Raw genomic sequence first — 144,179 nt, forward strand, 5'->3', positions numbered from 1 at the left:
AGCAAGGATCAAGAACTTGTCCAAGTTCACATCGAAGGTGGTGTGACAGGCATCTGAACTCCGGTCTGGGAGACTGCAGACCTGGCACACTTCATGATTCACGTGTTCGGTGGTGCCGAGTTGCCTCTGATTCACTGTCATCTCATGTACAACAGAGAAAAACAATGCCTGGTCCTGTGACACACTCACAATTGTTATGTTGGAATCCACAGCTGCAGCCATCGTGTTAATACATCTCATTGAGGGTCCCCCGACCGCCACTTTTTTGTGACCCTCTCCCAAGCATGATGTCTTTTTCCAGGGTCTTATGTTTCCTGATAACAAGTCCAAACTCAACTGCAGTGGTTTCTAAAAGGCAGTTTATCCCGTTACTGGTGGGTTTTACACATGGGTACAAACGTATGCTATGATATTACATACAACATTGTCACTAGTAATAATTACTCAGTTCCTTTATTCTTGCTGTAATTTTTTTTTGCACTCTAGCATCTTATTTGCTTTGTTTGGCAAAGATTCCTTTTACCCCTTAAAAAAATAAATCCTAGCTACAATGATCTCTATTTTGTACACTTATTCAACATATATTGTTAAATGATGCACACTATGTGTTAGCCAAGTACAGAGGCACGTGATGAGCAAGGGGAAAAATGTCAGTGACCTCATGGTGTATGGTCTCCTGGGTAGAGGTTGCAGGGGAAGACAGACAGCAAACAAGCAAATAAATAAGCAAAAGCAGGTTGTTTAAAGCGGTATAAAAGTTAAAAAAAATGTTATGAAAAAGAATAACTGTCAGAGGAGCCTGTTTTAGGTGGGAGTAGCTAAGGAAATAACATGGTCACTCATACTGAAGCTTCAGATATGACCTGTCATGTCAAGATGTTTGAAAGAGCATTCTAGCGTATGGAAGGTAAATGATCACACACACACACACACACACACACACACACACACACACACACACTCACAGAGTCTTGAGAGTAAGTTGTGTCTCCTCAGTAAAGAGTTCTAGTATTTGAGAATGCTGTTGATAAGTGTGTATGGTCAGTCCTTTGAGAATGAGAGCAGTGACAGGGAGACACGGGTCCCAGCCTGCAGGTCATTCCCATTGGCCTCACCTCTTCCTGCCCCAAACCCCTGCTGAATAGTGAGGGAATATTCCTTCAGCTGTGATTGAGTTCAGTTCACCAGAAGAGTCATGAATTAATTCAGGGTATTGGATGGATAGAAAGTTTTAGGAAGGGTTGGAAGAACAGGCTCTAGGCCAGGTTCCCAGTCATGATGCCCCAAATTCTACCACAGAATGACTTAAGTGCTCGCTCTTTATAATTATAATCCAAGAATCAGGAAGTTTCTACACCTGCAGAATGCACGTCCACCCTCGAACCCTCACTGGGATCTCAATGGCAGAGCGCTAGGCCTGCTGCACAGCTCCCAAGCTGTAAGGGCGTCTGGGAAATGAAGTCTAGCTTTCTTGCTAGCATGCAGTATTGACTATTATGAGTGAAATTGGAGTTGGCTGAGCCAGTCTATTTACCTATCACATACTGCAGTTCTGAGGTTCTATGGTTTGGCTAGAATTTTTCCACATGGACGCTATCTCTCCTCCAGGCAAACTGCAATGGCTGGTCATCCTATGAGGTAGTCAGGGTCAAAGCCCCTGTAAATTCTTCCAGAAGGATTTAAATCAAAAGCAGGCCTAACCCATGAATAAAAATGACTACTTCATGGTAGTTATCAGCGTTCTATCCCGGAAGTCTCCAAAACCACAGATGTGAACCCGTTCTTCCTCTTAGCGGCTGTGAGACCTTGATTAAGTTAACTTACCTCTCAACCAGTTTCTTCTTCCATCCAGCACTCTCCAGTAGAAATCTGGGAGTTAGGAACATGTCCTGGATCAGCACTACCCAATTTGGCAGTCACTAATCACGTGTGGCTTCCAAGCACTTGCAGTGTGGCTATTACTACAAAGGAACTACATTAAAAAACATTTTAATCAGCCTACATTTAAATATAAGTAGGAACCCTGATTGTGTAGTGGGTTACTCACTGGGCTGCTCAGAGCAAAGTCTGCAGTTTGGCCACGTGAGGCTGTCTTCTCTCATCAAAATTTATAGCCTTGGGAAACCTAGCAAGCCCTAAAGGGTCACTATGAGTCGTCAGAATTAAGTTGATTGAAGTGGATAAATTTTAATAGCTATACTAGGAACAACATCGAACGTGATGGGGAATAACAATAGCATCCACTTTATCTACTCAACAAATATTGATTAAGCACTTCCTATGAGTAAGCAGTTACTGTATAAGAGGATATAATGAAGAACAAAAACACCAGAAACTTATAACCCAGTGAGGCAGTCAGCGATTAACCAATGAACAAATATCACTTTCAGAGATGGTTATAATTATTAAGTTACATACCTGTAAAAAAGTTAAAATGGCAAAACTTGTGTGATACATATATTTAAAACAAGGAAACTCCCCCTCCCCAACAAAAAGAAACAAAATAGCTACCGTGGCTGTGTATATACAGCCATAACCTCACAGGATTTGGTTTGGAGGTTTAGGGTCATGGTTTCATGAGACATCCAGTTAATTGGACTAATAATGTGGTTAGTGCTACTGTCTTCCATCCAAATAGGTTGCATAATACCATCCAAGGCTCAATTTACCGATTGAAATGGAGGCAGGAAAGTCCGGGCTGGGAGGGGGCATTTCATGAAATAGGTGGTGAAGTGCCTCCAGGAACACCTTCTACCTTTGCCATAACACCAGAAGAACAGCTGGTGCCCAGATCCAAGTTCCCTGCCAGTGAGTCAATTCCGACTCACGGCGATGCTGTAAGATGGAGTAGAACTGCTTCCTAGGGTTTATCAGATTCTAAATCTTTATGGGAGCAAAAAGCCTCTTTCTTCCTTGGAACATGCTGCTGAGTTTGAACTGCTGACCTTGCAGTTAGGAGTCCACCCACCCACCTGGGCTCATGCGGATGCTTACTTACTACTATTAAAACATATTGATTAAGGATTCTCTAGAAGACTCCTGGTCATAGGAGGGGAAACGCAGAACGGAATTTCCAATTCTCTTGAACTTGACTTTCTGGTGTCATGAAGTTCAGACAAATCCCTGAAACTATTGCTCTGAGGTAATCTTTCAACCAATACTGTCTCCTTAAGTCATCTTGAAACCAATAATAGGTTAGCTTAACTAGTGAGAACTCCCTGCCTGGACCATTATGCCCTTTTATGAACTAAATAGGATCAAAAAGATAATAGCAACTCAAAAGATTCGATCACAGCCTTAGGGACAGTGCATTTTGGTTTACGGAGAGGAATCTTCAGAAAAGGAGGGTGAAAATGACTGCCATCAGTGCTTCTGAAGGGTACGTAGCTGTTGGGTTGCTCGATGCTTTGCTGTTATATATTCCCACCACAACCCCCACGAAGAAAAAGTTAAGTATGGTAAGACTTTTGAAGAGTTGAGTAATTAGTACTACTGTATATACAATATGGTACAGTAATCTGACCTCCTCAAATGTCACAACAGTGAGAGAGAATTACCGTCAGCATTCAGCAAAGACTGATTCCTATGAACTGGGGGTGGGACAACCACCTCTCTAAACTTTTATCCAATTCTGACACCAGCCACCAGTGTCCCCCATCCCATGACACTGCCTTCTGCTCTACTGAGGTTGATCATTTGCTAAGGTGACCATGCAAATCCAGTCAATACTCACAATTATGGGTGGTGAAGGCATGGCCCTGTAAATAATGCAGACAGGAGAGATGTGACATAATTCTCACTTAAATTTCAATTTGGCCAAATCTTCTCAACTAGGAGGCCTGCTCATTTTTAACTTTTACATGAGACACGTTCCTAACTCAGCACAACTGCAAGGTGGGCACTTGGGGACTCTGCTATGCATAGATGTGGTCCTAGATAATAAAGCCAAGAATGTGAACTGGACAGTTTTGCCATTCCACTGGGTATAAAAGTGAGCCATCTCAGAAGCAGGAACAGAGAAACTCACAACCATCAAGAATGAATATGCACATGAAGTGAGCACATTCAAGATCCCTGAGTGAAGGGGAAGTGGCCATCGCAGCATGTAGTCCCCACGGTCAATGAGAAGAGTCTAGTGCTTGTACGTGGGGCAAGAGGCACTTGTGCAAACAGACTTCACCTCCCTAGTAAATCCACAGTAAGAACTGTCTGAGTTCTGTGTGGCCACTGCACAGGATGATCAAGCCCAGGAGACAACCACGCAAGGGATGGTTGGTGTCCGAATAGGGTGAAGAAGGACGGAAGGTGGAGGCATGCTTGCTCTGTCTTAAAGGAATCGTTCTTGGGTAGATGTGGAGTTGGATTCGTCTTCTCTTGTGTCACTGGAGGAAGTCCAACATGGCCCCATACCATTTTCCCAACCTACTGTATAGAACTTCCTATAAAGTATATAATCATATACATTTTTTAATGGAAAGGAAGTATGTCAAGATGAAAATAATTTGGAAATAAACAAAAGGTTCATGTGATGGGAGTCTCAAGATGAGGGAGAAAAGTGAGGTGAGATGAGGATGCAGATGTGGGCAAGGGCTTGATAAACTCAGGGCAACTCTGTCCAGGTGAGCAGTGTGGATTTTATTCTAAGCCTAAGAGGAAACTGTTGATATTTCTAAAGCAAAAGAATGACATGGACTAATTTATAACTGTGGGAAACCAAAACTCCAAATCCATTGCCTGTTCTGAAGACAGTGGCCCTCGATAGGGTTTCTGGAGCTGTAAACCTTTATAGGAGCAGATGGCTTCACCTTTCTCGCAGTGGCTGATGGGTTTGACTAACGAACGAACTTTGTGGGTAGTGGTCTGATGTTTAACCAACAGCACCAACAGGGCCTCCTCGATGGAAGAGCTCCAACCATTTAGGTGTGTGGCTTCAGAGATGGAAGCCCTAGTGGCAGAGAAGTTACAAGGTACGCTGCTACCCACAAGATCAGCAATTTAGCCCCTCAGCCGCTCCTCGGGAAGAGAGAGGAGGCTGTCGGGAACTGTGTCTATAGGATGACTATGTGCCAACATTGACTGGGTGGCAGGAAGTTTGGTTTGGGGTTTTGGCATAGGAGGGGCTTTTGCCCAGGGGGCAGACTGAATTCCCATTATATTGTACTGACAGACTAGGAGGCTTCTGAGCCATGTTCACAGCCATAGATAAATTGGCAGGGATTCAGGGAGCTTGGAGAGGAGGTGAGGCAGTTCCCAGGAAGAATGTTTTTGTACAAGCTGTCCCTATCCCTGACAAATAAGTAAAGCCATTTTCTAAAAATGCTCGAAGGCTAGTTCCAGGACAGGACATCTAGAGATGAACTGATATAAGACTGACAATTAATGATGTTAACTAATGGTGACGGTCTTCTCTAAACTCCTCCTATAAAAAAGTCCTCCTCATTTTCTCTACTTTGGTACAATTGGTCATTTTGCTAACTGTTGGTCAACTGAAGTTGTTATTCTCCTCCAATAACTCTCTTTATCTCAAAAGAGTCAATGCCCTTACTCTTTGACAGCCAAGGACTTTGGCGGCTAGGTAGAGAATGAACTGGGGTGGAGATGAGAAAGCGAGCCCGGACAGACCGAAGGACAGAGGCAGCAGTTCAGATGAGAAGAGTACAAGGATTTTGATAGTGGAGATGGAAAGACGTGAAGTGTTTCAAAACATCTTTTGGAAATGGAAGTAACAGAAATGATTGAATATATGTGAACTTTTTGAAACAGGAAAAAGTCAAGGATGACTCCATATTTCCTGGATTTAGTGACCAAGTAAGATCTGAAAGGGCAAAGTTTCAAATGCCAGTTGGAAATATTAGGCATAAGGCAGTTTGGCATATGAATCTGGAGCTTATCAGAGGGGCCTGAATGGAAGATATCTATTTGGAAGTCGTCAGTATAATATATCTAAAACTTGTGAATAGCTAAAATCAACTCAAGAAACCATGCAGGTATAAAAGAAAAAAAAGGCCTAGGATTAAATCTTCAAAAATACCAACACTTACTCATGGTGCTGAGAAAGGGAAGGAGGAGAAAATGGTGATACATAAGAGAAATGCGCTTGTCAGATTACAAATGAGCCTTTTTTAATTGAGAAGCAAAGTATAAGAACAAAAACAGGGATGCTCTTGCAGACAGCATATGTTTTAAGTACTCCTCGCTTTAAGCAAGCATGGTTGGGTCATCTGCATATTGCAGGTTATTAGTTAGTCTTCCTCCAATCCTGATGCTGCATTCTTCTTCAGAGTCCAGTTCTTCAGATTATTTGCTCAGCATGCAGATTGGATAAGTATGGTGAAAGGATGCAGCCCCGATGGGCATCTTTCCTGATTGTAAGTCATTTAGAATTTCCTTGTTCTACTCGAACAACTGCATCTTGGTCTATAAATAGCTTTTTCATGAGCACAAGTGTTCTGGAATTCCCATACTTCCTAATGTTACTCAGACTTTGTCATGATCTACAGGCAAAGGCCTAGTCAATAAAACACAAATAAATATACTTCTGGTATTCTCTGTTTTCAGTCAAGATTCACCTGCTGTCAGTAAAATTATCAAATTGTGGCTGTCAAATTTAACCCTTGTAATAACAGTTCTGCAAAATTTGACCTTATTTCCATTCCAAAGATGAAAAACCTCAGTGCTCTCAAGTTCAAGAAATCACCCAGAATCACACAACTAGTTTAGGCGATTTGAATCAGAGTGCTCCCACGGAGCAGGCAGGTTCCGACAGTGAGCCAACAAAAGGCGGCAAGTGGACAAAGCTCCCACCTGCGCTTGGAGGAGCACCCTCAAATTGCTTTCGACACATAGCAAACCTGTATAGTGTCCTTTTAACTGTAAAATCTTTATAGGAGCCTTATTTTTCTCACAAGAGTGGCTGGTAGATTTGAACTGGTGACCTTCGCAGCCCCAGCACCTCAATCCCCACACTACCAGGGCCCTTTTGGAGGAGCGCCAGTTTCATGAATCACTGCTGATCCTTAGGTTGAAACAGCTGACGAAACTGCCAAGGCAGGCTTTCTGTTGCCATCACTGCTGCTGAGGGAACATATGTGACTTTGTATTGTCATTGGTGCACAACCCTTTTTGTACACAGGTGCCCATTTATCAGTGAAGGTGGAGGTGGCTCAGATTTTCAGCCCGTTGTCTCCTTCATACTTGCATATTTTCATATCTCACAGCAGAGAATGCCAGGAAGGGAACTGTTACTGCTGGTTAGCTACAAAAGGATGAGCTGGGCATTTGTGAGAAGTAACACAGAATTGCCTTCAATTCTTTCACCCTAAACTGAGACTGAAAGCTGTATTGAGAAGCGAGGTCAACTGTCAGTCAAGGATGGCTCATTCCTGCCTGTACCTTCTTACACTGGACTCATTGGCTCATTCTAGCCTGCACCTTCTTATACTGGACTTGTTACTCAAACCCAGTCTGCTTAATCATCATCCTCTGTCAGCATGGGTGACAGCCTTAAGATTTTCACCTCTTGAATAAGCTCCACCATGATAAATAAAGTTGTCATTGGTTAGATGAAGTGTCAGGGAAAAATTCCTCTTCTTTGGATATATGAAGAGCTAGAAAAAAATACTCTTTAAATATGTCTTTAAATTCCACTCAAGAGAATTGACCTCCAAAAACGTTCTTGTGATAAAATGCACGCCTTGGTTATCTAGTGCTGCTATGAGGAAGTAACACAAGGGATGGCTTTAACAAACAGACGCTTATTTTCTCTGTTTCGGAGTCTAGATGTCTGAAGTTATGGGCCAAGTCTAGGGAAGGCTTTCTCTTCCAACTGGCTTTGTGGGAGGGTCCTTGCCTCATTTTAGTTTCTGTTCCATGGCTCTCTTTCAATGCATGGCTTCTATCTTTCCCCATCTCTGCTTGCTTCTCTATATCCAATCTGTTCTTTTTATATCTCAAAGGTGATTTGCTTCATGCACTCCCTAAACTGACAGTCTATAACACAACAAAGAAACCCTATTCCCAAGTGGGATTATAACAATGTGTGTGTGTGCGCGTGTGTGCATGCATGCACGTGTCAACAGCCATAGAGTTGATTCCAACTCATGGTGACGTTATATACGGCCAGTAAATGTTTGTGGGCGCAGACAGCCTCGTCCTTCTTCTGAGGTTCCACTGCTGGGTTTGAACTGCCCGCCTGTTATCAGACCAATGCTTACCCACCACCAGGGCTCCATACAACCATAGGTACAGGGGTTCAGATTTACAATGAGTATTTTTGGGAACACAATTCAAAGCCTAACATATATAGCCAACATTTTCCCAAGTGAACTGTCAATGCACAAATTACACTCACCATGTTGTACAGCCACATCACATATCCATTTCCAAATGGTTCTCTGAACAAAGACTCAAGTCCCTCAAGCTATAATTTCAATTTCCTCTTCCCCTTCCAACTAAAAACTAAACTCACTGCCACCGAGTTGATGCTCACGACTGTAGCCCATAGCAAACTTTGTCTCTATGTATTTTCCTATTCTATACATTTCATATGAGTGGGATAACACACTGCATGTTCTTTTGTGTCTGATTAATCAGCATAATGATTTCATAGTTCATCTGTGTTAGTCTGGGTACTTTAGAGAAAAAAATCCACAGAAACTCATGTATAAGAGAGAGTTTTATATAAAGGTTAAGTGCACATCAAGAAAACATCCCAACTCAGTGCTACCCAAACCCACAAGTCCAACATTAACCCATATGTCCAACACTAAGCCACACGGTCCTGCTCCAGCTTACAAAACAGACACAATGATGCTGACTGCAAGAGGAAAACTGAGTCAGTGAATGTGTAAGCATCTCAGCACTGGCAGGGGTCTCCACACAGCTGCTCCAGCACCCAGGGATGCATCGGGGTAGGTCCATGAGGCTTCCCCTTAGGGATGTCTTGCAGGAAGTGAGCCTTTCCAGCTGAAGCAGGGACTGGCTAAGGCAGGTGCACCCTGGTCCGACCATCAGAAAGCAGGAGACCCGAGAACTAGAAAGGTGAGGCTCACCAACCCATTTATCCCTCTGCCCTTCAATTAACCCCACATGTGTTTATTGGCCAGGTTGGCACAATAAACTAACTCATCATATATGTCACAGCATGTACTAAGACTTCATTCTTTTGTGATATATACATTTACCACAATTTTCTTAAAAGTTCATTTTTGGGGGCAAAACAGTTGTTAGCAGATGGGTTTCTGTTCCATGTAGTCAATTAGAGACTTAGCATTGCCTTGAGCGTGGACATCCACAGGACACAGAGGGCTGTGTGTGATATTTCAGGTACCAGGCCTGGAAGTATCTTGCATCAACTCTGCCCACATCTCATTAGCTAGGACTCACTAACATGGTCCCTCTACCTCTTAGAAGGAGAAGCTGAGAGACGTAGTTTAGCTTGGTGCCTAGGAGGAAAACCAAATGATTTTAGAAAATGTACGGTTAGTCATTGCCACAGTTTGTCCTTAGGGTCAACAAATATCCATTTCACGCTTATTCCCATAAAAAGATATACTCCCCCATGGATCTGCCTCACTTGGTGAGTCATATAGCCAGCTAATACACCTGGGTGATGTTCAGTCTTCCCCATGTGGTACCTCATGTGATACTTTTTGGATGAGCAATTGTAAACTAAAGAGAAGAGCTATCTTTCCTCTATTACTTCTTCATCAAGGTCAAACAATTTAGCACTATTTGGAAAGGGGAAAAAAAAAAAAATAGAATACTAGAACTCAACAGGGCAGGTAGTGTCAGAATGCCCAGACCTTATAAGACACATCAGGACATTTTTCTGATTGGACCCTGGTTATATCCTTTGATAGGAACTATTTTGTCTCTTTCCTCTGGGTTTGACCTCCACTTTCTCCCCTCTCCCCACACCCAAGTGTGGACAGATATCCCTCCCCAACTTCCAATCATCATTTATTAAATACTACTCCTTTCCTGGTTTAATTTTAATAAACATATTATGGTTTTATGTTTTTTTAAGAAATCATTTTACTGGGGCTCATACAACTCTTATAATAATCCATCCATACATCAATTGAGTAAAGCACCCTTATACATCCGTGTCCTCATCATTCTCAAAATTTGCCTTCCACTTGGGTTCCTAGAATCAGCTCATTTTCCTTTTTTACCTCCCCTCCCTCACGAACCCTTAATAATTTATAAATTATTATTTTATCTTATATTACACTCCCTTCACCCACTTTCCTGTTGCCCATCCCCCAGAGAGGTTATATGTAGATCCCCAAGATCGTTTCCCCTTCTCTACACCCTCTTCCCTCCCAGTATCGCCACTCTCACCATTGGTCCTGAGGGATTCATCTGTCCTAGATTCCCTGTTTCCAGATCCCAACTGTACCGCTGTACATCCTCTGGTCTAACCAGGTTTGCAAGGTAGAAATGGGATCATGATATATGGGGGGGAGGAAGCGTTTAAGAACTAGAGGACGGTTTTGAGTTTCATTGTTGCTACACTGAACCCTGAGTGACTCATCTCCTCCCCACTATCCTTCTGCAAGGGATGTCCAGTTGTCTACAGATGGGCATTGGGTCCTCATCACGCACTCCCCTCATTCACGATATGATTTTTTGCCCCCGCCTTTGTTGCTTGAAACCTGGTTCCCTTGGCTGCTCATGAACACACGTTGGTGTGCTGCTTCCATGTGGGCTTTGTTGCTTCTGGGCTAGATGGCCGCTTGTTTACTTCCAAGCCCTTAAGTCCCCAATCTTGTTTGTTTCTGTACTTTCTATTTGATCCTATTGGCCAGCTTATCTAACCCTGCAATAACACTTGTAATAAACTTACTTTTATAAAGTGTGTGTTCGACTATTGCACTTGGCCAGAAAAATATTTTGTTTAGGATCAGTTTTTATCAGTGAAGGGAACTTGTATGTTTCCTTTCTCATCCTGTTTTCCTAGATGTTAGTAGGAATTATTGTATTGCATAAAACATTACAGAGACTAAGCTTGTGTATAATAAGAATACAATATATTCCATGAAAACTTGGCAGGACATATCGATACAGTTTTTAAGGCCTGTTTCTTTTCTAAGAGGGGTAGGTGACTAACTTTTGCTGTGTAATAGTATGAACATAAAAACAGCAATTCAAGATGTTATACAAATGTAATTTGGTGCCATTTTGACTTTCCTCAAGTTGTGCCACCTTTCTTAACATCCTTTTACAAAAGCTTTTAAATAAACTTTTGATTTGGGGTTATCAATTTGATCTCTTATGATAATTCTTTAAAGATCATTTCTTAAAAAAAGAAAAAAGATAATTTCTTAAAAGAACACTTTGCTTAAGGTAGACATTCTTTGCTAACGAAGCAAAAATATGGTTTCGTTTACAGATGACCTGAGGTTATAGTTCTGGTTTAAGGTTTGAAACATTTCTTTAGGACGGTAGTTTCCAGGGGTCATTCAGGCTAAGTGGCTTCAGAAAGTCTTGTTTCTAAAATACGTCAAGTTTTGTTCCACATTTCCCCTCCTTGGGGGGAGGACTCTTCTGTATAAACTTTGGTCAAATTATTTAGTAACATAGCTGGACACCATTCAGTCTTCTAGTCTTATGGCAAAAGAGGCATTTATTCATTTAAGCAAATGAACCTGTATTCCAGCCCCATTGGGCTTTATGTAACATAAACATTTTTGGTATGAATTCTTTATGATTTAATCTGCTTCGGATATGTTGTTTCCTGGTAATGCAGATTTATGCTTTTTTGTAGTTCTGGAAAATTTACAGTTATATCTCTTTAAATCTCTCTACCTTCCTTATAGGATTAACTTTAGGTATATACTAAAATATATTCATCTTCCATGTTTGAATTTCCTTTTCATATTTTTAACCTCCTTTTTCATCCTAGTATAATTCTAAGTAATTCTTCAAACAAATGTCTTTTATCCTGATATTTCTTCCCCCAGTTTGTGTCTAATCTGATGTTTACTTGGTCAATGAGATTTTTATTTTCACAATTGAATTTTCATATTTAGGTACTTCATTTTTTTAGGATTGTATTTTTGTTGCTGATATTTTTGCTGTACGTTTGTCTTCACAATTGTATGGGACATTTATGAAAATATTTCATACATATTCAGACATCTTTCTTAACCTATTCTTCAATTTCATATCTGATATTTTTGGATATTGTCAGTTCTTAGGGTCTAATCTCCGTAATTTCACTTGTAGTAATCGTTATTCTGTCATGTACATTCCTAACTTAAGAATCTAACTGGATAAGACTTTCCACCCCTCACCATTGTTTCTCCATCGGTTGTAGGCTAGAGTGGGTGATTCTGACCTGGACCCACTTCCAACCACCTTGGGGGTTTTGGCTCGGACTAGGAATCTCAAGCTTCTCTTGTTGCTGTTCCCAAGTTATTATACCTACATGTTGTTACAGGACTCTGCCTTGGAAGTGACTTGATGGCAGTGAATGAGGGAATCTGCAGAACAATCTCACCCTTCCCTGCTGGTGCAAGCTAGCTTCTCTTCTCCTTTTCGAGGGCGGCCTCGCTCACTTCCAGGATGACCCACTCCAGGTGGGCAAAACTACCACCTTTCGGTTGCCTACTTGCTTGGGATCCAGCATTCCTTCATAAGTTTGTCTGTGGGTACTCCTAGTGATCGCTCCCACTACCCTTCTGATGACAAACAATTCAAAGGAGATGCTAGAGACCTAGCAGCGGGGTGTGAAGTTAGAGGATCCATTATTATTACTGGCTACTCGGGATAATGAAAGCAGAATGGAATTGTCGACAACTAATTCCAGTTTTTGAACTTATTTTTTAGTTCTATTTACTAGCTCCTTTGTACACGGAGTACTTGCAGAGCTCTCAATTTCTTAAACTCTGACTCACTAATGGCAAGAAAGCCGGTGGACGGCACCTGACACGCCATGTTTTATCTCAGTCGCTTAGAAGTTGGGCTGTACTTTGACTGCGCTCAGTCTTGGGTTCCTGGTTTGCAGGTGGGGAAAACTGCACTTGTCTTCCATAGCGAGTTGTATGAGAAATTATTACAACAAATTACGATTGCAGTCCTGAGCCTCTGTGAACTGAAATTAGCAAGCACATATTTCTGTCTGCCACCCACTATATTAAGCCTTCAATGACAGTATTTCCTGCTAAGTAGCTGATGGATTTGGGCCTCCCACCTTTTGGTTCGCAGCCAAGCCCTTAACTGCTACACCACTCCTTACAAATGAGAAAGCTAAGGGTTAAATAACTAAGAGTTAAGTAGGTTAAGACACTATCAAAGGTCACATAGCTAGAGTGACTGAGCTGGAACCCGATGCTAAGTCAGTTGCATGCCTATACTTGCTATGTTATTCAAGATTCCTGGTTACAGGACAAGAAACCCAACTCAAAGCGATTAGTTTAAAACTATGGAAAAGAGAAGAAAAATAATTGTACTTGTGTATGTAACAGAACATTCAGGGATACGTTAGCTTCAGACATTGCTAGATGCCACTGTTCAAGTGATGCTGTCTTACTTTTGTGCGGGCAGTGTTCTCAGATAGGACCTTCGGTAGTTTCAGAGAAGCCCTGGGATCAGCTCTGATTGGTCCTGTTGGGCAATGCCCTTTCTTTTTCCTTGTGGCCACAGGAATGCAGGCTTTCTTTATATGACAGTACTGCATGTTCTAGTGTTTGGTGGCGGCCAATTTCAACTCCACTTGAAATTGGGTTGAGATAGTTAGTTTACTGTGCCAGCCTGGCCGATAAACACATGTGGGATTAATTGAAGGGCGGAGAGAGAAATGGCTCGGCGAACCTTGCCTTTCTTGTCTTTAGCTCTTTGATCATCAGACCAGTGTGCAGCAGCCTTGCTTGTTCTGTGCCTCAATTTGCAATCTACACTACCTGTGGGACACCTAACCTGTGGACTGTGTCACTGTAATTTGAGGTCCTTTTAAGACCTACTTCTCCACACAATTGAAATTTATATCTCTTGAGCTAGGCACTGACTGTTGGTGACCTGCTTTGCTGTTTGCTGCCTGTGCCAGGATAGCCTGAGTCTCTCTACAGACAGAGGACTACCTGGCAGCCCTCAAGGCTTGAAGGACTGCCAGTGTCTCACAACTCTATCAAGGGAGTGAGTTACACTTAGCCATTTGCACTGCTTTATAATTTAACTGTTCATTTCTTGTGTTATCTATCAATCTTTATAAATAGATATATAAAACTATTAGCAATCTGGTTTTGTCTCTCTAGAGAACCCTGTCTAACACAGATATTAAGATTCATTCTCCCCACACTGGAACTGATGGCTCAGAGAGGTTAACTAATTCTTTTTTAAAAATCATTTCATTGGGGGCTCATACAACTCGTACACAATCTATACATAGATCAATTGTGTAAAGCACATTTGTACATTCATTGTCATTATTCTCAAAACATTTGCTTACCACTTAAGCCCTTGGCATCAGCTCATTTTTCCCCCTCACTCCCGCCTCCCTCATGAACCCGAGGGTTCATGATTTATAAATTACTTTGTCACATATAATTTATAATTAAAAAATAATTTATAAATTATTTTGTGACTTCTTACACTATTGTCTCCCTTCACCCACTTTTCTGTTGTCCATCCCCCAAGGAGGAGGAAACTTGATAATTTAAAGTATGGAATCCTTGTATAGATCCTTGTAATTGGTTCTCCCTTTCCACCCCATCCTCACTCAACCCTCCTGGTATCGCCACTCTTGGCAATGGTCCTGAAGTGATCATCTGTTTTGGACTCCCTCTGTTTCCAGTTCCTATCTGTGCCAGTGTACATCCTCTGGTCGAGCCAGATTTGTAAGGTAGAATTGAGATGATAGTGGGGGTGGGGGGGTGGGGAGGGGATACTTAGGAACTAGAGAAAAGTTGCATGTTTCATTGTTGTTACCCTGTACCCTGACTGGCTCATCTCCTCCCTACAACCTTCCCATAAGGGGATGTCCAGTTGCCTACAGATGGGTCTTGGGTCTCCAATCTGCACTCCCCCCATTCACAATAACATGATTTTTTGTTCTTTGATGACCGATACCTGATTCCCTTTGAGACCTTTTGATCACACAGGCTGATATGGTTCTTCCATGTGGCCTTTGTTGCTTCTGAGCTAGATGGCCACTTGTTTATCTTCAAGTTTTAAGACCCCAGACACTGTATCTTTTGATAGTCGGGCACCACCAGCTTTCTTCACCACATTTGCTTATGCACACATTTGTCTTCAGCGATTTTACTGGGGAGGTGAGCACACGACGATATGATTTTTTGTTCTTTGATGCCTGATAACTAATCCCTTCGGCAGAGAGGTTAACTAATTTTAATAAGATTAGAAAACCAGTAACATGGACAATTCTGAGAGATGTAATAAAAATGTATTTTCTTAACAAAATCATGGGTTTAGTCACTATTTGAACTCTGATCCTCCTGACTGTAGAACTTCTCTGAGACTGTCAAATGTTACTTGCAAGGCCATCTATCACCTACTTTTGGAGACACTTTCCAAACTTTATTGTAAAGCTCCAATCTTGGACTTATTACATTACACTAATAATTGTGGGCAGGGATAATCAAGGGAGCTAACAAGCGAGAGCCCCAAGTATGAGAAATAGTATACAAAGGGGTACCCTCCCCAAACCTGAAAAAAGCTCTGCTTGGCTGAGTTTTCTTAGTACACGTTTTTCTCCCCGCCACTGGGTGAGCATCTAGCAACTTGCTTTGAGTTAGTGCACACAGTGGCGTTGTCTGGGAAGGTTCTCTCTGGTCAATCAATTTTTTCATAAAAGCAGTTTCGCTTGAGCCTTGTTTTTTTGTGACGGGCAATTTAAGAAAATAGCATGCAGCTGTGAAATTTTGTTTCCTGCTTGAGGTGTGGGGGGTGGGTGAGAATGCGGAGGTGGGGTGGGGAAGGAATGCCACAGAAACTGCTGTGATGTTGAATACAGCTCACAAGGACAGGGCTATAGGAAAAACCGAAGTGTACAAGTGGCTTTCTCATTTCAAAAGAGGTGAAATGTTGGTTGATGACAAATCTTGTTCTGGATGTCTGTCAACTTCCCTAATGGATGAAAATGTCAACGAAATTTGTGCACTTGAGCTTGAAGATTGATGATGGACCCATGAAGAGATGGGGATGCTTTCTGGACTATCTTGGAGCTTGGTTCAGCAAGTTTTAACAGATTTGGGAATGAGAAGGGTCGCTGCAAGTGGACACATGCCGTGCTTTGAAAGAACAGCTTTGAAGCAATCCAGACTGTTTTTTTTCCTGAAGGTCATTACTCATTACTGGTGATGAGACATGGTGCTACCTTGCAACCCCCAAAAACAAACATCAATCAAGCCAGTGGGAGAAGTTACCTCCCAAAATCTTGTCAAATGAAATCAAAGATCCAGATAACGTTCATTTTTTTTTAATGTGAGGGAGATAGTGCATTTGGAGTTCATTCCACTGGAGTCAGACTGTGAATCAAGTTTTCTCTTTAGAGGTTCTGAATAGACTGCATAACAGTGTGTGGGGGATAAAAAGGCCTGATTTGTGGCAGATGGGGACTGGTTTTGCCACCACAACAATGGACCTGCTTACACAGCCATCTCAGTGCACCAATGTTTAGCAAAAAAAAGCATGCATTTCTTGCTCCGTGCACCTGACCTCGCTCTGTGCAACTTCTTTTTGTTGCTGTGAATGAAGAGGGACATTAAAGGACAGTGATTTGACTACTTAGAAGTGAAGGAAAAAAACGAGGGAGGTGCTATCAGCCATCGAAACAGATAACTTTGAAAATGTTTCCAAGAATGGAATTGCAAATTTGACAAATGTATTAAGCGAAATAGAGTACTTTGAAGGTGATAAGGTTTTGTTAAAAAAAATTAAATACGCTCTTTGAAAAAAATTCCATATTTTAAAAATATCAACAGTTTCCTCTTAGAATAATATCCACACTGCTCACCTGGACAGAAGTGCCCTGAGTTTATCAAGCCCTTGCCCACATCTGCATCCTCATCTCACCTCACTCTTCTCTTCTTCCTCATCATGAGACTCCTGTCACATGATGAACCTTTTGTTTATTTCCAAATTATTTTCATCTTGACATACTTCCTTTCCATTAAAAATGTGTATGAATATATACTTTATAGGAAGTTCTATACAGTAGGTTGGGAAAATGGTATGGGGCCATGTGTGACTTCCTCCAGCGACACAAGAGAAGAAGAATCCAACTCCACATCTACCCAAGAACGATTCCTTTAAGACAGAGCAAGCATGCCTCCACCTTCCGTCCTTTTTCACCCTATTCGCACACCAACCATCCCTTGCGTGGTTGTCTCCTGGGTTTGATCATCCTGTGCAGTAGTCACACAGAACTCAGACAGTTCTTACTGTGGATTTACTAGGGAGGTGAAGTCTGTTTGCACAAGTGCCTCTTGCCCCACGTACAAGCACTTGACTCTTCTCATTGTGCGCGCGGGGACTACATGCTGCGATGGCCACTTCCCCATCATAATCTGGAAGGATACCCACACATGGTACTAATTACAGAATGAATCAGAGAAACTTTACAATGGAGAAATCAGGCAGCAACCACCATAAACGAGTAATTAAAGTTATCATCACTAGTAACGAAACAGATCAGTATCACGCTTCCTGAAATAATGCTCTAAGGTCACAGCATCGCTCCCTTGGTGCTCTTGTCAAAAACACGACCTGAATTTAATCATAAGAACAGGACACACACCTAAATAAGAGGCAGTCCACAAAATAAATGGTCAGTACTCTTTAAAAGTGTCAAAGTCATGAAAGACAAAGAAAATGTTGTATAAATGAAAGAAACTAAGAAATATGGCAACAAAGTACAACATATGACACTGAATTGGATCCAGGGATATAAAAAGAATGTTAAGTGTGGCAATTAGTAAAATATGAATACAGTCTAGAAATTGGTAGTATAGTATCAAAGTTAATTTGTTTTCATAATTTGATTATTATTATGCATCTAGGAAGCTAGATGACAGCTGGCCAAGAATTGCCATTTGCTTTTGTTTTAAAGTATAAATTTATTTCAAAAATATAATTTTCAATGTAAAAAAAACTAAGCTTTTCTCCCCACTTCATTTCCTAAAGTTGTTTACTTATTAAAATTGCATATGAATTTAAGAATACATGGGGGAAGTTCTGGTGCTATGGTGCACTGCTCAGCTGCTAACCAGAAAGCCACTTGGCTCAGACCACTTGGTCCCTTGGATGAAAAGATCTGGCAACCTGTTCTCATAGAGTTTACAGCTGTAGGAACCCTGCTGGCAGTTCTACTCTATCCTATAGAGCAGTGGTTCTCAACCTTCCTAATGCTGCGACCCTTTAATACAGTTCCTCATGTGTGGTGACCACCCCAACCATAAAATTATTTTCGTTGCTACTTCATAACTGCTAGTTTGCTTCTGCTATGAAGTGTAAATATCTGATATTCAGGATGTATTTTCATTGTGACAAATTGAACATAATTAAAGCGTAGTGATTAATCACAAAAATAATGTGATTATATATTGTGAAATATTTATTTCTAATTACAAATAAACAAAATTTTGTCTTGAAGCATGGTGTAGCACCGGGTACTCATAAATGGGCATATCTACATGTGGGCAGGTTCTCCAGGAGACAGAGTGGTGTCTCAGTTCCTAAGACCATCGGAAATATGTATTTTCTGATGGTTTTAGGCGACCCCTGTGAAAGGGTTGGTCGACCCCCCACAGGGGTTGCGACCCACATGTTGAGAACCGCTGTTATATGGTCTCTAGAAGTCAGAATAGATTTAGCAAACAGATGACACAAAACAACAATAAATGGATTCTTAGTATGCTTCCGGAAGCTTTCTCATCAACTCTGCTTTATGTGTTCTGTCTGGAATAACAGAAGTTATTTTAAAAACTTGCAGTCTCCACTGCCTGCAGAATAAAGTTAGTTTGCTGATACCCTTCAAAAGAAAGACAAAAAGAAAGCAACAGTAACAACAGTAAAAGTATATATATTAAGTGGAGAGCAAATGCTTTGAAAATGATTAGGGCAAAGAATGTACGGATGTGCTTTATACAATTGATGTATGTATATGTATGGATTGTGGTAAGAGTTGTATGAGCTCCTAATAAAAGGTAAAAAAAAGTCAAAAAATATTAAAGAAACACACACAAGAAAATTAAAAAGTATATATATATATATATATACACACACACACACACTAAAACACCTAAAAGGAAATAGATCAAAATATTAACATTGGTAAAGGAGTAGTAGTAACTGTTGGGTGGTCTGTTTTTCCTTCTATTTCATTTTCTTTTTAAAAAACAGTGTATATGTCTGAAATGCTCATAAGACAAAAGTAACTGGAATAAACAGTCTATGGGGGGGGGGGGAGGGGTTCAAGGTCTCATATATACAGACCTGAACTTTATAATGCTCATTTGGCGATTCACAGGGCTCATGTCATTTACCTATTCCTGGTTCTTTTTATTTAAAAAAATATTTTTTTCAAATTTGTTTAATGTATGTTTACAAACAAAAGTAGACCCAAATTTAAGTGATCCAGTTTTCTCAGTGACTCAATTCCATAACAATTTAACTTTCATTTCATAGTATGCAATTTGACCCAAGTCATGGTATTTTCAATCACCTCATATGTTATGTAAATTGAGCTATGAATATGAAAGATGTGGTAGTTACATAATTGTTTGACAATTTGAGGATTAAGAGTAAAGGGGTGGAGTCTAGTGTGTCAATTATGTCATAGCCAATGAGACCTCTGTGTGGGCATGGCCTTCTCCCATGAATTCTTGGAAATCCTGTATTTCTTCCTTGGAGACTGGAGACACTTCTCTAGCAACTTTCTGAGAGACACTCTGACAAGGCTGACACCCTGGGAGACATTGCAGCTGACAAGGCACCTGGAACTACACTAGTGCTCTGAGCTGGAGAAGCCACAGACCTACCCTGATGCAACTAGACCTGTGAAGTCGAAGAAGCCATGTGGAGACCCCTGCCAGCACTGAGATGCTTATACCGCCACTGGATCCAAAGACTTTCTACCCACTGGCCTGTGATCGTCCTGCATTTGGCTTCACTGCATGTGTTTCTTGAGTCTGAAGAGAACTTTATCGATTGGTATCAGACATAAGGGCTAATATCAGACTTATGGACTTTATCTGGGCTGGGCTAATTTCTCAATGTTCAATTGTGCTTTTATATAAACGTATTCCATGTACACATATGCATGTTTATGAATTGGTTTCTCTAGTTTACCGTGGACTAACACAAAAGATCACAGAACTGATGGATTTGAATTATGGTGTTGGCAAAGAATATGAAAGTACCATAACATCCAGAAGCACAAACAAACCAATTTTAATGTTATTTACTTCTTATTCATTTACCTTTTGTTGATAAAATATATATAACAAAAGATTTGCCTTTTGAACCATTTCTAAGTGTATAATTAAGTGGTTTTATTTACAATCAAAATAGTGAGTAAATATTGCCACTCTATAGTTCCCAAATCCTTGAAATAACCCAATTAAGCATTTTTGGTTTTCTTTTCTTTCTTTTTAAAATACTTTTATTGGGGGCTCTTACATCTCATCACAATCCATACAGTCTTCCAATGTGTCAGGCACATTTGTACATATGCCACCATCATCATTTTCAAAGCATTCTATTCCCACTAGAGCCCGATATCAGCTACCCATTTCTTCCCCCTCCTCCCCCCGCCACCCTCGTTTATGAACCCTTGATAAGTTTGAGATTATGTTTTCCATCTTACATTGTCCTCTGTCGCCCCTCACACACTTTTCCCTTATTCATCCCCCTAAGAGGGGTTCTAGTTTGATCCTTTTGATCAATTCCCCTTTTCTCCCCCTACCCTCCCTGAATCCTCCTGGTATCTCTACTCTCATTGTTGGCCCTGAGGGGTTTACCTATCCTGGATTCCCTGTGTTGCAGGTTCTTATCTGTAGCAGTGTGCATGTTCTGGTCTAATCTGATTTGTAAGGTAGAATTGAGGTCATGATAGTGGGGAGAAGGAAGCACCAAAGAACTAGAGGAAAGTTGTGTGTTTCATCAGTGCTATACTGCCCAGACTGGCTCACACCTCCCTGTGACCCCTCTGTGAGGGGATGTCCAACTGTCTACAGATGGGTTCCTCACTGAACCATGACGCTGCGGGGGACAGCACTAGAGATACAGTGTGGGAATAGTGCACAGTCTGGCCCCATCACATGGGGGAGAGACACTGAGGGCATGCAGGAGAGCATCGGGGGGAGCAGAGTGATAAAACCCCCAGGGAATACCAAAAATAGACTTGGGAGACACAGCATGTGGCACCCAATCAGACTTGACTGGAAAACACTTGAAAAAGCAAACAAACTGACCTTGAACTATTTATAGGTTTTCTATTTTCTTCTTTTTTTGTGAAAAACCAAACCACACAAAAACACTTTAATTCCAGCCTACCAGTGCCAGGTGCAATGTCTGGGACAGATTCTGGGTACAAAGCTGTGTGGTAACCATTCACTCACACATGGGTCAGAGAAGGTCACCGAGGAGGACTTACCTTCAGGGGTTTGGGGCGGGGAAGGGCACCCCAGGAGCCAAGACAGGGGCAGGCAAGAAGGAAAAGGCGCTACTTCTTGGGGAAGGAGATCTTCATGGCATTGTCTGGGTGATCTTGAAGCCTTGCAGGGCATCGTGAGCGGCCCCTGCCTGCACCTCGTTGTCAAACTCCACAAAGGTCATGTCGTGCCGCCCCGGGTACCAGCAGGACCTCCTTGAAGCCAGGGAACTGGTTAAACAGCATGGACAGCATGAACTCACTGGTCTCCTCAGGCAGGTTGGTGAGGAACAGGATGTGGTTCGGAGGGTTTTCAGAAAGCGTCTGGGCAGGGGGCATCTGTCATGGGATCAGCTGCTGTGGAGGAATAGCCCCTGGAGGGAGCTGGCCAGGGTCCAGCCCGGGCGGGGGAATCATGCCGGGGGGGAGGCATGTAGGGCGGCTGGCTGGGGCATGTGGTGCATGATGCCGGGAGCCCGCGTGCTCGCCCTGTACGGCCTCCTTGGCTGAAGGGGTCTCCTGGCTCTTGGGCTTCCTCTTCTCCCGCTTGTGGTCATGCTCCAAGAAGGTGCCCTTCATCTTGGCGCTGATGTCCGAGTCGGTCTTGGTGTATTGGATCCGCAACGGCTAGTCGTACAAGGGGAAATCCTGCATGGCCCGCAGGGCGTTGGTGGCGCTGCTGACCTCCTTGAAGATGACAAAGGCTTGACTCCTCATCTTCAGGCTTCGCGACACCAGGATATCTAGGATCTGGCCAAACTGCGAGAAGATGGCATACAGGGACTTCTTCAGCTCATCTTTCTTGATCTTTTCGTTGAGATTGTTGATATAAACAGTGTGGTTGGGGCGCGTCTTGGGAACTGCCATGGAGTGAGGTAGAGGTGCCCAGGTAGAGCTGAAGAAAGGAAACAACTTAAAACCTGGATTTCCTCAAATCCTTTGTCCCAATGGTACTTTTACGGCTGATCTGGGACTCTTTAGACAAAGCACAGAAAGAAAGGCAGAGTAGTTTGGGTAACACCAGCGAAAAGCAAACTCTGGGACTGTGGTCCGTGTGCTGAGGCGAGTCTTGGCTTTTCCATTTTTGTCAGTGGCTTTCTTTTTGGTTATTGTTATTTTGTTCTTGCTTTCTGCTGTTGTTATTTTTGACTTCTTTTGTTTTATTTGGCTTTGACTAGTTTTTGCACTTATTGATGTATCTGCATGTCTATCTAGATGAGACAGGTAGGATAAATAATTAGGAGATGTAAAGAATGGGACCAATGGCTCCAGGGTGATACGGGAGAAAGGGAGATGGGAGAAAGGAAGGTGGGGGACCAACCCAGGGACAAGGGAACAACAAGTGAACTAAAATCAATGGAAGGAAGCTTGTAGGAGGCCTAGTGGGGCTCAATGAAGGCCAATGTAGCAGCGAGGAATTACTAAACCCGAATGAAGGCCGAACATGATGGTGGACAAGAGGGAAGTAAAAAGGAAATAGAGGAAAGAACAAGGAGGCAAAGGACATTTATGGAGGCCTAAATACAGACATGTACATATGTAAATATATATAATAAGAGGGGAATACAACTGTGTACGCATATCTATATGTTAAGAATTAAGGTTGCAGATGGACATTGCGCCTCAACTCAAGTACTCCCTTAACACAAGAACACTGTATTCTAACAATCCAGCATTCTGTGATGCTCACATTCCCGACACTAACGCTGAAGACCAAATGTGTTCATAAGCAAATGTGGTGAAGAAAGCTGATCGTGCCTAGCTATCAAAAGATAAAGCGTCTGGGGTCTTAAAGGCTTGAAGATAAATAAGCAGTCATCAGCTCAGAAGCAGCAAAGCCCACATGGAAGAAGCACACCAGCCTGTGTGATCATGAGGTGTTGAGGGATCAGGTTTCAGGCATCTAAGACCCCAGAATAAAACCATTCCCAAGGAATCACGCGTAGTCAGAATATTCCTTAACTTCACCTCATGTGCTTTGGACATGGTACCAGGAGATCCCAGTCCCTGGAAAAGGACACCATGCCTAGTGAAAGTGTCAATGTAAACAAGGAAGAACCTCAATGTGATGGGTTATTATAGTGGCTGCAACACTGGGCTTCAACATAGCAATAGATAGGAGGATGGCTTGGGCTGGGCAGTGTTTCCTTCTGTTGTATAGAGATCACTGATTCTGACTCTGACAAGACTCCATTGCATCTAACACCAATGTTGCAAGGGAAAATTTAAATTAGAACTGGTGATTTGAAACAGATTGACATCAAAGTGTCCTACTTGGAAATATGAAATACTATTCAAAGAGTTATGATTCAAGAATCTCCTGGAAGTACACCTATGTGTGAAAACATTACTTTATCTCTCTCTCCTACGTACATAAAATACATGTTGCAATTTGAGAATCTGCCAAGGCTTGTTCCATTTAAATGCTCTTCTATAGTGCTGTCATTGTTTCAAGCAGGCACAGAGAATAAACCAGTGGAAGTTCTGAGATTAAGTTTGATTCTGTACTCAGGACACAAGTGTGTTCATCCCTTAGATGACTGAATGTCCCTGTGGTAGGCGGTACCATTCTAGATTTGAATAGCAAGTCATGAATTGATTATAGTTTCTGAATCTTGCTGGGTATTATGTTCATGTCAGGAACTGTAGCTTTGAAAAGAAGCTTTGATTCTTTTTGAATCTTTTTGAAGGGTGCTAGAATTAGGGGAGAGGTGGATGGCAGCCATACCTCGAAGCAGAATCATTTCTTAAATAGTTTAATTGGCATATATTTCACATATCATACAATATAATTATTCAAGAATATTAAGAAGATTTGTGCAATCATCATTACAATCGTTTCCGAACATTTTCTTCTTAAACTCATTGTTGTTGGTTTTCCATTTCCCCCCATCCTCTCCTGACCTGTCCTTGGGCAAATATCAATTCAGTTATTGTCTCTAAAGAGCCACCTCTTCTTAATTTCATATACGGAAAATCATACAAAATGTACACAGGAAGCAAACACATGAACAAAAAACACAACAATGACTAGACAAAATGTAGAAAAAGCTCAATCATAAAAAACATAAAATACTAAAAATGGAAACAACTTTAGAATGGGTCAAAAGGGAGATCAAATGATAAGACGTCACATTTTAACCTAACGACCGTATGAATATCTGTCATAATTGACTTTATTTACAATGCTCTCTCTTTGAAATCAAGGCTATTTACTGTATATACTTGAGTATAAGCCGAGTTTTTTAGCACATTTTTAATGCAGTTTTTGTGGTAAACTTAGATGCTTTGGCAGATATTCAGGTTGGCTTATAATCGAAGATGTAAGGTAATTCTTTCATTTAGAACGATATGTGAAATACATGCCATACTATAAAAGGCAAAATAAAGAACTGGGATCCCAGTTTGGGGAAAAAACATTCAGTAATAACACAACAGATAACGGCTGCTATAGTTTATTGTACCAGCCTGGCTGATAAATACAAGTAGGATTAACTGAAGGGCAGGGATAAATGGCTCGGTGAGCCTCACCTTGGTTGTTCTGTGCTTCAGTTTAAAGGGGTACACTACCTGTGGGATGCCTAGCCTGTGGACTGTGTAGCTGTAAGTTGAGGTCCCTTTAAGCCCACACGATTGGAATGTTCATCTCTGGAGCTGGGGACTGACAGTTGATGACAGTTGAGGACCTGCCTGGCTGTTTGCTGCCTTGGTATATATAGCCCAGCTCTCTCTACAGAAGGGGACTGGCACCTGGCAGCTCTCAAAACTTGAAAGACTGCTAGTGTTTCACTGCTTTATAATTTAACTGTTAATTTCTTGTATTATCTATCTGTATATTATTTAATGGTTTAATCTCTAAAATCTGTAGACTATTATAATATTTTAAAAGGAAAAATACAAATAATCCAATAAAATAATGAGCACAAGACATAAATAGATAATTTACCCAAGATAACATCCAGACAGCCAAGAACTTTATAAGAACAAATGTTTCAGATCATTAGCAATAAAGGAAATACAAATTAAAACAACAATGAGATATCAACTCACACCAATACTTTTGGCAAAATTCAATTAAACAGAAAATAATAAATGCTGGAGAGGATGTGGAGAGATAGGAACACTTTTACATCGAAACCATCTAGAAATCAGTATGATGCGTCCTTAAACAAATGCACATACAAGTACCTATGATCCAGCAATCTCTCTACAGGGTAAATATCCTAGACAAATCAAGACTACAACACCAATACGAGCACATATATGACATCTATGTTTATTGCACCAATTTCCGTTATACTAAAACACATGGAAACATCCCAAACCTCTAACTACAGAGGAATAGATCGACAAGCTCTGATACATTCATACTATGGAATTTTTTGCATCAAAACACAGCGAATCCAGGACAGATGATCCCTTCAGGACCAGTGGTGAGAGTGGCTATACAGGGTGGGTCGACGAGGGAGGGTGGGGTGGAAAGGGGGTACCCATTACAAGGATCTACATATAACCTCCTACCTGGGGGATGGACAACAGAAAAGTGGGTGAAGGAAGAATAGGGGGAGCGGAGAGGGAGGGGGAAAATGAGGAGCTGATGTCAAGGGCTTAAGTGGAAAGCAAATGTTTTGATAATGATGAGGGCAACTAATGTACAAATGTGCTTGACACAAGTGATGTATTTATGGATTGTGTTATGAGTTGTATGAGCTCCCAATAAAATGATTAAAATTAAAAAATTAGTATTTACTATCACCATTGTTAAAGGAAAAACAAAAAGAAAATATGTCATTTATACATCAACAAACAAGACTTTGATGAGTAAAAGATGCCAGGGATAAGGGGTGGGAATAGGGAGAGGGGAGAAGTAATGGGAAGGGGGGTGGGGGAAATGGATAGTTTAACAGGATGTTGTTGTTGATTCCATTTCTTTAGAAGGTTGTGATATACATATATATAGTGTAAAATAAAATAATAATTTATAAACTATTAAGGGTTCATAGGGGAGGGGCGGAGGGGGGAGAGAGGGGAAGGGAAAGGGGGAAAATGAGCTGATTCCAGGAACCCAAGTGGAAGGTGAATTTTGAGAATGATGAGGGCATCGAATGTATAGGGGTGCTTTACTCAATTGATGTATGTATGGATTGTGATGAGTTGTATGAGCCCCAATAAAATGATTAAAAAAAAAATCCCTCCAGATTCCTTATCCCTCAAATCTAAGCAGTTTTAGTGGTTTTAAAAAAAAGGAAATAAAGTAAAACTGAAATGGACTTGAAATCTCTAGTGACAAATTCATCTAAAAAACAAACATCTCTCTGACCTTTGTCATTCTTAGTCCAAGTTCAAGACCAAGGAAAAAGCACAAAGTCTGACTTACCAGTTAGGGCCTGAAAGGCCACATTGTCTCTGTACTTCACTACCTCCCACATCTCCAGGATTTCTAGCTCACTGAACTTTAAAGAAACTGATTAATGCTTATTGTTTACCTTACAGTATTTTCTCTACACAAATGAAAAGCTGGCACTTTCTTTGCTAAATTCCTATTAATGGGGCCTACAGCCAATTTATATATATATATATACACACACGCTTTTACAGGTCAGCAGAGAATTAAAACTTTTAATGCAGGAGCCCATAAGTGCTGCCTACAACAAACTTAAAACTCCTATATCAGTGGTTCTCAACCTTCCTAATGCTGCGACCCTTTAATACAGTGGCTCCTGTTATAGTGACCCCAAACTATAAAATTACTTTTGTTGCTACTCCGTAACTATAATTTTGCCACTGTTATGAATCGGGCGACCCCTGTGAAAGGGTCATTCTACACCCAGAGGGGTCGAGACCTACATGTTGAGAACCGCTGCCCTAGATGAGCATTAAGGATAAAAGAATGACATGACAAAACCAGATTACTTACCAAAGTAATGAGACCAAGATGAATATTTAGGTTTCTTCTGGGGGTGCTGTTACATCTTGAAGACAATGCAACAATACCTTCAAAGTCCCTGGGTGGCACCGAAGGTTAAACACTTTACTGACTGAAAGGTTGATAATTTGAACCCACCCAGAGGCAGCTCTGAAGACAAGCTTAATGATTGGTTCCCCAATGGTTCAAACACCATGAGGCAGGTCTGCTCTGCACACCAGAGGGACTGACACAGAAACTTACTTGAGGACAACATTCTCAACATAAATGTAAGATGAAGACAATTTTAAACATGCTTAGGTTGGAGACTTAACAGCCACAAACAACACTTAAAACAAAATAAGTGCATGGGCTCACAGGATCCTGACTCAGAAATATGGCTTACAAGGGGCCCCTTATGGGCAGCCAGCCTCCTCTTCAACCGCACCTGTTCTAATTCTTTCAAGAGATGCTTCTGGATCTTGTTTAAATTTTCAATAGAAAACTCTGCTTTTGTCTAGCGCTCACCTGGGCACAACAGTTTTGGAACCAATTGAGCAGAAAGCTGCTCAACGTCTTGTTAGAATTGTGTACGCTGGACAGATTGAGATGTCTGATTGTGATCACTGATTCTGATGCCAACTGTCAGTGCTCTTCGACTAGGAAGGGGACATGCAGTTTTTCCTCACAAATGGATGTGGATGGTCTGCTGCTGCAGGCTTCCTCTTCAACACTGTCTTGCCCCTTCATGAAGCAAGCTATTCATGTGAAAAACGTATTGTTCCCATAAACACGATCCTCTAAAGTATAAATGATTTCATGCATCTTCCATCCTGCCTTCACCACAAATTTGATTGTCAGTGTTTGTTTTGATGTCAGCAGAATCCATGTTGCTCTCATAGGGACTCATCAAACTGGTAGCATACCTTTCCGAGTGCCTCAAACTAGATCCTGTTATAATGAGTTAGTATGTGTTTATTTGGATGCAAAAAATTTTGGAACTCCATGTACAGTATTTTCATGAACTTTTTGAAGGTCCCTCATGTGTGTGTGTTTCATACTGATACATCGGATTCCAATGTGATACCATAGAGCTCTTTGTAGTAGGACTTTTAAAAGCAGAAATGTCTTTTAATACTGTTTATGTCAGACTATCTGCATCACCACATTCTTTGCACTATGACTGAGAAACACATAAATGACTTGTGCATGTCTCAAGAAGAGGGGTTTTATCCATGTCTGGAACAATCTGAGGTAGAAAGAGATTGCCTATAAACCGCAAAATCAGGAGGGTCTGTATTAAAGGTTAACAAGAAAGATGTCAGGCTCCCATCCCCATACGGGATCATTTATACTTGCTGTGCCATTGCACACACCCGTGAAAGACCAGCACACAGACTGGGTCAGGGCATAGCTCTAAATTCTCACCCTTCCACTTCAGACAGAATACTTATCAATTGAAACTCCCACTGTAGGTAACACGTATTTATTCTGAGATAAAAAAGTCAATGGCTTAGGAAAATAATATTATTTGGGAGAGTGAGGAGAATATTATCCATCATAAAAATCACGTACCAATACAGAACTATGACTGTAATTCAATTATACTAATTGTATAACTGTAGCAATTCAATTACACTAAGGCCAATTTCTGATAGTAAGTTTAGTGCCACCTGGTGGCTGGCTGTTCACGCTGTCTTAAATAGCAGGCCAAACTTTCCATCAATGTGGCCCACTGGGATGTGCAGGGTAGCACAGGTCACTGTACCCGTTTCCCTGACTGATTGTGAGAGTGGAATGGGTAATAATGAGGACACGTGATTCAGTCACCTATGTAGAGAGGGAGCTGCCTACTATCTGCATTTGCCATGTCTTGTGTCACATAACTCTTTTTACCCACCTTTTGTTGAGCCCACTCCAAGAACGGTACTGGGTGGTGAAAGGGAGCCAATCACAGGTTATATGTCAATTACCATTAGTGTGAGTGTTTACTGTGCTAGCAAGACTAGTGAGCAGAGATGGGGTGGAGGGAGGGGAATGCAACTAATGGGAAACAAGAAAAGCAGGGCACTAGAGAAATGAGGGAGGGTCTGTGGCTAATATTCCCTCTAATCAAGTCCTAGAAAGGAGGATGTACTTAATTCAGTGTAGAAAATCTGATTTTTGTCAGATCAAATACGAGGGATATAGAACAAAAACTGAACCCAGGCCCAAATGATTGTGAATTCAGTTTGATTCCTGAGTGTTTGTGTGTTCTCGTTAAGCCTGTAATGTGCTTACTACTCTGAGATGCTGAGGAGAGAGTTAGGAACAGGAGCACAAGGGCACAGTCTCTGCCCTCACAGGACTTGCAGGTTAGCTCACTAGATAGCTTTGATCATAACCAAATGTTAAGAGTGATTATCAGCAAAACTGGTGTTAAGGTCTAAGCAATTTCTCTTTAATGAGTACATCGTCATGATTTCTTGCTTGATGATGGATACACATTGTTCAGGGCCAGCACTTACCAGTAACTGGTCACACATTTCCATCATGTGGTCTACAGTGATCTTCTCACCTGTGCTCGTAATGTCATCATTGTTCCTACTCTACTACTGTTCCCACACTGATCTATATTTCATGTCACTTCAGTAATTTCCCTTCCATGCACAACAGGTGCATCACCATCAATGTTCAGCATTTCTTCAATATCAGCTGCTTCTTACTTACACTTTTGGCATTAACAACAAGTTTTGATACCATCCTTTTCTCATCAGTGTTTTTAAATCCTTCAAAGCCTTCACTGCCTGGATCATTCTCAAGCATCAGTATAGCCCAAAGCCCATGCTAAGCACTTATTAACGTCTACCGAACAACATCACTCTAAACAGTAGCCACTGTGCTGACGGTGTCCTCAAAGCGGAATTCATTAAGAAAGTCTTTGATTTCTGGGCCTGTTAACCGAAACAGGCTTAATGTTAAATAATTAAAAAAATTCAGTTGTCATTCAGTCGTTTGTTCTGTGCACAAAGTGCTCGCTGAATGCGTCACACACACACACACACACACACACACACACACACACACACACGTTTCTCTGGTCAGCAATGCATTCTTGTCGCCATATTAAGGTGCAGATAAATTGTATGCACTCTTTAAACGTCTTGCATATGGGATTCTCCTAGTCACTGCCAACTTGATCTTATGTGTGACTGCAATGTTAGTCCACCACAGAACAGTCAGCTTTTGCTTGCGTGCTTGAAACTTGTTGATTCCCTCAAATTAGCCACAATGAATGCTTTTCTAGGGACGTAGCAGCAGTACAGAGCTGTTTCACCAGCACTGTACATTTGTTCAAGGCTAAGGTTTTCATCAGATATTACCTTGGCAAATCCATCACTGGAATTTTCAGTAGTGTCAGGAGATGTTTTCCACCACACATTTTAAGATACTTGGTTCCGTGATGCTTCTTAAATATCTGTAGGCAGCCTTCTGAGTACTCGCGTTCACGTACTTCGTCCTTTGTGCTGTATTCTAGATGTTTCATGATCAGTTAAACCTGCCAGTGGCAAACTTTTGCTGCTTCTTTGTTGCTGAATCCACTCAATCACCACATGGTTCAGATCTTAATTTCTGGCTCTATAAAACGTTTCTCTATTTTTCATGAGTTCTTCATTATTACTGTCACTGTAAAATTTCATCAACTTCTGTTGAAGTCATAAATGGTAGTGGTTCCCACGGCATTTTCTTCAGTTAAGATGCTTCATGGACACAATATCATCAAACTTCAATAATAACTCTGCTTTCTGAGCTATTGATAGAAACAGATGTTCTTTTTCTTCAAACTGCTATCCAGAAGTTTATCTTTTGCCTTTTTGGACATTTTCACAGTGCAGTGAATCAAGTCACAAAATCACAGCATATAGCAGAAGTGTGTGTGACTGAAGGGTAGAGGTGCGGAGATATAACAGAGGTGCACTTACTTAGAGCAAGTTTTGCTGCAAAATAAGTTCTGGTGTCAAACGTACAAAAACACGTTAGGATTTCAGTTGTATTTTCTATTTTGGAATTGCTGAGTAGAGATTATGGACCTGTATGAAAAATAGCATTTCAATAATGAAAAGACTGAGGCTGAAGAAGTAATTCTCCCTAAGTATACACTTATTGTTCTTTTCTCTTAAACCAAGTCTCTTACAATTTGGTCATGTTACTTGGCAGGAACTAAACATTTTTTGTTTGTTTTGGTTTTATGCTATGATTTGAGTTGGACTATTTTTAGGAGAGACTTGATATTCTTGGCTGTGGTACTTACAGGCTGTAGTAGCGTCCCATGCTGAATAACATGGAGATGCCTTGGCAAGAAAAGGGTGGAGTTGCTAGATATGTAGCCCTCAAATATAATTTGTTCTTTTCACATTACATCACCTATTTGGCATTTATCTTCCTGGTCACCTTGCCCCAAAATAAGCAGTCAGGACAACTTTATCTACTCATTTGAGAGGTTTTTTGTTTGCGTGCTTATTTGTTTTATAACTGCTGTGTAAGTTGTAGGTCTCAAAATGTGGCTTGGAATAGTAATAGTCAAGTTCAGAATGAAAACACAACTTAGACATTATAAAGTATTTCCTTCCAACGATGAAACATACAACTTTACTTCTTAAATGCTTCCTCCCCCCACTATCATAATGCCAATTTTACCTTACAAATCTGGCTAGACCAGAGGATGTATATTTGTACAGATAGGAACTGGAAACACAGGGAATACAAGACAGATGACCCCTTCAGGACCAGTGGTGAGAGTGGTGATACCGGGAGGGTGGAGGGAAGGTGGGTAGAAAAGGGGAACCGATTACAAGAATCTACATACAACCTCCTCCCTGGGGGATGGACAACAGAAAAGTGGGTGAAGGGAGATGTTGGACAGTGTACGATATGACAAAATAATAATAATTTATAAATTATCAAGGGTTCATGAGGGAGTGGGGAGGGGGAAAAATGAGGAGCTGATATTAAGGGTTCAAATAGAAAGCAAATGTTTTGAGAATGATGATGGCCACAAATGTACAAATATGCTTGACACAATGGATGTATGTATGGACTGTGATAAGAACTGTACGAGCCCCCAATAAAATAATTTAAAAAAGTATTTCCTTCAACTTAGAAATCAGAAGAAATTAATTCGAATTAATTTGTAATGACTTTTAAACGTCTGATACTGGGCCCTATTTTATGCACCATGACTCCCTATGGGAGGGCCAGCTTTGCTCTTCACTCCCATCACTGCCTGGTTTGAGACCCCTGTATAATATTAACCACTGCAAACACCTGAAGGATGCTGATTTGGTTTCTCCTTTCCCAAGTCTAAGAATAGTAAAGAAAAATTCCTATATTCCCCAGTGTTAAAAAATCTGGTGACTAGACATGAAAAATTCCATGAAAACTCAATTAGAACAGCTTTAAAGAATAAAACTAGATGAATGGTCTATGTGAAAAGTTCTGCCTCAATAGAAACTGTAATTACTAAACATTTGGTTAACTGATTATAAATAAGAATTAAATGTACCTGTCTGTGGGGTAGTTAGATAATCTGGTGTCAATTTGAGGATTAAGAGTGTAGGGGTGAGATATGATAAAATAATAATTTATAAATTATCAAGGGTTCATGAGGGAGGAGGGGGCGAGGGGGAAGGGGAAAAATGAGGAGCTGATACCAAGGGCTTAAAGGCAAATATCTTGAGAATGACGAGGGTCATAAATGTACAAATGTGCTTGACACACAATAGATGTATGTATGGATTGTGGTAAGAGTGGTATGAGCCCCCCAAAAAATGATTTAAAAAAAGTGTAGGGTGGAGTCTAGCCTGTCAATCAGGATATAGCCAATGAGGCCTCTGTATGGGTTTAGCCTTCTGAGGATTCTGGGAACTCCTGTATTTCCTCCAGGGAGGCGGGAGACACACTCTCTCTCTGTTCACTCCCTTGGAGACTCTATGCTGACAAGGCTCATTCCCTGTGAGACATCCCTGTTGATACATGGAGACAGACTGATGGCTGTGGATACCATTGCCAGGTCTGAGATGCTCACACTGCCACTGGATCCACAAGACTTTCCACCCACTGGCCTGTGATCGTCCAGCATTCAGTGTTATTGCATGTGTTTCTTGAGTATGAAGAGGACTTTATAGATTGGTATCAGACATATGCGCTAATATTGGACTAATAGATTTGATCTGGACTAGGCTGGGGTATTTCCTCAATATTCACTTGTTCTTGTATATAGAGATCTTATGCACATATAACTGTCTATGAATTTGTTTCTCTAGTCTACCGAAACTAACACACTTCTTGACTTACAAAGCCCTGATGACACGGTGGTTTCCTCTTTTGGACCTAATTTATCTACAAATTTAACTTAGGAAAAGATTATGTTCATAACCTGGGGACTGCTTATTCCAACTAAATGTTTTAAGACAACTGTCCTTGAAGTCAGGCACTGAGGCAGAAGTAATGTTATGATTATTAATAGTAGTCATAATATTTCTCATAGATTGCCCGCATGGTTTGCTTTGATTTAAAAAAAAATTTTTTTATCTAAAATGGGTTTATTGGGATGGCTTCTCACTCATCCTGATTCAGGGTCTTTTAGTGCTGTTTCTGAAGGAGCCTTGCTTTTCCTCCTGTAGACTGACAGAGGACAGCAGAGCAGCCAACACACAAAACTACAGTTTGTGCCTGGCTGAAGACCGTGGTGATTTTATAGCAGCCCGGGCATTTGACATCCATGAAGTAGTAGGAATTGGGGCTCTGCACCAGGCGTTTCTTCTTGTGTGTTCTCTTCTCCTCTTCTGGAGAGGGATGAAGGAGATCCTTTGTGAGAGGCATGATTGTGTGGGGAGGTCGTCACTGCTGCAAAGGACACCTGCGTGTTTTAGAGAATTCTGAAAGTGAATACGACCATGCCTTGGGGAGACGGCAGGTTTAGTTCCAGACCACCACAAGAGCATGGCTACCAGAGTAGAGAGAGGCACATAAAGTTTTGGTTTCACAGGGTATATAGCAATCATGTTTACACTGCACCATTGTCTGTCAAATGTGCAACAGTCTTTTGAAAAAGTTTGTAACTGTGTGAGAGTTACCAAAGTGTGAAACAGACATACATTTTGTAGATATGCTATTGGAAAAACGGTGCTGACAGGCTTGCTCCAATCAGAGTTGTCACAAACCTTCAGTTTGTGAAAAACACTGTTAGCTGCAAAGTGTATTAAAGCAAAGCACATAAAATAAGGTATGTCTTTACTCTCCAAGAAAGCATCACATTGCAATCCTGAAGGAATCAAATGTGTGTGTACCTGCTGGGTGAGGCAGTGGGGAGGTGTTGGTGGTACTACATGCTGCTAAGACAAAATGTTGGAGGAATAACATTGAAGTATTTACACTAAATGTTGAGCGCCTGACATTTTCATTTGTGTATATATTGTATCAGGAAGCACTGGCAGCCTAGTGTGCAATGCAAATGGAAGGCTACTGACAAGGTCATAAGGTTGAGCCTACCAGCCACTCAGCAGATGAGTTATTTTCTTGTGCCAACCTGGCCAATAAACACATGGGGGGGTTACTTGAAGGGCGGACTGATAAATGGCTTGGTGAGCCTTGCCTTTCGAGTTCTCGGGTCTCTTGGTTTCTGATGGCCGGACCAGGGTGCAGCTGCCTTAGCAATTCCCTGCTTCAGCTGGCAAGGCTCACTTCCTGCAGGACATCCCCAAAAAGCCACATGGACCTACCCCGATGCAGCCCTAGGTGCTGGAGCAGCCTTGTGGAGACCCCTGCCAGCACTGAGATGCTGACACACTCACTGACTCGGCTTTCCTCTTGCAGTCGGCATCATAGTGTCTGTTTTGTGAGATGGATGACTTTGTGGATTGGTGTTGGACATATGGGTTAATGTTGGGCTTGTGGGCTTGGGCAGCACTAGGTTGAGATGTTTTCTTGATGCTCACTTAACCTTTATCGAAAACTCTCTCTTATACATGAGTTTCTGTGGATTCCTCAACGGACTCAGATGAACACAGCAGAAGAAATAGGAAGCTATCTGCTTCCTTAAAGATGTTTAGCCTTGGAAACCCCAGGGAACAGTTCAACTCTGTTCTATGGGGATGCTATGGGTCAGGGTCAACTCCATGACAGTTGGATTTTCCCCCTTTTGATTCATGCATCAAATTGATTGTATGAAGGTGTCTGGTGGGTTGCTGTGAGGCTGAAAGCTATGCCATCGGTATTACAAATACCAGCAGGGTCACCCATGGTGACCAAGCTTCAGCAAAACCTCCAGCGTAAGAGCAGACTAAGAAGGAGGAAAACAGGAGTCCACATCTCGGGCCTTAACCACGGAAATCGAAGCCTTATGTCCAACAGTGTGACAGTATTTGAATAGTGCTGAAAGACGTGTCCCTCAGATTGGAAGACACTCAACATATGTCTAGGGAAGAGCTGCCTCCTCCTCAACACAGAATTCCACTTGATGTAGAGGGAGCAAAGCTTTGGGGACTTTCAATTGCTGAATAGGCACAACTCAAAATGAGAAGTAACAGTGCAAACATCTATTAATAATCTGAATATGTGATATTGAAAGTATGAAGCTAGGAAAATTAGAATCCATCCAAAATGAAATGGAATTCAAAGACCAGTAGCCGAGGCATTAGGCTTGGTCCAGTAAAGGGCCGGGAAAAGGGGAAGCTCCCCAGGGAGTTGGACTGACACCGTGACTGCAGTAAGGGACTCCAACACACACTCGTGATGAAGCCGGGGCAAAACCGGGCAGTGTTTTTCTTCTGTTACACATGGGGCTGTTATGAATCAGAGCAGATTTGGTAATATTTAATACCCAACAACATATCATTAAAGGAAAATGCAAATGAATTCATTTTTCCATAAAAAACTGAAAATGATATACTGGTTTTTAACTTGATGGTATCATTTGCATGTCTATTTAAAAATGTACGTATGTCCTGTGTGTACTATTCTGGCTATCATTAACTAATGAGGAGTATTTGGGTCATGCAACTTATTTTTTTCAGGTATTTTATTTTCCCCTTATAAATTGAGAAGGCAGAACCCGATCATTTAGACTCCCTTGTCGTTGTTAGGTGCCCTCAGGTTGGTTTTGACTCAAAGCAACCTGTGTACAACAGAATGAAACACTACCCAGGCCAGCATCATCCTAACAACTATTGCTTGGGTCTACGGTTGCAGCCACAGTGTCAATCCATCTTGTCGACCTTCCGCTTCACGAATTATATGCCTTTCCAGGAACTAGTCTCTTCTGTTAACATGTTCAAAATACGAGAGGAAATCCTGCCATCCTCCCTGCCAAGGAATACTCCAGCTGTACTTCTTCCAAGGCAGATTTGTTTGTGCTCCCCGGTAGCCTACCTTCTATCTCATGCTCTTGATGACCTTAATATATATTTATATATCTCAACCATACAATTGTGCTTACTGAACCCGTGATTAGTGGTGGGGGGCTGGCAACCCCCCCCCCCCAAACTCATACCACAATGTAGCATAAGATGTTCAAAAAGTGCCATTTTGGCTTTTTGACATTAAGGAATGTTGTGCTTTTTACATTTGCTGTGTTATGGGAAGTGAGCAAAGGCAGGTCTTGAAATGTGCTTTTCTTCTTTGCTCTGTTACTTCTCATTGTAGCCAGATGCACCCGTGTTGATAAATGGAGAACTGAGACTGTTTTGATCAGGGACACAAAAGGAAAGTGTTATTATTCCTGTCATTAACAGACCAAACGGATAGGCGAAAAGAAGGAAGCCATTTGAGGAGATGGTTGTTAGTCAGCACTAGTTATTTAGAAGGGGGGGCAGTAACTGCAGACATCCCTTACCATTTAAGTGAGCAGACCACTAAGTTGAGCAGAGAAGCCACAAGTTGAGTTGTTATTACTCTCAGGTCATTATGGCCACCTGTACATAATCTCTTGGCTCCTCCAGGTGAAGAATGCACTCCAATGGCTCCCTGCATACTCAACCCTTGGCAACACTCCAGGACACTCAGAGCCTCTTTCAAATAAAGTCAAGTCCCTTTACCAGCACAGGATGTCAAAGAAGAAGAAGAAGCCCCAACCATATGCACTAGAATGAATATGTACATTGACGTACTGAATAATTATTGAATACTTAATTAAGAGCCACAGAAATATTTACCTGCTACTTTGAATCGATCCATCCTAGCCACAGATGCTAAGGAAAATAAGCTACTGTCCTCAATGAGGCCAAAGAATGCTACAGGTGCTTGTAATACCTGCAAGATGTTGTTCATTAGACAAATATTTGTAGAGCATCAATTGTTAAGCCAAATGTGGCCTGGTTGTGCTGGGATACTAAGTCCAAGAGGAATGGTTCAAATCCACCAGCCACTCTGCAAGAGAGAGATGAGTTTATCTGCTTCTGTGAAGATTTATTTAGTCTTTGAAAGTCTTTCAGGTTGCTACAAACTGATGTTGACTCAATGGCAGTGAGTATGGTTTGAGCCAGGGACTATTTTAGGTACTAGAAATCCAGTGGTGAACAAGATGAAGTAACTCACTTGTGGTAAAGAAGATAATGCAGAAACAGAGGAGCAAACAAATGCATCCTCTAATTTCAGTTATTGTAAGTGTTACAAACAGCAGCAGTGGGGCAAAGTGCACAACGTTAGATAGGATGGACAGAGAAGACCTCTTTGAGAAGGGTGTACTTAAGATGAGTACCGATCAACAAGAAGGAAGAGGTCCCAAAAAAAGCATTTGGGAAGAAGATTCCAGATAGGAGGAACAGGAAGTGCAGAGTGCTGAGGCAAGTACAGGCCTAGTGTGTTCCAGAAAGATGACCGATGACGCAATCGCCAGCAAGCTCCAGAAGCCACGGGGATGGGGAGCCTCCTGTGCAATGACAGTGATAAGATCTCAGTCCGACACACACAGGGGGAAGGGCTCAGTGAAGAAGTGCTTCTTACTTTCTGACACATCAAGTGTTTACTACAAACTTAAAAAGCTCTCATAAAAAACCCCACTCTTCCACCCAACAGCCCTGCTTCCCAGAAGCGATGACTCTTAACCTGCTTTCAGTTCTTCTGGCAGGTACCATATGGCTCTGTAAAGAATGTGCTCCAAATGTTACTTCACACTTCAGTATCAATAGATAGTAACTATTTACTTCCTACCAGGACAGATCAGGATTTGGTTGAAGAGAGTGAGGGGAAAACAATAGAGGAACAAAAATAACGTTATCTGCAAATACGCTGCACCTTTTACCTTCTGATTTTGCCAGAATGAGATAGTCCCTTCTTCAACTCCTCTCTCCATGCTTCTGTTGGCCACAGCCTCTTATGCGTTAGACTATGTAATTCCAATGAGTTTCAGCACGTGCTGCTTGGTAAAAGAGGTCCGGGAAGAGGAGGAAGGGCTTTAATGAGATGGACTGATGCAGTGGACGCAACAACGAGTTGAAGCATTTGTGAGGGAGGCTCCACATGGGGCACTGGTTCATTCTGTTGTGCACAGGGTCACTATGTGTGAGAGTCGACTTGAAAGCACCCAACAAGAAAAACAACTGTATTTTTAGCATGACATACAGGGAACTTTATGATCCAGCGTGTCTACTTTTTTTATATCTCCGGCCACTATTCACTTTAGCTAAACTCTATGGCTACACTGAATGATGTTCTTCAGAGTTTGGGGAAGCTTTCCCCTTTTTTTTGGCCTCTTATCCTCTCATTGCCTTGAATGGACTTCTGTAAGCATTCATTTAACTCTCAGGAAGATGGCATTTACACAGCTGAAAAAGAACTATCGAGTGCTGTTATGTTTGAGGTGCTATTGCAGGTGCCAAAGCTCTATTGGTGCAAGGGCCTGCATTTCAATGACTTCAAAAATAGTGGAAACAGTGGCCATTATGAAATCATGGGCCCCAAACTCTGAAAGACAGAAAAGTGCAGTAGTTAATTAAAGTCAGACTCCCTGGGTTCAAATTCCAATTTTGTTGTTTATGAATGATTAAAAAAATGTATCATGATTTGACATGTGGCCCCTCAGTTTCCTCCTCTGCTAATGATGACAAACTCTCACAGGAGCGCTGTTAGGATCACATGAGTAGAAAGTACTCAGAATGACACAGAACGTTACATATTACTATCACTAGAGGTTGTGACCAAGGCAGTCAATCAACTTGATGCCACATCATTGTTCACTTTAAGCTAATGTCCACTTCCAGAGCACAGGTGAGATTTTGTGGAATTGGGGGTTCATCCTAAGACCTCTCAGTCAAGTTGGCTTTGGGCTGGTGCTCCCTCTACCCTCCACTGTCTTATTGTTACAAAATGTTACTTTCTCTAAATAGGTTTAAAGTATTAGAAGTGGAAAATGTAGGCAAGTAATACCTCTTTCTGCATCTTCTCTGGCGTCTCCCAAGTCCACAGTATCATCACGCCTTGCTGAACAATGTCTGCAATTCCTTTCATGTGGCTTCCAACAGCCTCTTGCTTAGCTGCCTCTGTTTTCTTCTTCAGGAGATCAACCTTTTCAAAACATAGATGCAAATGACATCATTGCCTCACACTGTGTACCTACTTAGAACAGCCCAATGGTTTTTCATGCTCTTAAGGATACAAATCATTGCCTTGGCTGCATAATATGCAAGGCTCACCCTCGAACGATCCCTCTCAACTCCTTCCCCTTCATTCGTCTTCCAGCCATTTTAACCATCATGCAATGTTATATAAGGCTTTAGGGGGGTAGTGGGGTATATTTATTATCACTGAGGGTACAATTCTTTTCCTCACGGAAAATACATTTTATTGAGCAAGAAAAAAAGGCAATCAGATAAACACAGCAACTATAAGTTGTAATAAGTATGAAAATGGAATTGAGATTGCAAGCCAAGTAAGCCATATGGGGAGGAGGGAATTTAGAAAGAGGCTTCCAGCCGTGCAAAGACTCACATGTGTTAGGAAGAACCCAGACCTGATGGACTTAATGGAGAAGATAAGAGGGGAGTGAGGTTGGCTCGGTACATGGTCATGCAGGGCCTGGTGTTGGTGGTGTGAGCTGCCAAGCTGATTCTGACTCATAGTGACGCTGGGATAGAGGATAACTGCCCCATAGGGGTCTGAAGGCAATAATCTTTACTGGAGCACATCACCAGGTCTTATTTCCCAGTAGAACGGTTAAACCAAACCAAACCAAACCCATTGCCATCAAGTTGATGCTAACTCATAGAGACTATATAGGACAGGGTAGAAGTGCCTGAGTTTCTGAGACTGTACCTGTTTATGGGAATAGAAAGCTCCCCATATTTTCCCCACAGAGCTGGCTGGTGGTTTCCAACTGCTGACCTTGCAGATTGCAGCTCCATGTATAACCATTACAGCGGGAAAATTCAAATGTCCAACCTCAGTTAGGAACTGAGCGTTTTCCTGTTGTGCAATAAGGCTTCTTAGGCCACTGTAAATAGATTCTTCTGTTTCACTTTTTATTTTCGAAAATCTCTATCTTATACGCTGAAAGAACAGCGCCAGTCATTAACATCTTGCCACATACATTTGCTTTCTATTTGCTTTTTCTTTGGCCAACTTTTTCAAGGTTAACTAAAGATGTGGTGACACTTTGCTGCTACCACTGTACCTCTCTATGTATCTACCAAGAGCAAAGATGCCTTTCTATATAACTCAAATCTACAACCATACTCAAATCCTACTAATTCAACATTAAGCAGCCCTGGTGGCGCAGTGGGCTGCACAAAGTTACACAAGGTCAGCAGTTCAAACCCAGCAGCCATTCCTGTAGAGTTAACAGCCACAGAAACCCACAGGGGCAATTCTACATTGCCCTTAGAGCAGCAGTTCTCACCCTTTGGGGCCAAACTACCTTTTGACAGGGGTCATCCTATTCATAACAGTAGCAAAATTACAGTTATGAAGTAGCAAAAAAATAATCTTATGGTCACCACTCATGAGGAACTGTACTAAAGGGTCCCGGCATCAGGAAGGTTGAGAACCACTGCCTCATAGGGTTGCTGGCTCTGAGTTGGAATCACCTAAATGGCAGTGGAGTTTTGGGTTTAATTCAATATTGCCTACATTTCCTCAATAGTCAATGAAATTACTTTTATGGTTGCTTTTTAAAATCACAACAGATTGTGGATTTTATTTAGTCTTTATTTCTAATTTTTTTAGTCTCCTTACTAGGACAATCCTCTACCGGTTGAGTTTTTTATTGTTGTTGTTGCTGTTATTTACTTATTTTCCCTCAAAATGACCCTGTTACTTTTAAAGAACCAAGGCCCTCTGCCTTCTAGAATGTTCAATATCCTGTTTTCTCCGGATTGTTTCTTTGACTAGTCAGCACAAATAGTATCAGATGACACAGGCTGTCCCTTTATTGGTGATGCTAAGATCTTCTAATTTCTTCATTGCAAAATACCTTTTCCTTTCATAATTAAGACTTCATTTGTAGGGTGGTTCTCTGACATGCTAACCTTTCACTCAATGGTTTTAGCGTATTTCTTTCATTCACTGGTTTTAGCATTCATTGATACGTATTACCTAAATTAGTTTTTACAGAGGGTGACAAAAATCATGTTTTGTTTTACTTATTACTTTTTTTGGTATTCATTAACTAGCATTTTATATATAGAAGAGCTTTTTATTTATCCCCCCTTTCTCTAAACTTTCTAATTATTCTTATCACTATTCCTTTTTTCATATTGAGCTTCTCCTTGTTGGCCACTGCTAACTCCTTTAAACTAGCTCCAGGATCCTTTGGATCCTTTGGACCTCATTACATTTTAAGTGTTTGTCTCCTTTCTGTCATGACAGAATGTTCCAGAGTCACTTTGTGATGTAATGCTGATCTGGAATCAGCAGTCTCTCAAAGGAGCATTGGTTCCTTTCAGTGAAAATGGTATTTAGACGCCACAATTTGGTATTTGATGTGATCACTGTTATGCTTGGGTGAGAGATTCTAGGTCTCAACGTTTTCTCAATGGACCTGATGAGGGTTAAAAAAAAAAATTACGACTTTATTCTACAATGTCTAATTCAAATCTGGCACCACACCATTCTTCCTTACCTCCCACCACTTTATCTTTGTCATCTCCTCTTTCAATGAGAGCCATGGGTCCCAAACAATATCAATACGCAGCCTCATTTGCGTTTCCTATGACCCATACATCATAATGTTAAAAGTACTATGCAAATATGCCTGTCAACGACAAGCAAAGGTCAAAAATCGTTCATACATCTTGCTGTTACATTATATTCCCTAAGGACATATACTTAAGATCATAGTATGCTAGCAATATGAGATGTGAGTAGGTTCATTTGTTTGTAGTAATTTTATCATTTATATTTAAATATAACAGTTTTATTGATATATAATTCACATATCATACAATGCAGTAGTTTAATATATTAAAACCCACCATGCATTTTTGTAGTGAATCTCAGACCTTGCTTTTGTGTCCACCCTATTGATTTATACAGTTGAAAAGGCACACTCGACTGACTTTGAGAAGCAGCACCCCCATCACTGATTCTTGCAGGACACTGCCACCCACCCCTTATGGTGCACCATTCAAAATTAATTTTTCTGATTTATAGCTCTCCATATTGATCTTAAAAAATAAGCCAAATATAGCTGTGTGTGTATATACACACACACACACACACACACACACACACACACCCCATTCTCCTTCTTATACAACAGTACACTTTGTGTACTTTTTTTGCATCTTATTTCTTTTTTTTTCACTTCATGAAAATATATTCTAAAGAGTTACATAAGAGCCGTAAGTATAGGAACAACAAGTGATCCAAAATTGGTGGCGAGGAGGTTATAGAAGGCCTGCCACAGCTTGATCAAGGGTAATGTAACTGAGAGGAATTACTGAAATCTAAATGAAGGCTGAGCATGATAGTGGGACAAAGAGGAAAGTAAAAGGAAATAGAGGAATGAACCAGGAGGCGAAGGGCATTTATAGAGGTCTAAATATAGACATGTACATATATAAGTATATTTATATATGATGATGGGGAAATAGATCTATATGCATATATTTATAGGTTTAGTATTATGGTAGCAGATGGATATTGGGCCTCCACTCAAGTACTCCCTCAATGCAAGAATACTTTGTTCTATTAAACTGTCATTCAATGCTCACCTTCCCGACACGATTGCTGAAGACAAAGTGGGTACATAAACAAATGTGAAGAAAGCTGATGGTGCCTGGCTATCAAAAAATATAGTATCTGGGGTCTTAAAAGCTTGAATATAAACAAGCGGCAATCTAGCTCAAAGCAACAAAGCCCACATGGAAGAAACACACCAGCCTATGTGATCACGAGATGTCAAAGGGGATCAGGATTCAGGAATCAAAGAACAAAAAAAAATCATATCATTGTGAATGAGGGGGATTGCAGGGTGGAGACCCAAAGCCCATCTCTAGGTAACTGGACATCCTCTTACAGAAGGGTGGTGGGGAGTTGATGAGCCAGTCAGGGTGCAGTGTAGCAACGATGAAACATACAACTTTCCTCTAGTTCCTAAATACTTCCCTCCCACACACCCCCACTAGCAATGATCCCAATTCTACCTTAAAAATCTGGCTAGACCAGAGGATATACACTGATACAGATAGAAACTGGAAACACAGGGAATCCAGGACAGATGATTCCTTCTGTCCTGGACCAGTGGTACTGGGAGGGTGGAGTGGAAAGGGGGAACCAATTACAAGGATCTACATATAACCTCCTCCCTGGGGGGATGGACAACAAAAGTGCGTGAAGGGAGACGTCGGACAGTGTAAGACATGACAAAATAATAATTTATAAATTATCAAGGTTTTGTGAGGGTGGGCGAGAAGGAGAGGAAAAAATGAGCTGAAAATGTTTTGAGAATGATGGCAATAAATGTACAAATGTACTTGACACAATGGATGGATGTATGGATTGTAATAAAAGTTGTATGAGCTCCCGATAAAATGATTAAAAAAAAAGAGAGAGAGCCTTAAGTAAAGAGTGGCATCATCATTTACATTTTGAAATTGTTTGGGTTCCTCTATAAAAATAGTCTGGAGCAGAAAAAGGATTTAAAATCGCAAGACCAGTTGGGAAGCCATGGTTTCTGTGCAATGAAAAGGGAAATGGGTATGGATTGTGATAAGAGTTGTACAAGCCCCAATAAAATGGTAAAAAAGTAAAATAAAATTTTAAAAAAGGAAAACAGAGTGTTTCAACCTTCCGAATGCCACGACACTTTAATACAGTTCATGTTGTGGTGACCCTCCACCCCCCCCCCCCGCAACCATAAAATTATTTTCTTTGCTGCTTCATAACTGTAATTTTGCTACTGCTATGAATCGGACGACCCAGTGAAAGTGTCATTTGACCCCCAAAGGGGTCACAGCCCACAGGCTGAGAACTGCTGCTCTAAAGCAAGGTATTATGATAGATACCTATGTTAATGAATTTGATGTGGGTGATGAGGAAAAAAAGGAGGACTCAAAGGTGGTCCCTATGTTTTGCATAACTGGGCAGACACATGGTAGCACAGCAGTGTCATTTATGATCAAGAGACCATTATGGCGGACTGGGCTGGTGCTTTGGAGGGAAAAATCCAGAGTCTCATTTTGAGGGATCTGGTAGACATCTACGTGATGTTAAGTAGGTCTTTGAACCTTTGCATCTGATTGATGCTCCAAGAGGAAAGGTCTGGTAGGAGGAATTTGGGAGTGCCTGTATACCAATAACTTCTAAATCAAGTAAAATAGTTGAAAAGAGTCGGCCCTGACTCATTCCCCTGAGTTTTTAAGTCCCAGCTCTACAAGTAGTAATCACATGAAGACTGACCGGAAGACCAACAGACTTGGGGTTCAGCTTGGACCCATATTTTCCCTTGATCTGTACCCGTCTCCTTTTTTTTCCCTTCATTATCTTTATTCCTTTTCGCATCTACCTTTTGCCTTTCTTCACTCTTGGCCCACTATTCTCTTTTCTACTCTCAAAGAGCTCGCCTCAACTACAATCATCTCGTGGCATGAAGGAAGTTAGCGAGGGAAGGGAAATATAAACTAAGCAAAAAAAGGGAGTAAATTCATCACTCTAGATGTTCCACAATGACTAATCAAGTTTAAAAGAAGAGAGTGGCTCCTGACTCAGTCCCCCGAGTTTAAGGCCCATCTCTACAAGTGGTGATCACATCATGTTTGAGCAAATTACTTACCCTTGTGAACTCAAGTTTCCTGGGAATGCGTACACGGGGCGAAATAACGGTACCTACCTGAGAGGGTTGTTCTCTGGGGCTGTAAGCTCATCACCAGGTCGCGAACAAGGCAAGGCTCAACGCTAGCAGCAGTTTTTCTTGAAAAGGAAGCGCAGTAGGAAGAGACCGCCTACGTGGGGAATACTGGCCTTAGGCATGCAATCTTAACTAGGGAAGAGGAGCCACCTACATTTTGGTCACCGTGAAGACCCTGCCCAGCGGGTCCCTGCCAGTAGCGGCCGCTGCTTTCCACATTCAAACAGCCCAAAACAAAAATGCTCATAAAAAGTACATCGGGTTTTTGTTTTCCCCTCCACGAGGGCCGCGGTGGACGGCAGGTAGAATCTGCAGGGATCCTCCAGAGGCCAGCAGGGCTCGGTGCAAGAGGCTCTCCGGACGCGGAGCCCATTCCGGACCGGGCAGGAACGAAATGGTCTACCCGTGGGGCCAGGTGTGGCGGCGGCCTCACCTCGCTCGCGTCTCCGCCAGGTCCTACAATGTCCGGGACGCAGCCCCAGATCCGCGCGCCCGCTCGCTCTCCGAGGCTGGGGTCCAGCGCAGCCTCGGGGCAGCGCCAGCAGAGCGCCTCTCAGGGAGCCCGGCGAAGCCTCCCGGTGCGCGCCCAGCCCCTCGCGAGCCCGCCTCCGCCCACTTGAAACCTTCTTCCGGGCGCGGGAGGAGCCGGGGGGCAGCTCCAGCAGGCGGCGCGCGGCGGCCCCGCCCACTCCCAGCATGCAGCGCGGCGCGCCGGCCGCCGTCGTTTGAATTTGAAAACACCGTGGCGTAGTTAGGTGGCGCGGCGACGCGTGCAGGTAAGGCGGGGACGCGGGTGAGGGCACCGGGGCGAGGGGTGGCGAAGACCACACGCTGGGCCTTCGGTGGGAAACGGCTCTGGCGGTCTCGGCAGAGCTCCTGGCGGCCCTCAGGTTCCAGTGAGAGACCGCGTTGCGAAACAAGGCGCTTGGGGCCCCTCAGCGAGTTGAAAGTTTGTGGCGTGCGCCACACCTAGCCTGGGGAGTCTCGTTCAGCGCTAGGACTGCACTGCTTGAATCAGGGGTTCAGGCTGGGCGCTGCCCCGTTTCACTCATCAGGTCATTGCGGCTCGATAGCGACTCCTGGCAGGGTTTCAGTGGAGAAGTCTTAGAACGAGAGCAGACATGCTCACGGTTCTCGCACAGAGCGAACTTTTCGCGCATCCTGCGGCTAGCAACCCAGCGCGTAACCCAGCGCGCCCCCGCCGCCCCTTGCAGGCAGGGCCCGAGAAATGCTGCAGTGAATTAGACTTCATCTCTCCACCGATTTTAAAAACGTTTTGGGGAAATTTGCTGGTTGAAATACGAATCAGTACAAAACTCTTTAACCTTAATATTTAGGAGGTGCAAATATTCTTTCCAATGCAGCAATTTTTAAAAAGGATTACTAGAAAATTTTGTTTTTTAAAAAAACAAGAATTAATTGAAGCGTATCTTTTTCTGGGCATTTCCACATCGACATTATGAAGTGTCAAGCCAGTACTGCAGTGTATTTGCAAACTGTTCTTCAGTGCTTTAGGTCAGTGATTTTTTTAAACCTCATCGGATTCCTTAACCCCCCCTTCTTTTTCACCTGTAAATTGCATGCTTTAAATATTTTCTGAAACCACAATAAGTTATTTTTCAATTTTTTCATAACATCACTAAATATACACGAAAGATTAGAGCAAAAGAATGTTAAATTTGTGTCGTCGTTGGTTGATCCTATAGTCTGCTGGGCTTTATTAAAAATGTACATTTTCGTTAGGCTTTTTGCATTTTAGTGTGGAAAGGAAAAACTGGGTACTCACTACTTTCTTCTTGAGTAAAGGGTCGTAGTTGGGAGTCACTATTCCGCATACTTTCCAGTATTGTCAAAGGTAAAGTACAGCATGAAGCTTTTTCTTTTTTGGTTGCTAATATGTGTTGAGTAGATTCTCAGTAAATAAATGAATGTTAATATTTTTTTACTTGAGGTTAACCTTAAGGTTACTTTTACCAGTTTTGACTTGATGTTTAATTCAGTTGTAGCAGTTCACTGAGATGTTACAACATATTCAGTTATATTCAGGTACAGACTTACCATATATTAGATGACATAAGGTGTCTTAGTGTAGGGGTCCTCAAACTTTTAAACAGGGGGCCAGTTCACTGTCCCTCAGACCTGTTGGAGGGCCGGACTATAGTTTTTTTTTAAAAAAAGCTATGAACAAATATCTATGCACACTGCACATATCTCATTTTGAAGTTAAAAAGGAGGGGGCAAAAACTCCGCGGGCCAGTTAAATGTCCTCAGCGGCCCTTAGTTTGAGGACCCCTGTGACTTAGTGGCTTACAGCTAGGTCAGCAGTTGGGAACCATTGGCTGCTCCGCAGGAGAAAGATGAGGCTTTCTACTGCAGTACAGAGTTAAAGTCTCAGAAACCTACTGGGGTCGTTTTACCCTGCCCTCTGGGATTTCTTTAAATGGAATGCAGTTGGTGGAAGTGAGTTTGGTGTTTGTTAGATTCTCTTCTGACTGCTACATTCTTTCAGTTGAAAGGGTTTAATTGAAATCAATTTCCTAGGTAAGTTTAATTCATAAATGCTAAAATATTACAAAATCTTTAACATTTTCCAGAAGACTTTAAATAACTAAAATAACCTAACCAAAATCAAGTCAAACTCACTGCCATTGATTGAGTCAATGCCTACTCATAGTGACCCTATAAGACAAGGTCCAATTGCCCCTGTGAGTTTACAAGACTAACTCTTTCCAGGAGTTGAAAGTCCCATCTTTCTCTGGTAGAACAATTGGTGGCTTTGAACTGCTGACCTTGGCGTTAGCAGCCTACTGTGTAACCACTATACTGCCAGGATGATTCTCTTAGTAGTTAAAGCCTGAGAGGATTTTAGGCTGAGGTTGACTATTTATTTTTACTGTGTCCTTAGGGATTACTTTAGCTCATGTACTCTGTAGATTTAGGTTGGATCATATGAATAATAGTGGCAGGTTGGGGTAATATTTGGTTTTGAATGAGTAGTTTTTTTCTTACGGGTCAGTGTGTTATAGATAAAGCAGTTTACTCTTTCCTTGCACTACTTCTAGGTATATGGCTATAGGTTGGTTTGCATGCTGACTTAACTAAGGTTGTCTGAAGAAAATGCTATTATTCTTACAGAATGGAATCTAATTTGAATCAAGATGGGGCTCCCAGACCTTCTTATGTTTTTAGTGCTGACCCGATTGAAAGGCCTTCGGAAATAAATTTTGATGGCATTAAGCTTTATCTCTCTCATGAGTTTTCTTTAGTTGCTTCAGGCGCTGAGGTAAGTACAAGAAAAAATATATTGACTATCATGATTGAGTGGAAAGGGTTGGATTATGTTTCGCTGGGGAGGGTTTCCTAGAAGAGAGAGGCCTGGACTTTTGGATTCGGAAACTCCCAGGGAGAAAGATGAGGTGGTCTACTCCCATAAAGCTCTACAGCCTTAGGATCACTATGAGTTGAAATTGACTCCGTGGCAGTGGGTTTGGTTTTTGATGGGATTGGTGTGTCAGTAATTTTTGTGTCATACCTCTAGGCCCTAAGAAATATTCCAAGATCTTTTTCAAGTAATTGGTCCAACTAATTAAGTATGTTAACTATGGGAACGCTGGTGGCTTAGTGGTTACCACTTCGGATGCAATGCACAGTCAGGAGTTTAAGCCACCAGCCACTTTATGGGAGAAAGATGGGACTTTCTACTCCCATGACCAGTTACAGTTTTGGAAACCCAGCATGGCAGTTCTACCCTGTCCTATAAGGTTGCTGTTAGTCAGCATTAACTTGATGGCAGTCCAACTGGAAATAAATAACTTCATTCTTAACCACAATTATTGGGTGGTCAGGTTCTTGTTACATTTTTTTTTTTAGAGATAACATGTTTCCTCTGTCTTGCTACAAACAATGTGTGCAACTTCTGATGAGCAGAATGGGGTTCAGAGAAGGGTGGGCAGGATAGTGTGCAGAGTACTGCCTTCTGGAAAAGGTAGAGGGGGGGGGTTGCCCAGGCAGGATGTGCAGCCCTACTCAGCTGGAAGAGGTCTTTGGGAGTCTGGGGTGTAGATAGAGGCCCATGTATTCAGGATGGGATGAGGGGCACAGCAAGAAGCCTGCCCTAGTTTGTACAACTGGTTGTACCGCAAAGAGGACTGGAGGCCAAAGTAGGCATTGGGAGCGTATGCGTTAACACAAGGATGCCTGCGTCTCAAGGCCAGGTCATGGTAAACCTGCACTTCTACTTTTTGGTCTGGGCCATCAGCCTGATTGATTTTTTTTCATGCTGAACTGACCTTGGATTCCTGGGTTAAGCCATTATTCAAGTGTATTATCTCTTGTCTATATTATTTGATTACACTTACTGATATTTTCTAAAGGAATGTTTGCAGCTAAGCTTTGGTGTCAAGTTTATGTTGAATTCCTAAAATAAGTTGAGAAGTATTTTCTTACATTTCCTTTAAAAGTTTTTGGAGCATCGCATCTTAAAAGAGTTTATTGGCAATTTGATGCTTACTTTCCTAAATGTTTGTGAGAGAATTTACCAGGGAGCTACCAAAGTTGGAATGTGACAGGTTTCTGGTTATTTTTTTGTATTGCTGAGAAGATATAAACTTGTTCAGTATTTCTGATTTTTTTGTGTGTGTCTTGTTTACCTAGGTTGTGTTCTTTAAAGAATTGTTTGCATTTTATCCAAGTTTTTTATTTTAGAATGCATTTAAAATTATACTTTAAAAAAGAGCTAATAATTCTGTTTCTTCCCCCCAAGTGAACAATAAATAATCTAAATGCATGATGAAATTAAGCATTTGGGATAATAGACTGTTTTGCTTGTCTGCTAATAGAATAGTCTGGTTATCTATGATTTTTCTATAATACTTGTTTTTGTTTTAAATAACAATGTAGTCCTTGATAATTTTATTAGTTATAGAGTTATATGGGCATAAGACATTCATAAGCACACCAACATCCGTGAACCAAGGATTGTAAATTAAATAATCCAAAGCCAAAAGAGGAAATCATATCAGAGCTTAAATGATGAGATTTTGGTGTGCTGAAGGCTATGGAGAAAGTGGAAGCCCAAAATACATTTGTAGGATCTACAGAAAGAATAAACAAGCCTCTCATGATTTCCCTGTAACCATAATTGAGAGATGGGAATAACCTGGTTATCCGACAATATTAGAGAGATGACAATAGTCGATTAAAATGATAAATCTGACGTAAATGGTTAGAATCGTGTCACTTGATCTTCCCTATCATATACTTTGTGCTGAATCTGGTTTTTAATTTTTTTCTCTTCATATTGAGGTTTATCTCTGTTATTTTTGTCATTGTTGGGAGCTTTCTTGAATCTTTGTTAATGTGTTTTCCTGTTTTTTTGGTATATGGAACCCAAGGTTGATAAACGTATAGAGACAATAACTAGAATAAGGGTTCTTGAGGTGTGGGGGTTGGGAGACAGAAGTTAGGGGGAACTGTTATCAAGGAGTTCAAGAAGGAAGAAAATGCTTTGAAACTGAGTTTATTTTTCATTTCAGTGAAACTGATTTTAGTAACTGTACAAGACTGTTTGATGTGATTGTTCTATGGAATGGTATAATGTCTGGATTAGCTCCTAATAAAATGGTTTGGGGATAAAAAAAAATAGAATTGAGACGATTTGCTTAGATTCTTTTTAGTTTCAGACAAAGTAACCAGTCGCTATGGAAAAGCTGACTGCTGAAAAATTACATTCTGTACTTCTTTTTAAAGTAATTTTGTTCTCATTTTTAAGATAAATAATTTGGAACCCAAAGATTATCTCCAGGTTTGTCTTCGAATAAGACCATTAACACAATCAGAAAAGGAGCGTGAATCTGAGGTTGGTGTTGAATTTAATTGCGTTTTAACATTTATTTTCACTAAATGGATAGAATGCTATTGCTGATTTACTAATTGTGGACATATGTTCCAGGGATGTCTATGTGTTTTGGATTCACAGACCATTCTGCTTAAAGATCCTCAAAATATCTTTAGTCAGTCCACTGAGAAAAGCTTTGGGCAGATGACACAGAAATTCAGCTTTACTAAGGTAGGTACCCGTGAGAAACTGAGCAGTTGGCTTTTTTTTTTAGAAAATATTATCTAGGGTCAACTTAGTTAATAATATATGTAATATGAACTAAACATTTTATACTTATTAAACCTTAGCTTTTAAACATTGTAATATTTTCTCAAAAGGATAGGCTGAAATTTCAAGTTCATAAAGATGAGGGGACTTCAAAAGGTTTTTAGACAATTTCCATTCTCATTTCAGTCCACATTTCATGAACTTTTAAAAGCCCCCTATCATATAGTTGGAAGTAAATTAATCATTATATAGTATTCTAATTCCCCTGTCCCCTTTTTAAAAAGTGGTAAGTTCTTTTCAAAACTTGATTGAATGAGTTAGATTCCAATCTTTAAAACTTTCTGATACTTAGTGGTTAAACTGTCAAGTGTACTTGTAGGCGTGAATAATGGTGGTCTAAAAGAATGAGTCCTTAATGTAACAATTAGATTGAGTTTTCTAAAAAGTTATATGTTTAAAATGCTTACTTAGGTTTTTGGCCCAGAAACTACCCAGAAGGCATTCTTTGAGGGTTGCTTTATGCAGCTCATAAAGGATCTCTTGAAAGGACAAAGTCGGCTGATATTTACTTATGGGGTAACCAACTCTGGAAAGACATACACAGTACAAGGTAAATGCATTGCTTTACTCTTGATAGGGAAAAAACAGCAGCACTAATATGCCTATTTTCAGAATAATTGTATAATTTCTGTCACTACTGTAAATGCCTTTTAATTCAGATTAATTTAGGTTACTGTGAAATTACCTTCCCCATATCATAAGAGTATGATGCTAATGAAAATTTAGAAACTAGATAGCTGTGATAATATAGCCAGAAACACATTTTATATTTATTTTGTATACTTTGTAACTCGGAGGAGTACAAATCTTATTGGATCTAAATATTAATTTCAGATTTATATCAGAATAGTTAATGTTAGTTATACAGTAGATACTAAAGTCATGGAAAACTTGGAGTGATTCCTCAATTTCTCACTTTCTCTTAGCTCTTTTGTACTAGAGGTATACCTGTTGCTAATTAGTTGATTCTGACTCATAGCGATCCTATAGGACTGAGTAGAACTGCTGCTCCTTTGGATTCCCGAGGGTATATGTAAGTCTTTATGGGAATAGAAAGTCACGTTTTTCTACCACAGAGCGACTGGTGAGTTCAGGCTGCTGACCTCATGGTTCAAAGACAAACATGGAATCCACAATGCCAATAGCACTTCTAAACACAGCATTATAGGAGCATGGAGCATTTCTCCATTATTACATAACTCCCAAACCACTACAAAGCATGGCCCAGCTATATTGGCACATAACCTTGACCTTCACAGTCAGTGTTACCCTTGCCTCCCACTTGGCATTAGTTACTGTTAGAGTCTTACGACGAATGCACAAATAGTTGTATGATAAATTGTTTACTAAAATTGAAATGTCAAAAATGCAAAAACGTGTAAGAAGAGTAGGTGTAAAACAAAAGTTCTTTTCAGGTACAGAAGAAAATATTGGTATCCTGCCTCGAACTTTCCATGTGTTATTTGACAGTCTTCGGGAAAGACTATATACAAAGATGAACCTTAAACCACATAGATCCAGAGAATACATACGGTTACCCCCAGATCAAGAGAAAGAAGAAATTGCTTACAAAAATGCATTGCTTCGGCAAATTAAAGAGGTACGGAAGTGTTTAGTACATAAAATGTATATAGATCTCGAGTTTTATCAATCCTTAGTTGGTTTCAGCCGGTATTAGACTGGTGGTGCTGGTTACTTTTCCTTTTTGACAAAAATATTGATAATCTTGTTTGAAGACATACCTGCTTTGTATTTTACAAAGAGAAAGAATGCTTCAACAATACAAATGTAAATAGTTTTAAAATCCTTTGGATTGTGGAAGTAACATTGTACTTTATATAACATAGGGAGCCCAGGTGGTGTAGTGAGTAACCCATTAGGCTGCTAACTACAAAGTCAGCAGCTCAAAACCACATGTTGCTCAGTGGGAGAAAGATGAGGCTTTCTACTACCGAGAAGAGTTGCAGTCTTGGAAACCCACAGGGACAGTTCTACGCAGTCCTGTAGGGTCACTAGGAGTCAAAACTGATTCAGTGGCCATTGAGTTTGGGGAGTTTACATAATACATAGATTTTTTTTAGAAGTTATTGTAAAATGTATTCAAAGTTTAAACAAGGGAATGTGGGGGAAATGTGGAAGTTCCGTATGAAATCGTTCTGTTTCCCATACTTACTCTATTTCTCACGAGAAAAAAAAAACACAGCAAAAGCAGACCCAGAACATGTTATTTTTCTCTTGTGTAAAATCCATACAAACAACTGTCTATGTATGTCTGTAGATGCATAAACAATGTACATTCACAGGAGAGGGGCATTGCAGGGCAGCTAAGTGGGGGGTAAAACACAGTCATGTATGATTATATATTTTCATGTACTTTTATTATATGTAGAGTACGCTTTGTTTTGTTTTACAAAAATGAGAGCTTATCTCTAACTTAGTCTTTGATTTAACACATCTGAAAGCTCTTGCTATCTAATTTTTAAGGCTGTTACCTGTTTTACTGTATATTCCTTGTGTGATTATTTTTTAATCATATTTTTATATATTCTTTTGGTGGACATTTAGATTTTTTCACTCTTCACTATTTAATCAGTCTTTGAGGAGCTCTGGTGGGTTGCAGTCAGCATTTGAACCCATCAACTACTCTGTGGGAGAAAGTTGAGGCTGATCCGTAAAATATTTACAGCCTTGGAAACTGGGGGGTGGTTATCCTCTGCTTTGCAGGGTCTTTATGAGCCTGAATCACCTTGATAAGCAGTGGCTTTGTCTTTTTGGTTTAGTTCAGTAAGGAAGCTCTTGTTAAACCTATATTTGTATATAAGTTTGTCTACAGGACAAATCATTTGAGGTAAATTGTGTGTCTTAGAATTTCTCAGGAAAAAACAAAAAGAATTTCTCAGAAGTTGCCAGACATGTTGTTTGCCCATTTAAGACAATTTGACTTTTTCTTATTGATTTTTTTGGTATTTATTTATTAACATTTTATTAGGGGCTCATACAACTCTTATCACAATCCATACATATACATACATCATTATATAAAGCACATCTGTACCTTCACTGCCCTAATCATTTTCGAAGCATTTGCTCTCCACTTAAGCCCTTTGCATCAGGTCCTCTTTTTTCCCCCTCCCTCATGAACCCTTGATAATTTATAAATTATTATTTTGTCCTATCTTGTTCTGTCCAACGTCTCCCTTCACCCCCTTTCCTGTTGTCCGTCCCTCAGGGAGGAGGTCACATTTAGATCCTTGTCATTGGTTCCCCCGATTTGTAAGAACTTACTTAAAAACTGTAATATATTAAGGACTTCAAAGAAGCTAGGGGAACATTACATTATGTTTTGATTCTATTTCTCTACAACCTTCCTGCGCCTTGTAGGGTTAGGGTCCCTGGTGGTGGTGTGATTACCTATTGTGCTGCTTCCCACACGGCCAGTAGTCAGAATCCCGCTGCCCACTGAAAGATGAGAGCCTTCCTGCTCCCATAAAGATGTACAACCTCAGAAACCGACAGGGCCAGTGCTGCTATGTCCTGTATGGTCACTTTGAATTGTCTTGATGGCAGTGAGTGCTTGAGTATATTAAGAGAAAAGGAAAATGTAACTTTTGTGTGTGTGTGTGTCTGGGCGGGGAGAGGGAGTATCTTTTTATCATCAATTCTAGTTTTAGAAAAATACCCTAAGATAATAATTGTACTATAGGGGGAAAATAATTTTTTTTTAATTTTAACAATTTATTAGGGGCTCATACAATTCTTATCACAGTCCATACATATACATACATCAATTGTATAAAGCACATCTGTACAGTCTTTGCCCTCATCATTTTTTTCTCCTCTTTTCTTTTTTTACATTTTATTAGGGACTCATACAACTCTTATCACCATCCATACATATACATACATCAATTGTATAAAGCACATCCATACATTCCCTGCCCCAATCATTCTCAAAGCATTTGCTCTCCACTTAAGCCCCTTGCATCAGGTCCTCTTTTTTTTTCCCCCTCCCTCCCTTTCCCCTATCCCTCATGTGCCCTTGGTAATTTATACATCTTTATTTTGTCATATCTTGCCCTATCCGGAGTGGGGGAAAATAATTTATAAAGATATTTATGGTATTTATATGTACAGAGCTTTGTGAATGTAGATGCTTTTTAAAACAATCATTATGTTGTCTTACACCTACTCAGGTACGCACTCCTGGAATATTTACAGATAATTTTTAATTATGGGGAGTGCATCAGTAGTAGGGAAAGCAATACCAGGGGATGTAGTGAAATATTAACAGTGATTGCCTGTGGATGGCCGGGATTGTGCAAAATATCTGAAACATTATTGTTGTGGCTCCAAGTTTACTCATATAAGGGTGTAATGTATAAGAAAACTAATAAACAGAAGTCATGAATTGAGAGGCTGACAAGTTGTGGTTTGGTAGATGACTTATTTGAATAGGTGGTTAGTATGCTGGTTGTTCAATTATAACTAAATATGCTTCCTTTTAACTTTGTTTTTTAGGTTGCTGTGCATAATGATAGTTCTGAGACTCTTCATGGTAAAGTTTATTTTCCAACTTTTAAAAAAATGATCATCACAAAATTTGAATCATTCCTAAATCTAGTTATTTTAATAACATAATCAGTAATACCATACCAGAAATAATACAGACAATTTTACATATCTATCTAGAATGTTGAAGACTCCCTGGTGACCTAGTCAGTTAAGTATTGGACTGTTAACCTTCCACATTGACAGTTCAAACCCACTAGCCCCCACTCCACAGGAGAAACGTGAGGTTGTGTGCTCCCATAAGATGAACAATCTTGGGAACACTAAGGAGCATTTCCGCACTGTCTTGCAGGGTTTCATCTCTGAAATGTTCGCACAAAGCTATATTTGGATTAAATATTGATATTTTATTGTCTTATCATTTCATGTCCTTTAATCTCAATTTGGTACCATACTGTATTTTTTTTAAGGATAAAAATAGACTAAAATTCTAAGAGTCTTGATTTATTTGATATTTTATGTTATTTTTAGTTAATTGCTAATTTAATTTTTAATTCTCTTTATTTTCTACAGGGAGTTTAATAAATTCTTTGAATGTCTCAGAGTTTGAAGAATCCATGGCAGATTGTGAACAAGCCAGCTTGACTATGGATAATAATATTAAATTTTCTGTGTGGGTTTCTTTCTTTGAGATTTACAATGAATATATATATGACTTATTTGTTCCTGTATCATCCAAGTTCCAAAAACGAAAGATGTTGCGCCTTTCCCAAGATGTCAAGGGCTATTCTTTTATAAAAGGTATTTTGCCCTCCAAATATTTCTTTTATATTTTATGGAAGCAAACTAGAAATGGAATCTTTTACACTGAATTGTTAATATCAAGAGACCACTAGGTAGTTGTGCTTTGCAAGTATGTTTTGAAATGTTTGTTAGCAATTAAATGCAATTTATTGTTGTTGGATTACCTTTGCATGAGGATCAGTGGAGATGGGAAAAGTCGTTGAGCAGTCATATTAGACCTCTGAAATGTTACTGGGCTTCCCAGTGGTGTTTATAAACCATATTAAAACACTGAATTAGTAGCCTCATGGCCACGGCTTGAAGATGTGTATGTATTTAACTTTGTTTCTAACTCATAGTTTTAGTAAGTGTTCTTATTCTTAATACAAGGAATGGACTTTTGTATTTTCTCTATTCTATATCATTTTAAAAAAATGCTGCTTATGACTCAATACATTTGACTTATGAGTCACCAGTGGATTGCAACGTGCCGGGTGTCACATCTGGGTAATTTTTCAAGTTTAGTGTATATTTTGTTATTTTAATTTTATGTCTGGGCTTCTAATTCTCAGGAATATTACTTTTGAATTTTCCTTTTGGCAGACAATTGAAGAGCATTTACTTTGTGTAATAAAAATTATAAAATATATATAATATAAATACAGCATTATAATATCCTCTTCTGTACCTTCTCGCTAGGAACAAGTAGAGTTGCTGTGTCGATTTTATCTAAGGTGTCTTACTAAAAAAGTTTTTACTGTGCGTTGCTAGGAACAGATCTTCTAAGAGATTTAATTTGTAGAACAAAATTTATGTTACAAATTGATGCATGTGTATTTTTTTAAGATCTTCAATGGATTCAAGTATCTGATGCCAAAGAAGCATATAGACTTTTGAAAGTAGGAATAAAGAACAAGAGTGTTGCCTTCACAAAACTGAACAATGCTTCTAGTAGAAGGTAAGGGACAAACCTATGGTATCCGCCTGGATGAAGCAGGGTATATACCCTGCTGATTTCAGTAATTTCGGCTTCCAGTGGGTAACAGGGTCTATGGTATGTGAAGTGATTCATAGGCTTACAAATAACCTGTAAAGTGTAGAACACTCAGACAAACTTATGGATTTGAGGAAAGGCTTTCAGGTATTTAGTACTTTTTATATGAGTATGGTGGTTTTCAATGCTGCTTACAAAGGTGAGCGTTTCTCTGGGCTTTTCCTACTTAACTCATGAACACAAGTACTACATGAGTTGAATCATAAACATTAAATAAGGATACATTTTTCAAAGGATTGAAGCTAGGAAAGCAAAAGGTTATATACTGCAGAGGCAAGATGTTTAAAACAGCTTTTGTGGTAAGGGGGAAAAAGCACTATCCGTAACCTATGATGGAAGGTCAAGACAGAGAGCAGGTGTAAGAGATTTGGGCTAGCTGAAAGGTTCTTTAATTGGTTAAGGTGGGCAGGTATGTTAGTGATAATGGAATACTAGCTTGAAATATCTGTCAGCTACTTGGAAACTATAATGCTGGAGGTATGGCTAGATGTTTTGGACTCAATGATTTAAGATGCTTGTGTCTCTTATTTAGCAAGCCCTCATAGTTAAAACAGCTTCTAACTCAGAAATTGGCTGTTTGAACCCACTAGTCACTCAGCAGGAGAAAAAGGCAGTTCTGCTCTTGCAGTGTTGTTCTGAGTCAGAATTGATTCAATGGCAATGAGTTTCAGTTAGTGTTTTGTTTGCCTCATGTTTAGTATGCAAAAATTAAAAATGAAAAGATGTTAATTTGGTCTTTGTATATTTCCTTTTAGTCACAGCATATTCACTGTAAAAATATTACAGATTGAAGATTCTGAAATGCCTCGTGTAATACGAGTCAGTGAGTAAGTTGATCATTTTAAAAATTGTGATTATTTGAGTTGCTCTGAAGGACTTTTAAAGGAATGGTTATTATTTTGGATGATTTAGATTGTCTTTGTGTGATCTTGCTGGATCAGAACGAAGCATGAAGACACAGAACGAAGGTGAGAGGTTAAGAGAGACTGGAAACATCAACACCTCTTTACTGACCCTTGGAAAGTGTATTAATGTTTTAAAGAACAGCGAAAAGTCAAAGTAAGTGCTGCTGAAAGTGAGTGCTATTACCATACTGTGTATTATACTATTTAAACTTTCAGTGGCCATTTTTAGGGAGTACTGAGAGATTGTAGACTATAAAAGTGAAGTAGAGTTTAAACTGCCATTTAGTCCCAGTCCTTAACCAAAAGTCAACACAATTTTCCATGTTATTGGGTACTGCTGAGTCTATTTCAACTCACAGCGGGCCATGAGACAGTTGACTACTCAATAGGGTTTTGTGAGCTATAATGTATATAGAATCTCATCACCAAATCGTACTCCAGTTGAGCCACTGGGTGGGTCAAGCCAACAACCTTCAGTTAGCAGTCAAGCACTTCCCCATTTGTGCCATCAGAGTTTCTTACTATTTTCCATTACAAATACAATGATCAGCAGACACTTTGGAATAAGTTTCTCGTGATGATTCTTTAGCATGGAAAACCATTTTATTCCTTTTAATGCATTGTGTATGTTCTAGTTAATGATGGATTTCTGTGTAGATTAGCATTTTAGGCTGTGAAGGTGAGAATTCAGCCTTCACTCATTCTTAGTCAGTTTATTTCCTAGCGTACATTATATGATTGCTATACTCTTGGGAACACAGCCCGGTTTAGTGGTTGCCTCCACTTGGGGTAGTGGATTGTTGTTATTAATAGTAGGCGTTGTTGGTGGATGTTGAGTCCGTTCTCAATTGTGGCCATAGTGTGTATACAGTAGAACTGCATTCTGTCGGGTTTCAGGCTGTGGCCTTTGGAAGCAGATCACTTTGGAGATGCCTCTGGACTGGTTTGAGTTTGAACCACTTAACTACGTGGCTAATAGTCTGAATCGCAACCATATGTGCTACTTGGGTACTTGTATTACTAGCATGTAAAGAGCATAACATAAATAAACCAAAAAACCCAACTATTACTGGCTCACTAACCCAGATTTTAAGACCGAGTTGTTGGATCCATAATTTGTAGCTATATAAATACCCTGACTTTATGAGATTTGTTTTACGTCATTGTTTTTAATTCTCTCCCCCTCCCCCTCTCCCCCATAGATTTCAACAGCATGTGCCTTTCCGAGAAAGTAAACTCACCCACTATTTTCAAAGTTATTTTAATGGTAAAGGGAAAATATGCATGATCGTCAACATCAGTCAATGTTGTTTTGCCTATGACGAAACGCTCAATGTATTGAAGTTCTCGGCCAAAGCACAAAAAGTAAATATAATTAAACTTCTGCAGAATGTTTTAAACCTCTTCTGATTATGAAAACATTATCTTTTCTTAGATTACATAATATATTTTGTATTTAGCACTATAAACCTGAGAAATCATTAAAATGTAAATGTACATGTGTGGTCAAGTAGAAAGAGATGGGGAAAGATTACAAGTTGTCTCTGTGAGGATTAAAATCATTCTAGTAATGTAGGTTACTAATAAACATCAGTTATATATTGTCAATGTTCTTAGAATGATGGTCTGCTGTACCATCTATCTTAAGGACCAGATTTTAACATTGGGAAAGCAGGACACCATTGATAAAACTCATATCCTGGCGAAATAGCCACATGGCAGCCGAAAACCGTATACCCTAGCTTGTCATGCATTCTTTCCAAAAATCGGGACTTTTTAAAAATGCCGTGGGACGTGGGAAATTTTTTTAAAAATCGGGACATCTGGTCACCTTAATCTATCTGGCTCCTTTAGTGTTCCTGGGTGTATACCTGCAAAATATAAGAGCATAACCCATGAAGGTGGATTTACCTGTGTTTTATATGTGCAATTAGATTTTTCCCCATAGGATGTTTGTTTAAGGGTATTAATTTTTCCCCTATATATTTGTCACTTTCCTTTTAAAATTAAATTTGTTGTTTGATTTAAATTTGCAGACTATCTTTTAGCAAGCTGTAAATGCCTTTTCTCTATTAAAAAGTCACATTGAATATCTTAACAGGTTTTTGTTCCAGACACTTTAAATACTTCCCTCGAAAAATCATTTGCACCTGTCAGATCTTCTCAAGACATTTCAGTCGACATTAGTGATTCAGACAGAACAACATCCAAGGTAAAAAGAACCACCATGTCATGGGAGAGTAATCTAGAAGACCTGGTGGAAGATGAAGATCTGGAAGAAGCTGAAGAAAACCAGAATGTAGAACCTGAGTTTACTGAAGAAGAGCTAGATCAAACATTAGAAGAAGACAGTGCCCTCAGCAAAGAAGAGAAGAAAGTATGTATTAACTCACACTTGCAAATTGGTTTATTATTATTTTTTTATGTAAGAACATTTCCCCTCTCAACCTTTTGAAATGACTTATTTTAAAGGCACAATTTTATTGGCACTACAGTAAGCTGTAGTAGAATTCCCAACCCGAATCTTTCTTTCGAACAGAATAATTGACAAAAAATAATAATAAAAACTATTTATTGGGAACTAATAATAAACCAACACTCCCAGCTAGTTCCATTTTCATGCTGATCTCTAAGTCACCCACATTTCTCCTTTTATATAGTTAATTGTTGCTTTACACATGGGAAATTGGTGGTGACTTAAAATTAGAAAAATAACATATGGCAGTGGTAGAAACATGAGATAAATAAGAATAAGAAACAAATCTAAATATGAAGATTTTGCTGCTATACATTGCTCTTTTGAAACCTGATTTTCTTTATTTAGAAGTAAATTGTGACAAGTATGGGTTTAGTATACATCATCCTGATTGATTATATAATAGAATTTTTTTTCCCTTGCAAATAACATGTGCTTTACTGTAGTTTGCCAACCATTTCCTCTCTCTGGGAGATATTTTTGTAAGGCTTGCTGCACTGGTTTTCTGTCCCAGCATATTCACAGAGATACCTTTTAAGGTGAGGGAGCAGTTGGCACACACAGAAGGCATGTTATTTGTGAGGGGAAAAGGTAATTTACTCTGTAGCTCTACCACAATTGAACCACTTCCTCTATGTTGGCTGTTGTGGTGGGACTTCTGAATGAACTTAAACACTTAGAGACATTGGAGTTAATACATTGGAGTCTCTTGCCAGATTATGGGAAGTTTTATTTGACTTTCCAGATGATGAATCTTTGCAAAGGCATAACTTTCAGTTGTAATTATTTTTAAATGATGCGTAATTATAATCAAATTAAATGAAAAGAATTTTATTTTCTAGTCATCTGCAGTTTGTCTTGGAATGTAAGTTGTTCCTTAGTAAGAATTTTAATATTTTCATATTTTAGAAACTCTTGGATTTAATAGAAGACTTGAAAAATAAATTGATAAATGAAAAAAAAGAAAAGTTAACATTGGAGTTTAAAATTAGAGAGGAAGTCACACAGGAGTTTACTCAGTATTTAGCTCAACGGGAAGCTGACTTTAAGTAAGTGTTCTCCTTCGTGTCCTGGTAAAATTGGAGAATTTTATTTATTTCTTTTACACTAAATAATAACTACATAAAGAAGTGACCTCTGTACAGATTTAAAATGGCTGTCAGCAATCTCTAAAATGATCTGGAATGTGCATGGTATTTTTAAAAAACATGAAGTTTCGCTTTTCTTTGTCTTAATGGGGTTAATTTGTGTTATGAAGGGAAACTCTTCTTCAGGAACGAGAGCAGTTAGAAGAAAATGCCGAATGTCGTTTGGCTATCTTCAAGGATTTGGTGGGGAGATGTGAACATCAAGAAGAGCCCAGGAATGAAGATTGTGCCGTGATAGCTGGAACTGAAGTAAGTTGACTGAGATATTTTTAAAAATCCACTGAGGCTTTTGGTACTGGGAGTTAGTGTGTCTCGTAAATGCTGAGAAAATAGGATGTTTTCGAACCAACAGAACTTACTTTGTAGTGTTAGTATTGACCCGGTTCAGTCAGAAACGTAAGCCTATCTAGTTTAATATAGCAATTGGACTTTGAACAGTTTATACCTCTTATAGTTCTATCTTATTTTGGTATTGCTTGAGATACTGTACTTACAGAAATTTGTATACCTTTTGTCCAGTTATAGACACATCGCCCAGATGTGCTATAAACTTGAGGAGTTTAAATGTATGAGATCTTTAAGAGTTATCTAATTCGTATCGCTAAAACAGAAAGATAATATAAGGGAATTTTTTAACATTAGGAAAATCCCATTATCTTTCAATTCCATTTTTCCACAAACTTTTTGAAGCCCCCTCGTTTAAGAAAAGGATTGCCCTTGCTGGACAACTGACCATCCCTCCTATTGGCAAGATATTTTCCTTTTCTGGGCTGCCACTCAACCCGAAATGGATGTTGCCTTTTGATTGTTGCTTTTGTGTGTTTTGTAAACACTCCCTTTAGGGCCCTGGGAAGGTAACATCTGGGGGTCTCATAGTCAAAGCACTAGCTGTGTCCCTGACATGCTTTGGAATTTGGACGGAGTTGTGAAAATTCCCTGAGCTTTTTCTTTTTCAACAAGGCCTCTCAAAATGCATTACCGTATATACTTGTGTAAATGCTGAGTTTTTCCAGCACATTTTTAATGCAGTTTTGTGGTAAAATTAGGTGCCTTGGCTGATATTCGGGTTGGCTTATACTCGAGGATATATGGTATATAATTTAATGTAAACATAATTATTTTGTAATGATTTGTCATAGCTTATGATATGGTGGGAACTATGCCTCATGGAACATACAGCCAAATAGGAGTAATGGAATACAACTTTTTTATAATTGGAGATTCTTTGTAATTTAAAATATTCGTGTTGTGAACCTTTTGCTGTTTTTGAATCTAACTCATGTGGTGCCATACTGAGAGTGAAAGCCACTGTTAACATTAGGCATGCGGTTTTTGCTGTTTTTAGGGAGCACATAATTGTGTAGAGATTGAAGATTTTATTGATTCTCTTCAAGATGATGTCACTGATATTAAGAAACAGGCTGAAATTGCTCACTTATATATTGCATCTCTTGCTGACCCCCAGGAAGCTATTGCTTGTTTAGAATTAAAGTTTAATCAAGTTACAGCTGAATTAGCTAAGACTAAAGAGGAATTAATCAAAACCCAAGAAAAGTTAAACAAAGAAAATGGTAAGTAAATTCTAGTTCCGTTATTTACATATTATAAATACCTAAACAGTACAGTGTATAAGTAATGAGATATTTGTGCAGCATGTCTACTAGTGGCCAGAATATTCTTTGATCTAGGTAACTTATAATTTTCACACTTACATGGCTTTTCATTAACTTAATTTTCATTTAACCTAAATATCATCTTAATGGAAAATTAAGAAATGGCATAAGACCTGTGGAATGAATGTGTTTGTGTTACTTATGCTTATAAGATGCATACAAGGGAACTTCAAACAAGTTCATGGAAAATTCCATTATGTTTCAATTTCCATTTTTCCATGAATTATTTGAAGGCACTCATATACTGGATCATCACACCTGCCTTTTTAAGAGTGTGTTAGGCTGGGTTTTTTAGAAGAAGGAAAACCAGAGGGTGGTGGTGGTGTGTGTGTAGAGATTTATATCAGGAAAATGGCTCATGCTATTACAGAAATGGGTATGTCCAGTTCAGTTTCAAGTCTGTGGGTCAGATGTTAAGTCAGAGGCTGCTCCCCTGACTTGCAAAGGTGCAAGGGCTGATGAACTCAGGAACACCACAGACTGCAGAGGCAGGTGCATCCAAAGTCAGCAGGTCAGGATTGTGAACTGGTGGTGAATGAATCCAAGGTACGCCGGTCGGGTGGCAGCCTACAGGTGACTCCCAACATCAGCAGGCACTATGGCAGGCCATCGGCTCAATCCAAAGAACCAATAGTTGATGAGCCATAACGAGCATCCAGATACAACAGAAGAGGGAAAAGCTTTTCCACAGCGTCCACTTTTAGTTAGGCAGCCAGGCCACACCCCTGAGAGAAACTTCCTTTCAGCTGCATCTGGGCTATGATCTTACAACTGCTTGGATACTCACCAGATCCCACCGTGGAATTGATGACATTCTGTAAGGTCGCATCATGGGAGGTTGCTAGGCCTCAGCTGCAGCATCACTGGGAATTGCTGGCCCGGCTGCATTGACACAAAACCCAGTTATCACAAAGAGTTCTGTGCATACGCCATACTTTGCCATTTTGCCTGTGAAACAAATGAGTGGAAAAAGTAGGAAAATGTTGCTTTTAACTTTATGCAGCAGACAAGGAAGAAAATACTGGCTTTTCTGTGCCCTGGCATGAGTTTGGCACCTCTTTATTACTTAGCACATTGTGTGTAAACGTTTTTTCTTTTCTGATACTCTCAGGTGGTCAAAATATTTTCTAATGTGTGTACTATGACAGTTTATTTTCTATTTTTCTTACATGATTGTTCAGATTTCAGATTTTTCAGATTCCAACATTTTTTCAGATGCCTACATTCTTGTTAATTTGTTTTTTTATTTTTCAGAATCAGAAATTAATTTAAACTCAGTTCAAAATCTTACGAAACTTAATAAGGTAAGACTTTATAAACTTCATTTTGTCTTGATAAAGGACTTAATAATTATTAAATGAACATTATGATATGTTACTGTGTATTTTTAAAAATTTCATAATTCTAAAGAAAAAATAAAAAGTGAATGTGATTAATTGAAAAGTTTAAGTTTCTTTACTCCCATACCTCTTTTTAGTGGTGGCCTCTGTAAGGTTTTTTGAATCCTTCCAGAAAAGTTATATGCATACCAAGAACTCTCACTCACATAGGCACTTGAAACATTGCATAATTGAAGGTATAGTTCTAAGTCTTGCTTTTCTTCTCTTGGAAAATACCTTGCAGATGATTACATTTCCAGCTAATGAGTCAGAATCTCCTGGAGAGGGGCCCAGCTAGCTGTAGTTTCAACAGATCCGCAGGTGATTGTAGTGATCAGCCAAGTTTGTGTGTGAACTTGAGATTTAGGGCAGGAGAGGGAAACCTTTTTTCTGCCAACGGCCATTTGGAGACATCATTTCTTGGATCATACAAAATTATCAAGTTTTAAATTAGCTGGCAATATTTGGTTAAACATTTAATTAACTATTTCTCTTTGGTGAGGCGATGTTGACTAGTATTGATGATTTTGAGGGCCCTATATGCCTGGGAGTTGGCTGTTTCCATGGTTTAGAAGAAACTCAGTTTTTCCAATATCTAGAAGAGATTAGAGTGGCATCTTGTTACAGGAAGCGGTTTGTCCTCCTTTGTGTTTTGAAAGTCCATCTTTAGTAACCATTAGCATTTGAATGTCAGATGGGCTTTTGATGCCATAAGGGTAAACTGAGAGATGTCTAGCAGTATAGTTTGATCTCTGTCTAATCCCCTGTATCAGAGAAGCCTATTTTTTGGTATCAGATGCATTCTTTAATCTGACTTTTCTATATGTGGAACTAAGATTGTAAGGTTGAGATGCATATGCTGACTTTTAGCCAGGTACTATTCTAGATTCTGGGAATGATAGGAATTAATAAGATCCAATCTCCTTATTAAGGAGTTCCCAGTAAGAAAGAAGCAACTGATGTGTAATTATAGTGACATGTATCGAGTGGGAGTACCAGTATGTGTAGGGAATTGAAAGTATGCATTTCAGGAATATTTTCTGGAGAAGGAGCATGATTAATTTGAAGGACACAGGGTGAAGAAGGATTTAGCCAATTGAAAGTATGGGGAAGGAGTAGTTGGTATCAATGAAGGTCAAGAAAATAAAAGGTTTCTAAAAGTTCATAAAAAATTCCTTGATAGCTGAGAAGCAACAAAGCCCAAATTGAAGAAGCACACCAGCCTGTGTGATCATGAGATATCGATAGGATCAGGTATCAGGCATCAAAAAATAAAAATTCGTATCATTGTGAATGAGGGGTGTGTGGAGCAGAGTCCCAAAGCCCATCTATAGACAACTGGACATCCCTTACAGAAGGGCCACAGGGAGGAGACGAACCAGTCAGGGTGCAGTATAGCACCAATGAAACATGGAATTTTCCTCTAGTTCTTTAATGTCTCTCTCTTCCCCTCACACTTTCAATTCTACATTAACACATCCGGCTAGACCAGAGAATGTACACTGGTACAGATAGCTGGAAACACAGGGAGTCCAGGACAGATAACCCTCTCAGGACCAATAATAAGAGTAGTAATACCAGGAGGGGAAGGGGAATCACAATGATCTACACATAACCCACTCCCTGGGGGATGAACAGCAGAAAAGTGGGTAAAGGGAGACATCTGACAGTGTAAGACATGAAAATAATAATAATGTAGAAATTATCAAGGGTTCATGAGGGAGAGGGAGGGAAAGAAAATGAGCTGATACCAAGGGCTCAACTAGAAAGAAAATGTTTTGAGAATCATAATGTACAAATGTGCTTTACACAGTGGGTGTATGTATGGATTGTGATAAGAATTGTACGATCCCCTATTAAAATGATTTTTAAAAAAATTCCATGGTTTGTTTATTCAATTTTACCAAGAACTTCTTGAAGCTTCCTCGTAGAATGGCTTTCCAGGTAGGAATCCAAGTAAAGTTATGGAGTTGATGTAGTGAAGTATAGTTAACCATGGATATGAGAAACCCTTTCAGTCGATGTACAAAAGAACAAGCAATCTGTTGTCTGAATAGAAAATACACTTGTATGAAGGTAGGAAGTGATGAAAAATGAGGTTGGAATGGTAGACTCGAGTAAGATGGCCAAAGGCCTGAATATTAGGTTGACGAGTTTAGGTTTTATTCTATAGACAATGAGAAGACATTGGTTTTAAGCGTAGGCATGACAAAATTGTTATTTGTTTAGTTTTAAAAGTAGATGTCTTTGGAACCGGAGAGATGGAAATGGAATTAGGCCAGAGGCAGAGAGGCTTCTGAGAAGCATCCAAGCAATAGTTGATGAAGGCTTGGCTTTCCGGTAATGGGGAATGAGAAGTACAAAGAGGAATTTAACTTGTGAAATAGGGAGGATAAGACCTTTGGAACTTGTTTGGTCATGACTTTTTCCAGACATTGAGTTGCTGGACCTCAGGCTTTCCGTACTTTTATTTGCCTATTCACTTTATTCTGATCCCTTGATCTCAATTATTTTAGTATGGTCTTTGGTGAAGGAAAAGGAAAATAGGAGACGCGTGTAGGGCCAAGTTTTCTAGGAGCTGTTAAACATACTTCTTCAGGAAGCTTGGTTATAAAACAGAATAGTTAATTGGTGAGTTTCTAGTGTGGAAATTCAGTTTGAAGTAAAAGTATTATAAGAAACTATTGTTAAGTGATGGTCTTAGTGTTCTCATACTTTTTCCAAAACCTTTTGAATGTAACTTGAGGGTAAGTGCTTTTTAGTTATCCTCAAATTAACCTCTATATTGATCATCTTAAGGAAATGTGAGGCTGAATTTGTTTTTAAGCATAGAGGTTTAACTGGGTTTTACAACAGTTGTTATCCCCAAAAGTGAGCACAAAAATTAGGTTTTTGGGGTACCCCCTATTTGCCAATGTAAGCTGTTATTTCAGATTTTAGGGTAAGACTTAAGAAATAATTTAATGTTTCAACAACTGTGAATATAAAATAATGATATAGTGTTGGGATACTTTGTGTAGGTTTTACATTGACTAATAACTCTCTATATTCAAATAAATTTACTTTAGGATGAGACTGAAACATCTTTAATAATAAACCATGAATTGACCTGTAATGAAATGGTTGAAGTTCTTAAGAACAGCAAAATTAAAACCTCTTCAGGAAGAAAAAGATCAAATGAAAATGAACTTCAAGAAGATGGGCCACCAGCAAAGAAAGGTACTATCCCAGCTGTCAGGAGGTCTTTATAAAGTTAGCCCCTAAACCATAAATAGAAAATATTCTAACAGGAAGGAAATTGCTTCTCTAGGAGAAAAGTATGGGAAAGTCTAAATGTCACCAGTACTAGATTACTATTCTTTAAGTTATTGCTAAGCTTCCCGCCTCCCAGCCCGAAAACATTAGCAATATTATACAGGGAGGATGGGTTTTCATATGTGAAAATGCATTAGCTTAAAAAACCAGACTCTGCTACTTTCTGTTTACTGGTAAATTTAGATATATTGAAAGCTTGTATGTACTGAGATTTAACTTTCATCATTAAAAAAAACCACATCTGCCACTGAATTGATTTTAACTCAGAGTGATCTTATTTAGGGTTTCTGAGAGTAAACATCATATTTCTGCCACAGAGTAGCTGCTGGGTTTGAATTGCCGACCTTGCTGTAAATGCCTCGGAACCCACTGCCAGCAAGTCGATTCCAACTCGTAGTTGGAAAATAGTGTTTCCGAGGCTGTAAATATTTGTGGAGTAAATAGCCTCATTTTCTCATTTTCCCCACCAACCTCGGGGCTAGTGGTCTAATCTGGGACCTGGCAGTTAACAACTCAAGATAAAACGATGCTGCCTGTCTCCCGAGAGTGTCCAGAAGGAATAAGATTGCATAATAAACCAACAGTAAATTGGTTATTTTAAGAATTACATGTCTTGAGGAATTATATAGATTAGCTCCCTGGTTTACAGTATGTGTAATGTTTATATGAACCAGATGGATGGAATGGCTAGGTGATGGTAACAGGCCGGTTGCATTGCGTTAATTCTGACTCTTCGTGGCCTCCTGTGTGTGAGTAGAGCTGTATTCCGTGGCGTCTTTTCGTGCCTGAGACCTTTCAGAAGTAGGCCACTAGGTTTTTCTTCTGAGCCTCAGGAGATGTGAACCTTCACTCCTTTCGTCAGCGGCCAAACTAAGGACTACACTATGAATACTTTGAATAAGTATTCGTTTTTCCATTGCAGAGGGTGGATAGCCTTACTTCGATTTTCATGGCACTCTTTGTTTCTCTGACGGGGCTTTGGTGGCTCAGTGGTTAAAGTGCTTGGCTACTAATCGAAATGTTGCAAGTTCTAATCAGTCATTCTGAGGGAGAAAGAGGAGGCACTAGGCTTTCATAAGTTGTATAGCCTTGAAAACCCTCTGGGGAAGAGCTACTCTGTCCTGTAGGATCAGAATGAGTCATAATCACCTAGATATCAGTAGATGGAAACTTTCTCCCAACTTGGCCAGTGCCAGAGAATAGTTGTCACTGTAGGATTGATAGGTCATCTAGGTAAACAGAGAAACAAGTAACCTACGTAGTGCGGTCAGTCCTAAAGGTAGACCATTCATGAAGAAAAAGATAGTTTGCTTTAAAATTCTAGTTTTTAGGTATAGACGATTTGAGTTAAAGACAGTTCAGGTAAGGAACAAAATGGTATTTTTTTACTTAAATTCATAAGCACTTTGAAAAGCTACGTCTTGAGTATATTATTAGAGACTGTGTTGTTAGCTGCCTTCACGTTAACCCCTGCCTTATAGTGACTGTGCTACAGGGACGACGTAAGGTATCAAATGGAAACTACTCATCTTCCACAATAACATAGTGCTTAAAACTCTCCAGAACAAAGTCTGATCTCTATAACTGCTAGAATAGGACCAGAAAGTTGGTATTTGCATAGAATCCATGTTAAACTTTATGAAGAACATGAATATCTGAAACAAAATTTGGTACAAAAACAAGTTAGTTTGATTTGCATTGTATTTTATGATAATAATAATTTTTGAGATATTAAGAGAACATTACAGAAATCCTTATTGAGCTTTCTGTATTCATATTTGAGGTTGATTTATATATATATATAGTGTGTGTGTGTGTGTGTGTGTGTGTGTGTGTGTGATTCACATCTCATGCCATTGACGAATCATTTGTAAGTTCTTTGCAATTTTTAACTTGCCAGATCTGACCCTCAGAAGGGTTCAGACGTTCTTCCCACTTGTCTTTGTAAACACTAAGAGGATACTTTTAAAAATATTTTAAGTTGTGAAAAATAATCTAGCCATAGTATTACTATGCTTAGTTTTTCTCATCTAGTAATTTTTATTGCTGACGGCATCTGAATCGAAATAGCATCATAAGCAGAAACTAGTTGAAAGAAAAGTAGAAGGCTGAGCTAGTGGAGAAACTGGGTCATGACACTTTGGGATGACTTGTTCAGCTTTGGCAAGATGCTAGCAGATAACGTGTATTTCTGATGAAGAATAAATATAGATAGCAAATTATTTTTAAAATATCTCCAAACTTACTGTGGTCAGATTTACTGTCAAAGTTAAGGGCAAATCTTTTTCATTTAAAGATTTCAGAACAGCTGCAATTCTTAGAATAAATTATAAATTATGAAGAAGTAAGTTTGGAAAATGTAGCTATGAAGATATGAAAAGCATCAAAAATAAACTCAACAGCTTCAAAGAGGCTAGAGAGACAATCACAATAATGTATAAGAGTTTGTCTAATGAACACAAAAAAGTAGACTGTATTAAAAGAAAGAGCTTTAGGATCTCATAATGAGATGGCATAGTTACAGCTGCCCAAAAGCCCCTAGACAGTGAAGGAAAAGATGAGAGGACTCTTTGGAAAATAAAAATGTATAAATGAAACTTATTTTTGCATACTCACTACTGGACTATAAAATTGGATAAATCCCAAATGAAGTGGGGAGATGAGATTCTCATTACACTGTGATTCTTTTTTTTTTTTTAACATTTTGTTAGGGACTCATACAACTCTTATCACAATCCATACCTATATATACATCAATTGTATAAAGCACATCTGTACATTCTTTGCCCTAATCATTTTCTTCTTTTTTTTTTCCTTTTCTTTTTTACATTTTATTAGGGGCTCATACAACTCTTATCACAATCCATACATATCATACATCAATTGTATAAAGTACATCCGCACATTCCCTGCCCCAATCATTCTCAAAGCATTTGCTCTCCACTTAAGCCCTTTGCATCAGGTCCTCTTCCCCCCCTCCCCGCTCCCCCCTCCCTCATGTGCCCTTGGTAATTTATACATTGTTATTTTGTCATATCTTACCCTATCCGGAGCCTTACACTGTGATTCTTTTGTGGAGTCATACACCCTCTGGGGACAGATCAGTGTCTTGTGAAAGCTGGGCCTTTAAACTTATGGAAAAGGCATAGGATTGAAATCTTGAGAACAAAGACTAGCCTCATGACATTTTGTTCATATTCTGTAATTGTAACTGAAAAACTAGTTGTAAATGGTTGTGCTTTTCCTTGATTTTGCTTGCATTTTCAACAATGATTACTATATAGGAAGATAGCTACTTGCTGTTTTGCATGTGGGGTTGATAAGGTTTCAGCTTAAAGAGTTTTTTATGATCTCAGAAGTGTTGGCTCCTTCATTGAGCAGACTTCTATGTGTATTCCATGAACTTTTATCTCTCAGCTAGGATGCACAAGAGCTTTCTAAAGGTTGGGACCCTCTATGGGTTTGAATCTCAACCTTACGTGAAGTTTGACATTGGACTTTTACACGATGATTTTATGGAGCAGGGCTGTTAGATAGCAGCTTTGTCATGAAGCCAAAAACCTTTACAAAGGTGACGGTCAAAACTCTGATCAGAAATTTTCAGAAAGAATTGCCTCGTTTAGTAATTCTCAAAATGTTGTAAATATAAGCCACCTTAGACTTACCGGTTCAATACTTTCGTGAAGGGTTCTAGGAAATTGTTGTAATAAGGTTCTTGAATGGTTTTTCTGATTAATAAAACTTTAAAGTCGCTGTTTTAAAACGCAGAAGCGAGGACTTTACACTTGTGAACATGAAGCAACACTAAAGTAATCTCGTTAGCACTAAGGGTCTCCAAAGCAGTTCATGGAATACTAGAATGAAAAGATCGTGCATTTCCGCCGCCCCCATTGCCCCCTCAAGGAACATTTTAAAGCTCCCTTGCATAGCTGATGCAGGCCACATTAAGAATTTATACCTACGAAAACCTACACTTGTTTTCTGAATTTATACCTACGTAAACCTACCCTTGGTTTCTGCTTGCAAAAGTTAAGTTGCTGCTGCTCTTCCTGGTACAGTGATGTGTCTTCGAGGTGGAAAAGGAGATCATATGTGGTATAGCTAAATTAAATATTTTACTTAGGCTTAGAAAGGCTACATAAAGATATGTAAGACTTGGGGTATGCCATCAGGAAGTTTGGAATCTAGTAAATGTAATAGCGTAAGTATGATCAAGTACAATACGGTAAGCTTATTAATTTAATCTTCACAAATTTGAGATGTGTGGTATTACTACTATTTTCCTGTTAAGGTGGTCTGGTTACAAGGTTGATGGTTCAAACCCACCAGCTACTTTTTAGGAGTAAGATGATGTGTCTGCTGCTAAAAATGTCAGTCTTAGAAACTTTAGATAGGGCTGCTTACTGTGAATTGAAGTGGACTAGATGGCAGTGGGGTCTTTTGTCCTTTTTGGGAGAGGGTCTATATCTATTTTACTTTGAGGAAACAGTGATAAAGAGGATTAAGCAGTTTATCAATGGTTAAGCAACTAGTAAAGAGTACGTCTTGAGTTTGTTTATTTATTTTTATAACTGTTCCTTATGCAACTCCTTTACCAAAGACACCAAATTCAAAGGCAGAATGTGGCTGCGAGAATGTTTAATTTGCACCTTTTTTGATACCACATTCACTAGTTTCCGAAAGTGAATTGTCAGCACAAAGACTGGAAGATTTGAATTTAGACAACATGATTTCAAAGTCTATAAGTTTAAGTTTTCCATTATATGAATTCTCAGAATTTTAACTTTCCCCCCTAATTTTGCTATGGAAATTTAGTTAATACTTTTCAAATTACTAATTTCATAGAACCCATTATACAACTGAAAAATTTTTTCTTTTTTAAAACTCTTTTTAGAACATGGGTATCAACTTACAGTGTTTATGTGATCGTCTCTTATTTTCTCCGTGCTTATAAATATTTGGGTTAGAAAATTTGAAGGGCATGAAAAGTTTTAAAGAGGAAAATCGAAAGCGCTGGTAACGCCACTCAGAGATGAGATCCTCCCCTTGCACATTCGTTGTTCATTTAGGAGGGCTCTGAAACTGGACTTGTGCCCCACAGCTTTCCAACATGTTTTTCCTCCCTTAACAGTGTATTTTTTTCATTAAGTTTGCTGTTTTATGTTTCAATATTTGCTCATATGGTAACTACTTCGTGTTACTGAGGTTTTCCAGACTAATAACAACTTTTCTTATTTTTAAAAGGACCTCTATATTTTGACCCTTCTATCTCTGAAGACCACAAAATACATGAAGCTATTCAAGAAAACATTTTCAAAGAAGAGGAAGACATGAGAGTTTTAAAAAAAAATAATGAGCAGCTGAAAGCACATTTACTCATTACTGAGAATGAACTTAAAAATGAAAAGGAACAAAAAGCAGAACTGAATCAACAGAATGTTAGTTTACAAGAAAAACTTTCTTCTCTAAGTATAGAGGTTCAGCAAATTCAGTCAAAATATGAAAATGCAATTTCCAAATTACATGTACAGAATGACATAAACAAAGAACAGGAGGAAAAGATTATGAAATTGTCAAAGGAATTAGACACTGCGAGAAAAAACATCACAAATAACATCTCACAAATAAAATTAATGCAAACTAGAATAGATGAACTCCGGATGCTTGATTCTGGTTCTCAGATCTCAAACATAGACTCACTTAATCTCAGGGATCTGTCAAGTGGTCCTCAGGAGGAAACTGTGCTGAAAACACAAGTACAACACCTAAGCAATGATTATTTGGTGAATCAGCAGGTGAAAGAATCTTGTATTCAAGAACTTAATCGGGAAAGTTCTTTCCACTCTAGTATTGAAGCCATTTGGAATGAATGTAAAGAGATTGTGAAGATGTCTTCCCAAAAAAGTCATCAGATCCAGCAACTGGAAAAAGAAGTTGGAAAATTACAGGAAGAAATACGTGGTTATGAAAATGAAAATAATAGATTAAAAACAGACGAGAAGGAAAATAAAAATAAAGACGACCTAATAAAAGAAAAAGAAAGTCTTATACAACAGCTGCAAGTGGAACTGCACGAAAAAGCCATCAGTCTTAATGCTGAAATGCAGCACGTAGCTGAGAGCACAAGGGCACTGTCACAGCTTACACAGGACATTGCTTGTTATAAAGAGAAAATACAGGACCTGGAAACAATGTTGGAGACCCAGAAAAGCAAATACAAATGCTCAACCAAGTTAGAACAAGAAATTTTGGAAAAGGAATCTATCATTCTAAAGCTAGAACAGAATCTGGAGGAATGCCAAGAAAATCTTCAGGATTCTATGAAAAACACGAAAGATTTAAGTGAAAGAGAAATCAGATTGACAGAAGAAATCACCCAGTTAACGGGTTATTTGCAAGGTGTAAAAGACTCACTTCATCTAAAGGAAGAAGAACATGAAAGCAGCAAACAAGAAGCAGAAAAGTAAGTTAAATATTGTTAAAATAGGCAAAGCATTCATCTCACTAATGTTTTGTGGGGGGTGATGGTTGTCAAAATATACACAGCCAAAGTTATGTGCACTCTGTAAACAAACTTTACCTTAACAATTCGGTAGCATTGGTTATCATCTTAAATCACTTTTGAACAATGAGGTGTGGGCATAACATAATTTGCTAAAGTAAAGCATATGCACAATATAGAGCTTGTACTTTATTTTTTATAAATCTCTGAAGGCAAAAAACATCTGCAAAGATTTACTCTTAATCACATGAACTCTCTGAAGGATGTCTTCATTCATGGTTTAGACATTCCAAACTTGAGAAAAGATGTAATTTTGTAAAGATCGTTACATGTGCAACCCTAGTTAGTTAATGGTGCAGCATCAAAGAAGTATGATTTGTATTTTTAAGATTGAAACAGGACCTATCTGCAAGCTCTGCTCTTAACCAGGCTCTGAAAGTTGATCTTCGGAGGAAAGAAGAAGATTATATTGAACTGAAAGAGAAATTGACTGATGCCAAAAAGCAGATTGAACAAGTACAGAAAGAGGTAAATTACTCGAAAAGTAAATTTAATACCATGAAGACTGTTTTTGTGATATATTGAATTTTCTGCTAGTTCATTTGTCACCTTGAAATTTTTAAAAAAAAGAACAAGTAATATTTAAAATATTTCTTTTGTAAATGGAATGTAGTTTTTAATAAAATTAGAAATTTGAGCCATTTCCCCTCTTCTTCCCTCCCATAATTATCACTATCATGTTCCATAATAAACATCTTGCTATTTCATACAGGCATTACATTGATGCTTTTTTGAGAGCTCATAAAGAATTTGAGAGTCTTAAAATAATGTAAGAATAAAATGATTTGTTATGTATTTATTAGACTATGAAAACATTTTCTGATAGTTGGAAACCATATCATGTGATACATAACATCTATAATTTTTCTTCTTTTTTTAATGATAAAATTTTTATAGTCTAAATTTTTCTGTGTACTAAAATTATACAAGTATAGAAATCTTTGAAGAAGCATCTATTTTTTAAATCACAAAAGGTAATTTTTTTCTTTAAAGATATTTTGTTTTATCATTACATTGTAGGTATGTGTAATGCGTGATGAAGAGAAATTAATGAGGAGCAAAATTAATGAACTCGAGAAAAAGAAAACCCAGTGCTCTCAGGAGATAGATATGAAACAACGAACCATTCAACAGCTCAGGGTAATGGCCTTGTTTGCACTGGCAAGTGAAGGACATTTCTTAGGTCTATTTTAGTGTCTAGTTACATGTGTGATGAGCTCAGGTGGCACAGTGGGTAAATGCTTGGTTGCTTACCCAGTGGGCAGTGGTTTGAACCTCCCACCTGCTCTGTGGCCGTCTGCTTCTGTAAAGATTACACCTTTGGAAATTCTATGGGACAGTTCTACTTTGTCCTACAAGGTTGTTATGAGTTAGCATGGATGACTATGAATTTGGTGTGATTTTTTTGAATAAAATAAATAAGTTCTTCATGAAAAAAAATCTGCCTTAAACTTTTCTAGAATCTAAAATTAACAAAGTCCATAATGACTTTTTCTAACAGATTGAGCATGTAAAGGGACAAAAAGGGAACTTTACAGTGGCAAAACCTGTTCGATACCGCCAGAGCCAAGTATTCAAGAATAATGTCATCATTAATAAGCTCTTTTGATAGGGCATATCATGTCTGGGTTATTAATTCCAAGAATTCACATCAGCAGTCTAATCGTAAGGAAATATCTAATAAATCCAAATTGAGGAGGTACAGGCATACCTCTTCATTGTGCTTACGGATCTTGCATGTTTTGCATATTGACAGCGTGTGGCAGCCCTGCACGGAGCATCTTCCAGTGTCATTTTTCTGAGACCACAAGCCCCCTTCATGTCTTTGTGTCACATGTGGGCATTTCTCACAATCTTTCAAACTCTTTTATAATACTATTGTACACATAATAAAGTACATCTTATTGCCATGATATTGAACATGCAGTGTCTCTGAGGTATGCCTGTACTTACTACAAAATATTTGATGAGTACACATTCAAAAGAGCCAAGGTCATTCTGACAAGGAAAGTCTGAGTTATCACAGAGACATGACACCTAAGTAGTGTTGCAGAAGCAAGCTTGGCTAGGATTCTGTAACAAAAAAGACACCACCTGAAAAACTGGTGAAATTCAAATAAAATCTGTAGGATCGTCCATGGTATTGTAACACTTTTTTTTAATAAGTACATCCCAGTTGTAGAAGATGTTGACGCGAGAGGGAGGTTATGTAGAACATCTCTGTGTTGTCTTTGCAATTCCTTTGTAAACCCACAGTTGTTTCAAAGTAGAAATTTTCAAAAGAGAAATTGAAGTTTAGTTATTTGAAAAAATTTTGTTTCAAAGAACTAAAACTTCTCTATTATACACAATAATTTTTCCATTGATTAAATGAGTAAGACTGCAGTTAAAAATCCAGATTTGTTGTATATTTAGTTAACCTCCAACTTAGGTACATTGTGGTGAGTTACATTTTGTGGTTGATACATCATTATCAATAGTAGTTTGCACTACATCTAGTGTTGCAGCTTGAAAAGGAATCACACAGACAGTTTTTATTACTGAGTAGCAACACCAGCCCCATTTGATGATCTAGAATCTTCCCCAAGTGCATTTATTACTGCAACCATCAACATGTCAATATTGCTCACTTTTTTAATGTATTAAAATATATCTAAGGTTCTATGTAATATTGCCAACCTCTAAAAGATGTATGAAGATATTGATAACTGTTTATGCTGCTGGGGGACTCCAAATACTTGAGAAGGCCTCCTTGTTTCTTGGAGCCTGAGAATATATATAGAGGGTAGTTAAAATGTTCAGTAAGTAAAATAGGCAGTAACTTAGAGGTAAATTAAATGTTGAAAGGTTTTATTTTTTACGCTGCCCTTTTCTCTCAAGTGAAAACTGAAAAGCTGGAGGTTGGTAGTCACGTATGTAGGAGACATTTTCAGATTTACTATTGAGCCCTGTTTTTTAGTTCCATTATTAAATATTGTATTGTATTGTATTTTACACTTGCATTTCATGCATATTCTTTCATTTTGTAGGAGCAGCTAAGTAATCAGAAAATGGAAGAGTTTGTGCAGCAACATGAGAAAATGTGCAGAGGTCAGGAACAGACACATCAAGTACTGAACTGATTGCCGTTATTTGCAGTAACAGTTGCTTTAACATTTCCCGTTAAACGTTTTACAGTGGGTGCCACATGAAATACATAGTTACTTGTCAATGTAAAGCATGGTTTTAATGTGTAATTTATCAACTTGAACTTTATTTATTTATTTATTTTTTAGGCATTTTATTAGGGGCTCATACAACTCTTAACACAATCCATACATAAACATACATCAATTGTATAAAGCACATCCGCACATTCCCTGCCCCAATCATTCTCAAAGCATTTGCTCTCCACTTAAGCCCTTTGCATCAGGTCCTCTTCCCCCCGCCCCCCCCTCATGTGCCCTTGGTAATTTATACATTGTTATTTTGTCATATTTTGCCCTATCTGGAGTCTCCCTTCCCCCCCCTTCTCTGCCATCCATCTCCTAGGGAGGAGGTCACATGTGGATCCTTGTAATCAGTTCCCCCTTTCCAACCCACTCACTCTACACTCACCCAGCATTGCCCCTCACACCCCTGGTCCTGAAGGTATCATCCACCCTGGATTCCCTGTGCCTCCAGCCCCCATATGTACCAGTGTACAACCTCTGCCCTATCCAGTCCTGCAAGGTAGAATTCAGATCATGGTAGTTGTGGGGAGGAAGCATCCAGGATCTGGGGGAAAGCTGTGTTCTTCATCGGTACTACCTCACACCCTGACTGACCCATCTCCTCTCCTAAACCCCTCTATGAGGGGATCTCCATTGGCCGACACTTGGGCCTTGGGTCTCCACTCTGCACTTCCCCCTTCATTCAATATCGTGTGTGTGTGTGTGTACATATACACATACATATATCTTTTTTTTTGCATGATGCCTTATACCTGGTCCCTTTGGCACCTCGTTATCGCACTGGCTGGTGTGCTTCTTCCATGTGGGCTTTATTGCTTCTGAGCTAGATGGCCGCTTGTTCACCTTCAATCCTTTAAGACCCCAGACACTATCTCTTTTGATAGCCGGGCACCATCAGCTTTCTTTGCCACATTTGCTTATGCACCCATTTGTCTTCAGCGATCCTATCATGGAGGTGTGCAGCCAATGATACGATTTTTTGTTCTTTGATGTTGGATAACTGATCCCTTCGGGACCACCTGATCACACAGGCTGGTGTGTTCTTCCATGAGGGCTTTGTTGCTTCTGAGCTAGATGGCCGCTTGTTTATCTTCAAGCTTTTAAGACCCCAGTCACTATCTCTTTGGATAGCCGGGCACCATCAGCTTTCTTCACCACATTTACTTGTTCACCCACTTTGGCTTCAGCAGTTGTGTCGGGAGAGTGAGCGTCATAGAGTTCCAATTTAATAAAGTATTCATGCGTTGAGGGAGTGTTTGAGTAGAGGCCCAAGGTCCTTCCGCCACCTTAATACTTAACCTATAAATATAGACAAATAGATCTATTTCCCCCTCCTCATATATATATTTGCATGTACATGTCTTTGTCTAGACCTCCATAAATGCCCTTTGACCCCTAGCTCTTTCCTCCATCTCCCTTTACTTTCCTCCTGCCCTACCATCATGCCCCGTCACAACCTGGGCTACAGCTATATCTCTTGTCTATGCAACCTTACCCTTGATCGTTCCCCATAATAAGAAATATTCAGTCAAAGCCACAGTCGTTTCTTGATAATGGCCAGTAAGGTAAAAAGATCTTTAAACTTTAAAAAAAATACACGTTGTTAGGAGCTGTCAAGTAGATTTCTACCCATTATCGACCCTGTGTACAACCAAATGGAACATGAGTAATCCTGTGCCTGCTTCACAATAGTTAACGTTTGAGGCCATTGCTGTGCCATCATGTCATTCCATCTCGTTGAGGGCCTTCCTCGCCACCTTATCAAGCATGATGCTCTCTTCTAGTGGCTTGTTTTCTCTTGATAAATATGTCCAACGTAAGAGAGGCAAGTCTCACCATCTTTCCTTCCAAGAAGCACTGTCACTGAACTTCCTCCAGAACAGATTTGTTCTCCGGTAGCCTTTGATGCTTCCCATCTTCCTCACTGGCACTGCGTTTATTGCATCCGTTCTTCCGTTGTCATTATGCCTTGTCACCTTTATTCTGTAACGATATTCTTTGTTTCAGCTTGCACACGCATATGAGGGAGTTGAAAATGCCATGACTTAAGTTAGGTTCCCTTTAGTCCTCAAAATGACATCTTTGCTCTTTAACATTTTGTCTGGTTCAGCATATTTACCCAATGCAAGACATTGTTTCGGTTCGTGACTGTTGCCTCCATGACTGTTGATGGTGGATCTAAGTACAATGAAGTCTTTAAGAACTTCAGCTTATCATGCTTTATATTAAGTTATTATCCATATTGGAGGCTGTAGTCTTTGATCTTTATCTCTAAGTGCTTCAATTCTTCTTGGGTCTGGCAATCAAGGTTGTATCATCTGTAATTTCAAATTGTTCCAATATTGATGCCACATTCATTATAAACTCAGACCATATTAACAATTAGGGAGTTTTATTAGGGAGGTTAGTAGATTACAATTTAGGTGAGAAATGCTCAGGGTACAATTGTTCAGTCACGACAGTATCTTCTCCACCATGTTTGCTGTCAGACCTCTCCCTAGACCTTAGTCTTTGGGTCTGACCTTTGCCCTGTTTGGCAATGTTGCAAAAGTCTTTAGGATTGCCAATAAATGCACAAAGGGCATGTTACTGCGATATATAACCCCCAGCCTGAGGCAATCAGCCCCAGCTCCTTGGGTCAACAAACCTCGCTCCCTTAATTCGGCACCTAGAAGCACCCCACTAGGCAAGCCAGCTTCCTCCCCTAAACCACACAGCTTTACTTGCTGTGAGGGCTGGGAAGTCCACCACTTCATCTCATGCTCTGGTTCTTGGTTCTGCTGCTACTGCTCCAGTGCTACCTACTCCTGTGGTGACAAAGCTGTCACCTGGGTCGAGGTTCAGCAGGATGAAAATCACAATTTGACCTATTAACAGTCACAACTGAATCACAGTATTCTATCAGTATATTTCCATTCCCCCCACTTTCTTTTTTTGGTAGGAGTTACAAAGACTGAGTAGAAGAAACATTAAATACACCACTACACTGCATTCACTTCACATTTGCACAGCAGATCCAAGATATGTAAAAAGCTGCAAGTCCGGCACGCACCTTTTCTAACTTGAAGCCCTGCAGTCTTTCCTTGGTCTGCTAGCACGACTGCCTCATGTTCTATGTATAGACTCCTCGTAAGCACAATTTAAGGGTTCTGGAATCCGTAGTCTACATTGTCAAATTTCTTCGCGTACCTGATATCAAACAGGTGACATCTTTTTCTGATTTTCAGCTAAGAGTCATCTGATGTCATCAGTGATATCCCTTGTTTTACATTCTCTTCTGAGATCCAGCTTGAATTTTTGGCAGCTTCTTGTTGCCAAAAGAACCTGCAACCATTTTTGAATGATCTTTAGCAAAATTTTTCTTGCATTGATATTAGTGATACCATTTAATAATTTCCATGTTCCATTGGGCCTCCTTTCTTTGGAATGGGCACAGAGATGATTCTCTTCCTGTCAGTTGGCCCGATAGCTGTCTTCTAAATTTCTTGGCATAGACAAGTGAGTGCTTTCAGTGTTACAAAGGTTTTTGAAACATTTCATCTGATCTCCTGTCAATTCCTGAATCCTTGATTTTCAGTAATTCCTTCAGTGCATCTTGGACTTCTTCAGTACCATCAGCTTTTTATCACATGCCACCTCTTGATGTAGCGTGTGATACACTGTGTATTCCTTTCATCTTTGGGTACTTGTACCATATTTTGTCCAATATTGCACTTTGAAGATTGAGTTTTTATCTTTAGTTCTTTCAGTTTGAGACATGATGAGTATGCGCGTCCCTTTGGGTTTCCTAACTCTAGGTGTTTACAGATTTCATTGTCATGCTTTACTGTTTTCTTCAACTGCCTTTTGAAATTTTGTTAGTCTCTTTTACTTTATCAGTTCTTTCTGTTGCTTTAGCTACTCTTAAGTTCAAGAGCAACTTTCAGAGTCTCTTCTGACATCTGCTATTGCCTTGCTTCCTTGTTTTTAATGACTTTTTTGCTTGGCATATTGTGTTCTTGATGTATTCCTATAGCTTGTTTCCTCTTTGGTCGTTTGTGTTCAAAGTGTCAAATCTTCTTGAGATGGTCTCTAAATTCAGGTGGGATATGCTTAAGGGTTTATTTTTAGTTCCATCATGTAATTGATTTCAAGCGTTGTTTCTATCACCAAGGCCGTAGTTTGTAACCACTGAGGATTCTGTTATCAGTTTTTACAGTCCAGTCACCAGTCATTATCAATGCATCTTTATTGCATTTTGATCAATTTCAGGTGGAAAAGGTTGGAGGAATTCTTCAGTTTCATCATCATTGACTTTAGTGGTTGTAACATAGACTTGAATATAGTTGTATTAACTGATCTTTCTTGTAGATGTGTGGGTATTATTTCTATCAGAGCGTTGTAATTCAGGATTACAATGTAGTGTTCTTTTTGACAATAAGCACAACCCATTTCTCTATAATTTGTCATTTCCAACATAGAAAACCCTATGATTGTTTGATTCAAAATGACCATACCCGTCCAGTTCAGCTCTCTAGTGCCTACAGGATATTGATCTTTTTATCTTCCATTTCATTTCTAATGTTTCTAGATTTTTACTTTGCACCTTCTACATTTGGGCTAGATTAGTGGGTTTTTGCAGCTGTTTCTTCTCATTTTGAGCTGTGCCCCATCAACAAATGAATGCCATAAAGGCCTTGTTTGCACCAACCTCATTCTGAAGGTCACTCTACCTTGAAGAGGCAGCTCTTCTCCAGTCACATCTTACGTGCCTTCCAAACAGAAAAAAAGGTCACCTTCTAGCACTAAGTCACACACAGTTCTGCTGTTTTAATTGGGTTTTCAGTAGCTAATCTTTCAGAAATGGACTACCCATTTTTTTTCTTTCTAATCTCTTCTTCCCACTGCCGTCAAGTCAATACTGACTTATAGCGACCCCTGTGGGTTGCCAAAACTATAACTGTTTACAGGAGTAGAAAGCCCAGTCTTTCTCGGAGGTGCCTGGTACACCACCAGGAGTCCCATTTTAAGGACTAAGGTTGCTTCTTAGCTAATGGCAATTCTTAAGCCAGATCCACAGCACTGCCCTTTTCTGTCAATAAAATTTTATTGTATTAAAGTTATAGTCATATTGATTGCTTTTTATATTGCAACAGCTGAGCCGAATAGTTCCAGCAGACTTTCAAGTATTTACTGCTGACAGCTGTTGCTCAGTGGGAGAAAGATGTAGCAGGCTGCTTTCCTAAAGCCTCACAGCTTCAGAAACCCCATAGAGCAGTTCTACTCTGTGCTATAGAATCGCTGTGAATTAGAACCAACTAAGAGAATGTTGTTTTTGTTTGGTGGGTGTAGACTTTAAATAATCTTTGCTCTTTCACTCGCATCCTCAGATCAGTATTCAAATTTTGTTTCTTATTCCCGTGGCTCCTGATATTTGTTCTGTTCCAAACCTGGAATATGCTTACTGATTGATACCATTAATTACATTTTTTCTTAGTTATGTCATTTGCAGATATAATTTTTTGCTATAGATATCGCCATGGGTATTTCTGTATAACGGTCACATGTCTTTGCAGTGAAAGTTCTTAGGGATTGCTAAATTACCCCCCAAAGAATTGATATTATGCATATTGTTCATATAATAAATGAAGCATATCAACAACACACAGTCTTGTGAAATAGCTTGGAACCATCACTGAGTCAGTATTCCTAATCTAGTATTCAAATGACTTTTATGTCATTTCTGTCTCCAGCTTATGTGTGCTAGCCTTTCTTTCTACTTTCCTTCCTTCAAATGTCAGGTTTCAGCCTTTTCTTGGTTGAAGCTTTTTGAGGCCATAAGAGCTCTCAGTGACCCTCTTTCCTGAATGTTAAAGACTGAATGCTTCTGTGACAGTTGGACTTTCTGCAGTGGTGCATCACATGTAGTTCTCTTTATGCTTTCTGTCAGGAGAAATTCTATCTGCCTAAAGATCTCTGGCCAGCTTCCTTATATCAGTAGCAGAAGTTCTGAAAATTACAATATATAATGTTTTGTTTTGCTATAAACTTCCTTAATGTGCATTTTGAGGGGGCCAACATTTGGAATTTTTGTCATTAAAAGTGGCATTTTTAGCATTCTTACCTGTGATACCAGTAAGAGTTTTTTTTTTACAAATTGTCTGCAGTGAGCCCGAAGTTTGCCTAATGGTATCACATAAGGCAACCAAGTGATCTTTTGTTATCTACTCTGGAGCTAAAAAAAAGTAGACTTTCTTAACAAGTCATTGTTGTACTTAGTTTTTAAGGCCAGAAATAATTTTGATAAAGGAAGTTGCACTGTAATTCCCAAAGGAGCTGGTCTTGAAAATACTAGAAATAAAAATGGCTTGAGAAGTTTTCTCTAAAAGTAAGCTAGGTTTTTTTTCTAAGACCCAGAATTTTGTTTATATAAAGTTTAATTACATAGAAAATTTTAAGAACTATATGAGAAGGCTTCCTCTCTTCCTGCCTTTTTGTCACACTTCCCTTCATCCATTCATCTGTACATCAAAAATTATTTAGTGTGTCATATATACCAGTGCTATTCTGGGCCTTAAAGATAGAGTATTGAGTAAGACAAAGTTTCTATCAGGATGGAAATCATGTTCTATTTTTATGAATTAAAAATACCTTTTAATCTTAGAAGAACTGGAGAGAGTTGTATATTCCATTAATTTCCAAATGTTCTCTAAATTTTTAGATCTAGATGTTAAAGAGAAAATAATTGCAGATATGCGAATGACACTGGAAGAACAAGAACAAACCCAGGTAGAACAAGAGCAAATCCTTGAGGCTAAATTACAGGAAACTGAAAGACTAGCCGCAGGTAAAACAGGACTGCTTATCTGTCTCAGAATGTGCTGTTTGGTTCGTTGTTTCAAATTTGCTTTTATTTTGCCTTCTCCAGAAGAGGGTAGCCGTCATCTGTGATGGTGAAGTATTTGGTGTGCTTTTGAAATCTTCTGTTGCATGTTATTTTCCACTGTGATGAAAATTGTTTTTTCTAAGAATTTAGGACATTTTAATACTGGATACAAGCTTAGGATTTTCCCAGGAGTACAATTGCCGCTGTTTAATTTTGTCCAGCTCTTAGCATTATCTTAAATGTTTTCCTCAGTATAAATACTCTGATCCATTGCCTCAATATCATCAGTTTGTTTGTTGGGTGTGGCAAATTTTAACACATTCTTAGTAATAATAAAGAAATATGTGGCTTGTGTAGAAAGGGCATGAAATGTAGAAGTAGTCATTTGCCTTTGCCATTTACTCTATGGTTTGGGCAGAACACTGGTGCTGTCCCATTTTAATTTTATTGATTTATTAAATGTATACCTTTATACAAGAGTATACATTAATATGCTACTATATATTGAGAAAATCAGGTGAAGTGATAAATTTAAGAACTTGTTGCAAACTGTAACTGAATATTTTGTGGTTGAAACAGTGAAGGTAAGTGCATGTCACTTCATGCCTCTTCAGCTGCTTTTATAGCTAGGACATAGGTTTATGTGGGAGACGGGGTGATTTTGTAAAATTTCGTATGTAATTAATGTTGACCTGAATTTATACTGTAAACTCCAAACAGTGTTCAGCAGAGTCCTGAGAGATTGTTGCAGTTCCTATTCACTGTGACTGTTGTGAAGCCATTGTAAAGTGGATTGGTTGGAACAGTATTTAGTTCATCTTGGTTTATGCTCCTCTTTTTATGGGCTGTGTTGATTCTTGCCTGTAGTTCTAGTCCATGCCACATACACTTTTATAGGGTCTGATTTTAATTTGCGCTTCTAAACATAATTTGATTTTATGATTTCACATCAGAATTGGAAAACTTGAAGGAAAAGTTCAAAGATCTGGAAGCCAAAAGTAATCAAAGTACAAATAAAGAACTTGACAGTCACACAGATGTGCTTAGTCAAAAGCTCAATAAGCTTCAAGATGAGTTGCAGGTATGATTTCATACATATGTGTATATACATATATTCATTATATTCATTAGATTCAGAAGTGTTTTATTTATGAGAAATAGGTGTGGGAATGTTAAAATATAGAGGCAATGAATAGATTCTCAATTTTGTATTCCATGTAAGGATAAATTGAAAATTATGGTTAAATGAAACAAGATAGGGAATGTTGGAAAATAATTTTTTTTAAAGGCATTTGACAGTAACTTATTCTATTTATGCATACAGGAATCTGAACAGAAATACAATGCTGATAGAAAGAAATGGATAGAAGAAAAAACAATGCTTATCACACAAGCAAAAGAAGCTGAGAACTTAAGAAATAAAGAAATGAAAAGACATGCTGAGGACAGGGAACGCTGTTCAAAGCAGCAGAAGGAAGTGGTGGGTAGCACTCATAACTCCCATGCATTTAGGCTGCTTTGGTTGGTTTGTTAACTGTGTTTCTAGGTTTCTTCCTGTTCTCTACATGGATGCCTTTGGTTCTTTAAAGACAGCTGTTGATCATAACTATTTTTTGGTCCCAATATATGTTTTAAACATTCTCTTCTATCAGGTTTTTTGTTTGTTTGTTTTTTAATTGTAGAAATGTATGTAACAAAACCTTTGAGAACTCAGCAGTGTTTTTCATGTACAGTTCAGTGACATCAGTTCCATTAATCATGTTGTATCACAGAAACTCAGTGCCCCCTGGGTTCACATGAATGGGATCGTAGAATAGCTTGCCCTTTTGTAACCGATGTATGTTTGTTTTTAAGGTTCACCCATCTTATAACATGTATGAGAGTAACTTTATTATAAAAAGTAGTGCTCCTAGGGGTCCAGTTCATAGATGTAGCGGTTTATTCCAAATGTGTTTCAGCATGTCTCTGTGATTAGAGGGTGGCTGCAGATAAGTCCTCTTGGTAATAACACTATTTGCTTTTGTCTCACTTGGTGTCTTCAAAAGACGCCAGTCAAAAAAGTGGTTTCTGTTGGGTTCTGCTGGGCCAGTTAAATTCAAAGCAGAAAGGTCAGCTCAGAAGGTTGTGTGACAATTTGCTGGGACCCCCAACGGAAATTTTGATAGGTTTTCTGCAAGGACACAGTATTATCACAAAGGCTTACTAGGAAGTGTTAAAGAAAATGGAAAGATGCACTAGTGAGAAGAAGCCCAGGGAAGTTGTACCATGTTATTTTTTTTCTATCACCTTGCAGCTGCTCATTCTCCAGTGGTCAACAAGACCTCTCTTCACAAGAATTTTATTGCTAAACCTGACCCCATCCACCTACTAACCTTGATCCTGCCTTTTATCCTTCTTTTTGTTTCTCAAACTCATTTAAAAGAAACATCATTGAGTCTCTCACAGTTGCCAAGACTGTTGTTTTGACGTGGTGTATATTGAAGAGCACAGAATTGTTTTGGGGAATGGTGAGAAAGATGGAAACATCGCCTTGTGGTGTGTATAGACTTAGATGGAGGATATGTCCAGAAATAAGCTTACCAGTTAGGTATTTTTGGTTAACATTGGTGGGAGGAAACATGGCTTAGAAGGGGGAAGAAGAATTAAACTCAGTATTGGCTCAAGACTGATTTTATGAGGCAGATGGTAGGCATTCCTCCAACCGTAACAATTCCGACACCATACATCCTCCCAACAGCACTGTGTCACTGGTTCAGTACTTCACTGCAGTGGCCATATCGGACTCACAGACAATACTCACACTTTGGGGCATATTAGGGAAGTTAACAAGTTACAAGCCAGGTTCCAAAATGCCCAGGACAGAGTCCTTGGTATCAACAGGCTCTTCTCTGCCATGCACAATAGCAGGCCTCTCTCTTTTCAGGATACTTGTCCTTCTACCCTGCCCTAGCAATCCCAAGTTCTTTTAACACTCCTGATAAATATGCATTGTCCATAATACTTTAAGTCTCAGCCTAAAAGGCTAGCTCCCTAAGTCAGCAAATCTAGCTTCTCCAAGAGTTTGTAGGTCCCTTACGCTGCAAAAAAGCCTGTCCGATGGCACTTAGTTTTTCCGCCTCTGAGCTCAGCAGCCTACTGCTCTTCGTTCACTTGCTACCCCTCTGCCACTTCTCTTGTGGTACAACTCTCTATCTCCTGTATTGAGGAAGTTCAAGGCATGATGACCTTGGGGCCCAAAAGACATGTTCTACTTCCAACTCTTCTTTCGTAATGTAGTGAGATAATCCCCTTCCTGCTTCTAGGTGGCTTGTTTCATACACAGTGGGAAGGCAAAATTGACTCATTCCCATTTTAGAGTGACAGTTTTTATATAATTAACCTTGTTAGGACTTATAATCTAGCTGACTCTTACAATCTATCCACATCTGCCCCACATTGTCTTACCCTAACCCGTCAGGAAAAGGGGCAATAGGCCTAGTCTACACGGTCTCACTCAGTTGTTTGGTGGGAGTTACAGAGACTGTAACTAAAGGAGCCATATTAAGTCAAGTACTGCACGACTAAAAAGGTGTTACACATTATAGTAGTACTTCTTGTAGACTTCTCATAGTATGACTTTTCTTTTTATGGCTGAGTAACAATAGTCCAGTGTACTTATAGTCCACGTTTTGTCTATCCATCTGTTGGTAATTGTACTTATTCTTGTAATGAACACTGGATGTCTCAATCCCAATTTATCTAGAAGTTTTCTTATTTTCCCCTTAACTTTTTAAACACCTTTTAGCAAATTATGAAAATGCCTACCTCCTTAATATCTGGATAAGGATATCTTAATATCTGCATAGTATCTTATAAATCTCTTCTTTCTGAGTGCCAACAGGTGTTCCCTACATTTTAAAACTTTTGGCCTTATTTTTTAACAGTTTTCATTTTTTATAACAGTTTTATTAAACTTTCTGTCTTTTAAACTATTTTAACATTACATGTGTATTTTACCTCATAAATAGATTTGCAGTGATCTTTTTTAGAGTCATTTAAATTGTTTCCAGAAGGTCAGATTGGTAAAAAGAGCTAAAAACTCTGTTTATTGAAATTAACAACTAGCATGCTTCATTTTAGAATCAAGTGAATGGGGAGAATATACAAAATATGGCCATTTAATGTATCTAAATATATTGTGCTATTTTGTTTGACATGTATTATTGCAGATTTCGCTGCTATTTGGTGTACGAAATAAATAAACCTTCTTGGATTCATAATGTTTCAAACTTCGGTATTTTCTCTATTTTTTGTCTAGGAGAAACTTACAACACAACTGGCAGAGAAAGATGCTGACCTTCAGAAGTGGCGAGCAGAACGAGATCAACTGGTGGCAACTTTAGAAATGCAGCTGAGAGCACTGATCTCTAGTACTGTGGAGAAAGACCATGAAATCGAACGATTGAAAAAGATTGTATCAGAGCTCTCTAAAACGGTCAGTTGAATCTTGTTTGTTTGTGCCTTTTTTATTAGACTTAAAAACTTTTGAAAAATATTTTTTAAATGTAAAAACAATTTTTTGGTAATCATTTTATTGGTGGCTCGTTCAACTCTTATCACAATCCATACATACATCCGTTGTGTGTCAAGCACATTTGTACATTTGTTGCCCTCATCATTCTCAAAACCTCTTTGCTTTCTGCTTGAGCCCTTGGTATCAGCTCCTAATTTTTTCCCCTTCTTCCCCGCTCCCCCCTCCCTCATGAACCCTTGATAACTTATAAATTATCACACTGGCTCGTGTGCTACTTCCATGTGGGCTTTGTTGCTTCTGAGCTAGATGAAGACCTTAGACACCTTTTGATAGTCAGGCACCATCAACTTTCTTCACCACATTTGCTTATGTACCCATTTGTTTTCAGCAGTCATATTGGGAAGGTGAGCACACAATGATATGATTTTTTTGTTCTTTGATGCCCGATAACATCCCTTCGGCACCTCATGATCACGCAGACTGGTGTGCTTCTTCCATGTGGGCTTTGTTGCTTTTGAGCTAGATGGCTACTTGTTTACCTTCAAGTTTTTCAGTAGATCAAAGATAAGTTAGTTTTAAAAATTATCTCCCTGCCTACCATGAAATATGAATTTTCAAACCTTTTCAATATGATTGAATTATTGAGCAATAGAAATTGCTCAAGTAGTTTGTTCATTGCTCCCAGGTAGAATAATTAACTCATGGTATATGGTTTAGTTTTTTAATCTACCTTTAAAAGCTGGAAAGGTGAGTCAGAATGAATATTTGGCAATATTGGGTAGGTAAATGAGAGGTGTAGTTTACTGTGCTTTTTTGGAGACTTCTTTTTTACAATCATTTTATTAGGGGCACATACAACTCTTTTCACAGTCCATACATACATCAATTGTGTAAAGCCCATTTGTACATTCATTGCCCTCATCATTCTCTAAACATTTGCTCTCCACCTACGCCCCTGGCATCAGCTCATTTTCCCCCTCCAACTCCGCTCTCCCTTCCCTCACGAACCCTTGATAATTTATTAATTATTATTTTGTCATGTCTTACACTGTTCAACATCTCCCTTCACCCACTTTTCTGTTTTGTCCAGCTCCCAGGGAGGAGGTTATATGTAGATCTTTTTAATCGGTTAATTTATCTGTTTTAAATCAAAATCTGAAATTTCCTAAGAGACTACTGAGATAGGGTGTAGCAATTGAACACTCAGTTCCTGAGAAAGTGGCATATGAGGGCAAGAGAGGGAACAAGAAAATAATTCCTTAGCTCTGTGGCCTTTCCACTTCAAGGTATGGGTTAATTTCAAGAAACGTGTAGTTTTACAAAACTTGTTTAATTCAAAGGATTCTTGGCCTTTAAATCCCAACTCAGTGCAGATGTTCACCATATCATTTAACCTTTTTTTGGTCTGTATTTCCTCTTCTGGAAAGTAGGAAATAATGATTTTGCAAGTATTAACTCAGTGGCAGTGAAAATAAACTGAAAATATATATATAAATTGAAAGTAATCTTTTAATTCCTACTTAGGAATTTATTCGAGTCTAAAGATGTTGGAGAGGAGGAAGTATGTATGTCATTTAAGGATATGAATTTCACTGTTTATTCCATAAAATCTCGATTTTTCTACTCTGTAAGCTATTTTGATATATTTTTAACCACATTGACTTAACTGCTTTAATACTTCCTTACTTTAGGAAAAACCAGATGTGGAAATCAAGCCCATACGTATTAGTCCAATGGAGCCTAGTGAGGTTGAAACGGAAACTCAACCAACAAGTCTTCAAAATTTAACAAATGAAGTTGAGGTGAGTATTTGTTAATACAATCTACTTTGATAGTAATCATTGTTTGCAGGCACTTTGCTGCACAAATGGCTAAGTATGATTTTGGCTGGTTGAACTAAAAGTACAGGCTCTTGAGGAGAACATTTTCAGGAAAAGTAGTTCCCAATTGGGTAACCTTCTCAAAAAACAAAGCATACACTAATTAAAAAAAAAAAAAATAACTTGGTGGTGAGAAAAATTTCACAAAAGATAAAATAAGCAAAACAAAACCAACTCTTATTGAGTCTACCCCAGCTCCTAGCAACCTTATAGATCAGGGCATAGCTGCTTCACAGGGAGCCCACGGCTGTGAGTGCAGGATAGCAGGCCTGCCTCATGTGTCAAGATCCCACGGAGTGGCTGATAGGTCTCAGTGGCTAACCTCGGTTCCAAAGCCCATGCAAAACCCAATGCACCCTGTAGGATCCTTAAGGATGAAATAGGAGTAATTATTTGCTGTCATTAGCAGTTTCTTAATGAAGCATTTAATTAAATAGTGGAACTTTGTGTTTGGGTTTGAAATTTTAATTGTGGTTGGGAGATGTTGAGTTAATTATTCTGTCGCACTGGCCCAATATGACAGTAGAATTGCCCTGTAGATAAGCATCTTTCCTAGATTGGGTAATCTAGGAAAACATTAGGAGAGGCATGACTGTAACAAAGTTAAAAAAACAACAACAAACACATACTTGTTTCTATGTCTTAAGCTAGCCATTTGCCTCAGATGTCTGCTTTTAGCCAGAGTGGTGTTAAAATGTAACCTTCGTGCTCAGTGGATCAGCTAGTTCAAAGACAAGTCCTAGCTCTTTTTAACTCTGATAAATGGATCCAAGATTTTATTCCTTCTAAGTTGGCTACTTGTGAATTGATAAGGAGGAATAAGTTTAGTCCCAGCTAATGAAGGTCCAATTTACCTTGATTTATGTCTATTCCAACATCACACACACACCCCTCCCTGGATGATGTTGGGCAAACTTCAGGGATCTGTTTCTGTTTGACAAAGGCTTCTCTAACCTGTAACACGTGTTCTGTAGAATACTGGACTAAAGACTGGTAGTACTTCAGTAATTCAAGTTGAATATGTTATGGTCAGCACGGACAATATAAGGAGTGGCTGTAGGTTTCTAAGTAGCTAGATAGTGATGTTGAAATGATGTAGACCTCAGATTTTAAGGCTTTAGTTTAGGATAAATTTTACGTTTCACAAGGCTTTGTTATTTGGGTCCTTATTTCATTGGTTCCTTGAACTAGACCAGACGGTAGAGAGTGATAGGGACGTTGTAGATTTTGTTAAAGACGTAAAAGTTGACACAGTTCTTTGGTTGTCTGTTGAAATGAGGCCTCTGGTGTTTCCAAAGAGTTTTTGGTGTTTCCTAGGTGGTTATGTTTTCATTAAGTTCTTTGCTATGTGAAGGTTACTATACGTGACAGCAGAAGAGTTTTACCCAATGTGAAAAATCTGCAAATCATGACTTATCCGTATTTGGTTTTTGAATAAAATCCTACTGACATTCAAGTGTAATCCTAGAAGGTAGAGAGTATTACCCGGGAGTGATTACCCAGACCCTAAGGTGTTTGCTAGGATTTCAGTGAGTACACATAGGGCAATGGGCGGTAACCTATTTAGTCATAAAAAAACTTTCCTCATGAATATTTAAAAATATATCTATCCTTTCCCTTGTGGGAAACTTTATGCTAGATTCACAACATGCAAGGAATTGGTAAGCTTTCTTGTTTAGACCCACTCCACAATTTAGTGACAGGATCTTGGTAACAGCTTACATTTTTCATGCTCAGATTTTGTCCATTTGGATTAATTGTTAGGTGCAACCAGGAACAGAATTTCATAGGAAGTGAGCTTGTGGCAGAAAGATGGGATATAGATAATTAAGGCAGTCAAGAACGGGGCAGGAGAGCATCTAAAAACGTATCCCACAAACATATCTGTTGTGATTTCCACTAGTTTGGAAGTAGCTGCCACAGTCCTAGGACAGTAAGATATCCCCTGGTTTCAGGGGCAAACTGGGCTATCATTAACCGACAGGTCCATCATGTAACCTATCTTAAATGTTTTGAGTTTGTGTGCCCAAAGTATTTTCAGATACATCTTGGAAAAATAGGGGAAAATGTCTGAATGGCAATTAGGGAAGGTTACAATGGACATGCTCATTGGAGTTTCATTTAATTGAACTACAGCCTCTTGATATTCTGGTGCAATGTTTCATAAGCCCAGATCAGACACACAGCCTTGCTTGTTGAATGTCTTGAGGACTTGAAGCTCTTGCTGCTGAAGATCAAAAATTGCAGCCTTCAGTGTGCATCACACCTCAAGATAAAATAAAAATTTCTCACAGCTGTAGCAGTAAGCACCATCATGATAAAGATGGAAGTTATTGAATATTTCATTTTGTCTGGATCCACAGTCATCTCTTGAAAGCAGTAATCAAAAAATTAAAATTAAATACTTACTGCATTGGGCTAATCTTCTACAAAAGACCTCTTTAAAGTGCCAAAAAGCAAAGATACCGCTTTGGGGGTTAAGGTGTGCCTGATACAAGTCATGGTATTTTCACTCACTTTGTATGCATGGGAAAGCTAGGCCAGGAATAAGGAAGACTAAAGACAAATCGATGCATTTGAATTAGGTTGTTGGTGAAGAATATTAAATATACCATGGACTGCCAGAAGAAACAAGTCTTTATTGAAAAAAGTACCCCTAGAATTCCTCTTAGAAGTAAAGATGGGGAGATGTCTTCCCATGTACTTCGGACGCTTTTTCAGGAGGGACCAATCCTTGGTGAAATAGAGGATCATCCAGACAGAGGATGGCCATCTTTAAGTTGAAATGACACAGTGATTGTAAAAATAGGCTCAAACAGTAGGAACTTTTTATTGTGATTTAGGTGAAAGTTTACAAAGCAGGTTATCATCAGTTTTACATTAAAGAAAGTAATACACATTTTGTTTCAACGCTTTCATGTCATTCCTCTCAGTGCATCTCTTACCCTTCATCCCTGTTTCCATTTCTCCTCCTTGCCCAACCCTCTTAACTTAGGTAAATGCTTTTTTTTTTTCATCTTAAATGATTGATTTTCTTAACATGGGGGTGAATTTAGTTCCAGCAAAGGGTGTCTGAAGGCCAAAGTTTTGGCAGTCCTAGTCTTTCTCCAACCAAAAGCTCAATCCCTTTTGTGAATTTGAATTCTCTTCTACTTTTTTCTTCCACTCTTTCCAGGACCTTCTAATGGAATCCTGTTCAGAGCAGTTGGTAGCAGCAGTCAGGCACTATCTAGTTCTGGTATCAGGTTCATGGAGATGGATGTTTGCATAGTCCATTAGTCCATTGGATTAATTGTTTCTGTATGCCTTTCAATTTTTATCACTCTTTCTTCTGGATAGGGAGAGGCCAGTATTTATACTGTACAGTTGCTTATGAGCATTTTAGATCCACGGTGCTGCTTAGCACATTATCTTTGTGAACTATATTACACCAGTTGACCTTTGTGCCTGTCCCTCAAGACCATGAGCCTGAGGCCCTAGGCCCAGTAACTAATTCCCTCAGAGGAGTTTGGTTAGATCTAAGACATTTTCTTAACTTTGCCCTCTGTATATTCCACCACATTCATAGATAGATTTGCAGCAAAGGTAAATAGATTCCATCTGTAATGTAAGAAAACATAGAGCTAATTCATAAATAAAGGTTTAATTCTTGGTGTCACAGGCAGTCATATCTATTAGACATTACTTTCCTTCAGAAATTTATGCATGCTGCTCTAAGAGCCCCTGGCTCTAATTCCCGAATAGTTCAGTGTACTTACTTAATATATACCACAGCTGAGTGGATAGTTTGATTCTGCTAGTTTATATATTTCTATTGCCAGCATGTAATCACTTGACTAGGCTGGAGGTTCAAAATGATTCACTTACATACCTGGCAGTTAATTTCAGGAGTTCAGATTGCCTTCTCACAATCTATGACTAGACTTTGAAAAAAGGGGGAATATTGTAAGAGCTAGTGAGTGTTCCAGGAATGGGCTTTTGAAGAGTTACAAAACTTCTCAGGACTTTGTCTCAGAAGAACCATGATGTTACTTCCACCATAACCTAGAGATCTTGGAAATCACAAGGCAATTTCAGATTTGGATAGAAGGGAGTTAAATTCTATATCTCTGTGGGAAGAATAGCAATGAATTTGCTTTCAACTTTGATCTCTCAAGTAGGGTGTTTTCTTAATTCTAGACTTTTCCCTTGTAGATGAACAATTTAGCATCATTGAAGTAGTGTTTATACTAACCCCTCTGTTTTTTGAGTTGATTCTGACTTTTAACAACCCTAAAGAGCAGAGTAAAACTGCTCTAAACGATTTCTGAGGCTCTAAATCTTAACAGAGCCTTATCTTTCTCCCATGGAACTACTGGCCTTTTAGTTGTGCAATGAGTTAACCAGTATGCCACCAAAACAATAGGGCCTAGTAGCTTTCAAAGCAAAATTTCCAGGTAATTTTTTAAATCATACATGTTTGAGAGATGTAGTCTCTAAATTTTCTTAACATACTATGTATAAATCTGGAGAAGGTATAATAAGGTTTCGTTCTGTTCTTTAAAAAATTGTTTTATTAAGTGCGCATACAACTCTTATCACAATCCATACATACATCAATTGTGTAAAGCACATTTGTACATTCAGTGCCCTCATTATTCTCAAAACATTTGCTCTCCACTTAAGCCCCTGGCATTAGGTCCTCATTTCTTTCCCCTCCCTCCCTGCTCCCCCATCCCTCATGAACCCTTGATAATTCATAAATTATTGTCACATCCTGTCCTGTCTGACATTTCCCTTCACCCACTTTTCTGTTCTCCGTCCCCCAGGGAGGAGGTCACATGTAGATCCTTGTAATTGGTTCCCCCTTTCCAAACCACCCTCCCTTTACCCTCCCAGTATTGCCACTCACACCACTGGTCTTGAAGGGATCATCTGCCCTGGACTCCCTGTGTTTCCAGTTCCTATCTGTATCAGTGTTCAGGTCTAGCCAGACTTGCAAGGTAGAATTGGGATCATGATAGTGGGAGGGGGGGGGTGAAAGAGGAAGCATTTAAGAACTAGAGGAAAGTTGTATTTTTCATTGTTGCTACACATTCTAACTGGAAGTTGTAGTTTTCATTGTTGCTACACATTCTCACTGGCTCTTCTCCTCTTTCTGTAAGGGGATATACAGTGGCTTACAAATGGGCTTTGGGTCTCTACTCTGTACTGCCCCCCTCATTCACTGTGGTAAGATTTTTTGTTCTGATGATGCCTGATACCTGATCCCTTCAACACCTCGTGATCGCACAGGCTGGTGTGCTTCTTCCATGCGGGCATTGTTGCTTCTGAGCTAGATGGTCGCTTGTTTACCTTCAAGCCTTTAAAACCCAGATGCTATATCGTTTGACAGCCAGGCACCATCAGCTTTCTTCACCACATTTGCTTATATACCCATTTGTCTTCAGCGATCTTATCATGGAGATAAGCACACAATGATATGATTTTTTTTGTTCTTTGATGATTGATAACTGATCCCTTCGGCACCTCATGATCACACAGGCCGGTGTGCTTCTTCCATGTGGGCTTTGTTGCTTCTGAGCTAGATGGCCACTTGTTTACCTTCAAGCCTTTAAGACCCCAGATGCTATATCTTTTAAGACCCCAGATGCTATATCTTTTGTAGCCGGGCACCATCAGCTTTTTTCACATTTGCTTATTCACCCGCTTTGTCTTCAGCGGTTGTGTTGGGAAGGTGAGCATCATAGAATGCCAGTTTAATAATAGAAGAAAGTATTCTTCCATTGAGGGAGTACTTGAGTGGAGGCCCAATGTCCTTCTGCTGCCTTAATACTAAACCTATAAATATATGCACATAAATCTATTTCCCCATCCTCATATATAATATATATTTGCATATGTACATTCCTTTATCTAGACCTCTATAAATGCCCTTTGCCTCCCAGCTCTCTCCTCTATTTCCCTTGACTTTCCTCCTGTCCCACTATCATGCTCAGTCCCCACCAGGGTTTCAGCAATTCCTCTTGGTTACATTACCCTTGATCATGCTCCACCAGCCCTCCCACACCCTCCTAACTACCGATTTGGATCACTTGTTGTTCCCTTGTCCCTATGTTTGTTAGCACCACTAGCTTTCTCCCCACCTCCCCCTCTCCCATGTTCCCCCGGAACTGTCAGTCCTGTTGTTTTCTCCTCCAGATTGTTCATCCAACCTATCTTATGTAGACAGACCAGCGGAGATAATAACAAGCACAAAAACAAGACAGAGCAAAACCAAGCAACAATATATAACAAAACAACAACAACATACCAATTACAAAAGACAAAGCACAACAAGAAAGAAAATCTTGTAGTTAGTTCAAGGATTGTTTGTTGGCCTTTAGGAGTATTTTCCAGTCCAGTCTGTTGGGGCACCACGCCCTGACCCCAAAGTCCACCTTCAGCATTCCATGGGGACCTTGTTCCTCCCCCTTAGTGTTTTGCCTCCGTGTGGCGGGATCAGATCAGGTGCAATTCCCACACTGTGTCTCTGGTGTTGTCCCCTGTAGGGGCTATGGGTCAATGAGCAGCGTCATGTCTCATAGTGGGGCCGGCCATGTGGTCCTCTCTGTGGACTGGCTGCTCTAATTGGGAACATCGTCCTCAAGGCCTGATGGGCCAGTTTGTACTCCACTCTCTCCTCCTCCCCCTTCATCTGCTCCTTCGTGCTCCGATCAGATATGTCTCTCTCCCGGAGCTGCAGATTCAATGCTGTCCTTTGAAATAAATTCTTCTGAGGGGCTCATTCTGTTCTTGTGACAAATTTGCCAGAGTACAATTTATCTTTCATGTTAAACCTTTCCCTACTTGTGGTCTTCAATAGACCATGAAGGTGCTTAATTCTTTGTGATTTATAAATTCATGTTCTACAAATAAGATTTTTCCCTTTCTAATTCTGTTCTTTTTTTTTTTTCTTTTTCTAATTCTGTTCTAGGATGGCTCTGTAGTCCTTGACTCTTGTGAAGTATCAACAGAAAATGTCCCAAGTACCCGGTTCCCACAACCTGAGTTAGAGATTCAGTTCACACCTCTGCGGCCAAACAGAGTGGCAGTGAAGCACCCTGGTTGTGCCTCCCCCGTGACGGTTAAGATTTCTAAGTCCAGGAAGAGGAAGAGTAATGACATTGAAGAGGTAAATAAAATAAGTAAGTCTTATGATGAATCTGAGTGATCATGAACAATAATTATGCTGTAGTGTGTTGCCCTCTTATTTGTAAGTATTGTTGCAAGACACAAAAATCATAACTTATGCTATCTGTATGTCCACTAAGAGTATCATTCTGGTTTAATAGTTCTCAAACAAAGCTCATGGTATTCACACTTCCAGTGAAGATGTGATAGGTCAAATAGCAGTACTTCGCAGTCACACTCTCCATTCCTTGATGCTAGCCACTGTTTCTCTGTTCTCAACCTTTTCACCCTTCTCCCCGAGGTAAGCCAGACTTTATCCTTGACCACACGGATTCGGGTCTCTGGGTTCCACCATATTCTTAGGAGTCTCTACGACCCAGTGCACCTTAGACCATTGGTCCTTCTCTGTATTTCTCTTTCGATACCCTGTTAGGTCATAAACTGAAACTACTATCAATCTTCATTCATTGCCTTTCTGTTACCCAGGGCTGAATCTTCACAAATCAACTGCCTTCATCAGTAATTCAGAGATTATTACCTATACGTATAGGTACCCATACATTAGAGCCAGGAAGCATCAGGGAAAGACTGGAGAGTCATGGCATGGGTCTCTCCATCGTTACCAGAGATATGTCTGTCACACCCTCTGCCAGGCTTGACTGTTCACACCCATGCAGGAAGCCAAGAAAAGGAAACTTCAGAGTTCCACAGTCCTTTGGGCCCAATCCACGGTTGTGAATGGTTAACATTATGCATGATTGATTGCATCCTGAGGCCTGTTGCCAGGAGGAGGGCTTTGGATCCCCTACTCATTTATTCATGTTTTACTGTTACCTGGAAATTTCATTAAACAAAGGCCTTCTGGTTTATTGAAAATTCCTAGGACTATTTTCAGAAATAGTTAAGGTATCAAACTAGCTCTTCTCACCAAAGGTAAAAAGGATTCTTAGGGAAATTAGAGAAACGGCAATGACTCTTCAGTTAAATATAATTTTTGTCATTTAACCCCCCAAAATAATCTCTTTTTTAGGAAGTTTTAACAGAGAAATTCCCATCAGCTCATATTAAAATTTGAATCCCTGTAGTACTAGCAGGAGCCTGGTGGTGTACTGTTATGTGTTGGGCTTGAGATTCTCAGTTTAAAACCACCAGCCCCTCTCTGAGGGAAAGATGCGGCGTTCCAATCCCACAAAGAGTTGTGGTCTAGGAAAGCCCCTGGGGTAGTTCTGCCCTGTCCTGTAGGATCGCCATGAGTCAGAATTGACTTGATGACAGTGAGTATGTAGTGGTAGGCTAAAAGCTGTTTACCTACCTCTGCTTACTGCAGGTTTCTGACGGTAATGCTGCCAAACATTCTGCCACATCCAAACTATGCTGATTGGCAAGTCACATATGCTTTCTGATTCTCCATTACCTTGTTTTAAAAATAAGGGATTAGAGCTCATGTATATAAATCACCTGTCTATTATTTTTGCAACTTGGTGGTGACATAATGAAGGTTGATAAGTTTTTTCTAAAGCAACATGTTTTCAATTTAAAACTAATAATAATTATGTCTTTGGCAAAATAATTTTTATCCAATTTCTTTTTTTTTCAACTCCATCAAAGAGTAATTTCTTTTCAAGCTGGTGGAAGAGCAGAAATAGTATTAACCATATTCCTGAGGCTCTCTGTCAGGTAATAAGTTTATTAAATGAATTAGTAGCACTGTCCTAGTATACATGGAATATCTTTAGAAATTATAGAGCTTTAGTTAACCTTTAGTATCTCTCTATTTTATGAATCATTTTATTGGAGGCTCCTACAGCTCTTATCACAATCCATACTTACATCCCTTGTGTCAAGCACATTTGTACATATATTTGCCATCACCATTTTCAAAACATACCTTTAGTATATACCTTCAATAGCCATTTAAAACATTATAAAAGGGCTTCAAAACTTTAGAAGAATGGAATGGAAAGATAATGGGATTTTCCCACAGACTTGTTGAAGCCTGCTTGTTAATTTATTCATTCTTGTAAAGTTGACTTCTTCCTTGATTTATTTTTTCCCCAGGAAGAATGAAAGTGTGAATTCAAGGGGTGGTATTCAAGGGGTGAAATAAAACGAGGGACTTTGTTTCTGTTTTCATTTTACTTTTGGCATCGACACCCAAGTGTATTTCAGAAAAGATGTATGGACTGCTGTCGATAAGACCTAGGAAAAGCACAGCGTTGACAGTACTTGCTAAGTCTTCACTAGAGTATGTTGGACTGGACTTAACAGAAAAGGGCTTCTGTTAAGAGGTAACACAAGTTTACAAGTTATGAAACGCAAAATCCAGGGGACTCTGAACTAACTGATCCAAGCAGGAGAACAATCTTGGACCCCGCTTCCTGAACAGGGTCGGTTCTCAAGCAAAATCACATTTCTTTAAAATGGTTTACCAAATAATGTACTTATTATAATGTGGAAAGTGACAGAGAGAAATGACAGGCTGCCTTCTCCATGCAGAAGTTGCTTTTGACTCAAAATAGAGTTTTGGCCTAGCCACCATCCCATGGCAGGAACCTTAAAAGCTAGGTTGGAGTATTCTTTTGTGATAAATTGAAAATCTTACATATAATGCTATATTCCAAAACGAGGACTCCACAAAGAATTCTTCACAGGGTATTTCCCATCTGTGGGTTTATTATCCTTATGCCTTCTCTCGTTGCAGCCTATGGTGAGCTGTCCTTTTTGACCCACCCCCACCCTCCCTTTCTTTTTCTTGGAATATGATTTTTCCAGCTCCAATTACTTTTACTGTCTAGCTTGGACTCTGAGGTTTCAATTGTGATCTTTGCTGTTTCTCTTCTTGCCCTTCCCCCCTCTTATGCTTATAGTAGAATAGTTGGTGCAACTGGGATTTGTACCAGGTCGATTCCGTGAATATAGTTGCAAAAACCATACCTGGCTGTGCCGTACTGCAAGGAGAAAGGCCAGAATGCCAGCTCATGTACCAGGGGAAGAAGATTGCACCATTTCTTAATTTTCATAATTTTCCTGTACACATGATGAAGTTTTTGTTTTATATTTCTCCATTTTGGTTTTGATGCTACCACATTTTTATTAGAGATCTTAGCCATAAATACTCTGTATGGTTTAGGCTTTGGTGAAAGGATAGGTGTAATGCTGTATTACATTTTAAAGATCTGATTGTTTTCTTTTTAAAACCACGAGGTTCAAGTAAAATATATTCTCTCCTGTTTTCCTCATACATTAATCAAATAATTTTATTATACATAATGTGTGAGGAAAATTTATAACTTTGGTAAGTGTTTCCTAACATTGAGACTTACTTGACATCTGGGCCCCGGCAATTCGTTGTGTTGGAAGGCTACCTTGTGTGTTGAACAGGTATTAGCAGTATCTTTTTCCCATGCAAGTAGCACCCTCTTTCCTGCCCCTTGATTCCCAAGTAATGATAACCGAAAATGCCTTCAAACATTTGTTCCCTGGCATCATCACTGCTGATTGAGACTGAGTGGTATAAGTGATACTATAGAGCTCACAGATTTTATTTTTGACTCTGGAGAAAAAGAAAATATAGTGAATTAATTAGCCAAGCTGAAATTCTTTCTTTCTTTTTTAAGGATTTGATGTGTGAAAATAAGAACACTACACCCAGAAGTAATTTGAAGTTGTTCCCTATGTCAGAACATAAAAATTCTCCTGTCCAAAAGGAAGAAAAGGTTTATCTTTTTCTTTGCCTCAAATTGACCGTTTCCAATGAAACTCATTTATCATCCTTTTTCTACATATGTAAAATCTGCTTTGGAATGTAATCTAACATTTGGTGGCCAGTAGCTGGCACCTTTTCGTGTGTTCATTTCTGACTTACCACTCCCTGCTTGTCACACTTACTCTGTCATTCCTAGGTCTTTTCATCTGTCTCCTGGTAAATACTACTTCAAGTTTCATATCTGAGAAGTTATAGCCTGACTGGCTTTTAAAACTCTACTTCTTAATTATACATTGTCATTGAGAAAGTGGGAATATTTTGACTGTTTTTGCTAAATCTAAGCACAGCTGTAGTTAATTTCCTCTTCAAAATTATTCATAAATTCCAAAAAAATGTTTCTTAGGTTTCTGTGCGTCCATCATCTAAGAACACTTACTCTCTGCGGAGTCAAGCCTCCACAACTAGTATCAACCCGGCCACGAAGAGAAAGGACGGAACACTACAGAAATTTGGAAACTTCTTTCAACAATCTCCAACCATTCTTCAATCCAAAGGTTTGCATGGCATGAAATGCTTTCTAATGTTAGTTGTTGCGTAAATCAAACAACAGTTAACACAGTGAGCATACCAGAACGTCTGATGATAATCCCACTATGTGGTGGAGCTGAGAGGCCTATATGTAAATGATCCAGGGAAGGCTGTTTAATGATCTTTTTATTCAATTTTTCATCCAACGTTTAGAAGCCGCGTTGTGGTGATGGAGAAATGAGCGGCGTGCTAAAGGAGCGGTGGCGTGAATAGAGCGATTCTAGTTAGTGGGCTTTGGGAAGATTTTTATGGAGATGAAATTTAACCTGAACTTTGAAAGGATTTCATGATTATAACAGATAGGAGAAAGGATATTCTAGGGAGACTCTTCTGCCCCAAATAATTATAACCTCTGGACTAGAGGTATTTGTTGTTTTAATATGCTACTTAGCCTCCTTGTGTTTTTTTTTTCAGTGTTGAAAGATGAATATGCTTGGCACCTTTTTACTTTATACTGTAGATATAAATATGTGTGTGCATATGAGGGCAAGTCAAAAAGTATTGCATAGACAATCATAATAACCTTTATTAAATAAATATATCAAACGATTGTTTCTTGACACTTCCTCCATCTCTGTCTGTATAGTTCTGAAGGTGACGTTTACATTCCTCTACCCCTTCTTCTGAAATATTCTGTGCTCTTGGATTTAGACCGTGTCACGTTGGCAGCTCTGACACCCTCCAAGGATGCTCCTTTTCCATGCTCTTACTTTAATCACAAACGTCAATCCAAAGGGGGAGGGTTTCTCTGAAAATCCTACAGGAAAGCCCTTGCTCCATTAGAAGAATGAAGAGATGCTTTGTTGTGATGGAGAGAGGGAAATTTAGCTTCTTCTGATTAAGTTTCTATGATTATTTTGTGCCCTTCAAGACACAGTATATCAAGATCACCTCTTTGGAATCTCAAAGACCGGTTGCCATGAACCTTGCAAGCCAATCTCTTTACCTTGACTTTAACTGGTCTAGCATTTCGCTCAAAAGGCGCTACTTAGATTGGACCTTTATACTTGAAGGCACTTTAATCAGACTCTGGAGGTGCAGACACTTACACCTTGGGCTGCTGACTAGAAGTTCAAAACCACAAGCTGCTCCTGTAGAAATTTGAAGCCTTGGAAACCCACAGAGCAGTTCTACTCTGCCCTTTAGGGTATCCATGAGTCAGAATTGACTTGAGGGCAGTCAATTTTTTTTGGCTTAACCAGTCTCAAGACAAGTGCATTACTGAGAGGACTTATCTGCAGCTATCCACAAATCACAGGGGCATTTATAAAGACATTTTGTTTGGAATAGATCCATACATGTATGAATTCGAACCATTTTATTTTATCATTTTATTAGGGAGCTCTTACAAATCTATGAAGAGCCATCATTCATTTGTATTAAGCACACTTGTACAAATGTTGCTATCAACATTTCCAAAACATTTTCTTTCTGCTTGAGCCCTTGGTATCAGTTCCTCTTTTTTTCGCTTCCCTCTCCCGTCCTTGTGAATCCTTGATCGATTGTATATTTCTGATATTTGTTCCCCCCTTGGGGGGGTGGGTTATATATCCAGCCTTGTGATGGGTTCTCCGTTTCTCCCTCTTCCCCCTACTGTCCCCACCATCTCCCTTCCTTCATGATATTACTACTCCCGCTACTGTTCCTGAGTGTTTTATCTGTCCTGAATTCCATGTGTCGAGAGCTCTTATTTGTAACAATGTGTGTGCTCCAGTCTAGCCAGATTTCATTGGTGCTGTACTGTACCTGGTTGAATTGTCCCTTCTTTGTAACTCTTCTGTGGGGGGATGTCCAATTATCTGCAGATCAGCTTTGGGCTTCTACTCCAACCCTCGTCATTCACATCAATATTATTTTCTGTTTTGTATCTTTTGATACCTGATCCTGTCGACATCTCATGAATGAGTTTTCTTGGTTCGCCTTTTCTATGTGGTAAGCCTTAGCTTGCATTTGACTTAGTGTTGTGCTTGTTTGATCATGATTGTCTGTGTTCACTAAGCATCACTTTTTTCTTGGTGAGTTTTCTGCGTGTCATTTGGCCATGTAGAGTGCAGTGCTTTTCTCTGTGGCCTCGTGCGTGCTTTCTTTTTAAGAATTTTAAATCTTTGTACCTAGGACATTTTTATTTCATTAAATTAATCCTAAAACTCCTTTTTTAGCAAAAAAGCTAATTGAAACAATAAGCACTTCAAAGCCGGTAAATATGGATGCAAGCAAAGAAAATGTATCACGACCTAAGCGAGCCAAACGGAAATTATACACAAATGAAATTTCATCTCCTATTGACATAGCTGGCCACGTGGTAAGCTAGTGTTTCCTTTTTTATGAATATCCAACTGTTTATGTTCTTTTCAAATTTCAAAGTGCTTGTTATAATATTACTTAACAGTAGTTAGTATTTCTCCTATTCAGATGTAATTTTAAATGCTCTATTTTTGGTCACAAGTGTTAATTTTTTAGTAATTAAATAGAAATACTGGATTAATGTGTACATGTTACATAACATTTGCACTTGCAAGTTAATCAGAGGAATTTTAATTTTAATTCCATAAGTAAGATTAACCACTGTGTGTTTATTTGCATGCACCATCTATTTTTCTTGTGATTTTTTTAAACACAAACCATCTTCAAATGCAGGGAACACTGATGGTGTAGTGGGTGTAGTTCCAAACTACCAGCCCTCAAGAGGTCGGCCCACGAGAAGGCCTTTTCTTGCCTCTACAGAGTTAGTCCTGGAAACCTACAGGGACAGTTCAACTCTGCCCTGTAGGTGGCTATGCATCAGAATTGACGCCATGGCAATGAAGTTCTAAAATGCACATGGTCAAAAATAACAAAATTGACAATAATTTCCTCCCACCTTTCTACTAATCATTCCAGGTTCTGTTAAGAAAACATGTTGCCACCCTTGCTCTGTGACTCATTCTCACTCACACTAGGCTGTGCTATTCAGGGAAAGGTCTAATTTCCTATTATTTTATATTGGCGTTTGCCTAGAGTTTGAAAGTGAAGTTAGAAAAATAATGAAAGGATAAACCTCAACAAGCGGTGGCCAAGAGAAATCAGGAGAGACTTTGTAATCGTAGCTATTAGACACTTGAAGGCGGGTGGTAAAGAATTAGTGTCAATTAGGAAATGTTCTTGTATAGCTGTTCAGTTGGCCATTTTTCCATTTTTCACCATCTGTCTGTTTAGTACATAATTTCTTCCCTTGACTGAATATTGCTTCCTGTCTTGGTTGCAATATTAGGCATTTTCTACTTCCTAAGTTTTATTAAGCTTGTTATAATAGGTCATTTAGGGAAAAAATTACTTGCAACTCTTATCTCCAAGTATTTCAATAATTTCAAAAGATTTATGGAGACATGGAATTAAAAAAATGAACCCTTTCCATGAGCATTTTGAAGCCCGCTAGTATATATGCCCTGAATTGATTAGAAAGGTGTAGGATATTATGTTTACGGAGTCAAGTCATGGTGTTACTCTTTTACAAAATACATGATGTCTTTAAGCATGCATTTTTTATGGAAGACTATAACTGTACTCTAACAGGAAAAAACATTTTCACAATGTACCCATTACTTCATTTATTAAGTACATGAACTATTGTAAACAAATTAAAATTTATATTTTTATTTAAATTATAAATAGCTCTAACTTTTCACTTGAAATTTATAAATTTCAGATATTAATGGACCAGAAAGTAAAGGAAAGCGATCACCAGATCCTCAAACGACGACTTCGAACCAAGTTGGCTAAGTAATATATCTGTTGTGGAGAATGTTTCCATGCAAATTTTATTTTCACAATCATTGTAACTTACATCCTAACTTTTAAAAGATAATTGTATATATTTTGATGCCCTGAATCACTCTATATATCATTTGCTATTTTATACATAGTATAATTTTACTTAAATAAAAGATTGTGATAAATTTTGTTGACTTCTTTTATAAAGCTTTTATAAATAACTTCTTTTAAATTGGATGTATTTCCCCTTTTTCATTCCATGAGGTCATTGAGGATTCTGTGGAAGGTGTTTCTATTTTTATGCATGGATTTTACAGGTCAGACATGTATAAGACATACATAACAGGGTCATAGTTGTGGGGTTTTTTTGTACAAGTCATTTCAAAAATCTGTTTGAATTATATGTAGAATCCATAGCATTGGATCCACACAAAACAAATACTGTTTGATGTGTAAAAGTGAGAGAAGATTTAGGCATTTATTTAGGTGGATAAATTAGAAAACAGAATATTAGGAATTGGATTATATCACCATAAAAATTTGTGTTGTAATCCAAATTTACCCTAGTGGTGAAACCATATCACTACAGGGGTGTGTTTTAAGCCAGATATTGAAATATTAAGAAAAACTCAAGTGTTAATGTTAGCTGCCAATGAGTTGATTCTGATTCATAGTGACCCCGTGCACACCAGAGCAGAGCTGCCCAAACCTGTGCCATCCTCACAATAGCTCCTTTAAAAAAAGAGTTTTATTACCACTTCATTCACATGTGATGCAATTCAATAATTCAGTCATAGCAAGAAGAGTTGCACATTGACGCCATATTCAATTCTAGAACATTTTCTTCTCCCTTGTAATCATTATTCATGTAGTTATTTTTACAATTGTTATGTTTGTGTCCATTGTTGCAACCATTGTGTCCAGATTCTGTGTTGTTGAGGGTCATCTTTGTATTTCTGTAGCACCAAGCATGATGTTATTTCCAGGGACTGGTCTCTTCTGACAACATGCCCACAGTATGTGAGACAGAGTCTTACCATCCTGGCGGGCCTCTGATGTGCACTCTTGGCTTTTTTGACAGTCCGTGGTGCTTTAAATATTCTTTGCCTATACCCTTATACAAACACATTGATTCTTTGTCAGTCTTCCTGATTCATTGTTCAACTTTGATATGCATATGATACAATTGAAAATACCATGGCACACCTTGGTCCATGAAGTAACCTTCTTGCTTTTCAACACTTTAAAGAGGTCTTGCGCAGCAGATTGACCCAGTGCAGTGCATTTTTTGATCTCTTGACTGCAGCTTTCATGAGCATTGATTGTAGATCCAAACTGCATGAAATCGTTGCCAACTTCAACCCTTTATCCATTTATCATGATGTAACTTATTTGTCCACTCCTAAGGTTTTTGGTCTTCTTTACCTTGTGTTGTAATCTATACTGAGAGCTGTAATTCTGGATTTTCCTCTGCAAGTAGTTCAACCCCTCCACTGTCAAGCAAGAAAAAATGTCATCTGTGTGCCACAGATTGTTAAAAGACTTCCTCCAATTCTTCTTTTAAAATCCAAGTTCTCTGACTTTTTATTTTTTGCTTAGCATACAGATTGAATAAGTATGGTGGGAGGATATGACTCCGACCCAAACCTTTTTAAGTTTTAAACTATCTAATAGTTTCTTGTTCTCCTCTCACAACTGCCTCTTGATCCATGTGCAGGTTCTGCACGAGCACAGTGAAGTGTCCTGGAATCCCCGTTCTTCCCAGTTACCCATTCTTTGTTATGATCCATGTAGCTGAATGCTTTTGTGTAGTCAGTAAAACACAAACATTTTCCTGATATTCTCTGTTGTCAGCAGAGCTCCATCTGACATCAGCAATGATATCTCTTGTTCTACATCCTTTTCTGAATCCAGCCTGAACCTTTGCTGTTCTTGCTAATGTACTGCTGCAACTGTCGTTGGAAGACCAGCACAATTTTACATACGTATGATTGCAAGGATATTTTTCCATAATCAGCATTCCTTTGGGTCACCTTTGTTTGGAGTGGGTACAGGTATGTATCTCTTCCAGTGAGTTGACCAAGCAGCTGTTTTCCAGTTCCTGGTGTAGATGAGTGAGTTTCCTGTACCTCATCAGCTTGATGAAACATTCCCATTGGCATTCCATCAATTCCTGGGGCCTTGTTTTTGGCTAATGCTTTCGATGAAGCTTGAACTTCTTTTAGCAACATTGCTTCTTGTTCATATGCGACCTCCTGAAATGGCGGAATGTCAACTAGTTCTTTCTGGTACAGTGACTCCAATCTTTCCATCTTTGGATGCTTCCTGCATCATTCAGTGTTTTGCTCAAAGAATTTTTCAGTTTTGCCATCTGAGGCTTGAATATTTATCGAGTTTCTAGATAGGCCAAGCATGTTTGCCTTCTTGCTTTTCTGAGTCTGTATTATCTCCTGTTGCGTTAGCTGCTTGCCGATTAAGAGCAGGTTTCAGCATCTCTTCTGGCATCCAATTTAAACTCTTCTTTTTTTCCTTTCTTTTTAAGGACCTGTTGCTTTCTTCATGAATGATGTTGATTTCTTCCCACAGTTCATCAGGTCTCCTGTCACTAGTCACTAGTGCAGCAAGTCTGTTTTTGAGGTACTCAAAATTCAGGTGGGATATACTCAAGGTCGTTTTTTTGGCTGTCTTGGTCTTGTTTTTATTTACTTCACCTTCAAACTGAAATTACATATGAGCAATTGATGGTCTGTTCCACAGCCTGCTTTTAGCTGTTGCTATGAGCTTCTCCATGGTTTCTTCCCACAGATGTAGCTAGTTGATTTTGGTGTATTTCATCTGGAGAAGTCCCTGTGTATAGTCACCTATGTGTTGTTAAAAAAAAAAAAGTATTTGCTATGGACAGGTCATTGGTGGTGCAAAATTCTATCATGATCTCCAGCTTTGTTTCCATCACCAAGAACATATTTTCTAACTGCTGTTCCTTTCTGTTTCCAACGTTCGCATTCCAGTCTCCAGTAATTACTAACACATCTCCATTATATGTATGATCAATTTCAGACTGAAGATATTGATAGAATTCTTCAATGTCTTCATCATATCTTTTCTGGTTTGTGCATAACTTTGAATAACAGTTATATTGATTGGATTTCCTTTATGTAGATAGACACAATTGCCATCATAGACAGCATTGTCCTTCCAAGATAGAGCTTGAACTGTCCCTTGTGATGATGAAAGCAACCCAGTCCCTCCTACTGGTGTCATTCCTGCCATGGCAAACCATGTGAGTTTGATTCCAAATGGCCACTACCAGTTCATTTCAGCTCACTGACACTTAACAATGTCGGCATTTATTCAAACAGTCACAGAATCTGTGACGACGCTCTCTTTCTATTCATTAGGCCTTCAGGATCTGACAGTGTTTTGTGTTATGCATAAGGTTTTCAGTGACTGTTTCCTCTGAGTTAGACAGCCCATTCCTTCCTCATAATCTGTTCTTAATCTGGAAGCTCTGCTGAAACCTCTTCACTTAGGGAGATCCTGCTGGTGTTTCAAATACCAGTGACTAGCTTGAGCATCACAGTAACAGCCAATCTACCACAGTAGGACAAACTGACAGACAAGTGGTGGGAAAACAGTTGTCAGATACAAAGAAGGAAGTCTGCATGGAGGGAAAAATGCAGGCCACATGAAGATCACGAGGAACCGAAGCTGACAAGGGACGCGGGCACACGGAGAAAGCCTAGAGGTTGCTCTCCGAATTTTGACTCAGGGTTCCTATGAATCAAGGTGGATTCAATTGCAGTGAAAATCTCTAAGCTGTGAGGAAAGAAATTTCTCTTGTCAAGCCAACCCACTTGGCAGAATTTATTATGCTATAGTATTAAGATACTAAGCAATTGAAAAGAATTTTTCTAAAGTAGCAATAATTCCAAGGAAAACAAAATATTTTAAGGAAGTAAATGTAATCTTAATGTGTTATTCAGTTTATCAGCATATGTAATATTTCACTAGTCATTGTACAAACATGGAATATTGATGTGATGAAAAACAACTATTTGGTGAAGATTGGAAAGTTATGAAGATTAAAGTGGGCAGTGGTTCATTTTGGCTTAAGATTTCATATTCTACAGTGGGAAGTCTGTAGATAATATACAAAACCAGAATAATATCCTGTAAATATCAGGAGGCTTCAGAAAGTCCAGGGGAAAGTGGAATTTAAAAATAATGGAACTTCTCCATGTACATTTTGAGGCCCAGATTATTTAAATGTATGCTAATATACCCTGAAAATTGTTTTCTAATCTTTTTTTATTTCAGACATTGTAAAAATTATGTAGGGATGCCATCTGACCTCCCCTAGCTCCACAAGGGGAGAAGGAAATTGATCACCATTAGCTGCCCAAGGACGAGTCCTCTGAGGCTGAGGCCAAACATGCCTCCACCCTCCAGCCCTCTAAGCTGTTTTGACACCAACAATCTTTCTCACAACACTACTTCTTAGCAGGATTCAATAGTCCATTGCAATAGTCAGAAAGAAGTCAGACAATGTAGGCTTTATTAGGGAAGTTATCAGGTTATAATTCAGGATCCCAAATAATCAAGATACAATTCTTTGGTCAAGACAGCATCTTAGCTGTACCTGCAGGCACACCTGTTCATGTCCTTGTCCTCAGCTGTGGGGCCCCTTGGTCTCTGCTCTGATGAGATAATGATGCTAAGAGCTCTCTTAGTGCTAACTGCTAATGCCCACAGGGGATGATGCTACTCTGCCATAAGCCTCAGCTCTACCTCCAAGAGCCAGCAAGTCTAGCTCCTTGGTTAAGTGCCTGGAGGTACCCACTGCAGCAAGTTGGCCAACTTTACTGAAGAAACATTGTGACCTTCACCTCCCAAGACTGATTGCCACAAGGCAGAGGTCAGACAGGTTTCCATCCTACATCCTCCTTACCCTCCTGTTCCAGAGCACTCTACTTCTATAGCTGGGTTCAATAATTCATCCAACGGCTGCACAGAACTCACCATATTCATTGTGGGCCTTATTAGGGGAGTTGCCCAGTAAGAAATACTCAGGATGTAGTTGTTGAGGTAGTACAGTCCTCATCTACTTGACCTGACCCCTGCCCTGCTCAGGCATTCTTCTAAGTTAGGGCTGTCAATAAATGCAAAAAGGTCCTGCCACTCTCTTTAAACCTCAGCCAGATGCTGCTCAGTTCCAGCGCCATGGGACAGCAAAGCCAGCTCCCAATTATGTGCCCAAAGACCCTGCTGTACTAGCCAGACATCTGCCAAACAGCATTCAGCTTTATTTGCTCTGGGCGGGGACGTCTGTTCCGACAGGAGGCACTGCATTTGCTGTTCCTCTGCTGTCAAAGCCGTCTCCTGAACAAGGAGGTTGATTGCCCAGGGAACTTGGGGTCCAAAGGATGTGGTCCACTCCTAGATTTTCTGGTAGTCAGAGTTTCCACTTCTGCTTCTGGAAATGGCTGATATTATACCCAGCAGGATGGCAATCACAATCGACCCTATTATCACTCACAGTTGAATCATATAACCCAATCAGTATCCTGAAGGTCAGGAAACTGAAGGTCATTTAGTGGGAGTGAGAAAGGCTATGGCTTAAAGAGTCATATTAAAGAACTCACTGCATTGCATTTTACTCACTCTGGGGGCCAGCCAGCCAGCCCACTACTCTGTCACATGCTCTGGATGTTGGCTTTTCCCGCTTTCCAGCCTCGGCCGCTTCTCTGGTGTGACAACTTTGCCTGTTTGGGTGACTGAGGTTCAATGCATAGGGAATCTCAGGGTCCAAGGGATATGCTCCATTCCTTGACTCTTCATTCTTGATGGTAGGGACATCCCCCTCCTGCTTCTGCAATGGCGTATTTTAAACCCAGCAGAGTGGCAAAATTGACCAGGGTGCTCATTAGATTCCTAAAAGTTTACAATTAATCTTGTTAACAATTACAGCTGAATCATACCTAAATATATCAAGAAAAATTGTTTGACGAGAGCTACAAAGACTGCTAGCAGAATCATATTGAATAGATCACTGTGCCACAGAGATGGATTGCAGTCTCCACAATGTAATAGTATTCTTTACTCTCTATGTTTACTGCCCCATTTATCCTTCATATTTCTTCCTGCCCTCCGAACTTTATCCCAGCATAAATGCTGCCCTTTGTTCTAAGACGTGCATGCTCCGCGGTGCTATTGTTCTCCTTGTAGACCTGCCATTTGACTGAAGGTTGAGTGATGGGGTGAGTTCAGTCCAGTCCTGAAGGATTTCAAAGGGCCCTAGTTTAAGGGGTTCCACAAGTCTATCAGACTAGTAAAACTGGTCTTTTTTTAAAGAATGATTTTGAGTTACAATAAGTTCTACGTTCCTCTCTGTCCTCGACCACCTCTTGTGATTCCTTTCAGAGCAGTCAACATGGGTAGTTGGGCTCCATCTAATTCTGGTCTCAGGATCATGAAGCCTGGTGTTCATGTGTATTACTCTTTTAGACTAATTGATTCTGTGTGTCTTTGATCTTCGCGCTCCCCCCCCCATTCGTTGGTTCTGTATGAGCACAAAAAAATAGCTGTAGCTTATATGACCCCTCACAAGCTTTCAGGACCTTAATTGCATGCTTTGAAGACTCCTTTTCATTACACGACTGTCTTTAAATTTATTTGACTACAAATTAGGAAAGAACATTAGAAGTATCCCTAAGTTAAATAGAGCCAATCTCTTAGAAGATAAAAGTGATTTTTAAAAATACTTTAAAAACCAAACCCACTGCCACAGAAGGTAAATAGAAAAATTAGAAATTTTCAAATAATTTCTTTATGGATATTTGAAGACAAGGAATATAACATTAACAGATGACCCAATAACACCAGAGGTTGCAAACAATTTTATCAATAAAGTTTAATCTTGTCCATCATTTATGGCCTCTCATGCTGTTAAGGCTGATGTGAGTTGTGATAGAAACTATGTGGCTGCAAAGTCTAAAATGGCTACTCTGTGGCACTTTATAGAAAAAGTGTGCCCGCCCCTACTGCAGGCAGTCCACGACTGGCATGCCTGTACTGCGTGCTTCTCATCCATGCAGGTGCCACACATCTTGTGTTCAGTAATGGTGACCTTTAATGCCACTCCCTGACACTTCCAGCTAACTTACATGAAGTGGTGTTACAGTCCTTGCCCCATGAACATGCTTATCTGAACATTTACTATTTTTGTTTTCAGAATGGTACGATTATTTTTAAAGACAAAATTTAAACATGAGTCAAGGGCTGCTTAGTATTATAATTCAGAAATAAAATTTGGCTAAATTTTAATTGTATGAACAATAGTTTTAACAATGTGCATGAGATAGTTAAAGTTTATTGTGCCACCCTGGCCAATAAACACATGTGGGGTTAAATGAAGGGTGGAGAGATAAATGGCTCAGTGAGCCTCACCTTTTGCTTTCTTGGGTCTCTTGCTTTTTGATGGACGGGCCAGGCTGCAACTGCCTTAGCCAGTTCCCTGCTTCAGCTGGCAAGGCTCACTTCCTGGAAGACATCCCTGAGGAGAAGCCACATGGACCTACCCTAATGCAGCCCTGTGTGCTGCAGCAGCTGTGTGGAGACCCCTGCCAGCACTGAGATGTTTACATATTCACTGATTCGGCTTTCCTCCTGCAGTTGGCGTCATAGTGTGTGTTTTGTGAGATGGAGAAGGATTTAGTGGATTGGTGTCAGACATATGCACTAATGTTGGACTTGTGGGCTTGGGCAGCACTGGGTTGGGATGTTTTCTTGATGTGCACTTGACCTTTATATAAAACTTTTCCTTATACATATGAGTGTATGTGGATTTGTTTCTCTAATGTACCCAGACTAACCCAGTGCAAAACACTACTCTTTGTAGAACATGGTTTGGGAAACTGTCCTTGGACCTTGTTACTCCAATGTGAAAGTGCACTCATAGGATCTACCCCAACTCATATCAACCTATTGCTATCAAATCCATTCTAATTAATGGTAACCCCATGAAACCATGTAGAACTGTCCCATGGGATTCATCAAAGCTTTCATGAAAAACAATTGCCATAGTTCTCCCATGGAGGGTCTGGGAGGGGGAGGGTTTAGACACGCTGTCCTTTGTAATTAGAGCTGGAGTTCTCCTTGGTTCCACCTCAGGCTACGGAATGAAATAGACTACTTCACGAGATCCCCAGGTGATACCTATGCACACACTAAGTTCTGTTGTACGCAGGGTTGCTATGAGTCAGAACCAGCTCAATGGCACCAGCTGCATTAAGGATTCAAGTTTCTGGTTGAGGATACACCTACATGCACTTCTGTGTTCAACTCTAAAGAGCTCTCGTGATGCAGTGGGGTATTGGGTACTGGGCTGTTAACCTCAAGGTCAGCAGTACAAACCTATTAGTCTCTCCTTAGAACGAGGAGGCTGTTTACTCGAAGATTTACATTCTTGAAAACATGTATAGCAGGGGTCCTCAAACTTTTTAAGTGGGTCAGTTCACTGTCCCTCAGACCATTGGAGGGCCGGACTATAGTTTTAAAAAAACTATAAACAGATTCCTATGCACACTGCACATATCTTATTTTGAAGTAAAAAACAGAAACAAATACAGTATTTAAAATGAAGAACAAGTAAAGTTAAATCAACAAACTTAGCAGTATTTCAATGGGAACTATGGGCCTGCTTTTTGCTAATGCCAATGTCCGGTTCCATATTTGTCCCTACTAGTAACAAGTGATGCAAGTGTACATCAGTTAGTCTAGATCTGGTTGGAGATTGCAGATGTTTCATTCTGGAAAAAGTCTGTTCACAGACGTAAGTGCTGCCAAGGATGGTTGCCATTTTGAGAGCAAGGTTCCTGAGATGAGATGTCTCAGAGGGAGAGCTGCATAGAAATTAGGAAGGCTTCTTGACTTGAATGCTCACAGTTCAGTTCAGCCAGCTCCGTTTGGTAAATTGTATCCACATTTTCAATGTCAATAGAAAATGGGTTACAGAAGATGTATGTCCTGTTCATGGAGATGAAGCTCTTTAAATCTAAATTGGAACTCCTTTTGCAACTTTTCCAGTGAATCTAATGAAGTTAACACAAGATACCACAATTTTCATAACAGTCCCACTTCAGTGATTTACTACCCAGCACTTGTTGGTGGATGAGGCAGTGTATGGCTATTGGATGAGAATGGTTATGTTTGTCCATCTCTTCATTACTGTGAGCAATTTCTCCTTTCTTAGACCCCACCATGCTAGGAGCACCATCAGTTGTCACACTGGCTAGTTTAGCCCAGTCCAGCTCCAAAACCATTCACAGTTTGTCAAACCTTTTCATAATATCCTCTCCTGTAGTTGGTCCTTTGATGCTTTGCAGTGCAGCAAGCTCTTCTGTGACTTCGAAATAGTCGTTCGTCCCACGAATAAAAATGAGAAGTTGTGCAGAATCATGAACACCATTACTTTCGTCGAGTGCCAAGGAAAGTAGGAACGGTGTTTTTGGTTGTTTTTTTTGGCGGAGTTTTGCAAATGCTGATGCAAATTGTTTCTTCAATCCTTCGTGTAATTTTAGGTCCTGAAATACCCAATGCACTAAATAAATGGGCCTTCTCTGGACATAGCTCTTTGGCAACAGAAAGAAGGCATTCTCTGACAAATTTTCCTTCCACAAATGGTTTGCCAGTGCACGCTGTTAGCTTGGCAACTTGAAAACTTGCTCGCAGTGATAACATTTTTTAGCAGCTTGTGTTGGACAGGGTTCTCTAGAGAGACAGACCAGCCTGCTAGCACAGTAAACGATGGCACAGCTCTTGCTTCACAAAAGTATTTTGCTGAGTTGTCAATGCATGTTTCAGTTTTAATATTTTATCTTTTCTCACTTCTCCGACCAATCATGTTTATCTTTATGTTGAGTTTGATAGTGTCGACACAAATTATATTCTTTGAACACAGACACTATAGTCTGGCATATCAATCACACTGCTCTTTCCTTGTACTGCATGAAAAAGTAATCATAAGTCCACTGTTCTTTGAATATCCTACACTCCGAATCAATTTTTCTCTTTCTTGATATTATTGTTTCCTAGGGACTCTAAATTGCTATTAGTAAAGTATATATATATATATATATATATATATATATATATATATATATATATATATATATATATATATATATATATCGCTACAAAAACAATATACCAGCAATAACTGCCCACACAGAGACATATAGACTGCACTGCCCATCAATGCAGTCTGATCAGTGTCCATCAATGCAGCCTTGCCAGTCCACATCATTTTCAGCCTCACCAGTGCCCATATTGGTGGAACTCTGCTTTTACCTCAGGCTCACACTGGTGCAGTTCGGGAACTGGCACGATTACAGAACTGGTTCCTCCACCACCTTTCCAGTTCACACTACCCTGTGTGAAATGCATTGCGATCTGTGAACTCGCACAGGAATCTGATCGCATGGGTGAGAAGACCCAAGCGATCAGATTCCACAGCAGGAAAAAAAGGCACGTATGCCTCTTCAGAAACTAATGAGAATTCAGCCATAGAAGTATATGGCTGAACTTGCACTGCCAGAGATTACAACAGTGTGAACCGGGGCTTACACAGCACACAACATACAACATCATACACAACTGAATAGCAATCGGAATGTAAATGCACTTACTGTCAATTAAATTGGGTTTCCTACTCCTCGGCTGTCTGCAGAGCCGGATTAAGTTCCCATGGGGCCCTAGGCAGATTACCAGTTTGGGGCCCCCAGGCAATGATAACACTGAACACTGACCATTTGCGTTGACACTGACTGCTGACAATCTGCATTAACACTGAGCTCTTATAATTATTACCACTGAGCACAATTTGCATTACCTCTGAACGCTGATCATTTGCATTACCTCTGAGCACTGACAATTTGCGTTAGCACTGTGATGCAACCCCCATAGAAACCACCCCTAACTAACCAACTTAAAAAAGAGACCTCCTAACGTCAGAAAAAAAGGCCCCCTTTACCTAACTGCAAAATAATATTTTTTAAAAGACCTCCTAACTTCAAAGAAAAAATTTAAAAATCCTAACCTGGGTCCTCAGGCAGCAGCAGGCTCTGCACAGGCAAGCTGGTGACTCCTCAGATCACACCAGAGACAGAGGAGGAGGAGTCGGAGAGTGCAGTGCACATTCCACACATGCGCACTGCTGGCCCGGGATGAGTCTAATGGGCCAGATAAATGTCCTCAGCAGGCCGCATGTGACCTGCGGGCCATAGTTTGAGGACCCCTGCTGTATAGGGTTGCTATTAACTGGAACTTGCCACTTGGCGGTAGGTTTGGCATTGGTATGGGGTATGTTTTTAAGAGACCGTCAAACAATTTTCCAAAGTGACTACCATTTTACACTCACCAGCTGGGTGAGGGAGTTGGGTTGCTTTCAATCCGCTGGTATGGTCAGCCTGTAGGCATTCTGATGGTTCGGGTGAATGAATGCATTGTGGTTCTCAGTTATGAATGGATATGAAGATGAACATGGCATCCGGACCGAAGGAAGACTCCGAATCTGAGATTCATTGATGACCTGATTTTGCTTGTTGAAAGAGGAGGATTTGACGTATTTACAAGTGAAGGTCAAAGACATTTGGTATGTATTTCTCCTTGACATGAAGCAAAAGTCCTCACACAAGTTGGCCAGTAAGCCGCAGCATAAGAGATGAAGTCACAATTGAACTCGCCACGGATTTTGTTTTATTTGGATTCACAATTGACGTATCGCATTAGGCAGCTCTGCTGCACCAGACCTCATTACGGTGTTGAAGAGGAAGGGGGTCACGTTGAGGACAGACACTTGAGGGGTCTGACCCCCCGAGGTATTTTCCATCACCTCATGCACATGCAAGTTGGAAAATGAATAAGAAAGGCCACAGAAGAATGAATGCATTCGAATTATGGTTCAGGCAAAGAATACTGGCAAAATAACAAAGAAATAACAAAGAAATCTGTCTTGGAAGAAATACAGCCAGAATGCTTTTTAGAAAGGAGAAATGGTGAAACTTTGGCTCGTATCCCTGGTAAAGGACACTATGTTGGTAAAATGGAGGGTCAGAGAAAAAGAGGAAGATTGTCAAAGAGCTGTATTGGCATGGTTTAAACAATAGCTCCAACACAGTGATTGTGAGGAAGGTGCGGGGCCATGTAGTGCTTTCATTCTGTTGTGCATGGGGTGGGTATGAGTCGATGCCAACTCGATGGCACTTAGCCACACAGCCAGTGCAGCAGACAAGGAGCCAGATGACATATTACATCGGGCAATTATGCTACAAAGGATCTCTTTTTACAATGTTCAGAAGCAAAGCTGTTGTTTTGAGGATTAAGGTGCTCCTGACCCAATCCCTGATATTTTCAGTCACCTCTTAGGAATGTGGAAGCTGGAAATGAATAAAGATCACAGAAGCACTTGCATTATGGTGTTGACAAGAACACTGATCTACATACATGGGCTGCCAGAGGAATGATCGTGTCTGTCTTGAAGTGCCACCATAATGGTTCTCAGAAGGGAGCACACTGAGACTTCATCTCATGGACACTGCACACGTTACCAGGAAGAACCAGGGCATTATGCTCAGAAAGTAGATGTTAGTGTAAAGAGGAAGACGTTCTTAAATGGACCGACAACGTGGCTGCAACAGTGGGTTGAAGCGCAGCAATGATTGTGAGCATGGTGCCGAACCAGGCGATGTTTCCTTCCGTTGTACACAGAGTTCTGTTACGATGCGTTGGGGCCAACTGGATGGCTTCTGAGAACAACAACAACAGTACAACAGTGTGAGAGTCTGAGGTTACCAAATATTCTCCAGGAGTCTGTGCCCTTAGGTGAACACTGGCACTCACAGAAAAGAGAAATGCCCTTAACACGTTGTTTAGTGGCTTACGTGAGAAAATATATGAGAGAGGGATCTGTAAACACATGTGCTACCAAAATGAGGTGGAATGCAATAGACTGTTTTTCAGGGACAAGTCTGTGTGTGTGTCATGTGATGTCACAACGCCATGGAAAAATGCTATTATCTTCTAGTTGCCGTTTTCTATGAATTTTCTTAAGCCCCCTTACATATACCTATGTTTGTGTACCTTTGCGCAGCAGTCTGCCTCCTTGTAAGGGAATTTGCACAGGTAAGCAACACCTGGAAGCTTTATCCTGTGAAAGGGAGGTGTAAAGAGAGCCTGTGGAAGCTTGTGTCATTTACCTCCATAGATTGTTCTTTTTTGTGTTAATCTTAAAAACCCAACCCACTGCCACTGTGTTGATTTTAACAGTAATCCTTTAGGATGGCACAGAACTTCCCTTTTGGGTTTCGGATGCTGTAAATCTGTATCAGAGCAGAAAGCCCCATCTTTCTCTTGTAGAGCAGCAAAGGGTTGGGGGGTTGAACTGCTGACTTTTCGGTTAGCAGGCCAAGATCGCAAAACTCGCTTTGCCACCAACGCACATTTGTTAATTTTATAGGAGGAATGGTTGTCTTCAAATTCATCACTGATTTAGAGCTGCAGCTTTCTCAGTGGCTCTTAACCTTAATTGTGCACCAAAATTGTGTAAACAGTTGCTCAAAGATCCTGACACCTGAGTTGTATCACCGCGCTTCTGATTTAAGTTGGCCTGCGAAGCAGCCTGTTTACAGGGATTATTTACAAGCACCAGGTGGTGGTCCTAATGTTCTGCAGGTTTAAGAAGCACACCTGGTTTGGCAAGGTCATGAATGTCCACCAGATGGCGATAAAGCACCGCTCAAAAAGATACTCCACTCAAACCCTAGTCTGCATCTGCATCAACGCCAATTAATGTGTTGTACCACGCAAGGCAAAACATGTGGGGACTTGGGGAAAATCGTCTTTGGTACTGTTGATTGCTAAGAAAAGAAATGCTTGCATTCACTGAGGGAAATTTTAGGAGATTTAGAAAAATAGCATGACAAAAATTTATACTGTTCACCTGATGTTAATTACCCGAATTAGCACCTAAAAATACTTCAAACTTTTTATACCTCTCTTTGGTATAATAGAACCTTTCAACTGACATAAAAATTGGGTAAAAAACCACCAAAATTACTTTGACATTATAAGAGGGAGTTTACATACTCTTATTCCTACAGAATAGAAAAGTTTGAAAAAAGATCACTTCAAGAATTCTGTACACAGGGCAACATGAACAGAAGTAAATGAACTCATGTTAGGTCTGTCACTCAGAGGACCTTAGATAACATGCAGAGCAGACAGTGTGGCGCGGGTTGATTGTGAATTCTAAAGCCCTGGGTTTAACCACTATTTCATGTTGTCTCCTTTGCCTAGCTGTACCAATGTTGTTTGCTGTTGCCAGGTAGGCCCCAGCATCTGGGGCCCCACGCAGAGTGGCATGAATTGCTGCCCAGGCCTGGCTGTGTCAGTTCTGTGGTTTGTTGGGGATCAGGCCAATGAGTTTTCAATGGTAGTTTTCGAAGGACCACTAGGCCTGCGTTCGCCATCTGTTTGAGTCTGGAAGCCCTGCTGAAACCTGTGCAATAGCCTACTGGCGTGCAAGCTTCCACGGAGGGGATGGGGGTTGAGAGGGGTGCACAAGGTACATTGGCTGGGAATCATCCCCAGGTCTCTGGCATGGAAAGCGAGAGAGAATTCCAATATTGAATGGCCGGTGCTTCAGTTCTGCTATAAACACTGTAACAGCTACAAACATGAACACTCAGCTGCAGACGGTCACAGAAATGTAGATGACAGTCACTGGGGAAGGTTTCCTCTTTTGAATAAAGTGGCAGAGCCTTCCTAGAAAAAAAGTTCCCCTGAATAGTTTCCTGCTCTCCTCTTCCTAAGGACATGAACTCAGCTTGGAGGGGTAGCACCCATCACTTGTCCATGTGACGACAAACACCAGTGTGAGGCATGGGAGAGACAACAGGCAGAAGGAAGCTGGTCTTCCCTCGATGATGACGCTCAACAATGATTGTACTAGTCCAGGACTGGCTAGCTCAGAACTTATGAGAGAAAACAACAACAACAAAAGAACCTCCACCCCACCCCTGCCCAAACACTGTTCATCAGATTTCCTATTATTTACAGATGAACTTACTCCTAACATCCACCACTGAAAACTTATATTGGTTGGTATATAGGCCATAAACCCAAAACCAAACTCACTGCCCTTGAGACGATTCCAACTCATGGTGACCCTGTAGGACATGGAAGAACTGTCCCTGCGTTTCAGAGACTTTAACTTTTTACAGGAGTAGAAAGCCTCATCTTTCTCCCTGGAGGCAGCTGGTAGTTTCTAACTGCTGACCTTGTGGTTAGAAGCTAGCACGTAGCCACCAGGGCTCATGATATGGAGCATTTGTAAAAAATATGGCATTGGTGATTTTATTTTGAACACTCTATTTTTAAAAGAAGCCCTGCTTGCTCTGCATGAAGCCAGGGCTTCACTAGCTCAGGTGACCTTCGTTATCTCTGCACTCATTGTGTTTCACTGGGTGATACCCACTCCTTCTAGCAGACATTCCTCCCTAATAGCATTTTCTGAGGACAATCACATAGTTGGATGACTTTCCTGATTATAAAGTGAATATTTTCCATGGATTTATCCTAGAAAATCCAGGTTTCCTTCTGATTCTTGCCTTAACAAAGATCACTGGGAATCAAAGTTTGTTCTCTGCAGGAGGCTGATCATGTGGTCATTACAATCCTTCAGTCCTGGGACTCAGGACACGTTACTTCCAATCTGGAGAGAGCGAGAGAGCACAAGAGCGAGAGGACATCATACTGGATTGACTGATGCTACTTAGGGACACCTACACTGGCTTATTAGTTATTCCCCCCCTCTAAGCAGCATGCCAGTCATGTGAAACTAGGCATTTGCAAGTGTCTACAGGCAGCCAGCCAAAATTGATTCAGGAGGTTTGAATTCTCGTCACTCGTCTCATTCCTGAGTCCATGGACAAGTGATGGGTGCTACCCCTCCAAGCTGAGTTCATGTCCTTAGGAAGAGGAGAGCAGGAAAATATTCAGGGGAACTTTTTTTTCTAGGAAGGCTCTGCTACTTTATTCAAAAGAGGAAACCTTCCCGCAATGGTGAGTAACAGGCTAGCAAGGCTGCACCAAGGATCTTTACCCAGCACAGCAACACACTTGCTCCCTCCCCAAGGGTATCCCAGGCTGTGCCCAGTGAGGATGCTGAGAAACATACCCCTCCACCCAGCACCCCTGATCCTGCCTCTTCAGATTGCTTTATGTTCCCCCACACTCAGCGAGCACTCGGAAGGAGCATGACTTGAGATGTCAGGGTGCCCCAACTGCCATTTGGGTGTGGTGGGAACTGAAGGGCGCAGAATGCTTTGAGAGATGGAAGCATGAGCTTCAGAACTATATAGATCTAAGTGGATAATAGGTGGAGACAAAACAGCGTCCTAATTTGATATTTATGAAAAGTGTCATAAGATGGTGTGGCAAAACTTTCTGACTCACCTTTGTACTTGATGTGTTTGTTGAAGGTGTGAATGAATTCCATTGTAACTGAAATATTGCTATCATCTGTTAAGTGCCTGTTCCTACCAACCCCTCTGAAGCCCCTTTTCACGTGGATTCATCCCCAGGCAACAATATTTTTCACACTTCAGGATACGACAGAGTGGGGAGAAAACTTAGAGAATAGGAACCAGCAGATCCAAGAAGTGAGAGGGTGATGGAGTGGAGGTCCCCCAGGTTACTTACTGGCAGTGGATGGCTGCCGACCTATGAAAACTGAGTCAGACAACTGCCACAAAATGCTGTTTTACTTATTTTTGTGAACCGTTTCAAAGCCTTTTGAAGGAAGAAGCCATGTATAAATACATTTTAAAATGCTTTATTTTGTATTGGGTTTCATAGTTTTTGAAATTCTTTGGCATCAATTTCATTCCACCCGTCTTGAGTAAAAGTGGTTTACTTAGCATTTGTTCCACTGCAGAAAAGTTCACATCCATCCAAAAACTGTGTCTTTTTCCATCAGCTCTTACGTGTTCTCCATGAATGCTGAGAACTTATAAGCATTATGTATAATCTACCAAATTCAATCATCTACATTTTAAGTTCCTTGCTTTATCATTTCCTGCCCCAATATAGAGCACAGCAGAGTGGAGGTACTGATCCAGATTTTAAAATCCTGCAATAAGCATATTGTCTACGGCACACACTCAGTGATGCGCTCTTCACAGCAAAACTTCAAGGCTCTCACCATTTTTGCTCTGTGCCTCAGAGTCCGTTCTCATTCGGAGCGAGCTTATGGGACAGAGTAGACCGGCCCTGCAGGATTTTCGAATCTGAAGTCTTTAGAGGAGCAATTTACCTGGTCTTTTCTCCCATGGAGCAGCTGGTGAGCTCGAGTGGCCAACCTTTCAGTTAGCAGGCTCGTGCCCAGTCACTGTGCCACCAGGGCTCCGTAGGTACATAGCTGGGAAATAAGAAGCAACTAATGTAAAAGCAAAACCACAGAGTGGTTTAGATCTCTGGATGCCTTATAATAAATCCGAACTCACTGCAAAAGAGTTGATGCCAAGTCATAGTGACCCTATAGGAAAGTTTCCAAGACTAACTTTTATGGGAGTAGAAAGCTCCATCTTTGGTGGTTTCGAACTGCTGACCTTTCCATTAGCTGCCCATCTTATAACCACTATGACTCTATTCTTGAAATGATGCAAAATTGTATTATGCAAACACTATGCAAAACTATTTACTCCATGTCATGTTGATCTTGACATTGGGTGAAGCTCCGTGCTTTCCCAGAGCTCACAGAAGTAAAATAAAACATGCCCATGTTGTGCGACTCATACATAATGGCGAACCTCCCTCATTGAGGGCAAGCGATACATCCTAACAGTTTTGCCAATTACCCAGAGCTTGACCCACTGGGACACTTGGGGCACAGAGCTCCAGATTTTTGTCATTTCTGACACAGCACAAACCAGGGGTCTGGGTCCCCAAACCATCCTTTCACCCATGGCTGCCGAGTCTATTCCAGCAGGTCGCTTTGCTAATTTGCTACAAGAACTCACGGCAAGCTGCTATATTCCTGGTTACTGTTTATTACAAGGGAGAGATGCAGATAAAAATCAGTCCACGAGACGAGCAGGGCAGAGTCCAGGAGGGTTACAAACGCGAACATTACATTGTGGGCAGTACACAGTATCCTGCAGGTTTTGTGTGACAATATGCTCAGACCGGGGCATCGTTACATGGGCATAACTGACTGGCCACTTGGTTGAACTCAGTCCTAGCTCTCCTCTCCGACATTAATCCCACAGGATCCCACTGCTATCAGGTGGACGGAGACTGATCTAAAGTCAGCTTGTTGGTATACCCACCATACATTTGAAAACACTTATTTTTCCAAAAATTACTAGCTTTTAGAGGATACCTTCCAGGAACCAGATGTAGAAGTCAGATCCTAGTAAGGCTACTTTCTTCACCACACACCATTCATCTGCTACTATAGTTCCCATTCGTGCGTGCATTGCCAGGGTTCTTTTTAAAATGTACTTCATGTCTTTGTGCTCAGTGGATTGGTGACACAAGTTCTTTCAGTGATGCACTTGTCTCAGTCTTGTTAGGGCGCCTTCGGGAAAAGGTCCACTCAAAACCGTGGCTTCCCCACTGGACCAAGTCAATTCAAGGTAAAGGGCGAGCAGTTCAAAAGGGTATGATGATCCTTGAGAGAGTTTCCCGAAAGACACAGGTGGAGCACGTGAGCTCATTAGGAGGCAGTTTTAAGGCAACGGAAAACTACATTGATGACAAACAGGCCCGGGAAGTTGCCTAGGAATTGTTTTCCATCACGACTATTTTTTCCTGATTCATTCTCAGCAGTAGCAAGGGCTATCTTAGGAGAGTTTTGTTTGCAAACTTCCCTTGAAGCATCCTGCTACCTTGCTTTCGCCTCTTCCGGTTTTTGTTTTCAAGAATCAAAGAATACAGACAAGGTATTTGAGTCCCTTGGGAGGTCAAATCTGCTGTTTTGACGTGGTGTGTAGCGAAGGGAACTGAATTCTTTGGGGGAAGATTTAGAGATTTGAAAACCTTGCCTTCACAAATGTATAAGCCTAGCTGCAAAATACGTCCAGTAATAGTAGCTTCATATTTTGCTCTGTTAGGTTAGCAAACGTTTACATGATTTTTGTACCAATCCTCTTTCACTTACCTTCTTGCTTGGTGTCTTTTTCATAGCCATCCTGAAAGCTGGTTCTATCAGTCTCATCATCCAAGGAGAAAGCAGACAGCTCAGAAAGGTCTGTGGAAATTATACACTGGGATACCCACTGCAGCACCAGCAGTTGGAAATATAGCCACTCCCTGGGTCAGGGGGAGATGGGACTTTCTACTCCCATAAAGAGGCACCATCTCCGAACACACAGGGGAAGTTCTAGCTTGTCGTATAGGGTCATTATGCGTCAGCATCAACTTGATGGCCATGAGGTTGGTTTGGATGTTCATGCAAAGTTCTGAGATGGTGTGCGCTTGGCATGTCTAATGAACAACAAGCCCAATGGCCAGAGAGGAAAGAGCTTGACCTTGTGCTTTGAATGCCTTATAGAGGTCAGTTGCTCAGGTGGATTTTGAAAGCACTTTCCTTTTGAGATAATTTGGATTAAACGTCTGGCCAAATTTCCCCAACTTTAAACCTAGCTGAGGACAGCACGGCCATGGTCAGTAGTCAATCTAGCAGAGCCTCTGAGCAATTTCTACTGACAAAGCCCAGTGACTATTCACTGGCTCCTCAAAACTTTTAGTAAAGGTAACTTTGCCAAAAGTTGGCCAGGCCAATTCTGATTGGGAAAGGTAACCTGAAGATAATCGACAAGACCCTCAGAGCCTCCAGCCTTCCAGCCTCCAGAAATCGTGCCATGACATAAGAATCATGGTTGCTTACAATCATCCCACAGGAGTAAAGTTACTTCAAGTGATGAAGATCGAGTAAATACTCTACCTTGTCATGGAGTGTACCCGTGAAGGAGAGAGATTTGATTGGCTCATGGTTCAGAGCAGGATGAAAGGAGCCCCAAGCCAAGTTCTCCCAGGAAGCGTCTGTGGTCCAGTACTGTCATCCAAACAGAGGGGAAGAAAACCTGCCCTTGGATGTGGAAAAGAGTATCGAGATTGCAGGCTTGGACTGCAGTCACAAATTCACTTTGGGCAACAAGGTAGCTACTTTCTGTGATGGTTCCCCGGGTGCTACCTGGAAATATTCCAGGGCCCAAAAGATGATGGACCCCCTTTGGATATGTAGAATCTGGAGGATTATCTACATCTACTGGGCTTTGCTTTTTCGTGGGCAAAATTGGAAAGATCATGGGGACTGAGCACCAAATAGAAAATACCAGATTTCTTTTCACCTATCTGTGAAGTATGAAAACCTACTTGAATTGCCTCATTCTCACAGTCCCAGCAAGAGAGGCATTTTAGAGCAAATCATGAGCGAGCCATGAATGAATGTGGGCCATCAAGATAATATACTAAGTAAAGTCTTACTGGGAACCACACTCACTGACAACAAGAATTCCAGTGGGCTGAATTCATGGTGACTGTTGGGTACACAGAGGAAGAGTTACAGGTCTCACTCATGAGACAGGAGGACAATGAGAAAACGGCTGTCTGGTCATAGGCTACCAGAGACCAGAGCTGGAGGGCTGCCTGCACTGTGGCCCTGAAGTCCCAGCCTTGTGTGCATCTGAAAAACGGCAGGTCTGCCCCATCCCACAAGCTAGTGCAGCCAACTTGACAAGAACTGTAATTTCAGGAAACACCGTTTCTGCCAGGATTCCTACTCTTAAAAAAAAGGGAGTACCTTCCTAAGGAGGAGAGGGAGTCAGGGTAAAAGGCCAACAATATGACATTGTGTCATGCAGCTCCTCCCGGGCTGCAGAGGAAGACTGTCGGCCAGGACTTCTCCAGCAGCGCATCTCAGCATCTCAGTACGGGAACTTCCCCTCTTTTGGAGATGGCCAGCTGTTTTTTTTTTGGGGGGGGGGACTCCTCTAAAATAGTCCAGCCTCACTGTGCCAGGATCCACTGCCTCCACAGCTCCTGCTTCTGCCTCCATCCCTAGCCCAGCCCAGAGAATCCAAGACCGTCTTAGTACAACAAAAGCCCCGAGCGCAGCCTCCCACTATGTCCCCGCGACTTCCGCCTTTGCCCACAGGATCACCGACAGTGGTGACGCTCCCTGTCCAACCAATCTTGCCAGGGTTGTTTCAGAGGAATCTCCACCCACCTGGGTCACAACTGTGGTGAAACCAGCACAAACTTGGGGAGGATCGTGACTCGGGCCTCTCGCTCTGGTGATAGGAGCCGCTGGGGATGGGGTGATAGGGGGGCACTCTGGGTGCCTCCTTGCGGGTAAATGCACAGACACTGCTGTCTGGATTAGCAGGAAGCCCTGTGAACCTGACAGCAAAGATCGAGTGGAGATTCCCAACCCCTCTGGAAACCAAACTTAACCTTGAGCTTGGGGACCACGAGTCCATGGAGTTTGTGAGGTGATACGGAGATGGAGAAGGTGCTGGAAGCAAACGGCGTACAGAGCTGTGCAGGGGAGCGGGCAAGAAATGCAGCCCGCTGTGCATGGGTGGCTGCTGGGCCAGGAGGAGGGTGGAGGCAGGGAGGATGGAATGTGCAAACTGTCGTTGGTGCTACCCCGAGTTCTCTCCGTGGAGCTCAAATGCACAGAATGTCTTGTACTTCCATGGCCTTCAAAAGGCGTACACCTCCTCCCAAGTAACCCAAACATGGAAGCTTGACTGATGGAACGGCTGGCTGACCTCAATTGCCAACCAGTCACATCCAGTTGACGCCCGGCTGGGGGACTCCCACCCGAGAGACTGGAAGTAAGTTTTTCCTGCAGCGGTGCTCCATCTTTTCTTCTGTGTTTGTGGAGATGGGGGGCGAGGGTACCTGTAGGAATAAACAGAGGCATCCAAATGAGGACAAACAGAAGTGACTCACTCAACATTTGCCCTCATTTGCCTTAGGTCACCACTCCAGGGCAGGCGGAGGAGCAGGAAGGCTTTGTGGTAAAACAAAGAAAAGTTTCAGGTACACTGAGCCTTGTGGCCACCTTTCTTCCCTGTTCCACTTGGGACACGGAGCCTGGGTCAATGGGGTACGCTGAGAGGGCGGCTTAGGGTTGGGACATTCCCATGCCTGGCGATGGACTTTCTGCCAGGACTTTCCCAGAACCACTGCAGCCTCTGCCCTCTTCTCTCCTCACCACCATTCGGCTCGTTGCAAAGATAAACTGAGGCCAGGCCAGAGAGGAGGAGAAGTTTATGCTGCGCTCAGGGTGAGATGAGATTCATGGGTTCCAGCTAGGAGCCATTGAAGATGCGCCTATGCGTGGTGAAGAGCAAGTTTGGAAGCTGGTCAGGAGGGTGAACAAGAAGGGAGGGGGCAGGATCGGCAGGGGCTTAAGCCTGAAATTCCCAGGTAGGGTGGTGTCTGAATTGCCCCGCCTCCTACCCAGAGATGGCTCATTTTCCTGGCGCCCTTTGGAAGCTAGGCCTCTAGGGTCTGATAAGGGCAGGCCAGGCTGTTCCTAAAGCCCCCAACCAGAGCCTGACACAACAACTACCTTCCAGCAAACCACCCGGGGTGGCCTGTCCCTGTCCTCAAGGGGCCAGACCTGGACATCTGCAGGCGGGGCAGAAAACAGCCCTGAGTAGGTCTGCTGTTGGCTGCCTGAGGCCGCAGGCGTGGGGTGTGGGGGGTGGGGTGGGGTCTAAAACTTCCAAACGCATTTATTTGTATCACCCTCCTCTGGGAGAGTTAGAATAAATGTGATGTTAGTTCTCCCTCACTTTTTAAGGTTTTGTTTAGAGGTCCTGCATTAAAAAATTATATATATATATAGTCAATGTGAGGAAAATAATAATTTTAAAAATTAAGCAGTAGATACAATATGAAGGTAAAATGAGCAAGACAATTACATCTGCAACTAAAATAATATAGTAATAGCATATTAAGACTCAACTAAGCATATGACTCTACCACTGATATTGCCTGATCTTTAATACACACACACACACACACACACACACACAAGACTTAGGTACTTTCTTGCTCTAAGTGTTCTGTGATATAGGAGGTACCAGTACTTCCCACATCATTGAACAATGAGAATGGCTTTACCTGTACACCCTCCATAAAATGACAGAGAAAAGGATGAACTTAAAAGGTCAAGCCACAAGTGAAAGTCATGAGGAGATAATAGTAATATGATTTTGAACGCAGAAATGCAGACATCTGAGTAGTAATTTTTTTAGCAAATGGGAAAAGGTCATATGGTAAGCCAGTAGTGAAAACAAGCTGATCTATCGTCCTCACGGCCATCCATCAAATCAACACCGGCACATAGCGACCTCCTGAGATTTCTGAGAGTCACTGTTTATAGGAGTAGAAAGCCCAGTCTTTCTCCTGAGAAGCTGCTGGTGGTTTCAAACTGCTGACCATATGGATGGTAGCCTAACTCGTAACCATTACACTACCAGGGCTCACTGATTCTTATAATACTGATGGGAAATTCCACCAGTTCTTTGAGCTGGCTGGTTTTCATGCAACACAATATTTTTTTTAGTATCCTTTTTTCCTGAAGGCAACCTGCTGAGATAAGTCATGCATTACTGAGAGAATCTGTCTGTATCTTTCCACTGTTGGGGGTACCCCACAAACCCTGAAGCTCATTTGTTTTGTTTTTGATGTGAGGGGGAGATAGTGCATTTGGAGTTCCTTCCACCAGGTCAGACTGTTAATCAAGTTTTCTATTTAGCGGTTCTGAAAAGATTTCATAACTGTGTGACAAAAAAAAGCCTGATTTGTGGCAGATGAGGACTGGTTTTGCCACCACAACAATGCACCTGCTCACACAGCCATCTCAGTACACCACTTTTGGGCAAAAAACAGCACGTCTCTCTTGCCCCACACACCTTATTCGCCTGACCTTCTTCCCTGTGACTTCTGTTTCATGAATGAAGAGGAACACGAAAGGGCAGAGATTTCATGGCATAGAAGAGGTGAAGAAAATGACGAGGGAGGTGCTGTCGCCATCCAAACATATGAGTTTGAAAAATGTTTCCAAGAATGGAAGTGCAGTTTTTCCAAATGTACCAAGTGTAATGGGGAGTATTTTGAAGGTATAAAGTTGTTTTGTAAAAAAATTTAAATACATAGGGGGGGAAATTGGGGATCTTTTTTTTGGGGGGGTACCCCCTTGAATGCTGATATACCTTTTGTGTAAAATAAGTCCATGCATGTATGGAGTGAGATCCTAACAGCAAACATTTTGATACCCTCTTTTTTTTTAAGATTTGTCATTTTGATTGACTGTAATTGTTAATCAATCCAGCTTAAATAATATTTATTATTATACCAATCAGTTACAAACTCTAATTCTTTTGTTTGTCTTTTTTAATGGTGGAAGGGATCCACAAAGATAAAGAGTGCCTCAGGACACAATTATCATATTGTAGCCCTGAATTTTATAAAAAGTAGTTTAATTTGAACACATCAAAAGGTGATTGGAAATTTTGCCAGGATATTTCAGAATGTTTTCGTGATTAAATTAAGTAAGCAAAAAACTAAGTAAGCAAAAAAAAAATTCATGATCAAAGGGAAACAAAGAAGAACTATATTAATAATCAATGTTTGTCTGCCTCTTTCTATATTCACACATACACACAAGTACCCACTGCTGATGGCCGTGTGTTACTGGGTAGAATTGTTCCATTGGGATTTTGGTGGTGGTGGTGTTAATATACGCAGAACATATAGCAGTGCAACAGCTTCCACATGTACAACACACTGACATGCCTTTGAATTGTACAACCACCTTCATCCTCCTTTTGTGAGTTTCCCTCCCTCATTAACATTAACACACTGCCCCCCCCCAAGTTCCTATTGAATCTTTCAACTTGCCATTGGAAATTTCCTCCCATATAGTTACAGATTCTCGAGGCAGACATTCTTCATCGGTTGAGCTAAAGTATTCTTTAGTTTTAAGAAGACACCAGGGAATATTTTTGGTTTAAGGTATAAAGATTGCCTTAGGGTAATAGTTCACAGGCTCATGCAGCCTCTACAGCTCCAGGAGTTCTGGATTCCACAAGAATTTGACATTCTCTTCTGCATTTTCCCTTGCTTGATCCCGATTCTGCTATTGAACTGTTGATCAAAATGTTCAGTCATGGTGGCTGGGCACTGCCTACGTCTTCTGATCTCATGGCGAAGGAGGCAGTTGGTTCATGGAAGTCAGCCACGGTTTCATTGCCTCCTCTTGGTGACAATTTCCGTTGTTGCTCCAGGAGAAGGGAAACCAATTGTACTTTTGCTCAAAGGGTTCTGGTGGCTGTGGACTTGACAAAGGAGGCCTGGTTTGCAGTGTGAACCATCAGTGGCTTGAACCCACCAGATACTGTTCTGCAGAGAGACAAGGTAGTTTGCTTCCATAGCAATTGAGAGATTCAGAAACCCAAACTGAAAGGTCAACAGGATAAAGGACCAGCTGCTTCCCAGAAGGACAAGATTGTCTGCTCCTGTGGAGATTCACAGGAATGTCTCGGAAACCCCAGGTAGGCTCACTGGGAGTCCAATTTGACTAGACTAGGGGTTTGGCACCCTTTGGCTCTCAAGCCATATGCGGTTCTCTCACTCAGTACATGCATGCAGCTCTGAAGTTAAATTGAAGAAAAAAAATAAGGACATTGTTCAGGTAATAGTGATTTCATTTGTTTGTAAAATAAATACATATGGCTTTGGAGCAATTTTGAAATTGTTTTGAGGGTCAAGATTAGCTCTTCCAAAATTTGCTGATCCCTGGATTAGGTGGCAGTGAATTTAATTTTGGTATATTCATCAGACCTCTAACCACCGGTAACTAACATGACCGACTTCTACTTTTTTTAGTAGTTTATTTCTCACCCACTGGCATATGTATATATCTTACCAAGGTGTGGAATGACTGCGATTTACTGCTTACTGGGTTCAACTGAGCCTAGGAAGATCAGTGTCACAGTGGACCAGCATGGAGCCTTGTGAAGTGGGGAAATGATCCTGGTCTCTGCAGACATCCTGGAGACAGAAGATTGGAGAACTGATATATCTCTTAGGGCAGTGAGCTGTAGTTCTGGTCCCACACCAAACTGCTCCTTTGTCTGTACTAACACAAGCCAAGAATAAGACATTCACCCTTAATTCCCTCATCCCACATGCCAGGGCATGTGTTGATTCCTTAGCAGCAAAAAGACAGCTTTATCCAGCCCCAGACTTACCTGGATGGGACAGCAGCTAAACTGGATTGACCACCTAATTAATTTGATAATGATCCACTATCTTTCACATAGATCCACCGTTTGCAGAGGTAGACATGATTGAACCACCCATACTTTCAAGAACAAAGGGGTTAAAATCACCCATCTACTGTATCAGCCACTCTGTACGCCTGAAGTTTAAGTTCATCGTCACTTGCTTCACTGTTACCTTGTTGTTATTGGTAGGTGCTACTGAGTTGGTTCTGATTGAACTCATGGTAACCATGTACAGCAGAGCAAACACGGCAGGGTCCTACACCATTCTCACAATCATTGCCAGGTGAGAGTCCATTGTTACACCCACTGTGTCACCATCTCATTGAGGGTCTTCCTCTCTGTTGTTGACCCTTTATCAAAAGGAGCCCTGGTGGCAGTGAACTTGGTTTTGCTCCAGCAATCAGGATATCCTTCTGTAGTGTCTAGCTACTCCTGATAAGATGTCTAAAGGAGCATTGCAGTTGTACTTGTTCCCATGACAATTGTTCCTTCTGGCAGTTTATGGTATATTCAATATTGCTTGTTAGCACCGTGGTTCAGAAACATCCATCCTCCTGGGATCGTTATTCCTTGTCTATCTTTCAAAAGAATATGAGGTGAAAGAAAATGCATATGATCTCAAGAGTTCTGTAATCACATCAAATTGCTACCCATATCTGGTCTCACGTTTTGTTAAACACATCCTTTTGAAACTTACCCACCTCTAAATACTAAACAGATGGTAAGGGAAGTACCATAAATGAGAACCCATCTTTCTTCTGTTCTTCATTCAAATGGCGGTTGGCTAACGTCTCAGCCCCCCTAACGGGTCTTGCAGGAACGTAATGCTCGGGCTCCAGCCGGGTCCAGCTGCGGATCCTGCGCGAGCCGGGCTGCCGCAAACCTGGCACCGCCGTTTATAGCTGCAGCTCCGTGGAACCTGCCGCGGCACGGAGAGCAGAATTTGACAGGAGGTAGGGGAAGAGCCAGGAGAGACTTTCATGAAATGCAAGATTCGTTTGCAAATTGTCCCACAAATGAAACAGATTTCACACTCTGATGCCAAAGCCTGGCTGCTCCCCTGTAGAGAACACAGCCGTCATCTGGTTCAACCTTCTGAAAACAGAGAGCCTCTTGCGTCTCATTCACGGAGGAACAGTGAACAAGAACCCGGAAACTTCCTTATGGAAAGAGCATCTTCCTCAACTTGGTGTTATAGGGCAAGTGAAGGGTATTTCCTTGTCCCAAGAGCCTTTTCACTGGTAGGCTACAAAGATCATAATTGCAGACCAAGAAAAATAACAACTCCGAAACGGATAACTTCTCAGGGGACTAGGAAGATCTCCTATTACATAGAAAAGCTAAATGGAAAGCATGTAATATATTGAAACAAAGTAATTCTTATTCTTTGCTTTATCACTGCTTCTATTCTTTTCTGTAAAAATCATTTCATTGGGCTCATACAGCTCTTAGCACCATCCATCTATCCATCCATCCATCCATCCATCCATCCATCCATCCATCCATCCATCCATCCATCCATCCATCCATTGTGTCAAGTGCATTTGTACATTTGTTGTCATCATTCTCATTTTATTTCTTTCTACTTGAGCCCTTGGTGTCAGCTTTTCATTCCCCCCTCCCTTCCCTACCCTCCTTCCCACACGAACCCTTGTTAATTTATAAATTATTATTTTTTCATATCTTACACTGTCCGATGTCTCCCTCCACTCACTGTTCTGTTGTCCATCCTCCAGGGAGTGGGTTATATGCAGATCATTGTGATTCCCCTTCCCCTCCTGGCATTGCTGCTCTCACTATTGGTCCTGAGGGGTTTATCTGTCTAGAATTCCCTGTGTTTCCAGCTCTTAGCTGTACCTCACTACTTCTATTCTATTTCTCCATTCTTTTGCTGATCCACTCCTACTCCATCAAATCAATCCTAAAATCCTGCTAACTTTACCTCAGAAACATATATCAACTTTGTAAATTCTGTGCCAAGAAATGTTGACTGTCCTCCAATATTTGTTTGCTCCCCCCCCCCTTAGTCATAGAACTCCTCAGTTTTAGCTGGACTTTCAGTCTCCCAACAAATGCTACACCCAGATGGGACCACGTGACTGCCTTGTCCAAAGTCCTGAGTAATTCCTAGGCAAGCCTTTAGGGAGGGGGCATACCCTTTTCTTCTATCCCTCTAGGCCCCTTGGCTGGGATAAAAATGACATAGAGTCGAAGTCTAGAATTAGAGTAGAAGTCTTGAATCAGAAGGTGACAATGAATGTTGAAAACCCCACTTAATGGTTTTTTTTTAAGTATTAAACTCCTTTTTAAAATTTCTTTTAAAAATTTTTATTTTGACAAATCATTTTATTGGGGAATCTTACAGCTCTTATAACAATTGATACATCCAGTGTTATCAAGCACATTTGTACATATGTTGCCATCAACTTTTTCAAAACATTTTCTACTTGAGCACTTGGTATCAGCTCCTCTTTTTTCTCTCCTTCCCCCACTCTCCCACCTTCATGAACCCTTGAGAAATTATAATTTATTATTATTTTCATAACTTACATCAGCTGCTGTCTTCCTTCACCCACTTTTTGTTGTTTGTCACCCTGAAGTGGGGAGCATTTAATACGTCGGTTCCCCCTTTCTCTTCCCACCTTCCCTCTACCCTCATTGTATCGATACTCCCATCATTGTTCCCAAGGGGTTTATCTGTCCTGGATTCCATGTGTTGAGAGCTCTAATTTGTAGTGGGGTATATGCTCTGGTCTACTGGATTTGTAAGGTGTAACTGGGGTCACCGTAGTGGGCGGGAGGAAGCATTCAAGAACTAGAGGAATGCTATGTATTTCATCAGTGCTAAATTCCATCCTGGCTGGCTCATCCCTTTCTATGACCCTTCTGTGAGGGGATGTCCAATTGTCTACAGATGGGCTTTGGGTCTCCACTCCGACCCTCCTCGTTCACATCAATATGATTGTTTGTTTTCAGTCTTCTGATGCCTGATAACTAATCCTGTCAACACCTTGTGATCACACAGGATGGCTTGCTTTTTCCATGTGGGCTTTGCTGCTTCCCAGCTAGATGGCTGCTTGTTTATCTTCAAGTCTTTAAGACCCCAGATGCTATATCTCCCCCCACCCTCAAGATGCTATATCTTTTTTTTTCTTTTTTAATTAAAAGATCATTTTATTGAGGGCTCTTATAACAATCCATACACCAATTGTATCAAGCATATTTGTTCATATGCTGCCACCACCCTTCTTTTCTAGACATGTACTTTCTTTTTTTTTTTTTTAAACAATTTATTGGGGCTCATACAATTCTTATCACAGTTCATACATATACATACATCAATTGTATAAAGCACATCTGTACAGTCTTTGCCCTAATCATTTTTTTCTCCTCTTTTCTTTTTTTACATTTTATTAGGGACTCATACAAATCTTATCACCATCCATACATATACATACATCAATTGTATAAAGCACATCCATACATTCCCTGCCCCAATCATTCTCAAGGCATTTTCTCTCCACTTAAGCCCCTTGCATCAGGTCCTCTTTTTTTCCCCCCTCCCTCCCCTTTCCCCCCTCCCTCATGTGCCCTTGGTAATTTATACATCGTTATTTTGTCATATCTTGCCCTATCCGGAGTCTCCCTTCCCCCCTTCTCTGCTGTCCCTCTCCCAGGGAAGAGGTCACATGTGGATCCTTGTAATCAGTTCCCCCTTTCCAACCCACTCACCCTCCACTCTCCCAGCATCGTCCCTCACACCCTTGGTCCTGAAGGTATCATCCACCCTGGATTCCCTGTACCTCCAGCCCTCATATGTACCAGTGTACAGCCTCTGTTCTATCCAGCCCTGCAAGGTAGAATTCGGATCATGGTAGTTGGGGGGAGGAAGCATCCAGAATCGGGGGAAAGCTGTGTTTTTCGATGCTATATCTTTTAAGAGCTGGGCACAATCAACTTTCTTCACCACATTTGCTTATGCACCAATTTTGTCTTCAGTGATCATGTCAGGAAGGTGAGCATCACAGAATGCCATTTTTTAAGACAGTGTTCTTGCATTGAAGGAGTACTTGAGTGCAGGTCCAATATCTGTCTGCTACCTTAATAGTTAACATATAAATATATATAATTAGAACTGTATCCTTATTGTTATATATAAATATGTTTACAAATGTACATGCCTGTATTTAGATCTTTATAAATGCCTTTTGCCTCCTAGTTCTTTCCTCTGTTTCCTTTTACTTTTCTCCTGTCTCACTATCATATTCGACTTTCATTTGGCTCTCAGTAATTCCTCTTGGCTACACTGTACTTGATCAAAACCCCACCAAGCATTCTATGCCCTCCTTGCCATTGATTTTAGATCACATGTTGTTCCCTGGTCCCTGGGTTTGTTTGCTCACTCCTTCCTTTCCCCCACTTTCCCCTCTCCCATGTCCCCCATGGACCATCAGTCCTGTTGTTTTTTCCTTGGGATTGTTCATCCTGACTATCTTATGTAGATAGACATTAAAAAGTACCTATAAATGGTTCAGGTCTGTCTGTTGACCCTTATGAATATTTTCAGATGGAGTCTGATGAGGTGCCAAGTCTTGCTCCTTGAAGTCTATTTCTGGGATTCCTCAGGGACTTCATTGCTTTGTTCCCCTTGCTGCTTTGTTGCATTCTCTTTGTGGTTTGCCCCTGTGTGGTGGGGTTAGACCGGGCACAATTCCCACACTGTGTCTCCAGTGTTGTCCCCCATAGTGCTAGGGTCACTGAAGGGACACTATCTCATGGTGGGGCCGGCTCCTAGGGTCCTCTCTGTGCATTGGCTGCTCCAAGCAGGAATGTCGTCCTAGGGGCTTGGTGGGCCAGGGTGCGGTTTTCTTCTTCTTCTTTTTCTCTCTTAGTTTGTCCAGATCTATCCCTTTCTTGGTTGTATTTTCAGCGCTGTTCTCTGTAGTACATTCTTCTGGGGAGGGGGGTCCACATAGCTGGGAATGGGGCTGGCCCTGCAGACCTCTCCATTAATTCGATGCTTCATGCTGGTATGTTGCCTTCAAGGCTTGGCACACCAAGTTGAGGTCTGGTCTTTCTCTCTCCCTTTCCTGTGGAGACATAAACAATACCCACCCCATGGTGGGTTAGTGCCCTGTTCCCTCACGATCCATGTCCTCTTTTTTGTCTTTTTTCTAATTTCCCCCCCTCCTTTTTAGTTGGCTGCCATATGTATCCCTGGGTTCGGTCTGACCCCTGCCAGAGTAATTCAAATTTTAAAGATTATTTTTAAAAAGAAAATCAGTGGTGAGAAATAAGATAGCCTATTTCCGTTGTTGGGTGGGTGAAGTTGATTTTCACTAATCAAGGTCTCTATTAGTTGGTTCTAAGAGCAGGACCACTCTTTAGTGCCTGCAATATTTTTGGAAGCAGGTCTTTCCTGAGGCCACCAAGCACTTGACCATTGCTCTAGTCCCTGGTAATTTTGGAACCATAAATCTAATTGTAAACTAACTATGTATGCAAGAGATAAATATGACACTATCAGTCTAAGCTACTATATTTAAGGTTTTCTGTCACAGTTACTCCTGATGCCAACGAATGAATAATCACTCCATTTCGACCATCATCTGGTTCATCCAAGTCCACTCCCTCTCATCTGAACTACAGCAACTGCCTCTTCACTATCCTTGTCCTAGCAACCTGGGCCTCTCTTTCCCCTCCCCTTCCCTGCTACAACCAGACTGTGCTTGGAAAAATACATACAAGCTCAACCTACTCTCAGAGCGATGGTCCTTCATAAGTTCTCACTAGTTTTAGGATACGTTTAAAATTCTCAACACAGTCTATTCTATTTGATTGTGTCTAGCTCCTAACACTTCAGCTCATCTCTTGCTACCTTCCCTCCTGACGTAGGACACCAATCACATTGAAGCTTTGAATTACCCATTTCCTTTCCTCTTCCATTCATCTTAAGTCTTTTCCAAGTTGCACGTGTTTAGCTAACTTGTACTAATATTGCAGTGACAAAGAGGAAGAACCTTGATGAGCTGGACTGACAAGGGACTCCAACAACAGGCTCAAGCATAACAATTGTGAAGATGGAGCAGGACTGGGCCTGTGTTGTACAAATGAATCAGAACCAACTTGATAGCACACAACAACAGCAATTCATCTTTCAGGTCTCTAGTAAAATGTAGCTCAACCAGGGCCATTACTGTACTTTCTTATGACATCTTGGGCTTTGAAAAACAGTCCTTAGCTCATGTTTACTTATATAATTACCTATGAAATTATTCCTTTGGTGTAGAGGTTTCAATAGTGTGCATGTCTAATGTGCTCACAGATACATTCCATGTTTCACACAGTGTTTAAAAATATTATTATAGCGCTCTTTCCCCACCACCTCTGAAGGAGGAACACACTCTCTCTGCTTGAGAAGCCACATGAAGCTGTGCTGATGGAGCCAGAGCCCTGGAACTGAAGGAGCCACCTGGAGACACGTGCCAGTGCTGAGATGCTTCCACTGCCACTGGATCTGCAAGACTTTCCACCCACTGGCCTGTGGTCTTCCTGCATTCAGCATCACAGCACCAGGCCACTCGTGCTGAATTTTGGAAGCTGCACCTGACCTTCATTTCTTCTCAGATTTGACAAATTCAAGCGCTTGATGGATGACTTTGTCTCCACGGCAGATTTCCTCATCATTTACATCAAAGAAGTACACGCATCAGCAGAAAACCTAGAGTCACAGGATGTAGCTGAGAAGACAGAAGTGCGGCAGCTACGAAGAACTTAGAGCTGAAACCGCACAAATGGAGTTTCCAGAAGGAGAGTTGTTATTGGTGTTAGGTGCTATCGAGTTGGTTCCCACCCATAGCGACCCTGTCCCCAACAGGTGCCACACTGCCCGGTGCTGCGCCATCCTCACAGTGGTCCTCTGCCTGAGCGCCTTGTTGCAGCCGCTGTGTCCATCCCTCACATCGAGGACTTTCCTCTCTTCCGCTGCCCCTCCACTTTACTCAGCATGACGTCCTTTGCCAGGGACTTGTCCCTCATGACAATATGTGCAAAGTATGTGACACAAATCTCACTACCTTTGCCTCTAAGGGGTGGTCTGGCTGTACTTCTTCCAAGGCAGATTTGTTCCTTGTGTGTGTGTGTGTGTAAAAGTTAAACGCATACATAAAAACTGCCTGGTGAACAGAAAAATTTTTTATAATATTAATTATTATTAAAATTGAAGAACTGCAGTCATTAGATCCTCTTTTGGTTTGTTGCAAGTCATGCCAGTTCATCCAATTCACAAAAGCAGGTCCCTTTCTTGTCTCTTGTAGGTTTCTGAATCGCTGGCCTGTTAGATCACTAGTTTTAGTTAGAATGTTCAAATCCTAATGCTTCGGTACAGCTCCATATATTTTCGTCTTTTTCTTTTTCTCTCTTAATAAAATGAGTTTTAACTCTTGACTTAATAGATTTGAAGACCCAAAACAATAACTTTAGGTCTCCATTTAAAAATACCCCTCTTATATTTCCTTCTACTCATTGGAAACACAAATCACATTATTTAAACTTATGAGTTACATGCTACTCCAGCTGTTTCCTCTTTGCTCAGGGCAGCTTGTTCAACACGCCTGTGCCTTTTAAAAATGAGCTTCCACAAAACTCAAACTTCTCTAAATTACTCTCTCAGTGGTTTTCAGATAGGTTGTTCCACATTTCCATTAACCATTTCAGAAAATCCAGAATCACTTGATTCTGCCACTGACACGGTCATTAATATGAGTAATAACAGCAATTATTTATTGAGTACTTTCTTTCCTCCAGATCCTATGTTAGAACAATATGTATTTCCAATAACCCACCATTAGCCCATGATTTCTTTTTCTTTTTTTGGTTGTAAGTGGCAACAAACCTGCTCAAAATAATTTAGATGAAAAAGAATAGGATCATGTACTTGGAAGTCTCAGGAAACTGCTGCCTAAAGACCTGGCTGTCTCCAGGGATCTAGTAATGGTACCAGTTCATCTCAGTTGCTTCTTTCTCATGTTATGATGACATGACGGTCATCAGTCCTATGTGTACAGCCTATCAAGTGAGAGGAGTGTCCAGGGCATTCCAGCAATAAAAGGATAAGGGGAAGAGGAGGAACCATCCAACACAACAAGAAAGAGTAATCCCTGAGAGAGAAGGCAAACCCATGCTTTCGGGGCCAGTGAAAACAATATCAAGAGGAGGGAGCCATCAACTCTTTCAAGTGCTAATGCATCGAACATCATGATTGAGAATTGACAGATATAGGAGTCATTGCATTCCAAATGAAACTTTGCAGGCCGTCTGAGATTCCATTTTTTCCTTCAGCAAGAGAGAAAGATCTGCTAGTCTGCTTTCATAAAAATGACAGCATCAGAAACCCTAAAGAGTAGTTTTCTGCTGTGTCCTCCAGGGTCATTATGGGTCAGAATCAACTTAATGGCAACAAGTTGGTTAGTTGGTTGGTTTTTGGTTTTTATTTACTTCTGATAAATTTTCAGAATGCAGCAGAATTCCTAATTAGTGGCGATTCAGGCATTAACTGAGTATCTCCTGTGTGAATTAGTTAACATGCCAAGTTCTGGAGAATCAAAGGGGAAGAAGACATGGCTTCTAACTTCAGATGCTACTAGAGTGATGCCGAAGCCACGGTGGACATCTGTGTAGCCTAGGAGAGACGGCATGGACCCAGCTCCATTGTTTACTAGTTGGGTTCTTTCACACATTGACTTTTCTGAAGCTGACTTCTGTTTTGGAGAAACAGTATCACCTCATAGGATTCTGGAGACAATGAAATGAGATAGTGTTAGATATCTCAGGATAGAGATATACCTTGGTCCTTGGCACCACGCGAGAAAGAATTCACGCCGAAGTCTGGTTTGTGATCCAAGTGAGTTTTATGAGAGAAGTTTCAGGTTTACACAGGCACTCGCAGGGCCCCTCACCCTGTGCTACTTCCCTAGAAGCTGCTCAGAAAGTCATGGGGTTGGCTCCGGGCTCCTGCCTTTTTCAATTATCCCACAGGAGGTGTGGTGGACGACCTTGGTTGACCTCATTGGCTCGATTGAATTTACCTGGCCTAGGTGGGCCAATTCAGGTGCAGCACCCACCCAGGTGTACCTCCCCTTCCTGGCCGGAAACTTTTACCTCTGAGCATGCTCAGTGTACCACTCCTTCATGGGCTAGTAGCTTGGACCTCTGAGCATGCATAATGGATGCCCCAGCCCCTAAGCTAGACTACTTAACAATTGTTCATAAAAAGTATGCAAGGGGATGTCTGATGCAAAGGATGGGTTCTATAAATGTTATCATCACTTGTGGGGTACCAGCCCCCACAATCAAACGGGACCAAGGGGCGGTTGTGTAATTGAGGGGTAAAATGAAAGAGACATCAGACAAGATAAGGCATGCTATGCTCACCTCCCAGCCGGCAGTGATCTCAGCAGCCAGGTACATGCAGAGAGCCGGAATATATTTCGAATCACGACATATTCATTTCCGGGGCGTGCAGATCAGGGGAAGTTTCAGTGATGATGGCTTAACTAACAGGGCGTGTGTTTCCGGTTCCTTTTCTTCATGAGCAGGTGGCAATTGGATTCCATTGCCTAAGGACACACCTTCCTTTATTTCTTTTCATTCAGAGTTTCCCATTTACACAAACCTCAGATCTGTACTCACACAAAAATGAAATAGTCAAAGCAAATACTTTTATTTCAGTCAAAATCTGGCCCCAAGACACTGTGAGAGAAAGGAAGGGAGCCTCTCGCCTGGTCTTGGTTCTGTGCAGGTGGTTTAACCTTAGGAAAACCATCTCCCTTTTCTGGACATTCATTCCTTGTCTGAGAATACAACCAAGGACTTTCCATTTTCCATTCCTCAATTCCACTAATTACCAGACAAAATAAGCCGACTCCTTTCATGAAAGGAATGCAAAGAGGACTCCTTTGGAAATATTTATAATTTTGAGTGTATTTAAATAATTGCACAAGAAACCAAAGACTCAAAAACTAACCTAATCTGCAGGAAGAATAGTCTACATTAACCAAAGCCTCATTGACCTTGAGAGCAGAAAAACTAGATAGTGCCTGACTACCACTTCTAATAATTCTAATTAGGGTTACAGTAGATGAACCATAATTGAATAAAGGAAAAAAATGAAATAAAATTTCAAATTCTGAAAAACAACAACAAACTTGACCTGCTGGTAGAGCTAGGAGGACCCTCTGAGATTACTGCCCTGAGATACTCTTCAAAGCTCAAACCAAAACTAATCCCTACCTAGGGTCACCTTGAATAGCAAATTGGCTTTTAAAAATAAT

The 144,179-nt window shown here is 40.3% G+C and overlaps 1 protein-coding gene, 1 non-coding gene and 1 pseudogene across 5 annotated transcripts; 1 reads left to right on the forward strand and 2 right to left on the reverse strand.

The window, feature by feature from the left end:
* Nucleotides 1-19,140: 19,140 nt before the first annotated feature.
* On the reverse strand, nt 19,141-46,443 carry LOC142429150 (U1 small nuclear ribonucleoprotein A pseudogene; annotated as a pseudogene).
* Nucleotides 46,444-46,534: 91 nt separating this feature from the next.
* KIF20B (kinesin family member 20B) lies at nt 46,535-107,618 on the forward strand. 4 transcript variants are annotated; one of them, XM_075534132.1, is made up of 32 exons: nt 46,535-46,616; nt 48,976-49,123; nt 51,611-51,697; nt 51,791-51,907; nt 52,418-52,556; nt 53,422-53,606; nt 56,525-56,561; nt 57,089-57,316; nt 58,145-58,256; nt 59,108-59,179; nt 59,265-59,411; nt 60,460-60,622; nt 61,359-61,634; nt 62,643-62,782; nt 62,992-63,130; nt 64,227-64,452; nt 65,809-65,858; nt 69,002-69,152; nt 74,493-75,711; nt 76,140-76,278; nt 76,831-76,950; nt 78,840-78,900; nt 85,723-85,848; nt 86,841-86,968; nt 87,212-87,367; nt 90,185-90,361; nt 92,092-92,202; nt 99,236-99,433; nt 103,050-103,148; nt 103,542-103,692; nt 105,886-106,028; nt 107,412-107,618. In XM_075534132.1, exons 2-32 carry the CDS (start codon nt 48,977-48,979, stop codon nt 107,487-107,489), a joined length of 5,322 nt encoding a protein of 1,773 aa, XP_075390247.1. In that variant the 5' UTR covers nt 46,535-46,616; nt 48,976; the 3' UTR covers nt 107,490-107,618. The 4 variants fall into 4 exon arrangements, with proteins under 4 accessions (XP_075390247.1, XP_075390249.1, XP_075390248.1 ...); XM_075534134.1 differs by having other exon boundaries at nt 64,347-64,452; XM_075534133.1 differs by lacking the exon at nt 103,050-103,148.
* Nucleotides 73,818-73,952, reverse strand: LOC142430071 (small nucleolar RNA SNORA13). The gene has a single exon (XR_012780547.1). It is a non-coding gene; the product is annotated as a small nucleolar RNA SNORA13 (small nucleolar RNA).
* Nucleotides 107,619-144,179: the final 36,561 nt, after the last annotated feature.

Source organism: Tenrec ecaudatus, chromosome 16 (genome assembly GCF_050624435.1).
Source record: "Tenrec ecaudatus isolate mTenEca1 chromosome 16, mTenEca1.hap1, whole genome shotgun sequence".
Taxonomy (NCBI): domain Eukaryota; kingdom Metazoa; phylum Chordata; class Mammalia; order Afrosoricida; family Tenrecidae; genus Tenrec; species Tenrec ecaudatus.

Excerpts from the sequence above, each read along its gene's own strand:
- KIF20B (XM_075534132.1), top strand. The coding sequence starts at position 48,977 with ATGGAATCTAATTTGAATCAAGATGGGGCTCCCAGACCTTCTTATGTT. Across the intron at positions 56,562-57,088 it reads TAGTTCTGAGACTCTTCATG|GGAGTTTAATAAATTCTTTG; the intron begins GTAAAGTTTATT and ends TATTTTCTACAG. Across the intron at positions 92,203-99,235 it reads ATTTAACAAATGAAGTTGAG|GATGGCTCTGTAGTCCTTGA; the intron begins GTGAGTATTTGT and ends ATTCTGTTCTAG.